Raw genomic sequence first — 144,179 nt, 5'->3', positions numbered from 1 at the left:
CTGTTTAAAAGTGAGCTCAAGTCTCCGATATCTGGCACGCCAGCTTTCAACAAAAACTCCTCCAAGTCTTTTGACTAAGGGAGCTGATTTCCTAGAGCAGTAGGTAAGAGATTAATCCTGCTCCAAAACTAAAATAAGCCCCAAGTAAATATCACGTTCTGCTCTGAGGAGCTCACTAATAAGGGGAATAAGCCTTCTGTTCCTTGGAAGAGCTGCTAATCCTAAAATATGGGGAATCTGGAAGCAAACTGTCAGCAAGAACATTTGTTAGAACTCACGCCCAAAAGGGTCAAAGTAAAATATCCTGGACTGGTTCCAGCCTATTTCATCGCTAATTTAAGCGCAGCCTTTCATTAGTGTGTGTCATGGCAAACAAGAAGGCGAAATATCAAACGCTGAATATAGAACTGTTCCCACAAAGAGGCCACCGAATGAGCAAGAGAGATTTTTGTGGGTGACTGCTTAGGATTTGTTCAAACATGTCTAACACCCATCCAGCCATTTTAGGCACTTGCCTATTGCTTTAGGGGGAGGTTTTCAGAAGTTTCCAAGGGAGTGAGGCACCCAAATCTCATTGACTTTTAATGGGAGCTGTGTGCCCAAATCCCTTAGGCACTAAAGGTGGGATTTGGAAAGTGGCCAAAGCCTCTCTCCTGCCTTTACTCAATGCTGCAAAATGGCTCTGAGTACATCGTTTTTCATTGTCTCCTGGCCACCTCTCTCTACCTGTCCCGAGGTTCTTCACCACCACTGGCTAGCCACATAGAAGCAGCTGTTAAAAACAGTTTCTATCTGTTATGGGACCAAGTCTGTGCCTATTCCTGACAGATGCAGACTGGGCCATGCTGATCCAGGCTTGCTTGTCCTCCAGGCTTGGACTACTGCAATGCACCATACCTGGAAGTGAAATTGGGGAAAGGGAGGCCTTTGAAGAAACTCCAGCAGGTCACACACGTATTGTCTCTTGCTAAGCTGTCTGTATAGGGTTCTACGAGACCCTTAGCCCAGAGTTCCAGGCAATACAATGGCTCCCCATCTATCAAATTCTAGGTCCTAATCTTCATCTCCAAAGTCCGGAATAAGCTGGCCCAGGACTGTCTCACTCTGTGCTAAGAGGATCCTTAATTTGTAAGTACCTAGAAGGTAATAAGGTGATAAGGAACAGTCAACATGGGTTTGTCAAGAACAAATCATGTAAAACCAACATAATATCCTTCTTTGATGGGGTAACAAGACTTGCGGATGGGGGGAAGCAGTAGATGAGCTATAGCTCAACTTTAGTAAGGCTTTTGATACTGTCTCACATGACCTTCTCTTAAGCAAATTAGGGAAATACAGCCTAGAGGAACCTACTATAAGGCAGGTATACAACTGGTTGGGAAACCATACTCAGAAAGTAGTTAATAGTGGTTCAACAGATGGCAGCTCAGCCAATGCCTCCTTCCAGCACAGCCGCTTGTGGTGTACATCCGTTCATGACTGCTCACTGGGATGGATGGGGCCATCCCACAGGCCATGTTAGGTGAGCCACAGCATGCTCAGACTCAAGGCAGCTTGTATAAATATTTCATGGGTGACATTTGAATCAATGCACATTTGTGTCAAGGGAAGAGGCTACTTAAGCACTCGAAGTGATTAATTCAGCAGAATATACCTTCCCTGGTATCAGCAGGAGATGGAGGGAGGGGACAGTCTTTGGAGAAGATGGACAGAAAGCTTTGGTTTCTAAGCAATGGACAACATTTCCATAGAGGAAGGGGAGCATGTAGTATAATATACAGTGCAAGATACTCTCATCATGTCATCCCATCCCATCGCGTATTCCTGCTCCTGCTGAGTGAGGAGATCCCTTGGGTGGGAACTGGAAACTGGCCATGAGAGCTATTGTGTACTCAGCGTGTGGGTGATGCCACTGTGGTAGCAGGGCTGCCTTGCTTCTTCAGCCCAAGGCTACCACACAGGGAAGATGGGAACAGGGGCCAAAACCAATACGTTTCTAGAGCCATGCAGTCACCTGGACTTCTACAGGGCCTGAATGGATTTTGGATAACTCCCATAGCTTTCTACATCAGCTGGGGGCTGTGGATATGATGAGGAGCACATGGCATAGTTGGTATGCCCTTCCAAGGGACACACAGTTATTATGCCCAACTAGGACCTTGCATACATTATAATGTGTGCATGAAGCCATGCACGCATTAAAGTACTTATTACTCCTATTAATAACTCATAGCCCAACCTTGCAAGGGAACAGGGCTTTTCCAGAGGCTGGCCTGCTGCTATGGAAGTCCCTGCCAGGAGGGATTAGGATGACCATCCATATTTCAGCCTGAAAGCAGTGAGATAAGCCAGTAGGAGTTAAGGGTGTTCAACACCTTATGGAACAGGGCCCTACATTACGAGTTAAGCTACCCTCACAACCTCACAAGGATCTGCTCAGCACAGCCTACTGGACGCTTGCAGGCAGAACAGCTCCTAGAGTCAGAAACAGGAACCCTCGGGAGACTTCTCCATGTGTCCCAACAGGTATTTGTGGTATGTGTTGGGGAACCCCCTGATCTTGAAAAGCTTTTCAGGTTTTCCTTGCACTTCCCAGGAGAATTCTACCCTGGCAGAGGACCCTGCATAGTTAGTTCAGTCTGGGTCAAGTCAAGGGGTAGGACAAAATTGGCACCTCCTTCACTTGACTCTAGGCAACATATATCTCTACCAGAGAAATACCAACAGTGTTAATTCACTAGATGTAGGGCTGAGAGGCCAAGCAGACGAGAACAGGAGGGGCGATCATGTCTCCATAAGGTCTTCGGAACAAACAGGCCCCCACTGAAGCTCGTCTTTCCGTTCACTTCTATGGGCTTTGAATCAGGCCTTAAGGCAGGGGTGGGCAAACTATGGCACGCGGGCCACATCTGGCCCTCCAGCCATTTTAATCTGGCCCTTGAGCTCCCACTTGGGAGTGAGGTCTGGGGCTTGCCCCACTCCAGCGCTCCAGCTGGGGAGCAGGGTCGGGGGCTGTTCCGTGCGGCTCCCGGAAACAGCAGCATGTCCCTGCTCTGGCTCCTGCACGTAGGGGCAGCGAGGGGGCTCTGCACGCTGCCCCTGCCCCAAGCACTGCCCGCGCGGCTCCCATTGGCCAGGAACTGTGGCCAATGGGAGCTGCAGGGACAGCGCCTGCGGACAAGGCAGCACACAGCAGAGCCACCTGGCCACGCCTCTGCGTAGGAGCCAGATGGGAGAACATGCCACTGCTTCCAGGAGCCGCTTGAGGTAAGCGCCGCCTGGAGCCTACACCCCTGAACCACCCTCCACACCCCAACCCCCTGCCCCAGCTCTGATCCCCCGCCTGCCCACCGAACCTCTCGGTCCCAGCCCGGAGCACCTTCCTGCACCCCAAACTCCTCATCCTCAGCCCGCACCCCCAGCCAGAGCCCACATCCCCACCCCCCACACCTCATCCTCCTGCCCCAGCCTGGAAGCCCCTCCCTCACCCTGAACTCCTCATTTCTGGCCCACACCCCCAGCCAGAGCCCTCACCCCCTCCTGCACCCCATCCCCAATTCTGTGAACATTCATGGCCTGCCATACAATTTCTATACCTAGATGTGGCCCTCAGGCCAAAAAGTTTGCCCACCCCTTCCTTAAGGAAACCATACTTAATCAGCCCCAAAGTGTATCAACCACTGATGATCTCATAAGTACAAGCCTGGCATCTGCTGATCAAAGTACCCAGTACCATCTGTGTGTCCATCCACGCATCCAGACTACTACAACCATCCCTCACTTCCCTCAGTCACTCACACTGGTTGAGATATTATGAATGCCATGTCTGATCTTCTCTGATTTTACCAGAGGATGTCCAGAAGGCCTCAGAGATGTTTATTGGGAACTCTAACCTCTAACTGCATAGGTTGGAGTGTTCAATCTTTAACAAAGACTTCCTTTATCCTACATGTCAATTAGTCATTGAACTTAAAGTAGGTTTCAGAGTAACAGCCGTGTTAGTCTGTATTCGCAAAAAGAAAAGGAGTACTTGTGGCACCTTAGAGACTAACCAATTTATTTGAGCGTGAGCTTTCGTGAGCTACAGCTCACTTCATCGGATGCATACTTAAAGTAGGGTATTAACAATAAACAGAGTTTAAGACTGTCTGGCTGAAAATCCTTTCCCCTCCCAATCATTTGACTTTTACTCTCTTCTTGTGATGTCATCATTTCCCTACTTCTCTAGTTACCATAGAATCTTCCAGACTGGACACACAGTTGCCAACACTAAGTGTTCAACAGCCAGGAGTTAGGCTCAGAAAAAAGAGTCTCAGCCTGCTTCCCCCCTCAAAATTTTAAATAAAATAATAATAAAAAATGTTGGACTCTTTGTATTTGCCGTCTGCTCTCTGAACCTCGAGCAAATGGTCAGCTCATGTTTTCAAATTTTTCCTCCACAGCCAAATGTCTAGAAGCTTACTTTTTTAAAAAAAGAAAAGCTGAGATGCTCATGTGATCACTAGACTCCAGAAGCTGGGGATTTAAGAAATACACCAACTATACCAAGCCTTGTCAGAACAAGACCCAAGTTTCATAGAAATGTAGGGCTGGAAGGGATCTTGAGAAGTCATGAAGTCCAGGCCCCTGACCTGCAGAAGGACCAAGTTTGTCATGTAAAAAGCAAGCAGGACTGGTGGTGGTGTGGGTTTTTTTGTCTGTTTTTTTTTTTAGCAGGGAAACCCCCACCATCACCCAGGCTGTCTGTATCTACCTGTCACAGGCTGGGTTTCCCACAGGGATGTAACAGGGTCTGCACTCACCCAGCCTCCAGGTTTCAGGGCCCATGCAGTCAGCAGCAGAGGTCAGGGTGTGGAAGGTTCAACCCTATAGTGCTACAGGAGTTTACCCCTTCCAGGGTTATCAAAGGTCCAAAAGGAAAGCAAAGTGACAGCAGCCAGCCTCCCTCTCTCAAGGGGCCGTGGCAGGCTGTAGCCCAGCTCAGCTCCCTCAGGCATGTCACTGGGAAGAGTTCCAGACAATCACTGGGGATCTGGCCCACCTTCCCCTCGGGTGGCAGCAGTCAGGTGACTCAGGTTGCCACTTCCCAGCCACACCCTTTTCCCAGAGCTAGGGACTGAAAGTCTGCTCCCCTTCCAGGGCAACTGCTGCTGACTGAGCTGGGGTTCCCCTTTTGAGGCCCTCTCCCCAGGCCTGCTATGCCTTGCAGGTGTGGTGGAACAGGGCTCCCGGAGTCCATGGCAGCTCATTAACCCTCACCAGGCCGGTGTGGGGTAGGGACACCCCTTCACACCAGCATAACAAAGCAAAAAGGGCATTATGCTGTTTGGTGTGTTTCTTTGCAGCTCATCTGGGGCCTCTGCAATTCTCCCTCCTTCGTAGTATGGAAATACCTTAACTGTCCACCAGGTGACTTCCACAGCAGAAGCAAGGAGCAAGTAGATGGCAGGGAAATATGGCCCAGAGGCATTCTGGGAAGGCATCAGAGGGCTGGCAGCACTTGGGTGACTTAGGCCTGTGTCTACACTGCAGAGTGGTCATGTTAGCAGCACTCAGGCTTTAACCAAAATGCCTGATGGGCCAGCCAGCTCAGGTGTAAAGCACCCCCACACTTCAACAAGAGGTGTGTGTGGGGATGGGATTCGGGGGAAGGGCAATATTTCTCCCCATTGTGCAGCCACTGTGTGCTCAGATCTGGGGCTCATTTTGAAATACCCATGAGTATCCAAGTTCCCCGGTTGTGCTGGCTCTCACAGCTGTCCATTCCTGTGGGGTGGGGGCACCCAGGCAACTTGGTAATTACAGTCTGAATGAGGATCTCAGGAATGGGACTTGGCTTTGGGAACATCTGCCAGTAGGTTTCTTCCCTCTGCCCCATGTGAGAGCCCTGCCAGTGTGCTGGAATGCAGAAGAGGAGCGTGAACAGGTTTGTGAAGACAGGGAGGGAAGGAGGGAGGGAGAGCTGTCTTAGCAGAGCTGCATCTCCAACTCCAAACCAGCAGCAAGGTCCAGGGCCCCACCAAAGGAAGACGCTGGTGACTTCTTGGATTACTGGAAGATGGGCTGGCAGCTGCAGGCTGCAAGCAGTTGTAACTAGCAGGAGTCTAGGATGATAAGGCAGGCAATGCCTAACCCCCAGGATTTAAGGCAGTGGTGCACATCCTTGGCAGTGCTTGGTGACTTGCCAGGACTCCAGGAGCAGCCCCAGATCTGCATACAAATTTACTGGAGTCACATTAGAGGAAGTTAAAAAGATGTGACATCTCTTCCCATCACGTTTGCATGCAGACAGGTACGGTGATTGCCATAAGGTGTTTGGCAAGAGTGGAAGGAGAAGTGTCCAAGATCAGCCTGCAGGCTAGTCCCTGAGCAGAATTCGTTCCAAAGGGATCATTTCCAAGAGGGTTGGCATAATTTATGATTTACAGTACTAGGAAGAAGGGGAAATTCTGTCTGTGAGTTTATTTTGCTTGTGATCTACTCTAATATTTGCACTGTGCCACTAATGCTATGAGTGAAATAGCAGGGGAACTAACCCAGCTGGTTCCGGGATGGGAATTCCCATAGCCCTGCTTTGTGTAACAGGTGGAAATGTCATCCAAATTCAGCTGTCGTTACCAGCACCAAGTGATCTGTAAGTGAGCACCCGCTACTGACCTATAGGAATTTAGAAGCCAGTAAGTAACTGTAGCAGATGCTATGTTTAAAAGAGATGTTCACTCCTCCTGGCCAAGGATGGTGTGGCAGCTTTCTTCCCACATGGTGCCCCCTGCCATTGTCACTGTGACGGCCTCCCCGTAATTCACAATGTTCTCTCTTCATGACTTGGCCCTACAGCTAGGTCACTAGACAGTCCTCCCTTCTGTAGTATCAAAGTCTCACCAGATCCTTGTCCAAGTGGGGGCCTCCAACAGTCCTGTGCCACTGCCCAGTGGCTGGTGGGAGAACCTAGGCCTTCTCTCTACCTGGGGTTCCAGCCCAGGGACCCTATAACCAGCAGCCAAAGTCTGTACCACCCTATCCTTTGCTGCTGTTTCTCTGGGCTTCTTCCTGGCCTGCTTTTTCAGGCTCTCTTTCCCCACAACTCCTCTGGATTGACCCTTCTTCCAGGGCTAGGATCCCAGGGCTTACTCTCTCCCCACATTTCTTCCTTCCCACCCCTCTTGTCTCAGAGTGACTATAAACTCTCCCTGCAATCCCCTGTTACTACAACATCTTCTATAATGTTTTTCTAGCTTCTCCCACAACTGGGTTTCATCAACAGTTATATTTATAAATCCCACGGCCTGCTGTCAGGTGCAACTACATAGGTTAATTGGCTCCTTCTGGGCCACTTTAACCCCATCAGGGCTGGTGTGGGGTGAGCACCCCATCCCATCACACCATAGATTTTCTATGTGACTTTAAGCAAGTCACTTAACCTCTTTTTGGCTTTCCCACCCCATTAGTAGTGAGGATAATGGTACTTCCTTATTTCACCAGTGCATTGTGGGTGGAGATGGTTGGGAATTTTTTGGCAAACCATTTTTTCATCAGAAGAGGCTAATTCCAAAACATTCTGTAGAAATGTATCCATTGTGATGTAACTTTACCTGGCAGGATTCTCACTCCCCAGAGGGAATGTCTGGTCCGAACCAGAGCAAGGGAGTCCCAGCCCAGAATAGCCTGAATCAGGCAGAGCAGGGCATTGACCTGGGTTTCCCAACTTTGGGGCAGTGCCTGAACTACCAGGCTATTCTGGGGTGGCTCACACAAAGGTCTTGGTTTCGTCCTGATGTGGAATGGGGAAATCTTTTGAATTCTCAAAAATTTTCATCAGGTGAAAAACTGCTTCCCGCCCAGCTCTAGTGGTGACGTTTATAAAGTGATGGGAGAGCCTTGTATGGCTAGTCCAGGGTACTTGGCCCCATCCCCCTGTGGGACAGCAATACAAGGAGCAGCTGGGCTTATAGGAAACCAGTTATGATGGTCTGGTCTGAAAGTGATGCTTTCCTGTATTACACATATTATACACACACTCACCCACCTGGGATAACATGGAGGTTCCCACCCATTGGGGGCCACCTATATCAGTTCTCCATCCATCCAAGGTGCTGGCCACACCAGCCTGGTGTTTCCAGGTCACCTGCAACAGCTCTAAACTACAGGGCATCTTGGGCTATTACAAATGCCAGCTTTGTAACTGCAGAACAAGTTCCTCTGGGGAGGGTCTGTAACCAATGGGAGATGGTGGGGAACTGCGGCTGTGCACTGGAGCTTATCATTGCAGATGAGGTGCTGAGCACTCTCAGCTCCCAGTAAAGGCAATGCAGGTGGGGAAACAGCACTTCCCAGGATCAGGCTCCAACTTAGGAAAGGGGAAGCCTGCAAAGCCTGGAGGAGGAGACCTGGGGTGCATGGGTTGGATCTCCTTACAACCAGGCCGGCGTAAAGGGAAGAAGAGACAGCAGGGAGAAAATCATTAAGCTTCTTTCTACTCTTCATTTTTTAAAAAGGCAGCTCAGCAGAACACATTAGTGGCTTCGGGGCAGCGGAGCAGCCTGCAGCTCGCAGAGTCTAATGGAGTTTGTTTTTTTGCCCTCTTGATCTTTGCTGAGGCTGATCCTGATCTAGAGACGCTTCCCCTCTCTCCCTCCAGCTTTTTCCCGGCTGCCACTTTCAACATGTTTCACCAACAGCTGAGCCGTTTTGAACTTTCATTTCCCATTAAAGACAGAGCAGCATGTAGGGGAGGAAAGGGCCTGCTAATTACCTCCAAAACCACCACCACCTACTTCAAACTGCTGAGGATTAAAGATACTTGAAAAGGTGGGGACTTGGTTTCCTTGATCTGTGGGTCTGACGGGAGGCTTGTGTGTGCGTGTGAATGTTTGTGTGCATACTGGTGTGTGTGCCCATGTATGGGTTTATATGGGGATGTCTGCGTACATGTGTATGTAGGGAGGGCCTTAATAAATCACCTTCCTCTCTAACCTCACTATTCTCCAGCCCTAACCATTAAATCATTTCCCAGCCAGTGAATGTGATTCCCCAGTCCTCTCTGTATGCTCTTGTGTGATCCTTCCCTAGCTATATTATGACACTGTGGTTTATGGCTCCAAGACCTTTGTACCTCCCTCCACAACCCATGTTACTAGCACTCTGCAAACTGAACTGGTTCCCATCTCCATAGTGAGATACGGGGGACACAACACTGGAGAGGTTCCTGTCTCCAGCTCCTGTCAGAGGCAGGAAGGATGATGGGAACTATGTTGGCAAAGAAAGAGGAAAACAATTTAAACTAATGCCACCCTCCCTTGATGCAAACAGGTCATGGGTGTTAAAGGATATTGAAATTTTGTTATGGGTTGAGTGAAAACCTTGTTAAAATTGATAGGTGAACACACCCTTCACTTAAGATAGCTGTAAGAAACACTAAGAGGCCACACCTCAAAGAAGGCCTAATAAAATCTGCCCAGAAACTAGCAGCATATGGTTGGGCTGAGTATTATTTGGTGTGTTTGTCTGTGTGTGTGTGAGAGAGACAGAGAGAGAGAGAGAGAGAGAGAGAGCAGAACACACAGAAATGGAGGGTATGCCTACACTAGAAATGGTACAGTAGTACAACTATAGTGCTGTACTGTAGACACTTACTGATGTAAGCAGAGTCAGGATGGGCTCCACCCTGACATCTGGTGGTGAGGTGTGGCAAGTTGTGGAAAAGAACTTCAGGGGCTGATCTCAATTTGCATAGGCACACCCACCCCGCCTAAAATGAGGCCATAACTGCCCAAATGGTCACTTTGGCTGTTGTGGGATCCCCAGTGTCTCTGTTATTGGGGCAGGAAGAGTAAATTGTTATTACCCTGATTATGGGAACTGTGCTTGGAACTGTACTTGGCCTTTTGTTATGATGGAGGGACTCACCATCAACTGAGTAGCACTCGCTAGGCAAGGGACATGGGTTCCAAAATTCTGTGAAGGGAGAGAGACTTGAGACAGGTATTAGTATCTGGTGGTGTGGGCCCCTTTGTGAGGGCCTGAAGCACCAATTGCACCTCTGTCTCTCTCCACTGTGGAATGTCAGAGCTAATTTTGGGTCTATTAAGAGTCTTGCTACAGGTACTGTGCTGCATTCACTTTGGCCTTATGGTGCACCAGCACTAAGGCCCCCACTACTATGAGCTGAAATCACTGAGTGCTATGTCAAGTAGTGGGGAGCCGGAAGATCTAGAGTGCAGTGGTGCTGTTCGTGAGACAGCGGTGTGTTCGTGAGACGGCGAGCTGAGCAGAGCTGTTCGTGAGACGGCGAGCTGTGCAGAGCAGAGCCGGTCGTGGTGGAGCGGAGCCGTTCGTGAGACGGCGAGCTGTGCAGAGCGGAGCCGTTCATGAGACAGCAAGCTAAGCAGAGCTGTTCGTGAGACGGCGAGCTGTGCAGAGCAGAGCCGGTCGTGGTGGAGCGGAGCCGTTCGTGAGACAGCGGTGTGTTCGTGAGACGGCAAGCTGAGCAGAGCTGTTCGTGAGACGGCGAGCTGTGCAGAGCGGAGCCGGTCGTGGTGGAGCAGAGCCCTGTGGGGCAGCCAGCTTCAGGACACGTAAGGTTCCCCTTACCCCTTTCCCCCACACACAGGCACATTTTAGCCAGACTGGGGAGTAACACTATGCAGATGAACTTTTGAACTCTGGGGCTGGACTTTTTGGACTTTGGGTGATTTGTGGATTGCTGGACTCAAGAGACGCTTGGGTGCTGGGACTCAAGAACCCGAGGGAAAGGGGCATGCCCCAATTTGCTTGGGGTGGGTTTTTTTTGCTCATGGGTTGTGTTATGAATCCTGTTGGTGGTGTCTCCCAACATAATGCCACATTGTTTCTCTCTGTTATTAAAAGGCTTTTTGCTACACTCAGACTATGTGCTTGCGAGAGGGGAAGTATTGCCTCTTGGAGGCGCCCAGCGGGGGTGGTATATATTTGTCCCAGGTCACTGGGTGGGGGCTCGAGCCGGTTTGCATTGTGTTATTGGAATGGATCCCCTAGATATTGAACCCGGCCCTTGTTGCTGCCAACTCTGATGGGCAGAAGGGTTACACTACAATGATGGACACTGTAGTAAACCCACTTCTCCAAGAGCTGGCAGCGAGGACAACGGAAGAATTATTCCATCGACCTAGCAATATCTATGCTGGGGCTTACGCTGGCTTAATTACATCTCACAGGACGTGACATTTGTCGCTGCCCTGAGCGATGTAGTTAAGCCTACCTAACTTTGCAATGTAGACCAGCCCTGAGAACACTAGAGAGAGAGGCAGGGGCAAGAAAAAGACCAAGCAGCAGCCTGGAAGGACAGTGTGACCTTGGAAAAAGCCAGAGTGAGAGCTTATAGGTCTGTTGGCTAAAGAGGCTTGGAGCGGTAAGCTGAGTAACTGCTCCTTTTGTTCTTGGTTCCTCCTGGGTTCAGAGGACAACTTTGTACATTCTTGCAAATAAACAAGGCTGCATTAAAGAAAATGCCAGATGCCATCAATTTCTGCTCCCAACTGGAACACCCCCAAGGCTCTGAACTTTGGACTCACCATCTGGGTCAAAAAAGGTCAACAATATTTTTGCACCAGAATGCTAAATATATGGGATAATAAAGCCATCCTTATGCAGGAGGAATTCAAGGCAGTTATACCAGGGAAAGAGAGATCCCTAAGAGAGCAGTGCTGTCAGGTGCTGAGCACATCCCGAACAATGCTGAGCTCCCTCAACTACCACTGCAGTCACTATGAATTGAGGGCACCTGGCATTTCCCTGCACTGCACAGTATCTAGCCCTAAAGGCTGCTAAAGGCAGTGGATGGGAGAACACACTTGGCATACAGAATAATCTTTTATGGGACAATGTGAAAAGAAATATGTCCTGGGAAATTGAAGGTAAAGAGATAGTATTTTGATATGGAAAAGATAAGCTGACAATAACTTTTCCATACGTGTAGGGGAAGGATTGTGCTTAATAGCGTTAATTGATCACTTAAATAGAACTTCTAACTCAATGCCGGGCGGCTCTACCAATTTTGCTGCCCCAAGCAGTAGCCGCCGAATTGCCGTTGCCGCAGCAGTGGCAGAGCTGCCGCCGAATTGCTGCCGCCCCTGGAAGAGCTGCGGAGCTGACGCCCAAAAGCCGCCGTGGCGGGAACAGCAGTGGAGCTGACGCTGAATAGCCGCCGCGGGACACAGACTGCCGCCCCAGTCTGAATGCCACCCCAAGCACCTGCTTGGAAAGCCGACGCCTGGAGCTGGCCCTGCTCAATGCATGTGGCAGCGAATGTCAGTAACACAACAACAAAGAACTCATGTATTGAAAACGTGGCTCCCGGAGCCAGTCTTGGGATGAGATACATGGAGTTTGTGGGAGGGGCTGAGGATACTCAGCCCACACAATCCAACTGGAGTGCACCTCAGATACACTGTCACCTAGGATGCTTAGGGCCACGTCCTAAGCTGGTGTAAATGGCATCAGTGAGGCTATATCGATTTACACCAGCTGAGGATCTGGCCCTTAGTCTGAAATACAGAAGCCAGCAGCAGCTCGGCAGCTGGCATTCCTGTTCATTTTACATGGGTGAGGCTTCTCAAGTGACACAGGGGCCAGATTCTGATCTCACACTGGTGGAAATCAGGAGTCACTCCAGCAAAGCCAAGGGAGTGACACGGGAACAACAAAAGGAGAATCCAACCCAGTGGAGTAGGTGCTCACTGGAACTGGTTGGGGTTGCAGCCCCAACACCACGAGCCCATAGGCAGCTTTAGCTCTAAGCCCTTTAAAATAAATGGAGAGGTTTGAGCCAAGGGTGTATTTGCCATCTGCATCGTGTAGGAGTGAACAACGCTAGGCTGGTGCCAAGTTAGAGACAGAGCTATACCAAGGACAAACCATTCACACTGCCTTCACCCACAGTTAGTCCATTCTAGAGTGAACAGTGATGGGTCCCGTATTCCCTTTCCAGACCAACCTTTGGCAGATGACAATGCACAGCAGCTAAAAAGAAGGGACAGAGTTCACGGAGGATGGGTCCATCAATGGCTATCAGCCAAGATGGTCAGGGATACAATCCCATGCTCTGGGTATCCCTAGCCTCTGACTGCCAGAACCTGGGAGTGGACGAGAGGAGATGGATCATGTGCTGATTGCCTGTTCTGGTCATTTCCTCTGAAGCACCTGGCACTGGCCACTTTTGGAAGACAGGGTACTGGGCTAGATGGACCATTGCTCTGACCCAGGATGACCGTTCTTATGTTCTTAGAGATCTAGAGAGGGTCCCAGGTACTGACAGTCAGCTTGCTCCCCGACATCACCAGCAGCCTCCCAGCAATGCTCCAGAAGGCCCTCTGTACCAGCTCCACAGGAGGGGCTGGAGGCAACGGAAGCCAGCTGCAGGAGAAGGAATCGAGGCTGTTCCAGTGAGCCTTGCAGAGCCAGCCTGGCCATGGGAAAGGCAGATAGAGTCTCTTCCTGCTTGTCCATCCTGATCAGAATTGTTTACTAATTTTCAAATCATTCTGCTCTCACGTACCCCTGTGCAAACCTACAGGCCTGTTTCTCCACTCCATGACACCTGTTTTATGTTGGGGCAACTCCAGGCCCAATGAGTCTGCACTGGGGAACCCTGCGGGACAGGTCCTGACCTAGAGGATTGCACCAGTGTGAGGACAGCACTTAGCCTGCAAGATCTCCAGCACTGGTGATTACGCATGAGCCACAAGAAGCCCAGCTTGACTCTCAGCATCCAGCATGAGGCCTGTGGGGCTGGCACCCAGAAAAAACATCCTTTCCCCTGCAAACAGCAGATCTGATCTGGAGTTTGGACAGGCACTGACTATGGAGCCTCAATGCTGCAGGGTCACTCTCAGAGCAAAGCCCTCTCTTAACAGGGTAGATGATGATGCATCTGAATTATTGAAAATTCAGTCATTTCACAGAGACCAAGGAATCCATCTGTCTGTGCATGGGACCATGAAGCTGGGGATGGGATGCATGTTGCAGCAAATCTGGAGGTGGGTGAACATCTTCAGTCTTTTTGCTGGCACGTGGGGGTTTAGAGGGCATCGTTCCGAAGGTAGATTCTGGCAGTGGAGCTTGCGTGAAGACTGGCCGTGCTCTGTCTGCATCTAGGGAACATGAACAGGTCTTTGATTAAACTTTCAGGAGCGCAGACTGTTTTGATGTATAATGGAGTGAATCTTACTGAAGAAATCGTGGGTGAATTGTGTATTTTTCTCTCTAGTTTTCTCTTACAAATGATGAGCCCTAGACCTGGGGTAGCTCTTGCTGCTTAATCAGAACGCTGCCTTACTAATAATAACCAGGAGACATGGATGGATGGGACATCAGGAAGAGATGGAGTCTGCTTGATTAAAAAGACAATGTAGTGATGCAGGTTAGAGATGAATAATAACAACACTAATGTGCTGCCCTTACAAGGTGCTTCCCATCGAAGCATCTCCATGCACTTTAGAAGTGTCATTGGCCCCATTTTACCAGAGGCAGGGACTCCCCCAAGGTCCATCAGCCAGCTCAAAACCTCTGAACACCTTGCCCAGTGCTCCATCCACTAGAGCATGCTGTCTCCTCAAGCGAGAGCTTCAAGATATGGCAGTGATGTTCCTTTCCTCTCTCTCCTTGGTCTCCTCCTCCACCTCCTTGTCTCCTTCCATGCTCTCCTCCCCTCTGCCTCTCTCTTTTCTGCCCTTCCCTCCTTCACTACTCTGTGCCCCCATCTTTTGTTCCTTTGGTTCCAGCCCATCTGGCAATGGTGGCCATATCAGATGCCTGTGCACAGGACTTGCAGATGCAGATTTTACAGGTCCAAAAGAGCCTGATGGCAACCAACGAGGCAGAAGCACAGAAGAACAAGGTGTGGTTTGATGCCGAAGGGACCTGACCAAGCAACAAGTGGGATCTAAAGTCACAATCCAGATTCAGGATCCCTACCGCCCTTTCCCACAGGGGAAGTGGGGTGGGCTGTGCTTACTGTTAAATCGACTGGGCCCCTCCATATACTTGATAGATCTAGGGAATAAAGGGCATAGATGTTATGTATGTAATGCAGGGAATAAAAGAAATAAAGTAGGAGGAATGGTCGAGATTGTTAAACAGCCCACTGATCCAGACCACACTGGTGGGGAAGGGAATTAAGAATGCTGGACGTGAAAATTTGCAATTTGTGAGGCCAGAAACTCCTGGATCATAAGCATCACATGAAATTAATAATTCAACTGTGCCAATTATGATTGCTGTTCCGATATGGACAGGGAATCCTAAAGAACTGGTGTATGTTAACAACATGGGTAGAGACTGGGGCTTATAAATAGCTTTATCCCAGTGTGAAGATGGCGACACAAGGAAGAGAGGAAGTAAACACAGCCTGCTGTAAACTAATCAAGCAGAGAGGGTTCTGCGAGTGCTTGTGCAGGAATGAACCTGACCACAAGAGAAAGAGGTTGGGCCTGAACTAATTGTTAAAGAGAGAGCGAAGGAGGTGGTATGGCTTGGGTACACAGTATGTGCTCTGGGATCCCACAACACTATACCAGGGGAGACTGGATGGATTTTGTCTGAACCTCACCTCCCTGGCTCAGTGTGGGACCCATGCCCTATGGCTAAGTGTGTAGACTGAAGAGAATGTAACAGAGGCCATGACAGACAACATTGAATGGGAGTCACTGGTGGCCAATCTCTTTGCACCCATACCTTCTTTGTCCATTAATATAATGGATTTGGTACAAAGGAAATAGAACAACTGGTGCCCATTGCATGCTGCACAAGGAGTAGTTCCTACAAAGTAACCAAGCCAGTCCAAAACGGTGTGATGCAGTGTATAGTAAATCCATTGAGATGTGTGATGTACACAAAGGGAGAGGGTTTCTGTGTAACTTTGGAGCTGTACTGTACCTGCAGCCACACACCCTGCCTTTGGGTCTGATCAGCTCAGCATAGTGTTGCTGGATGCCAAATAAAGATACCTGAGTGACGGAGTCTGGAGTCAAACTGAGTTCTTGGGCAGCCGAATGGAAAGAGGTCTCAGAGGGAATCCCAACTTGGCTAATCCTCTCTCTCCACCCCAGCTTCCTCTCCTCATTGCTTCCTCACACTCTTTCATCTCTCCCCCATGCTCCCCATTTCCGTTGTTTCCTTCTCTTGGCTCCCACATCATCTTCCTCACATTCCCCATTTACCCTGGGCTATTCATTTTCTTTGAACTAGAACCCAGTTGGACTTCCATCGCTTCCCTACTGGTGCTGCAGTCCTAGGTGTGGGGTCCAAGGCGAATGTGAATCCCCACCAGGGTAGGTTGGGCCCCAGACAGCCCAGTTGCCCTCTGCTGCTCTCACGCCTGGGGGCTTGGGCGTGATGCCCCACTCTCCTCTCTGGGCCACGTCATCTCTCTAAATCCCTAGGGGCTGAACTCTGCTCTCACAATGGCTGGCAGGGATTCACATCAGGAAATGAGAGTCTGTTAATTCTGGTCTAGCTGGTATGTCAGACTAGCAGGGAGATCTGGGACCATGTACTAGCTCAGACTGAGCCCTGGGAGAAGGTTATTGGTCATTTATGGCTTAGATTGATACCCACATCTGTGAGCACGTTACATCTAATACAACAAACAATTCCCTAAATTGGAAAGGCAGATGAGAGCCAAGGACTCTTCCCACCCCATTACTCAGCCCCCAATTTCTCTGGCCCTAAAGTCCCTGCCATTCAGCTTCTCTCCAGGAGTGAATTCCACAATGGGTCATGCTTTACTGAGAGCACCCTGCCAGTGCCAGCAGCATCCATTATGTTTAAATCTGGGGATTGCTAGTTTTAGTGCCTCAACAGTCATGCTCATGGCTTCAGGTGCAGTGATCAGAGGCTAAAACGGTTAGAAGCATCTGGGCTAGTGGGGTGCTAATTAGGGAGTGGGTAGGGAGCAGTTTGACCATGAAAAAGCAAGGCAAATACTGAGCTTTGTTATCTGGAATAAATACAGAAGGAACTTCATGCCACGGAGCTGCAGCATATGCTAGAGGTGCAGCACAATGGAGAAGTGCAGTTTAGTTTGATATAATTCCAATGGCACTAATTTGTCACCTCCACTGTGATAAAATGGGAGAGCAAAAAGGATAGGATAGCTGCAACGCACTGCAATTCCTGTTTGTTCCAAGCTGCTGGCATTTCCATGATTGCCTCTGTGATAGTGTGAGCCTCTAAAATGCCTTGCTCGGATAATCCATTTCCCAATTACTTTATCTCTAGTGTTGCTATCTGACATTTTCTTTGATTAAATTGCACATCCGGGAAGAATTAGTAGGGGAAGCAAAAGTGGATGGGAACCTGGGAGGCAGTAACCATGAGATGGTCGAGTTCAGGATCCTGACACAAGGAAGAAAGGAAAGCAGCAGAATACGGACCCTGGACTTCAGAAAAGCAGACTTTGACTCCCTCAGGGAACTGATGGGCAAGGTCCCTTGGGAGAATAACATGAGGGGGGAAGGAGTCCAGGAGAGCTGGCTCTATTTTAAAGAATCCTTATTGAGGTTACAGGGACAAACCATCCTGATGTGTAGAAAGAATAGTAAATATGGCAGGAGACCAGCTTGGCTTGACAGTGAAATCCCTGCTGATCTCAAATACAAAAAAGAAGCTTACAAGAAGTGGAAGATTGGACAAATGACCAGGGATGAGTATAAAAATATTGCTCGGGCATGCAGGAGTGAAATCAGGAAGGCCAAATCACACCTGGAGTTGCAGCTAGCAAGAGATGTTAAGAGTAACAAGAAGGGTTTCTTCAGGTATGTTAGCAACAAGAAGAAAGTCAAGGAAAGTGTGGACCCCTTACTGAATGAGGGAGGCAACCTAGTGACAGAAGATGTGGAAAAAGCTAATGTACTCAATGCTTTTTTTGCCTCTGTCTTCATGAACAAGGTCAGCTCCCAGACTACTGCACTGGGCAGCACAGCATGGGGAGGAGGTGACCAGCCCTCTGTGGAGAAAGAAGTGGTTCAGGACTATTTAGAAAAGCTGGACATGCACAAGTCCATGGGGCTGGATGCGTTGCATCCGAGAGTGCTAAAGGAGTTGGCGGATGTGATTGCAGAGCCATTGGCCATTATCTTTGAAAACTCATGGCGATCGGGGGAAGTCCCAGATGACTGGAAAAAGGCTAATGTAGTGCCCATCTTTAAAAAAGGGAAGGAGTTATCCTGGGAACTACAGGCCAGTCATCCTCACCTCAGTCCCTGGAAAAATCATGGAGCAGGTCCTCAAGGAATCAATTCTGAAGCACTTAGAGGAGAGGAAAGTGATCAGGAACAGTCAGCATGGATTCACCAAGGGCAAGTCATGCCTGACTAATCTAATTGCCTTCTAAGACGAGATAACTGGTTCTGTGGATGAATGGAAAGCAGTGGACGTGTTGTTCCTTGACTTTAGCAAAGCTTTTGACACTGTCTCCCACAGTATTCTTGCCAGCAAGTTAAAGAAGTATGGGCTGGATGAATGGACTATAAGGTGGATAGAAAGCTGGCTAGATTGTCGGGCTCAACGGGTAGTGATCAATGGCTCCATGTCTAGTTGGCAGCCGGTGTCAAGTGGAGTGCCCCAAGGGTTGGTCCTGGGTCTGGTTTTGTTCAATATCTTCATAAATGATCTGGAGGATGATGTGGATTGCACTCTCAGCAAGTTTGCAGATGACACTAAACTGGGAGGAGAGGTAGATACGCTGGAGGGTAGGGATAGGATACAGATGGACCTAGACAAATTGGAGGATTGGGCCAAAAGAAATCTGATGGGGTTCAACAAGGAGAAGTGCAGAGTTCTGCACTTAGGATGGAAGAATCTAATGCACCACTACAGACTAGGGACCGAATGGCTAGGCAGCAGTTCTGCAGAAAAGGACCTAGGGGTGACAGTGGACGAGAAGCTGGATATGAGTCAACAGTGTGCCCTTGTTGCCAAGAAGGCCAATGGCATTTTGGGATGTATAAGTAGGGGCATTGCCAGCAGATCGAGGGATGTGATCGTTCCCCTCTATTCGACACTGGTGAGGCCTCATCTGGAGTACTGTGTCCAGTTTTGGGCCCCACACTACAAGAAGGATGTGAAAAAATTGGAAAGAGTCCAGCGGAGGGCAACAAAAACGATTAGAGGACTGGAACACATGAGTTATGAGGAGAGGCTGAGGGAACTGGGGATGCTTAGTCTACAGAAGAGAAGAATGAGGGGGGATTTGATAGCTGCTTTCAACTACCTGAAAGGGGGTTCCAGAGAGGATGGTTCTAGACTGTTCTCAGTGGTAGCAGATGACAGAACAAGGAGTAATGGTCTCAAGTTGCAGCGGGGGAGGTTTAGTTTGGATATTAGGAAAAACTTTTTCAGTAGGAGGGTGGTGAAACACTGGAATGTGTTACCTAGGGAGGTGGTAGAATCTCCTTCCTTAGAAGTTTTTAAGGTCAGGCTTGACAAAGCCCTGGCTGGGATGATTTAATTGGGGATCGGTCCTGGTTTGAGCAGGGGGTTGGACTAGATGACCTCCTGAGGTCCCTTCCAACCCTGATATTCTATGATTTTCTTTTCGGCTCGCAGTCAGAATTCTTCTTTGTCTGATCATCTCTGGGTTTGCGCCAGCCCAAGACATCATCAATATATTGGACCCTCTATTCCTGCTAACATTCTGCTTCCTTCTTGAGATAGTGGGCATCCGAGCTATTCACAGGCAGTATTATTTGCCAAACGACGTGACCATTGTGGTGTACCTGGAACCATCTTTATTTGGGATTATGCACCTGTAAGGACAATCAGCTTCCAACACTAGGATACATTTCATTCCAGTCTGTCTGCTACTCATTTCTTCCAAGGTTGGGAGCTGCTAAACATTATGATTTTATGAAGCTGTCTTGGGCCGAGGGATTGTCTCAATGGCTTGTTTGGTTTTTCTGCTTCCTCCATAAAATGGACTTATCTGTTTGGCTCATTGATTTCCTTCCTAACTTTGAATTTGCTTTGTGTGGAAATTCCTGAAGAACCTGGTCTCTCAGTACAAATGGATTGTACCCAGGAGGAGGAATAAGTGCTTCCCTGAGTGATTTGCAATTGAGATGTGTGTCCTTAATGCAACTCATTTCATCCAGCACATCACAGAGTTCTTCTGCGGTATTATTTGCATCAGTCCACAAGGCCTCTATTATATGTTTGATGAGTATTTATTCTTCACAATAATGTGAGTTGAGCTTCCACCCCCATAGTCACAATCCCAGGTGTTTTAGCAATGCCCCTGCACAGCTCATATCCCAATAGCCAGTCATTTATTTCAACTATATGGAGCTGATTTTACTCATTTTTTTAATCTGTCTATGATTCATTCCTCTTCTGGCAGTACATTGCCCTCAATTCCTCAACCAAGGTCACTAGCCTATGGCAGCATATTCACTCAGCTCTAGGGTTATTCTCCATTCTCTGCTTTCCTCACTACTGACATTGTTCCAATATACCGGTCGTCCAGCCCTGAATCAGTAGTCTATCCCTATTCATCAAAGCGCATAAGCACATGCTTACATTTAGGCCCATGCTTAAGTCCCCATTGATTTCAATGGGAAGCATGTGCTTAAGGGCTTTGCTGAATTAGGGATGGATGTAGTCATGCAGCTAAATTCTTTCCTGAATTAGGGCCCTAGTGACGCTCTCACATCAGCCACTATGGGGACTACAGGCACGTTCATTGCGGTGCATATTTTTGCAATCTGGCCTTTTCTATTGCAGTTTCTACAGAGTTCCCCATATGCAAAGTGTTTCTGGGCTGATGAAGACAACAATGATGATGATGATTTGTGTTGCTGTAATGCCCTAGGAGCCCATTGTGCTTGGGACTGTACAAACAAAGAACAAAAGGGCAGTCTGCCCCAAAGAGCTTGCAATCTAAGTAATTATCTCTCACTGACCTGGCTTTGCTTTAGGCCTTGGTCTGTACTGGGCGTTTGCCTAGATTCCAGCAATCAGTGGTCAGCCACTGACTTAGCGCAAATCCCAAATGTAGAGAAGGAACACTGGATTTGCACAAACTTGAAACTGGAGTAAATTCTGCTGGTGCAGATCTTGGCTTTCCTAGTCTCGTCTAGGGCTTTGCACTGGGACTGAAATCAATCCAGTTGAACTCAGCGGGAGTTAGGTGCCTAAATACTTTTGAGCATCTGGCCTCAGTTGCCCATTGTAAGATAAATATAATAGCACCTCTGTACCCCACAGGAGTGTTGTAAGGATAAATGGAGAGCAGATCAATGTACTTGAGACAGAATATGCTAGTTCTCCAAACTCCCAAGTTGTATTAGTAGTGTTAAGCTCTGTTACATGTTGATTTCTTGCCCACCCCCACCTCCTGTTGGACACAGGTGAAGGACCGTTCATACATTCACGAATTCCAGGGCCAGATGGTACCATTATGATCTTTTAGTCTGACCACCGGTATCACACAGGCCATAGAACTTCCCAAAAATAATCCCTAGAGCAGATCTTTTAGAAAAACATCCAGTCTTGATTTAAGAAAAGGAGTACCTGTGGCACCTTAGAGACTAACCAATTTATTTGAGCATAAGCTTTCGTGAGCTCATGCTCAAATAAATTGGTTAGTCTCTAAGGTGCCACAAGTCCTCCTTTTCTTTTTGCGAATACAGACTAACATGGCTGCTACTCTGAAACCAGTCTTGATTTAAAAATTACTGTATTTTCCACTGCATGCATCCGATGAAGTGGGTTTTAGCCCACGAAAGTTTATGCCCAAATAAATTTGTTAGTCTCTAGGGTGCCACAAGTACTCCTCGGTTTAAAAATTGTCAGTGACGGAGAATCCACCATGATCCTTGGTAAATTGTTCCTGTGGTTAATTACCCTCACTGTCAAAAATTTACTCTTTATTTCCAGACTGAATATGTCTAGCTTCAACTTCCAGCCATTGGATTGTGTTACACCTTTCTCTGCTAGATTGAAAAGCCCAGTATTAAATATTTGTTTCCCATGTAGGTATTTATAAACTGTAGTCAAGTCACCCTTTAACGTTCTCTTTGTTAAACTAAATAGATTGAGCTCCTTGAGCCTATCATTCTAAGGCAGTGGTTCTCAAACTGGGGTCCACTGACCCCTGGGGGTCTGCGAGGGTACTCCAGGGGGTCAGCAAGCCACGTCCGGGGCCGCCAGCCCCACTGATCAACTCCGCCCACTCCCTCCCAGTGCCTCCTACAAGCTGTGGAACAGCTGTTCAGCAGCGTGCAGGAGGTGCTGGGAGGGAGGGGGAGGAGTGGGGATGGGGTGCGCTTAGGGGAGGGGGCAGAAAGAGGTGGGGCGAGGGTGGGACCTTGGGGAAGGGTTGGAGTGGGGGTGGGGTCTGGGGCTCAGCAAGGGTTGAGCACACCTGGTGAAAATTAGAAGCCGGTTTGGAGGTCCGCAAAATTTTTAAAATCAAAATGGGGGTTCTCGGTAAACCTTGCTAAAGTTTGAGAACCACTGCTCTAAGGCATGTTTTCTAATCCTTTAATCATTCTCGTGGCTCTTCTCTGAATCCTCTCCAATTGACACCTTCCACATTTTATTGTCTTACTTGGGCCACGGAATTCAACATCATTTTGCCAGACAACATTTGGGTCACTTCATTCAACCTCATCCTCTAAAGTGAGTTTGTGAAACCTCCTCTGCTCGTTTCCCTACAACATGCATGACCAGAGAAGTCTTAAAGGTGATCTGCAAAGGAAACAAAAATGGGGTTTATGCCCCTTTTTAAATTCTTTACAATGTAAGAAGGTCTTAAAGGGATTGTTAAAATGTTTCCTGCTTTTCTGTTATTTCCTGTTGACATTCAGATCTTGTCTACCCTGGAAGACTCTACGTCAACTGTAGAAATAGTGAAATTGAGACATCACAAGACACAGAGTTGAGCAACTGAGGGGAGAAGGGATTTTTAGTCAAACTATCTAAAACTCTGGGATCTGTTTGTTTTTGTAAGCTCCTATTTAACTCCTGTGTTTAAAAGACACTTGGGTGACAGGACATCTCTGCTAAAGTTCCAATACCTCTGCTCATAAGGTAAGAGAGCCACCAATCAACATCCCGGAGAGGGTCCCACCCAAACCAGGGAAGGCCAGAGGTGAAATGCCTTCTGATATTTCAAGGCATAAAAACAGAAAAGGGGCACAAACCCAGCTTTTCAACCTCTCTTGCAAGCTCCCTTGTTATCCACTCAGGCCACCCCCCAGAATTGTGTAGAGTGTGGGAGGAGCCCTGGTGGTTGGGCACTGTATAAATGCAGCAGTCTGCCCATTCTGTGCTATACACAATGCAGGCTCAGGGCCTCATTGTCTCCCACTGTGTTGCAAAATGACATCACAGTCTTTCAACGGGCTTTATTTTTCTAAGGAACTATTTTCTCTTGTGCAGTGATACACCCCAGAACAATTCTTCCTTTTTTTCTCCCCTCACAGTGAATTATTTTGAGTGCTCCACCCACACAGCTGTTATGGTTTAACACACCGTAGCGATAGGCCGTGATAGGTGAGGCATTAATCACTACTGTCACACTGCCTGGCTTGTTGAGGGCACTGGGCCAAAAGCCTCACAACACATCTGAGGTGTGCGCTGATAGCCAAGTGATGCACATCCTGATGTGGCTTATTGCTTAATTGGTCCATTCCACTACGGCAGTTCCTATCTTCCTAAGCCCTGATGAAGGTGCTGCTAATGCTGTATTGCTGACTCTTCACACGTCATGGGCATTAGAGTGATGAGAAAGGAAAGCAGCTGGTAGCAGGGTAAGGGATACGGGGCACACACTGTGGTGTCACTCTGAAGGGCGGATCTATTAATTGAAAACTGGTTACTATACATACATGTATGCGTACACACAGCATATACACACACACACAGGTACACCACACCTGCACCCCAGCTCTGTAATGTCTGTCCTAAATGAACATAATGGGCCAAACTCATCCTTGTTGTTTATTCCATTTATACCACGATTCCAATGGAACCGCCCCCAGGATGAATTTAGCCCTTTGACTCGATGCCTTAGAGCAAAGGAACCCAAACTTTGTCCCAACAAGGGCCGTGTTGGCAGCTTACCAGGTGTCCAAAGGCCACACCTCATTCATGGACATGTTCAGACATTTGAAAATAAAACATAATTGTCCACAACCATAATATTTGCTGTGTTTGGGAGAATAAAATGCGGTGGTTGTTGGATGAGTTCGCCAGCAAGAACAACCTGCATTTGATCGGTTTTGTCTTTACCCTTCAGTTTCCAATGAGCGGGAGGTCGGTGGGTATTTTGAGGACATCAAGATCTGCTCTTGGCTCAATGGACTGCATCTTGACCCCATCTGCTGTGCATTGATACTTTAGAGTGCTTAGGCCACAAAAGTACTTTAGAACTCTGCTTTCCTCCAATACTGACTGGGGGTACTATGACTGCCCTGTCCATCTCCACAGTAATGCGCAAGCTGGGAGCGCACTTCTTGTAACCCAGCCCCCAGAGCATGTGTTATGAATCAGCCAATCAATTTCAGTCTTTAAATGAGTGCTTGTCAGGCTCAGTATTTTTGCCTGCTATCAGGAGAGAAGTGATATTATTGTGGAGTGGCTGAGGTCACTGGTTTGCCCCTTGAGAATCTAACTAAGCAGAGAATGGGAGGGAGTGATGTTTCTAATTCTTCCTAAATGCAAAAATCAAAGCGACGAAAGCTTCTACATAGCTGCACAGGACAAATCTGATCAAGGGCAGCCAACATTCACAATATGGGTGAGATTTTTAAAAAATGCCCAGGACTGATCTAACTCTGCTCCTATTTACTTCAACAGGAGTTTTGCCATTGGGAGCAGAGGATAAGCCAATACTGAATGTTTTTGAAAATGTGCCCTGTATTTCTGTCCTAATCAAATGAAGGTATTTACACTGTGCTCATTACTGCAATATCTGAACTCCTCTGTGGTATCACAGGAAGAACAAAGGAGGTTCCAAGGTAATTAATAGTGCCAGGGGGCTGAAATGGAAGGGAAATATATTCAACAGGACATCACTGGGAGGGTCTTGAGCAGAAGAAACTGGACAAGATGAGACAACCAATCACTGTGCTTCCGTGCTCTGTCTTGAAAGCTGGGCTATTATTAATTAATTATTAATTGTCAATTTGTTATTTGACAGTGAGGTTCAAGCAAGGTAGGCCAGCAGAAAAATCACAGTTGCCTCTAAGAATCAAGCCTTGTTGCAGCTATAGAGAAGATATAGCGCCATATGGTAAGATTCTGTGCAAAGGAAGTTGTGTCATGAGGTCTGACATGCCATGTATAATCACAGGGCACTTCTGGGCATTGAGACACATGAATTCAGAACCAGGGATGTCCTGTTTTGGTCAGGCATGAAGACTGCAATTATATTTTATCCAAGTGTGAAATATGTAACGAACAACAGAAGACAGAATACAAAAAAACAGCGCAAAGCTCCTGAGATTCTGAGTGCCGATTGGCAACGCTGGTGAGATCTATTCAAATCAAATGGGAATGATTAGCCCTTCCTAGGGATTGTTCTTTGGCTGATTCTGAAATTCAGATGCTGCTCTACACATCCATGCGGGATACATTGCAATTTGCTTGCTGTAGCACTCCAGATGAGTTAATCATAGGCAATGGGTGATAAGTCACCAGTGAATCCTTTCGACAAATTTCTTTGAAATATCAGCTCAAGCTCAGCATATCAAGCCTCTTATTATGGCCAGTCATCTGGGTTTGCAGCACAGCCAGTTCAAGCAATAAAGGACTAAATAAACAAAAGCTCTGTCTAGATTTAGCATGGGAGCAAGAGTGCACTGCGGCCTGCTCGATTCACCTGTGGAGATTGCAAGGGCAACCAGCTTAAGAGCCAACTTCACATCAGCTCCAATGACAGGTAACCCTGGAACAGTTAGGATTCAGATGTAGAGTTAATTGACAGGTTTCGAATGAACATTTCCATTTAAAAATTGTTAGGAAATGGCAAATTTTTGCAAAAAATTCACAATCTTTTTAAAACATTTCATTTCTTCAGTGAAATTGGAAAATGGAAAAGGTCCCCCCCCACTTTCCTCCCCAACCACCTCCCACCCATTTTTTTTGTCATTGCTCAAATTTAAAAAAAAAAAAAAGAAAAAGGGAGGGGGGATCAGGAAACCGGAAAAGCCAAACAAAAGTTTGGAATAAAAAATAACAACTCATTGTCAAACCCTGTGGGACAAAAATTTCTTTGCCATTTTTTGTGAATTTTCCTCCTTATTTTTCAACCAGTTCTAGACACAAGAAATTAACAATCGCTCAGGGAAAAAACGTGTTGACAAAAATGTCATGTGGTTATGCCTTTTGAGAGGGCTGGGCAACCCTCCAACAGAATGGGATAGACTAGCAGATCAGGCATCAGACTGGAACTCAGGAGACTTGGATTCTAGTCCTGGCTCTGGCCTACTGGTTGACTTTGGTTGAGTGGCTGCACCTTTCTGTGCCTCAGTTTCCCCATCTGTAAAGTGGGGATAATGACTCTAGAGCACTTTGCAATTTACTAAGGAAAAAGTAAAGATTAGCAGAGTATTTCATCAAGGTTATGCTGTGCTACAAGAGGCTTGCTGGGCGCATAGTTTTGGAGGGTATTGGCAAGACTGCTGTGTGATTATAAGTATTGCTAGATCTCTCGACTGCCAACTGTGCTAAGAACCTGGAGCTGCATACAAAGGCACCAAGTGACAATCCAACAGCTGAAAAGAAGGGCTGAGAAATAAGAAAAGCCATTGAAGCTTAAGGTCAATGGGTTTTGACAGATGTCCAATAAGAGACAGGAGAGTTGCTATTACACATAGGGATGACAAGACTATCCAGAGTCACAGTAGTTACTGAGGATTAAATAATCGAACAGATAGAGTTTGGGAAGGACAATAAAGCACCCTGCTTCAGGGCTTGGGATGTGTAGAGTCTGCTGCAGATTGGGAAGCCAGACCAAGTAATCAAATAAATGGAAATTCCAATATAGACGTCCTGGTATTAGTGATTGCAGATGGCCAGGCACAGATCTATCACAATGAAAATCCACCATGAAACTATAATTTACTCACAGATCCCAGGTGGAGGAAGAGCTGGAGTTACATTGATCTTGATGCTACACAAAGCCATTTTAGACTGGGAACCAGTTAATGGCCGAATTATGCAATCAAGATTTCAGACACGCTATATGAAAATGACCATCCTTCATGCTACACCCCAGCGAATGACTATGACAAGGAAGAGAAGGATACTTCGTATAACATTCTGCAGGCCCTCATCAGCAATGTTCCACAACATGATGTTGTTGTTGTTAGGGGTGATTTGAATGCTATGGTGGGGCCAGGCAATCATGGAATGATGGACACAATGGGCAAGGTTCACTTAACAACAGCGCTGAGTGTATTCTTGAATTATGTCAGTTGAACCATCTTATTGTCGGAGGGACACTCTTGCTTCATAAACAGATCCATTAAACCACGTGAATCTTGCCTGGTGGCATTACCAGAAATCAAAGAGATCGTTTCTGTGTATGAAAAAAGTTCTGATCATCACTTCAAAATGTCTGTCTATGCAGAGGGGCAGATGTAGGCAGCGATCATCAATTATGCATTACTACTGTGAAAATGAAATTGAGGAAATTACCAGCAAAGAAGATTGCAAGAAAGATTAACATCTTTAAACTTGAGGATGAATAAATAAGGAATGACTCTGAATATGAGCTTTCAAGCCAGCTTTCAAATATGGCCAAAACAGTCTTTTATGATATAGGAAAGTTATGGGAAGCCATTAGCAAATCTTATATTAATACTGCAGAGACCATCCCTGGATTTAGCAAAGGTAGGAAGGAAGAGTAGATTAGCAATGCTACATCCCAGAGGCTATTACAGAAACAAAACAGGCTAAGTAAAAGCTACTCAGCATCTTAAGGCAAGGGGAATGGTAAACAAGGAAAAGAGGAATACAGAACTAAAGATAAAGCTGATTGGGAAGGGTATATATCAATAGATAGGCGATGCAGTGATAAGGAGACATGAGGACACTTTGTCAATCCACTAAATGACTTCTTGGAGATTTTAGTTGCAGCAGAAAGGGCTCAATAAAAGGTAAACAAGGGAAATCCCTTATGACTTTAGAAGAACAAAAGAAAAGATGGGCAGAACTTTTTCTCGACTTTCTCAACAGACTCCCACCAGAAATAACAATTCACTTTGATAACAGAGAAGATGGCAACAACTTGATGTTTGCTGGGAGAAAACTACTCTGGGTCAATTTAAAGTAGCCACTGAAAGATTAAAGGACAATAAATCGCCAGGTGAAGATCAAATCACTGCAGAAATGCCTAAGGCAAGTGGACAGGACAACATGAAAATCCTGCTACACCTCTTCAGTTTGGCATGGGAGTAGGAACACACCGAAGAATGGAAAAGAGGCATTATAATCAAACTCCTCCAAAAAGGAGATTTGAGTGATTGTAACAACTATGGCAGCGCTTTAATGTGGCTGTGTAGTCGTGGCACCAGCGCTGGGAAAGAGCTCTCCTAGCGCTATAAAAAACCCACCTCCACGAGGGGAGGAGGAGTGCGGCTTCCAGCTGTAGCACTGTCTACACTGCCACATTACAGTGCAGAAGCTTGCAGCACTCGGGGGTGTTTTTTCAAAGCCCTGAGTGAGAAAGTTGCAGTGCTGTAAAGTGGCAGTGTAGACAAGGCCTTAGGGAACAACAAGCTGTTTTCACCCAAATCAGTCTTGTGAAGATCAGATCCTCATCCTGTGTAATAGTGTAGCACAGGGTACTGAATAGTAGCTGCCAGTGGGTGTGAATTTTGTAAATTTCCAAAAGGAATTTGATAGTGTAGCTAGAGAATGACTGCGGTAGGTAATACAAGTCTATGGAGTCCCCAATGAAATCATTCACATTATTAAACATTTGTATTAGAATGCTCAATATGCAGATAAACCATGGGACTAATGCAGTGGTTTAATGCTAACAATGGTGTCAAGGAAGGTTGTATCTTGTCCCCCATCTTGTTCTGAGTCACTATTCACTCTGTTATGCGACAGAATGTCAGTATGGAAACAGGCCTTGCATGGATAGATGGCAAGCCTGGAGACTCAGACTTTGCAGATCACATCTGTCTTATAAATAAATCAATCAAAAATATGCAGTGGAAGACAGATGGTCTTGCAAATTCTGCTAAGGAAATAAGCTTTATTATTAATAAATCAAAGATGGAAGTTATGAAAATTAATTTACCTACTGGTGATTTTATTGACTTGGAAGGTGAAGCCTTGAAAACCATTAATAAATGTACTTATATGGGGAGCATCATTCATGAGACTGGTGGTTGCATGTTTGATGTATGGTCTAGAATAAGTAAAGCAAGTACTGTATTTCAAAAACTCAATGCAATATGTGATTAGAAAAATACCAGACTTAAGATCTTTAGAAGCAACATCCTGAGGCCATGTCTACACTACGAAAGTACTCCGATTTTACAGAAGTTGATTTCTGGGAACAGATTGTAAAAAGTTGAGGGCATGCGTCCACACTAAGCACATTAATTCGGCGGTGTGCGTCCACAATACCATGGCTAGCATCGACATTCCGAGCGGTGCACTGTGGGTAGCTATCCCACAGTTCCCGCAGTCCCCACTGCCTATTGGAATTCTGGGCTGAGCTCCCAATGCCTGATGGGGCCAAAAATTTGTCGCAGGTGGTTATGGGTAAATGTCATCAGTCAACCCTCCCTCCCTCCGTGAAAGCAACAGCAGACAATCCTTTCGCGCACTTTTCCCTGGATTGCCCGAGCAGACGCCATAGCACAGCAAGCATGGAGCCCATTCAGCTCACCGCAGCAGTTATGACCATTGTAAACACCTTGCGCATTATCATGCAGTTTATGCAGAACCAGCACCTGAAAAACCAGGTGAGGAGGCGACGGCAGCGCGGTGATAAGGACATGAACACAGATTTCTCTAAAACCACGGTCCCCAGCAATTAGGAGATCATGGTGTTACTGGGGCAGGCTCATGCTGTGGAATGCTGATTCTGGGCACGGGAAACAAGCACAGACTGGTGGGACTGCATAGAGTTGCAGGTTTGGGATGATTCCCAGTGGCTCCAAAACTTTTGCATGCGTAAGGGCACTTTCATGGAACTTTGTGACTTGCTTTCGTCTGCCCTAAAGCGCAAGAATACCAAGATGAAAGCAGCCCTCACAGTTCACAAGTGAGTGGCAATAGCCCTGTGGAAGCCTGCAATGCCAGACAGCTACCGGTCAGTCGGTAATCAATTTGGAGTGGGCAAATCTACTGTGGGGGTTGCTGTGATGCAAGTAGCCAACGCAATCATTGAGCTGCTGCTATCTAAGGTCATGACTCTGGGAAATGTGCAGGTCATCGTAGATGGCTTTGCTGCAATGGGATTCCCTAACTGTGGTAGGGCTATAGATGGAACACATATCCCTATCTTGGGACCGGACCACCAGGGCAGCCAGTACATAAGCTGCAAGGGGTACTTTTCACTGGTGCTGCAAGCACTGGTGGATCACAAGGGACGTTTCACCAACATCAACGTGGGATGGCCGGGAAAGGTTCGTGATGCTCACGTCTTCAGGAAGGGATTGTGACAAAGTTCCTCCTCTACCTTGGTGGGTCTTGCGCTTATTGGCGGATTTGCTCACCTTGGAGCATCACGGCAGCCCTCAGCTTGGCCATTTTCGTGAACCCACAGTCCAGGTCAATTCCTCCTGTGTCTGACAAGGAGTTGGGAGGTTTGGGGGGAACCCGGGCCCGCCCTCTACTCTGGGTTCCAGCACAGAGCCCTGTGGAATGCAGCTGTCTAGAGTGCCTCCTGGAACAGCTGTGCGACAGCTACAACTCCCTGGGCTACTTCCCCATGGCCTCCTCCCAACACCTTCTTTATCCTCACCATAGGACCTTCCTCCTGGTGTCTAATAATGTTTGTACTCCTCAGTCCTCCAACAGTCCGCGTTCTCACTCTCAGCTCCTAGTGCCTCTTGCTCCCAGCTCCTCACACGCGCACCACAAACTGAAGTGAGTTTCTTTTTAAACCCAGGTGCCCTGATTAGCCTGCCTTAATTGATTCTAGCAGCTTCTTGATTGGCTGCAGGTGTTCTGATCAGCCTGTCTGTCTTAATTGTCTCCAGAAGGTTCCTGATTGTTCTGGAACCTTCCCTGTTACCTTACCCAGGGAAAAGGGACCTACTTAACCTGGGGCTAATATATCTGTCTTCTATTACTCTCCTGTAGCCATCTGGCCCAACCCTGTCACAGGATTTACTTCCCAGACCAGAAAATAACTGTTGGGGATGTTGAAATGGCTATAGTTATCCTTGGGGACCCAGCCTACCTCTTAATGCCCTGGCTCATGAAGCCGTACACAGGCACCCTGGACAGGAGTAAGGAGCTGTTCAACTATAGGCTGAGCAAGTGCAGAATGGTGGTAGAGTGTGCATTTGGACGTTTAAAGGGTCACTGGCACAGTTTACTGACTCGCTCAGACCACAGCTAAACCAATATTCCCATTGTTATTGCTGCTTGCTGTGTGCGCCACAATCTCTGTGAGCGTAAGGAGGAGACGTTTATGGCGGGATGGGAGGTTGAGGCAAATCGCCTGGCCGCTGAATACGCCCAGCCAGACACCAGGGCGGTTAGAAGAGCACAGCAGGAAGCGCTGCGCATCAGAGAAGCTTTGAAAACCAATTTAATGACTGGCCAAGGTACTGTGTAACACTTCTGTTTGTTTCTTCTTGATGAAAACCCGCCCCCTTGGTTGCCTTTAAATTCCCTGTAAGCCACCTGCCCTGCCCCCTTCGATCACAGCTTGCTTGCAAAGGAAATAAAGTCACTATAGTTTAAAAAACATGTATTCTTTATTAATTGATTTTAAAAATAGGGAGATAACTCACAAGGTAGCCCGGGTGGGGTGTGGGAGGAGGGTAGGAGGGAAGGAAAAGGCCACTTTAAAACTTGTTGAATGACAGCCTTCTGTTGCTGGGGTGGAGTGGTTGGGTGCTCGGAGCCTCCCCCCACCCCCACGTTCTTGGGTGTCTGGGTGAGGAGGCTATGGAACTTGGGGAGGAGGGAGGGCGGTTAAGCAGGGGCTGCAGCGGCAGTCTGTGATCCTGCTGCTGTTCATGAACCTCCACCAGATGCCGGAGCATGTTCGTTTGATCCCGCAGTAGCCCCAGCGTTGCCTAATGCCTCCTCTGATCTTCCTGCCACCACCTCTCCTCACGTTCATTGGCCACTGTCCTGTACTCTGCTATTGTGTCCCTCCACACAGCTCTGTCAGTGCCGGCGACTGCATGAGCTCAGAGAACATGTCATCGCGCGTGCGTTTTTTTCGCTGCCTTATCTGAGATAGCTTTTGGGACGGAGGAGGGAGGCTTGAAACATTTGCAGCTGCTGGGGTTACCTGCTGCGGTGTGGGCAGCCCTCCTCATGCCCCCCCCCCTCCGCCCCAGCTCACCTCCACCTCCCTGGGCCTGAGCGGGAAGCCGCCACCTGCTTCTCAGCCCTCCCAGGCTTCCCGTGCGAACAGCTGATTTGCGGGAAGCCTGGGGGGGCGGAGAAGCAGGGTGGGGCAGCATGTTCAGGGGAGGAGGCGGAGGTGGAGTGGAGGTGAGCTGGGGCCAGGGGTGGGGCAGGGAGCTGCCAGTGGGTGCTCTGCACCCACCAAATTTTCCCCTTGGGTGCTCCAGGGCTGGAACACCCGTGGAGTTGGCGCCTAAGGTGCCACTTTTGGCTGGTTAAATTTAGAAGCCCTTTTAGAACCGGTTGTCCCTCGCGGAACAACCGGTTCTAAAAGGGCTTCTAAATTTAACAACCGGTTCTAGCAAACCGATGTGAACCGGCTCCAGCTCACCACTGTTTGTGACTATATAGATGGTTGTGAGGCCTTTACGCTCTCAGGAGGCAGCTTGGCCTAGTAGCTCAGGAGGCAGCTAAGGACCCAGAAGATGTGAGTTCTGTTCCTGACTATGACCATAGGGCATTTGCTTTGGCCCAGATTTTTAAAGGCATTTATGCATCGCTGTGCTCAGTGTCACAATGCCTAACTGATTTGGGAGCCTAAATCTTGTCAGCAGTCAATGGAATTTAGGCTCCTACATGCCTAAATCCCTTTTGAAAATGAGATTAAGGCTCCTAAATCAGTTAGGTGTGACACTGAGCACAGCAATGTCTAAATACCTTTAAACATCTGGGCCCTTACCTCTGATTCAGGTACTGATCTGTCTCCCATTGCCACAGTAGCTGAGCAGCTCCCAATCTTTAATGTATTTATCTTCACAGCACTTCTGGGGGGGCTGGGCTGTTCTCCTCCATTGTACACATGGAGAATTGAGGCACAGAGAGGCTAAGCCACCTGCCCATGGTCACACAGAGTCTGTGGCCTGTGTGCCTTTGTTTCCGCTGCCAATCTGTCATGTTTCTTTAGATGGTCAGCTCTTTGGGGGAAAGACGCTCTCTCCCTGTGTGTGTGTGTGTGGAGAGCACCCAGTACAATGGGGCCCTGATCTCGCCAGGGGCTCCCAATGCTGTTACAATATAAATACTGTAACTACAGCAACTACAGTCGTCGTCTTGTTTTAAGCGGTGCAGCTGGAAGGGTGAGCGGGTGAATGGGAATGAAGGCCCACTGCTGTACACCATGGGTTTGTTAGGGACTGTGTTACTGCTAATTTAATGCACTTAAATGAGCCCCAGAGCCATAGGGAAGAAGTAAATGCCCTCTGCTAAGTGGCACTCAATGGATGATGATCTCAGGGGCTAAAAATGAAGGAACCACTCCACTTAAAAAGCTACAAAGCAAACACTTAGCCTCTTTGGGTGACTGGGCCAGCTAGGCAGCAGCATGGAGCCTTCGGCCATCCATGGGGGGAAGAAAGCTCAGAGGAACATTGAAAAGGCAGCTCTCGTACTTCACACAGAGATTAATCATTCTCAGGAGAGTGCCAAATACTGGATCACTTCTTCTGTAAGGGGAAAAGGCCTTGCTGATGGTCTAGAAATGAGAGTCCCCAGCTGGGGGAGCAGGAAGGCAAACAGAAGTGGCTCAAAGGCCATTGGCCAGCCCTGGATGCTTCTGGTTGGAGACACTTATTGAACCCAGCTGCCCAGAGTGCATGGGGAGTTGGGTTGTTACCATGGCAAACCCTGACCTGAGAGTCTGTGTGTATGGACTCCTGTGCCTAGTGCTGAGGAGACTGCTCACCCTTTGCCCCTATGAATCGCTGATCCACAGTGGCACCCACACACAGCCACATGGCTAGTTCCCTGGCCAAGCTCAGTGTGCTGGAGGCAGAGAGTTGCTCTCACCAGCCTGGCACTTTGCACACTGTGATGCATTGACACAAGCTGGGTGTTCACTCCATTTCACTGCTGACTGAGCACATGCTGGGCTCAAGAGTACTTGCTTTGGGGTTGTTATTGTCCTGCCTGCTAACAGTATTACAGAGCTGTTGCATTCATGGATGAAAAGCCCTGGAGACTCAGCCTCGCTGCCTGTGTCCTGTTGACAAACAGAGGCAGGGCCCAAATTCTGATACTTGTCTTGTCTGCGAGCCTCCGCCCTGACCCCAGAGGCATTCCTCCCTGGCCGCACATGGAGTTCACTCTGTGTGCACTCTGCTGAGGTGGCTAGCAAGAGGGAGAGCTGTTGCCAGTGATGGTGGCTTTTTCTCTGATGTCAACACCTTCCCCACTAGGAACTGGACTGAGCCTGAAGTGAACTGAAATACTGAACAGTCGTCAGAGGGAAATTGGACTGTTAATTTAGGCCTAATTACAAGCTTAAAAGACTTTACAATGGATCCAAAGGGAGCTGGGCCTTGACTGTGTGTTCACTCCTCTGGAAGTGTTTAGGAGAAAGTTTGTCCTGGGCCCCGGTGATGTGGCTAAAGGAGGTAGTTACAAAAAAGGGCAGGCAATGGGAATAATCCCAGCTAGACTCAGGAACTCCATAGAGCAGAACAGGTCTGGGACAGGGAAGCAGCCTCACTGCTTAGAATTTTATTCTTGTTAGAGATAAACCCTAAACTGAGCTACATGTTCCTGGATCCAGCTCCAAACTCTCATGAAATTCAGGGCAACCTGAACTGGGATTTGGTTTTGGATCCAGGTCTGAACTGTCTCCAAGTTCAGAGGAATGTAAATCTAGGACAGGGGTTCTCAACCTGGTGGTCTCTACCCTCATGAATAGATGCTGGGGATCACCCAGCATAAAGAAGGCAAAAAGAACACAATCCCTTTTCTCCTTAAGGAGATTGCCATAGACACAGGCAATTCAGTGGCAGAGTCAGAAATAGATCCCAGAAGTTCTGATCCCTTGCTCCATCCTCTATCTACACACTTGGAGCTATGCAATGTCCAAGCCAGCCACACATACCAGCTCCCAGCTGCCACCAGCCTGGAAGATACGTCTCAATCAAGAACAACAGAGCAGTTTATTTCATGAGTCTCTCCTGTCTCACTGTGGAGCCTGTTGACATCTCCACTGAAGAGTGCTCTGACTGAACTGCTGCCCTGCAGTTTAATTATACCCCAGCTTTGGCTTCATCTAGCAGTGAACATCAGAAATGTATTGCAGTGAGCTGAGAGGGGCTTGGAAGAGGCAATATCACCAGTGCAGATAAGTCTCCTATACAACTCAGCAAAGGCTGCACATGGTCCCAAGAATCGTTGGTGTTGTCTTTGTGAGATGCTGTTTCTTGGGCATTGTGTGCACAGGGAACTTTGGAGGTGGTGAGGGGAAGAGATGCTCAGAATTTCTAATGGAAAGAGGAAACAGGTTTCATCTATTCGACAAAACTTAGTGGCTGGTGAAAAGACTGGCAGCGTTGGAGACTGACATCCTCTCTCTGGCCACAGAGCAGGCAAGGCTCCCTTCATGCTGCCCCTCGCCTATGGGGAACATCTTGGCATGAGGGCTTAGGTCAGTCCTTGGCCTAGGCTGCAAACCAGGGGCTCAACTATAGTGGTAATTTTGGGAATATGGACACCTGATCCACTGGAGACTGAACTAAAACCAACCCAATTACTTCATGTCATCCACAGGGATGGTAATTTGTGGTTACTGCTGCCCCACGTGGATTGAAAGCAGTGGTATGAGGTACAAAGCCCTACCTCCCATCACCAGTCCATGAGCAAATCTGGCCTATTTGGTGATTTGAAGACAAACTGAGCAGGAAAGACAAGATCAATAAAAGTAACCTGCCTGGATTTAGCTAGTGCAAAGCATTCCTGGTTGGTACCACAAGTGAGTATCTCTTGATGTATTTAATTCCACTGATTTAAAGTACCAGGGTAATTTGTTTTCTCTGGGAAGGTTGAACGGTATCACCTGTACCGTTCTTTGGGCTTCACTCCGTTTGAGAGGCAGTGTGGAGTTCGGGGATCATTTTCAGAACGAATCTAGCCTCCATTCTGATCACAGGATGGATTTTAATTACTCAATACAGTGGGATAACAACCTTCTGGTTACTGTTGCGAAGGATCAAATGTAATGGTGCCGACATCAAAGTGCTGGATGAGTATGAAGTGCAGACAGATTAGGTTTAGACAGAAGGGCAAGTAGCACTAGGTAACTGCACATTTAATGCAGTCTCTGAATAGACCTCAATATTTTGGTAATTGTGTCTGTGTGTTTTTCACAGGCTATTGTGCCTCATGGAGCTATTTATGGGGCTAAAATAACCCACGCTCTTATCTTCTCAAGGTATTTCCTTGAGATCCCATAGGCAAACCAAATCTCTAATTATTTCAGGTCTCATAAGTGTCCCCAGAAGATGTTAAAAATGCTGATGCAAACTATAAATGCCAACACATACGCTGTCACCCATTCCCCTTACTACTATTGTCCCGTATGCAGAGCCCAGCAGTGAGGCAAAAGGCATGGGCTACCGCAAAACGCACTTACTCCACACAAAGTCTCTGTCATATGTACACAGTGATAAAAACTGAAATAGGAAACACATGTCACGCTGAGTTATCCATTACACACCAATTAGCACACTACAACGTGGTGCATAATAATCTTCACCTCCCTGTGTAGACAAGCTCTTACTTGCAATCGACTTGGACGATGAGATGGCCTGGAATGGATACAACTGAACAGATGCAACATTGATGCAGCATTTCATGGTAAAGATCCATCCAGCCTAAGAAATGGCCTAAGGAACACACTGCTGTGAAACATGTTCTTGGGTCTGCCCTCACAAGCATGAGAGGGCTGGGAATGCCTCATAGATTGGGGGGAAGGAGGAGCTATGCCCTGATTACTGAGCCGGCTCTCTCTTATTCCCAGGATGAGGCTAGAACCAGTTCAGCACTTCCTGAGAGTTTTTACTCTTCCCTATACCTCACACAGTGAGGAGGAGACAAAGGATATGGAGGTATTTCCAGAAAGTCCTCCAGGGCTGCTGCTGGCCTCCAGAACCTCCTTCTCACGAGGACTGTGAGGGTCCAGAGATCCTCCCTCCCACCTGCCTAGGCTGTAACTTTGCAGCAGTTCCAGAGTACACACCACTCAGGTGGTTCAAGTTCTGAAGGGAGCAGCACTAGAGCAGTCAGCCATGCAGTGGGGTTAGTGAAATTCAGACTGTCCCTCTACAGCAAGACAGTCCAAGCAAACAAGGGCAGCTGGCCATAGCAAGCGTTGGTGTGATTCAGCAAAATAAGAGCCTGCTTAACCTTTTTCTCATTTCAAGAACCTGTCACTTGGTTCTGGAATGAAATCATTGCATTGTCTAGAACCAAACTACTGCTCAGCTCTAGAACCCAACCAGTACCCATTCTAAAACAAACCCCGTACCTCCTCCTGGAGCAAAACCCTCACTCTATTTTATAAATCAACCTTTACTGAGTTCCTGAACCCAACCTTTACTCCAGTCTAGAAGTTCCTTTCCCTATTGTAATATCCAGTCATTATTCAGTTCTAGAACACTACCTTTGTCACAGTAAAGAACAGCCTCCCTCTCCCATTCTAGACTCAAACCTTTGCTCAGTTCTAGGGGCACCTTGTTGTTGTTGTTGTTTTGCTTAACCTTTTCTGGTTATTTTTCATTTTTGAACATCTTTACTCTTTAGGGTTTGAGGTGGAAGCAGAAGTTCCCAGATCCCATGATATCAGTCCTTTTCTGGGTATTTCTGGTCTGACTGGGAGCGAGTCGTAGTGTGAACCTCAAAAGAAAGCCTGTTTGGAGACATCTATCCAAGATGTGTGGATACACTTTTGGCTGCTGATCTGAACTTCCCATATTTTAGTGTACCACTCATCACCAACCCTGTTACAAGACTTCCCATTCTGGAGCACCCCCTTGTGGAGAGCCAGCACTGCAGATCTTTTGCCTCAGTTTCTTCACAGGTTTCAGAGTAATAGCCGTGTTAGTCTGTATTCGCAAAAAGAAAAGGAGTACTGGTGGCACCTTAGAGACTAACCAATTTATTTGAGCATGAGCTTTCGTGAGCTACAGCTCACTTCATCGGATGCATACTGTGGAAATTGCAGAAGACATTATTATATACACAGACACCATGAAACAATACCTCCTCCCACCCCACTCTCCTGCTGGTAATAGCTTATCTAAAGTGATCATCAAGATGGGCCATTTCCAGCACAAATCCAGGTTTTCTTCACAGTGATCTTCACCCCAGTGCTTAATTTGTAATGAAAGAGGTGCCAGAGCTCAAGAAATTTTTTTTACTTTCATAACGGAGGCAGCAAGCCCAGAGGTGCCAGGGCTATGAACTGTCAAGCCCAGAGGTCCCGGAGCTCAGCCCTGGCACAAATTAAGCACTGCTTCAGCCTACTCCCACCATAGAAGAGATGTGACCCTTTGGCCAAACCATTTTAAAGAGCTCAAGCCCTTCCACAGTAGCAGAGTCTCTTAGCCCAAGACCAAGTCCAAAACCACATAAAAACAAAAGAGTCTTCAGCCCTGTTGGGCTCAGCCTGCAGCCCCTCCTGTAGGCCAGCTCCCAACAACAACGGCCTGTCTCATTGTCTTGATACCAGCTTCTGGGCTCCAGGTAACCAACCTTCTAGGTCAGGTCTACCCTACTGCTCAGGGTGCCTGGCAGGCCTCAGCCAGTTCCTAGCTCAAACCCAGCTTCAGCATCAGAGCAGCCTGAGGACCCTCCTCCCCAGCTTCTGGGCTTTCCTTCCCTTGAGTCCAACACTTAGCACAGGTGTAGCAGGGCAGGGCTAAACAACTAGGGCTGGCTTGCTCCAGGCCTCCTGGCCCTTAAAGGGGCAGAGTGTCCTGTTACAAACCCCATCTCTCTCAAGACATTTCCAAGAGTCCTTTTCCACAAACACTTCAGTCTGATGAGAAATGCCTGAATCTGACCCTCCTCACAACTTCCAGGGAAGTTCTGACCCAGACCTGCATCCCAGCCTCATGGCTCAGGCCCTTGGCTAATTATGAGAAACGACTGAGTCTTTGCCAGTTTCCAGGCCCAAAGGCTGTCAAACTGCTCCATAAAGGGAGCAAGTTTTTTCCCCACATAGCAATCAGGCTCTCTCACACCCATTGCATTCTGTGAGTTCCTCTTTCCACTCCATTGTTGGCTCTACTACTTTCACCTCACATAGTTTTATACCTTCCAGATCAACATACAACAAACTTAGTTTTATGGGAGCTGGAAAACATAGTAACATAGTAACTAATGTTGGGCCTGGGATATTCCGGTGCTCAAAATCTGTGATGCTGATTCATAAATAGAGTCTGAGGAACCGCCACCTGTGTTGCATTGTATGGCGTAGCAATCTAGCTTCTTGCAGGCAGTGCCTGTCAGCCAGCATTTCAGGTGCCAGATCTTCAAAGCTTTTTATTTTTACAGGGTTTAATGTAATTTATGCAGGGCTTCAATATGCATAAATTCCTCTTTTGCCTTGGCAAAGAGATCTAAGCTTTCTTCAAGTCACTGAACCGAATTCTAGGATCCTTCCACAGACATAAGTCAATGGGAATCTTACTTGATAAAGAACTTAAGGAAAAATATAGATATTTAATTCTCCATCCCACTCTTCTCCAGAGCTAGAAGCAAACACTTTGGTTGTCGGGATGTAGGCGATATCTGAGATCTTGCAATCCTGGCTGAAAGGCACCTGTAGCCGCTACACTGACATTTCATTCTCTTTTAGCTTTTGTAATATGTAAAAATCCAGTAAACAACATGTATAAAAAACATTTGAAAGAAAGAAAACTATAAATTCCTGTCCCATCAGGCCTTTCTCCAAATCTGAGTTCACTGCATGTCTGATCTAGAGCTGAAGCAAAAATTGCTTTTCTGATGCTTCAACTACACCCATTAACCAGTGCATCCTTCCTCCCATTTTGGCTGCCATGAAGTTAATTATGTGAAACCTTTTAAGTTCCTCATTTCCCCCATTTCCATAAAGTCTGAAGAGTGAAAATCAGATATTGGAGTCTCCTTTCAAGAGGGAGAGCATAACAACATAAGAATGGCCATACTGGATCAGACCGAAGGTCCATCTAGCCCAGTATCCTGTCTTCTGACAGTGACCAATGCCAGGTGCTTCAGAGGGAACGAACAGAACAGGTAATCATCAAGTGGTCCATTCCCAGCTTCTGGCAAACAGAGCAAAGACCGGTTACTTATTTTCATTTCTTTTTACAAATGTTTTCCTATATTTTTTGTACGTGTCTGACACAGTAAGAAAAGCTTTGGTCACAATCTCTGTGATTCTGTGTATATAATAGGAACATCTTGATTCTTAGATATTCCCTTTTAACCCAAAGGAGCATGTGACAGGGGACACTCACCTCTCATGAGCGCCTCCTGTCAGCCAGATGTGAACCTGCACTCTGTCTGCTCACGGTGCTCTCTGTCAGCTGCAGGTCTCGTCAGGTGGGTCTTCAGTGGCTCCGCCCTCTGGCCAAGTCACACACAGCCAATATGTGAATGAACAAAGCCCTTCCGGTGTAAAAGGTCCAACAGGGCCTGTCCCTGTGCCCTGGTTGGTATCTGCAGCCCAGTCTCTGGACTCAATTTTCAGCCCCTCCTGGGCTAGCTTTAAGTCCATGTCTGCCCTGGTATAGGGTAGTGCCCCCAGGGCTTTCTCCGTGGAGACTCTTTAAGGCTTGCCTTTTTCTTGGGCCTCTGAAGAAGCTTTATCCCTTTCTCGGAGCTTAGGCCACCCTGCCAGTGGCCAGTGAGGGACCCACGCACACTCACTACTGACCCAGGGACCCTACAAATAGCAGCCATGTGCTGCATCCTCCAAGAGTTGCTGCTGCTATTCCCTGGGGCTGATTCCCACATAGCCCCTTCCTCTTCACCCTGACCTCAGGGTTCTCTGTCTCTTTCCTATGTCAGCAGGGCCTCGCCCAGGTCACTTTACCTGGGGAGTTTCACAGTCTTCCAGTCTCCATTACTCTTCTGGTCTCAGCTAGCGACTGATCTGCAACGGTGCAGCTCCTTTTATGCTGAGCTCTGATCAGCTGTTTCCCTGCAGACTTTCTAGACAGGCCTGGAGGATCCACCTTCACTGCTCCTTTTCTGGGGTGGGGTGCGGTAGGACTGTGAGGCCTGCAATAGAAGCATGCATTTCCCGTCATTTAAATTCTCTTCACTTCCAGATGGCTAAAGTATGCATTTACTAAGTTAACAACAAGAGGCCCCGGGTATATCCCCTGACTGACAGCTAAGAGAAAGATGTTCACTTTTGTCTGTATTATTTTTGTAGCATGATGAGCAATTAATTCTATCCCTCTATTACTAATTGGCCAAATCCTGTTCTTGCACAATGTTTACTCAGGCAAAATTCCTATTGAAGGTTCAAGGGTGATTTTGCCTGAATAAGGGCTGCCCTGTTTTGTTACCATTTGACACTAAGAAATTGGCTTCTGTTTGTAATAAATAAATAATAATCCAATAAAATGCATTGTTAATAATGTACATTTATATAAATAGTAACAATAACAGTTATCATACTTTGTCCTTGTACAGCTTCTTCACCTAAGGATTTCAAAAAGTTTACACAGAATCACAGAAATGTAGGGCTGGAAGGAACCTCAAAAAGTCATCGAGTCCAGCCCCCTACAATGAAGCAGACCAAATAAACCTAGACCATCCCTGATGAGTGTTTGTCCAACCTGTTCTTAAAAACCTCCAATGATAGGGATTCCCAACCACCGGTGGAAGCCTATTCCAGAGATTAACTACACTTATAGCCAGAAAGTTTTTCCTCATATCTTAACCTAAATCTCCCTTGGTGCAGAATAAAGCCCATTACTTCTTGTCCTACCTTCAATGGACCTGGAAAATAATTTATCACATCTCTTTAGAACAACCCTTAATATATCTGAAGACTATCAGGTCCCCCCTCCCCATCTTCTTTTCTCAAGACTAAACAGGCCCAGTTTTTTAACCTTTCCTCCTAGTTAAGAATTTCTAAACCTTTGATCATTTGATCTCCTCTGGACTCTCTCCAATTGGTCCACAGACCAAGAAGGCAAGTAGGATTACCTGACCTTTTACGGATGAGGGAATGAGAGATTAACTGATTTGCCTGAGGTCGCACAGGGAGTCTATGGAAGAACCAGAGACTGAACCCAGATCTACTGAGTGCTAAATCACAAAGCCATCTATCACAGCAGAGCTTGTCCATGTGAACAGAGGTAGGCCCAGTGCCCCTGTGTCAGAACAGATGAACCCAATCCTGCCAATTAAAGGGGGCGGGGCTACCCCTGGGCCTACAAAATGGGAGGTAGAAGAGAGAGTGATTGGGAAAACCCGTGCTGGGGAAGGGAAGCCATGGTGGAATGGTACTAATGCCTGTGGTGGGCTCCTGGAGCTGCCAGGAGCAGGAAATCCCTAGTTTTGAACCTGTGACCTTCACTCCTGACCCTGTTATTCCTTAGTTGTCCTCCATCTTCATTTGGTTCCCGGGTCCAGTGGTCCCTCCTGCAAGGCTGGGGGAGGCGCCTTCAGACCTGGGTTGGCTTGTGCCTGCCCATCTCCCAGGATTTCCAATAAGGCCAGGAACAGGAGCTCCAGAGACCCCCCCTGGAGAGGTGGGCCTAAAGCCTGAGAGGCAAGGAAAAATCAGAGACTGTTTTCTGTCTTTTTTAAGAGAATAAACCTTAAAAAAGAGTGGGTGTGGCAGTCAGTGTTTGGAAGCTGGGGAGAAGTGCTGCCTGGTGACACCATCCTTCCTCTCTTACGATGGGGAGAGGGCAATCATTATTTATTGTCCCCATTTTGCAGATGGGGAAACCAAAACCCAGGAAGGTTCAGCGTCTTCCCCATGGTCACACTCAGAGACAGCAGCCTGCCTGGAATAAGAACCAAAGTGTTCTGACTTCCAGCTCCCCTCCTTTAACCACTAGACAATGCTTCCCCCATGCTTCCTTCTTTAAGGGCCACATCCTGCAGCTTGTGGAGTGCCCTGGAAGTCTGTTGAAGTCAGTGGGGCTGAGGATGCTCTGCTCCAGGCATGACTGCGCCCTTACAGGGCTGTTCTCCAGAAAGATCTCGAAATGCTTCCCAGTGATCGGTTCTGCCTCCACTACCTGTGAAGTGATTCCACGGCAGCTGTTGGCCAGTGCACAGCAACACCCACGGCAGTTTGGGACAGGAAATGAAGATCATTGTAGCCCAGTGGAATGGCAGAATCTGCCGGGGACAGTGGGTGTAACCTTTGTTGTCTGCAGTGGCCCTCAGTTTCCTCTAAGTCAGAAGAGAAAAGGAATGATTAAATATCATTATATGATTCACCAGCAGTGCCATGAGTCACCACTTCTCCTTGTTTTCATACCTTTCCTCCAGAGATGAGATCTTGTTTGTTATGCAGAAGAAGCTGCTAAGACGGAAAACAATAAAGAAGGAAAGGGAGCTCTTCGCTTGTCTCTCTGTCAGGGATCCAGTGTCTTTCTTTTGCAGATTTGATGCTACTACTTAGACTTTCTAGCTGACATAAAAAACTGAAATAAGCCCAGTCAGATTTATGCTCCTTTGAATCTTTTGCCAGTTTCACAAAACCTGAAATGGTGGCTAAATTAAAATCATAAGAAGATTATTTCTCTTCCACAATACGCTTACTGCTCACATACAGCCTTCTTATAATGAAATCTTTTTAGCTCTAACAGGCCTAGTGAAATGCAGTGGTTTATCTGTCTGATCCCCAACCTATATTAGCTCTCAGTCCCATCATACCATCTGATATCTCTTCCGCTCAATGGGACTTTCTGGAGCAGTCTTTGCTTGGGCTGAATTTCTGGGAAGATCTCTGTTATTTATTTGAAACATATTGGTGTGGACATAGTGCTGATAAAAGGATCCAGACTGTCTGGTCTGGTAGATTGAAATCCTTTAGCCACAGGCAGTGATGGTGCAAGAGTCTCCCATTCTCCTACAACAAGGGTCACCTCAAGGACTGGGAGGGGAATTCAGGGTCCATGATTCACTCAACATTTGGTCTGTCTGTATATTTATTCTTAATCTCTCTAGTACTAGTAAAGCTGGGCAAAAAGTTTTAGCACATGCATCTTTCAGGGCACTGATGCTGTTTGCGAATTTGGGTCAAATTCAGGAAATAGTTCTCCCCCCCCCCACCCCAGGGAAAAAAGTCAGAAACGTCAAAATGGTTGGTTTTGACACCTTCTAAACCAACTGTTTTGACATTTCATTTCAAACTGACATTTCGAATCAACATTTGAGACATTTTGTTTGATCCAAATGATTTTTTTTTCATTTTGGTGAGAAAAACTGAAAAAATTGAGTTTCAGTTCAAAATGAACCACATTTTGGGGGGCTTTATTCAGCTGGGCCAGAGAACTGACAAATGAATTATATGCTCAGCTCTAATGATTAATTATTATTTCAGTGCTATTGTACAGTATAGCCCAAAGGTCCAAAACAGGATGGGGTCCCACTGTATTAGGGGCATGAGGCAAAGCTGTATTTATTGTACTTACACAGCAGCAATCACTGCAGTGTGCCAATTAATGACTTTTGTGCTGTAGCTACCTGTCCATTGACAACTGGACCAACAGTCCCAACTCATTTCAAACAGACCAAGTAGCCAAACAGATACCAGTCACTGCAGACCTGGGCTGTCTGTAAAATGGCAGCACATGGACTGAACTGCTCTGTGCCCTCTGAGCAATCCCCTGCCTCATGCAGTTGCCCAGATCTTTTGTTAGATAAAGTCCAGATTCCCTGACCGTGTCCTGTTTCCCTCATGAATGTTAACGTACCCTTTGAACTGGCAATATGGAATGCTGTACTTCTCTCCCATTCCATCCCCTTAGCAGTGAAATCAAACAGGCAGCAGGGCTGATTCATCATTGCCCTGCAGCCCCTTTGGGCCAGCAAGGGTGGCTAATGGGGCCTCAAGACAGGGGTAAAGACATCTCAGGGAGCACCTACATCCCGGCCCCAAGTGCCAGAGGTTACTAGGGTGGAGTGGGCAGGCTGGAAGAGGAAAGGAGCTTGAGGGAACATGGCCAGGGCCTTGCCGATTCCGTGTCCTTGCACAACCTCCTAGGGGCTGTTGAAGCAGAGGTACAGGCCAAGGGGGATGCCCTAGTCCATGCCGAGGGCCGTACTGCCCCCACACTGGTGAACGGATGGATCTGGCTCAGTGTGTTTGCATCTCCCTCCTGCACACACTCTCCTCACTGCTTATTTTGCTGCTTCATTCGTAGATCTATTTTTTTCCCTCCTCATTATACATCTGAAATTAAACTCCTGGTGCCTCCAGCAAGCCAGGCGGAGTGCAGAGGAGGAGCCCTGGGGCTACACTCACATCTCCTCCTCAAATCAGTGCCAGGCGTGTAGTGTGAAATGTTCCCGCTTCACGGGTGACCTGAGAATGAGTCACCGAGGGGAAGAGAGTGAGCGAGACCGAGAGGTGCCTCGGCCCCAGTGCCCCACCACCACCCTCCCAGGGTCCCAGAGATTCATGCAGAAGCAATCGGAATACATCCCAGGATAACCGCAAAGGGGGATGTGGAGGAGGCCTCCCTGCTAAAGCCAGGCCCTAGGGGCCTTGAGCCGCAGATTCTCTCTGCTCACTCACTGTGATTGGCTCAGGTTTTCTGCTGCTGCTTCCTCTTAGCTCTGTCATTTCTTTTGCTGAACAGGAAAAAGCCATGGGGCTTAATGTGACTCGGATAACCCCACCTTTCCACTCCTGCCCCTGCCCCCTGGGTCCATTCCCTGTCCTGGATCTTCCCAACCTCTGGATCCCCCTTGCCCCAAGCCCCTGAAGCCACCCCCGGCTGCTAAATCACCCTCTTCCCTATCCCTGAGGTCCCCCCTGCCCCTGCCCTCCTGAGTCCATTCGCTGCCCCTGCCTCCAAGTTCCCCTCCCTGCCTCAGCTCCCTCCTTCACGCTGCCCCAGCCCCCTGGATCTCCTCCGTGCCTGCCTCTTTTGGAGAAGAGCTGTTCTGCTCCCATGAGAGCTTTCTCCCTGCATCACCATTCTGATGTGCTGCTGGCGTTGGAGGGGGTGAGGCAGCAGGAAAGAGGAGGGATTCACCCTGCACTGTGGAGATCATAGGGGGCCTGCCCAGTACTGCTCCACCAGTAGGTTCCCCCCAGCACACAGCACCCGCTGTTCAGTTGCAGAAGCCTCCGTCCAAGGGTACTCCTAGCAAAGGCAGAGACAGGCCATGGACTTGTTGGCTGCACGCGTGACTCTGATTGGAGTAAAAAGGCCCCATGAGTTTGTGAGATGACCATGTGTATTTGACTGATGCGACACCAATTCTATTGTCCTTTTTAACCCCCTCTGCACTTAGAAGGACAGGAGTTAGACAGTCCATTTGAGTCCAGGTGTGAAGTGTGCACTGTGCTTTGGGGACTAAAGAAGTGATGGTTATCATGACTACGTGGGGGGCATCAATTATGACCTGAAGTTTCAAAGGAATCTAAGGGAGTTAGGTACTGAAATTCAATGTGAGTGGGGCACCCAACTCGCTTAGACTCCTTCGGAAATTCCAGCATTTAGATCCCCACTGCACACAAAAGTCTATATTAAAAGGTTAAAGTTGCAAAGTCGAGGAATGAAAAGTCAAGAAATGTCAAAATTAAGGTAGCTTGTGCAACCTTAATTCAGCTCCCTTGTCTGTGTGCATTATGATACAGTCTTTAATATGCATCCGATGAAGTGAACTGTAGCTCGCGAAAGCTTATGCTCAAATAAATTTGTTAGTCTCTAAGGTTGCCACAAGTCCTCCTTTTCTTTTTTCTTTAATTACATGATCACAGGCTATTTTTTCCACTTCATTCAGAGTACAGGATGGACGGTGCTCACTAAATGAGCGGCTATTCAATATTTGGTTTTCTTTTACTTGTTCAGTGCATGGCCCCTACACTATTCAAACCCTGCTCTGATGACAGTATTCTTAATATCCTCATGGGTTTCTGATGGCACTCCCTCATTGTAGTATCTGAGTGCTTCATAACTATTGATGAATTTCTCTTCACAATGCCCTTGTGAGATGAGGGAGTGGGATTATCTCCATTTTATAAATGGGAAACTGAAGCACAGAGAGTGTATTATCAAAGGGACATTAATTTTGGGTGCCCAATTTGAGGTCTTGATATAACAAGAGTACTTAGTATTTTCTAGCACTTCATATTTTCAAAGCACAGCTCCTGTTGACTTCAGTTGCAGCTGTGGGTGCTTAGCACTTATGCAAATCAGACGCCAAGGCCTCAAGATGGAAACCAGAAAATGAGGAACACACAGTTAGTGGTCACCTGTGAAAAGTTTGGTGTAAGTGACTTGCCCAGCATCACATAGGAGCTCAGTGGCAGAGGCAGGGATAGAATTCATTTCCCCAGGGCAGCATTCAACTGCCTTAATCATGGAGACCCTCCTTTTCTTTCCTACAACCCTCTGCCACAGTCATTACATGTTTTCCAGCTTCTGCAACAAATTATTATTAATCATGTTTATTACAGTAGTGCATAAGGACCAAGCAAGAATGGGAGCCCATTGTGCTAGACACAGTACAAACAGAGTAGCGGAGTCCTACGGCCCTGAGTCATCTCTAGAGCAGTTCAATCTTGTGCAACGAAGGAAGCTCAGGTTGAATGAACAAAACAGCATGTGAGGATGTACTTAAAGACTGTATCACAATGCATAAGCACAAGGAGTCAAATTAAAATTGCATGGGCAACCTTAATTCTGGCAATTCCTAACTTGTGTTTGTGCGTGTGTGTGTGTGTATGTGTGTGTGTGTAACAGGAGTGGTAGTCTGGATCACATCAGCATTGAAGGGTTAATGTTGCAGAAACAGAGTTAAATGCCTTTGCTGTTTTATTTTTTAGCTTAAAATAATATTTTCCTGGGTGTTCCAGACCATGTGGAAAGGGACTCCAGGAATCCTCAGAGCTGCTCAGCTGGTCTGGTGTGTAAATAAATTTTAAAAAAAATTTATGAGGTAGAAAAGCGACATGTCTGGATAGTGCAGTACTTACCTGAGCTAATGGGTCAGCTGGAGCCTTTCCAATCAAACTATTTAAGGAAATAAATAGGTAATTTTTTTAAAAAAAAGCTTTTAAAATATATTTTATTTACCCCACTGTCCTGGTGCCATGTCTCAGATAGCGAGACAAGTTTTACTGGCACAAAATTTTGCTCCCAGGTGGAGACCTTAGGGCCGGAAGAGTCTTCAAATGGCCACAGTAATGGAAGTGCTGGCATCCACTTGCCAAAGCAGTGGGGAACATCACTCCTCTGAGCCATGCATGATTTACAGGGGCTGACTGGCAGCCTGAGCTGAGATGCTTACAGCACTGGGGTGGCTGCATGACCTCATTTGTTTCACATTTTCAGAAGTAGTTGGGAAGGGAGGGGGGCCTCCCTGCTACTGCTGAGGAAGCTCTGGGTATGGCCTAGGCAGCCAGTCAGTCTGTCAGAGACATGCACTCCACATGCTGTTTAAACACAAGTTGCAGGAGAACATCACTTTACTTTGGGCCAGACCCAAAACCCATTGCAGTCAAGGATAGGGTAACCAGACAGCAACTGTGAAAAAACGGGACAGGGTGGGGAGTAATAGGCGCCTATATAAGAAAAAGTCCCAAAAAACGGTACTGTCCCTTTAAAAACGGTCACCCTAGTCAAGGAGAGTCTTTCCATTGCTCTCAATGGGGTTCGCAGCAGGCGCATAGAGCCAAATTTGTCAGCTTCCTTCAGCTTCCTTAACATCGCTCCTTCCACCTGGCCACAACATTTCTCCAGGAGCCATGTTTGCCACGTGGGCTGTTTGGACTAACACTGGACTGGCTGAGCCCGGCTGGTGAACACTCAATCAGGAGATCTTGGGGCAGATTGGTCCCTGCATGACCAAACGCTTGTTCATGAGCATCTTCTTCTCAGCCAGCTCTATCCCAGGGCAGAGCAGAGCAGGGCTTCACAACACATATGTTAGCTTACTGCTTTGAAAGGTGGTGCTGGCCCAAGGTCCCACCATGCTGGCAGTCCAACAGTGTAAATGCCATTTTCCTACCCTAATTTTAAAGGACCACTGAAAGTCCCAGTTGTCCCAATAACCACAAGGAAACATTCAGGCCCGTATAATATTATACATACAAAGTTTATGGCTGTATTCCCCTAAGAGGATCCTGACAAATAAACAGAAGAATAGAGTGATGCAGGAGCATCCGGCTCTGTTCAAGGAACGTCTATCAGCTGGATGGTACTGGAATGATGATCAGCAGTGAAATGGTTAACAGTGATAAGTGGTCAAAATTAGACTTCACAGTTAACTCCCCATTGAGATGAAATGGGGAAGAGAGCCCTTCTGATAGGACCCAGTCCTGCAGGGTGCTGTGCTGCTTGGACAGGAGCGGGGAGCTCTCTGTACCTTCTGGGGCTATTGTTTTGCAATAATGACTGCACCTGGAGAATGGGCCCTGGTTAGCAGTGGTCAGCCATGGCCCCTTCCTTGCTTCCCACAGTTGCAATGTGGGTTGCAAACAGGCTAGTTGCTAGTGCAGTCAGTGCCAATCCATGCTTAACACACATGATTACAGGTATCGTGCTAGACTCATTGGCTGTGTCCCACCATTGCCCTAGCATCAGTGCAGCTTCCCCAGTGGCACCAACAGTGGGAGCACTGGTGTAGCTGGCCAGTGGGATTTCACTCATGGTGTCTTTGATCTCCTGCCAATTAGGGCAGGTCTCTACAATGCTGTGGTTAAAATACCAGTATCTTGTCTACATTAAGGCTCTCACCATTGCTAACAGTGGAGCTGCCCAGGCGTTAGCAATGGTGAGAAATGCTTTTAGAGACTTGGCACTCTCTCCACCATGCTGTCTCTGAACTTCAGAGCTCCAGCAGTGCCAGAACCAAGAGTAGATGATTAATTCATGGAAGCCACCTGGTGTTTCGATGTCAGCCTATGGGCTATTTGATACTCGTTTTCCCCACGTAAATTCATCGTGAGATGTATTTTTAAGGCCGGGGTGCAGTTTCTGGTCTCCTCTTAACTGGGATAAGCATCTTCCATCAGCCTTGCCATATGGTTTTATTACTTACTGTCCTTCTCTCCCCCAGACCTTTCTCCTTATCTCCTCAGGTTCCCACACTTAACAATTCTATGCACTTGCAGAGATAATGTTTTTCAGCCGTGTATCTCAAAGCACTTTGCAAGCATGAATTTACTAAGTCTTATGACACTGCTGCAAAGTAGGTGGTATTTCACCTGTTCTGCAAAGGGGTAAACTGAGGCATGGAGTGGTTAGAAGCTTGAATTTAAGGCACTGACCATGATCTGGTGCAATAGCTACTGAAGTTGACTTCAGTGGGCTTTGGATGAGGCCCCACAAGGTTTTTTTAAAAAATAATCTCTCTAAAGCACCATGCAAAATTGTGGTGCCATATTAATGTGTCATGGTCACGTGCCTACTCTCAGAATCCAGAGTAACTCCATGGAACTCACCGAGGCTGCCCTGAATTTCCATCCATGTAATCGTGAGCAGAAATTAGCTCAAGAATAATAACAAAAAGCCCACAAGATTTTTTGGGGAAAAAACAGCATTACATTTTCTGCCGCAATTCCTCAGCACTTTAATCAGCCACCCCAACTGGAATAAAGATGCTGGTGCCATAGAAAGGAAATTAGCTGTCCTTTCAGCACATCAGAGGAATGAAGGGCTCCCTATGCAGGAAAGACAGAGGTTGCTGATTTTTTCTTTGGTCATCCTGAGATATGGCTCTTGGCAGTGAGATGACAAATTTTGCTAAGTTTTACAGGTTGATTTGATCATAGAGAATTTGAGATACAGGTCCTGGCACCTTCCACAGATTAGAGAATTTGTCTTTTCAGATAAATTCTCCTGGGGGACTGTGTCTATAAACAGCTTCAGTAAACTTTGCAGTGCAACAAAATGCTTTAAAATAAAATTCCCATGGATTTAAATTAGTGCGAGTGCATCTTTGCCTGACAGTGTGATTAAATAGCAATGTGCTGTCTATAGTCTCCACATTGCTTGGTCTGATGTTTCTTTCAATTAGTTATTGCTTGGGTATGTACGGGCAGGTGGGAGAGAAACGTGTGTGTGTGTGTGTGTGCATGCGCGCGCCTGCCCGGAACAGCCGCCCATGACCAATCTGCACTGTTCCTGCCAGGCGTCTCTGTTGCACAGCTTTCATCATGCCTGGCTGAGTGGCACAGGGGAGTCCTAGAGTGCAGTGGAGAAGAGCGAATGCGCCGGGCTTTGGCCCCTTGCGCTCTCTCTCATCACAAAGAGCCCTTTGATAAGCTGAGCGTGGTCTCCACTAGCCAGGCGACTGAGGCAGACGCCCAGTGCGGTCGCCAGGTGTGTCAGAGGGTTAAAATAATAAGAAATGGCTTTTGAAGCCCCTTTGTAGCAGAGCGTCCTGGCCTCCATTTCCTGCAGGGGCCACAGCCTCACAGGGAGAATGGGAGATGGCAGTGACAGTGCGTCCTGCTCACCGTGTATCGCTGTGAATCCGCAATAGCCTTGGGTGGGGAGGTTACAGTGCCTGCGACATTACGCAGCCACCAGGCATCCTGTGCTGTAAAGGCACCAGAGAGACGAGAATCAAAGCTGCTTTTCAGCTGAGTGGTGGGCTGAGGCACGCTGTGGGTGACACGGGCTGATTGCTATGCTATCTGTATTCTCCAGTTGCAGGATACAGGTGACTCCTATTGACTTTAATGGGCGTTCCTAGTAATCTGTGCAGGAAAAGAGAGCCCTGGGTGCTGCACCTAGTTTAGGAATGCAGATTTTGCCAGAACAGAGCAGATCACAACTCGTATCTGGCTTCCTGCAATAGCCCGAACTTGGATGGGATGATTCTAGTCTCACTGCCCAAGCTGGTAGAAAAGCATAATGTGACCGACCAGCTTTGGTGGTGAAAAGGAAATCCACTCTGTAACTTTCTCCCCTTTTAATGGGTATATATGTCACAGACTAACCTAGGGGCACAAGCCATGATCAGGACCCCACTGTGCTAGGTGTTGTACAAACACAGAGTAATATGCAGTCCTGCCCCAGAGAGCTCACAGTCTAAATGGACAAGACCAAGAAAGGGTGGGAGGGGAAAGAGGTGAAGGGACTTGTCAAAGGTTACAGAGCAGGTGAGAGCCAGGACTAGAACTCTGCCCACTAGGTCGCCCTGCCTCTGACTGAAGGAGCCATTCGTAACACAGGACTTTAGATGGCTATCTGATTTTTACCTGGAAGTTAATATTAAATGGGACACACACATGCTGATTGCTGAGGCAAGTGTGACACCACCTGCGAATAGGCAATGCACCTGTCACAGCCAGCCAGGAAGGAGCAGGAAGAAAAGGCCCCTGCTCCTCCAGGCTGAGATTGAACTGAGGTCTAGCAAGGAAGCAGAGCAAAGGGTGAGCCAGAGGGAGCTGAGCCTACTGCGGAAAGCAGAAGAAATCTGCTCTGAGAAAGACAACATGCCAAGAGCAGGAACACAGCAGCGCAATTCCTTCCAGCTGCTGCGTGAGATCCCCACAGACACAGGCTCACCTCTGCGGGGGTGTCATAACTACATGGAGAGGGCTGCAGCTCAAGGGTAAAGGAGCAGGAAACAACTGTGTCACCATTTGTGGGGCCACATGCAACTCAAGCCCCCCCCCCCCCCACCAGCCGTGCAAGGGGTGGGCCAACATAGGAAGCCAAGGGGTATGTGAGGGAATGAGCATTGCTGCCTCGTTTCTCCAAAGCAGAACCATGTGGATTTGCTTTCACTAGGCCAGCACACTCACAGGAGTCCCAGGTTGCTGTCCAGTTCAGCCAGTTCCCCTTGGAGTCAGGCCCCAGCTACAGAGGCTGGAATTGGCAGGGAAGGGGTTAACCAGAGAATAGCGCCCCAGAGCAAATGGGATAGAGATCTGTGACTCAAAGGAGAGGGAGCAGCTAGAGGGGAGAAATACTTTCCCAGGCTGTACAAGGAGGGCATCAAACTGTCCTCTCTGCAGGCAGGAGCCAATCATCACAGCAGTCTGAGTGCAGGGCCTGCCCCCGGAGCATGGGGGAGGTGAAGCCCCTGTGCCCTGGGGAGCTCTGCACCAGCAGGAAAATCCTGCTGCAGTTGGCCCTCTGCCCTGGAGAGAGCTAAAGGCCATTGGGTGCCCACCCCAGGCCCGAACAGCAGAGAGGCCAGCCTCCGAAGCCGAATTCACCTCTGGCCCTTGGAGATGTTCCCGTCAGCACATGCTTGGAGCTGGTGTGTGAGGGAAGCTCACTCTACTGTTGCCTGGCCTATACCTAGCAGCAGTGATGAGCTACCAAAATCCTAACAACCGGTTCCCTTCTCACCCCACGAGGGGGTCATGGCCCACCCCTGCCCCCCAGGGACTCCTGCCCCATCCAACCCCCCGCATTCCTTGACGCCTCCCCCCCCCGACCCTTGCCCCATCCACCCCCCTCCCCTGTCCCCTGACTGCCCCCAGAACTGGGCAGGAGGGTCTCGTGGGCCACTGTAGTGGGTGCCCACCCCGCCCCTAAGAGCCAGAGGGACTTGCTGGGGGGCAGCTCCCAGGAAGCATCCAGCAGGTCCCTCTGGCTCCTAGGGACGGGGGAGTGTAGCTGGGGGGGAGCAGGGGGAGCAGCCGCTCCCCCCACTGATCACATCAAAAGTGGCGCCTTAGGCACCGACTCTGTGGGTGCTCCGGGGCTGGAGCACCCACGGGGAAAATTTGCACCCACCGGCAGCTCCCCGCCCCACGCCCAGCCCCAGCTAACCTCCACTCTGCCTCCGCCTCCTCCCCTGAATGCGCTGCCCCGCTTTGCTTCTCCACCCCCGCCCTCCCCAGCTTCCCGTGGATCAGCTGTTCGCGCGAGAAGCTGGGGAGGGCTGAGAAGCAGGCAGTGGCTTCGCGCTCAGGCCCAGGGAGGTGGAGGTGAGCTGGGGCAGAGAGCAGTTCCCCTGCGCGCCCCCCGGGTTACTGGCCCTCCTCGTGCCACCCCGCAACAGTGCCAAGCACAATGCGGCTCAGATCTTGGCTGGCCCTTGTAGGCACTACTGTGAAACGAACAATCACAACACTCATGAATAATGAAGGACCAATAACTATGTGTCCAACTGGGAAGGAAAGCACATATACTTCTTGCAGCAAGATAATGCTGCCCCTAACAGAGCAATCACGCTCCGGAGCCAGCTCCAATGGATGAAGCTCAAAGCCAAGACATTTCGGGGAGAAGATGGGAACTGGCTGCACAGATGCCAGGGTGGGCTGACCAGAGAGCATGTTCCAGAGGAACTGAAGCAGAATATCCCAGCCTTCTTTCATCTCGTTTCAATACACAACACAAGTGCAAGCCAAGGATTTCTCTGCTGTCTCTAGACAGGAGGATGTGAGCGGTGCCTATTCATCACGGCACCTGTCATAAATATAAAGGGAAGGGTAAACACCTTTAAATCCCCCCGGGCCAGAGGAAAAACCCTTTCACCTGTAAAGGGTTAAGAAGCTAAGATAACCTCGCTGGCACCTGACCAAAATGACCAATGAGGAGACAAGATACTTTCAAAGCTGGAGGGGGGGGGAAAACAAAGGGTCCTCTGTGTGTGTGTGATGCTTTTGCTGGGACCAGAAACAGGAATGCAGATCAGAACTCCTGTAAAGAGTTAGTAAGCAATCTAGTTAGATACGCGTTAGATTCTGTTTTGTTTAAATGGGTGATAAAATAAGTTGTGCTGAATGGAATGTATATTCCTGTTTTTTGTGTCTTTTTGTAACTTAAGCTTTTGCCTAGAGGGATTCTCTATGTTTTGAATCTGATTACCCTGTAAGGTATTTATCATCCTGATTTTACAGAGGTGATTCTTTTACTTTTTCTTTAATTAAAATTCTTCTTTTAAGAACCTGATTGCTTTTTCATTGTTCTTAAGATCCAAGGGTTTGGGTTTGTGTTCACCTATGCAAATTGGTGAGGATTTTTATCAAGCCCTCCCTAGGAAAGGGGGTGTAGTGCTTGGGGGGATATTTTCTGGGGGGGAGACGTTTCCAAGTGGGCACTTCCCCTGTTATTTTTGTTAGACACTTTGGTGGTGGCAGCATAAAGGTTCAAGGACAAAAGGTAAAAGTTTGTACCTTGGGCAATTTTTAACCTAAGCTGGTAAGAATAAGCTTAGGGGGTCTTTCATGCAGGTCCCCACATCTGTACCCTAGAGTTCAGAGTCGGGAAGGAACCTTGACAGCACCCAAATCCATAATCAAAGCTGAATAGCAGTAAAAATAGATTAGTTTTCCCTCTGACACTTCCCTTCCAAATGACACACTTGCCAGATTCCTCGCCTAAGATTTCTCATGAAGAGCTCAGTCGTAGGCCCCTCCTCGCCTCCATGGGGCATAGAAGGGCATAAGAAGCCTCCTGACAGCCCACTTGGGTGGGGGGAGCTTTCCGCAGCTCCAGAGCCTAAACAGGGGTAGAACAGCCGCTGAGGCAGTTACTCTCCATCCTGTGCAGGTAGGTGGAAAGGGCCTTGACTCCCCACTCAGCACACTGGCCTGTGCCCAGAACCTGGCATGGCTTACTTCCTCCTGGCAGCAACAGGCAGCAGTTCACACCCTGCTACACACTGCTCCTTATGCTGGCTGGATTGCTAGGTCCCAATGCAGCCCTAAGAAAAGAAGAACCAAAAGGGATGTGCAAAGTGACTGAAAGTTACCACCCAAGTGTGGTTTGGTTGCTTCTGTGCAATGAGTTGGTGGGTTTCAGTCTAGCTCCCAATGGACAAAGGTTCACGTAACAAAACCCACCCCATGTTGGTGTAACATGGACTCTTTGCTGGCAACCAAGAGGCTAGGGGCTGAATGGGCCATGAGGAATGCAGGTCATGGCCAGGCTTATTGGGAAGGTCACAGTGGGGATGTTTGGCCTGAACCTGTTTGTGGCTAAATAAAGGACTTCAGGCCCTAGGGCTGCTGGTCTGGAACTTCTCCCCATTAATAACCTTTTTGTGTGCTATTTCTATAGACTCAGCCATAAATTGTTACATCTCTTTGGGTTCTTACTAGGAGATTTTACTGTTGCCATTATAAGAAAAATCCCTAACTGAGTTTTATCGGTGCAGTGACTGGTTTTATCAGTTCGGTCTCATCACACACTTAATTTCCATGGGCGAAATAATAAAAAAACCCTACACCTTTCTGTGGAATAAAGGAAAAGATATTGTGCAGTGGGGCTGAATTCTAGACAGCTGAAGCTCAGCTGGTGTAAAACAGCATAGTGCCATTGAAGGCAAGGGAGCTACGCTGATTGGTACCAGCTGAGCATTTTGTCCTAGCTCTATCAAAGGATCGTGGATGAAGGTCAATAATATAACTGAGTGCTCACATCTGTCTTTATGTCAAATCCCCTAGGGCATGGTTTCCACACTTCTAAGAGAATATTAGTGATCTCTTTGGGGATATGGCTGTCTTTATATTCACGACTGTCAGTCACACATCATTTAGGATTATATTCAAATACCTTCTTCGTCAGTGCTGCCAACTTCACACCAGCGCTAAACTCTGTGTTTGCCCTCTTTGCACTTCTAAAAATAATACAGTGTCACACAGGATTCAAATATATTGTTACCCCTTTTTGACTCAAGCAGTTAGCCAAAACTTGAGGCCTAGCGGGTTGTTTTGGTTAGGATGAGAAATTGATGATGCAGTCAAGTATCTTTGATGCAATCTTGTTCGTTTAGAAAGAATGTACCGAGTCCTGTTTCCCTGAACATAGCAGGAATCAAACAACAGGAAGCAGTTTCTTTGTGCAGTTCCAAGCCTCTTTCAGCCAGCACTCAGCCCAAAAAGCTGTCTCTACACTTTTCTCAGGGCCACGCTCTCAGTCCTTGTTCAGGTTGCATAAGGACAGGCTTTCTGCCCCTTCTCTGTCTCTGCAGTGTTTTCTCACTGTTTCTCTCTCTGTAACACACATCTCTACTAAAACACCACCAAGCAAAACCCTCCCACCCACATGTGCCTTGCATATGCCTTTATTTTGGGTGGTGACATGCACCTGTGTTTTGGGTGGAGGCTACTATTGTTTTAGCTACCTGGTTCCATAAAGGAGCTTAATCGCTTCTTACATTTATCAATAATGAAGTGTGGCTGTTACATCCACCAGTTTCAATGAGGTTTAACCCAACCTGTAACAATATTTATAAATGCAGCCAATGGCTCCTGGGATTTCACTGGAATTGTGGGAAAAGCCCAAAGGTAATTTAGAGCCCTGGAGACATCCTGGAGTTGTAGTGCTCTAAAGCAGATTTTTTTAAAATAACAAAATGGTGGTGGTTAGACCATGCCTGGCTATGTGATAAATGAAGGCGAGGGAGCTCCCTTTTATGGACATCCAGCCAGCCAGTAACTATAAAATCCCTCTTAGTAGCTGTTCTCTAATTGCTCTGTCTGTAAAGGGTTAAAAAGCCTCACTGCTATGCATAGATAAAAGGAAGTGAGTGGGCACCTGGCCAAAAGAGCCAATGGGAAGGCTAGGACTTTTAAAAATTGAAACAAGACTCCTCATTTGTCTGTCAGTTGTTGTTCGTGGGAAGAGGCAAACAGGGAGCAGTTAAGCTGTGAGAAGCTTGGGCCAGGTATGAAAAATCATCAGTATCGTACCTAGAAACTACTCATCTAAAATCCCAGATATGTAAGTAGATCAGGAAATGTCTAGGAAGATGCGATTAGGTTTATCCCTTTTATTTCTTTATGGCTTGTGGGTTCCTCTGTGCTAACCCCTGGTGCTTTTGTTTTGCTTGTAACCTTTAAGCTGGACCTCAAGAAAGCTATTCTTGATGCTTAATCCTTGTAGTTTTTTTCTTTAAATCTAGCAAAAGCTGAAATTCCCTGATGTATTTTCTTTTTTTTATTAATAAAATTTACCTTTTTTAAGAATAGAATTGGATTTTTGTGTTTTAAGAGGTTTGTGCACTTATTTAATTAGCTGGTGGCTTTTCCTTTCTCAGCTCTTCCCTGGAGCGGGGGTGAAAGGGCTTGAGGGTACCCCACAGGAAAGAATTCCCAAGTGCGCCTTCCTGGGTTATCAAAAGGGTTTTGCACTTGGGTGGTGGCAGCATCTACCCATCCAAGGTCAGAGAAAAACTGTAACCTTGGGAGTTTAATACAAGCCTGGAGTGCCAAGTATTATTTTTTAGAGTTCTTGTGGGCCCCCACCTTCTGCAATCGAAGTGCCAGAGTGGGGAATCAGCCTTGACAGGCTACTAATTAGAGATGGGCCCAAACAAAACAATAATAAAAATCACCAAACACTGGGAAATTTTTAATCCATAGCCAGACATTTCAGCTGCCCTAATCTCTGTAAAGGACCTGTGAAAAGGGACAGGGGCATTTTCAGGTCCCCAGTAAACAAGGGGTTAAATCTATCTCAGCTTCCCCTTCCCTTTGCTTAGGTATTCAGAGAAAGACAATGAGGGTCACTGCTTGGCTGGGCAGGTGGCCTAGTGGTTATGTTAGTAAACGAGGGGGCAAGAGACCTTGGTGTAATCCTTGGCTCTGCCACAGGCCTGCCGTGAGGCCTTGGGCAAATGGCTTGACCTCTCTGTGACTCAGTTTTCCCACCTTCAAAATGGGTGTAATAATCTTTCCTGACCTAAGGGCGGTGCAGCCAGGATAAATTCATCAATATTTGATGCTCAGGTACCAGGGCAATGGGTGAGGTACAATAACATATATATACCCAGGTGGCAGAGACAAGGAGAGTATGTGTTGGAAGAGCAGGCTCCACAGCGAGTGGGTTGGAAGGCTGGGTTCCAGCTCCCCAGACTGGCAGATTTTCTGATGCTACCTGATTTTACCTTCTTATAAACACTAACCCTTGAGGAAAGACCTTGCCAATGGCTGCTCTGCGTTGTGAGGAAGGGGTGGGGAAGAGGTCATTCCACCAGCTTACGGGGGCCCTCAATCAAACCCATCGACATTTGGGGAAAGTTTGAATGCCTCTGGATCTGAACTTTGAACCCCCATTATTCCTGGGAGAGGGCATAGGGGATTGCTGTGTGGCGTGAGCTCTGTGTTGGCAAATCTGGGTCCTCTTGCACAGATTTCACTAATGCTATGGACAGTTGGCGAGATGCTGCAGATCCGTTTGAGTTAGGCTCATCCTGGGTGAGGCTGGGCAAGTCGCTTACCCTTTCTGTGCCTGAGCTCCCCATCAGTAGAATGGGGGGAGTACACTTCCTTTCTCCCACACTTTGTCTGCCTTATTTATTTTGAGTGTAAGAAATTTGGAGCAGGGACCAGCTCTCATTAAGTGTTGTACAGCTCCCAGGACAATGGGGTCAGTTGGGACTTCAGTGCTAATACAACAGAAATAAATACTACTACTAATAAATGCAAACCCACTGGGCCAAAGCACAGGGCACAATCAGTGTGTTTTGCTGAGCCGTGGGCGTAGTGTTTGGGTCTGTGAGCTCTGGCTCAGCACAACAACCCACCATGTGACCGACTGCCTCACGTTAGATACAAAGCCATGAATCACAATTATTATTAATTACCATAATGCCTAGCAGGCCCCGTCATGGACCAGGTGCTTGGCACTGTACCAACAGAACAAAAAGATGGGTCTGTGATGGGGTCTTCACCCCACACAACGCAGGTTAAATTAGGATAATTATTCTTATAGGCTGCACCTGTGGGAGAGCCAGTGATTGAAAGACTGATTCACGATGGAGCCCAGCTGAGAAGGAATGGGTAGGACTGGTATAAAGCCAGGAAGTTGGCAGCAGAAAAGGATTGCAGGGGGACTAGTCTGCAGTCACCCCCTAGGAGAAGGGAGGTGTGTTTTGGGCTACAGTTAAGTAGTCTGTGAGTACTCCCTGGAGAGAGGGAGTTTGGGCTGGTAAACCCAGAGGAGGGAGCCAGAAGGTATAGGAAGGAGTCTAGGGAAAGAAAAGCCAGGTCTGAAAAAAGGCTGACCACAGCTGCTTGACATAGGATCTCTGGACTGGAATCTAGAGTAGATGGCAAGCTTGGGTCCCCCCTACCAGCCCCTGGAGAAAGAGATGCAGATTGGGCAGTGGAGCAGAAGACTGCCTAGATTTTGATACCCTGGGAGGGGAGGATTATAGTGACCTGGCCTGATGGCCAAGCCACAGAGAGAGAGCAAATTATCACAGGCAGCTCCAAATCCATCATAACTGTTACTCAGAAACTCCAGGTGAACTTCTCTGTAGCTACAAAAGGGGCAGAAAGCGAAGCTAAATGGATCTGCAGCATGGATTGCTTGGAAGGACTGGCAGTCAGGAAGAGCCTCTTTGTCCAATCTGCCCGACTAAGTAGTTTGGCTGGCGACTAATCCCGTTACCTTTTCAGATCTGCCAGATGAGCACAGGCAAAGGCAGGGCAGCCTCAAAGAGCAGATGGTGTAACCGAGATGAACTTTCTTGGATAAATAAGTTATGCACAGGCACACCAAGGGGACCAAGACAAACCAGGTGAACAAGACAACCTCTCTCAACAGGCAGCCAAGCCAGCCATGGAGACACTATTAGGGCCACAGGTGTCTGCTCTTTATGAGTTTGTCACTACTTTCTAACAACTGCATTCAGCATGGCATGGCCTTTCCGTGCTGCCAGAAGCAGCTGTTTTTTTCTCATGAGCCCACTGATGCTCTTTCCTTCTGGGTCCCTGGTTATTTACCCTTTGTGCACAGCAAAATAACTCGTGTGATTTATCTGTTTATTATCCTTTCTCTAGAAGAGCTTCACCCGCCGCCGTGGCTTTCTTTTTCAGCTTCCAAGGCTTGTCTCTCTTTCCGAGGCTGTAATTCATGTCCCCTTGTATTGTGCTGTGTGATTAATACAGTTTAAACAGATTAACTGTATCAGTCCTTCCTGAAAAGTACAGTATGAATGGGGCATTTAGTCCACCAGGAAGGCCCACCACCTTTGGTGCCAGAGGAAGTTTCTGAGCAATCTTCCATGCAAAGTACTCTACAGCAATCCATTCTCCAGGTGACAAAGGCCTGGACCACTCTGCTGAGGTCCAGCACCTGACCAAAGCAATGGCAACTTGCCAGCCAAGAACAAATGAAAGCAAGTGCTCCAGACCACTGCTGCTGCTATCAGCTGTGCCATGTCTTCCTGCTGCCCCAGCCAGCATAACCTCAGGCCTACCTGGATGGAGTCACAGTGACCCTGCCCTCATCCAAGCCCCCACCCCAGTGAGGTGCTGAAACAAGCTCATAGAGCTGAGTGCCTTCAGCATCCTGGAGACACCACAAGCCACACCTCCTCATGTTCCCAGCTGCCCCACAGGCATGTTTGACAGGTGGAGTGATGAGACAGAACCTGCTGCCCCCCTCCCCCCATCTGGGACCCCTCACAGCAGGTGAGCCTGAGCCTCCATCCAGGACCCCCTGTGGATCTTCTCAGCGAGAGAGGAACAAGGCCATTCCAATGGCCCCTTCTGTCCTGCAACCATATCCATAGCCTCCTGGAGTTAGTGGTATTGGACCTTATTGTGCATTATTGTGCTGGGAGGCGCTGGGAGTGCGAATGGTTATTAGCAGCCCCTCCCTTAAACCTCCCCTGCAGGCTGCCTTAGGACAATTGCTGGTTGAGCTGGTCAGAAAACTGATGTCAAAACAAGTTATTTTGGTCAGAAAAAGCTGGTTTGACAAATGCAACATCTTGCAAAATTTTATTGATTTTTGGACAACATTTCCTGTGAAAGAAAAAGAATTTGAAAATCTCTGACTTTGGTTTGGTGGAAAGCTTTGAAAATCTCTGTTTTGTTCATATTCAGAATGAAAACAAATTTGGAAATGTTGCAGACCTGCTCTAACTGCAGCCTCCAGTTTATCCTGCACTGTACTGTGGGTGGTTTCCCTGCGGATTTCTCTTGGGTATGGTGCACTTTGTAATTATTAGCTCAGTTTCCTGCTACGAGGCACAGAGGCGGACTGCATCTAATTAACAGCTCGTTAAGTTAATATCCATCACAAAGGCCAGCATTATAATAAGTCGCTTTTCATAGCGATTCCCTGTTTAACGCTCGCTTTCATGCCTCTTTTTCTCATGGCTCAATGAACAGTGGTTGGACCCCATTAGCAGGAGGCAACACTCCAATGCACAGTGCGCTCACTGATCATCTGGCCTCTCCTGGCCATGCTGCTTTTATGCAGGAAGCAACCCATTCCTCTCTGTGTGGACCATACTGGCACCATCCATATCCCCTGTGGCTAATACTGCTCACCTATTTCCACATGCGAGATGTCAGCATTGACTTGAACATCATTCTCAGTGAATTGCACTGATCCTGCAAGGTGCTGAGTGCCCTCAATTCAGAGACTGGTGGGAGCTCAGGATGCTCAGCACTGTGGGAGAGCCAGTGATTGAAATTCTGATTCACGATGGAGCCCAGCTGAGAAGGAATGGGTAGGACTGGTATAAAGCCAGGAAGTTGGCAGCAGAAAAGGATTGCAGGGGAACTAGTCTGCAGTCATCCCCTGGGAGAAGGGAGGTGTGTTTGGGGCTACAGAGTTAAGTAGTCTGTGAGTACTCCCTGGGGAGAGGGAGTTTGGGCTGGTAAACCCAGAGGGGGGAGCCAGAAGGTATAGGAAGGAGTCTAGGGAAAGAAAAACCAGGTCTGAAAGAAGGCAGGAAGAACCCAGCATCTCATGGGATTGGACCCATAATGCATATGAAATACACTTTGCCCAGTGCGTGTGATCATGTCTTCCTCCTGTGGCCGGTCCCACTAGCTACCACGAAAAACACCAGCCCCAGCCACATGAGTCTTAGGTTGGGTCTGCACTCACAGCATTGGTGTCTGTGTATGAGGCTGTGACTCACGTTTGTTCCCATACTGTGCCGCATCTCCTCAGCGTACTGTAGCATTTGCACCAGCTCATCCACCGTGAAACTCCCAATTGCTGCAAAGCCCTTTAGGAGCATGGGGTAGAGAGGGAGATGCTGGGGTGTCCCCAGGCAAAGTCATTTTTTTCCAGCTGGTTTAACACGTCAGATGTCTTTTTCTTAAGAGAAGGAGCTGTGTGACCTGCAGCTTGGTGCACACGTTCGCAAGTGGCCTTGTGCCATGGGTGAAGCCCAGCTGTTTTTGTGCCTTGTTATTCCAACTCAGAGCCACCAAAAATCTCCACATAAACTAGGGAGCGACTGAGATTTGGCAGCCAAGTTCTGGCTGTTGGCTTCGGCCAAATAATTGCCCCAATGCCTGCCTGGAGGATGGCCAAGGGCCACCCCCCATGATTTGGAGTTCAGCCCAACCAAAGTTAGGTGCTAGGGACTGTGCTAGCAACTGGCCTTGTACTTCAGATCCAGAGAGGGCAGTAGGAGCCACACTGTGCCCAGCGGAGGGAAGAGGTGGCAGAAACCAATTCTGACCCTGGGTAGGGAGCCCAGCATTCTCAGGGCTAGTTGCAGAGGCTCGGTGACAAAGGACAGGAAGGGACAAGGAAGCATTAGGTTCATGCAGGAGCTTACCTTGCTGCTCCCATGGCACTGTACCTACCTTAGAAAGGGACTGTGCCTCCCAGTGTTCCCCTGGTGTGGAGTACTGGCACCGCACAAGCAATATGCCTAAGGGCTTAAATGTATTTCTACTCTGAAGAGTGCCAGCTTACCTCACTCTCCTTTCCAAGGGCCCAGTGCTGCCTGCTTCCTTTTACAACACCTGACCTGTCTCCTTTGCTTTCCCAACTCCACCGTAGCCTGATGTGTCCTGGCTTTGCCCTGCTGGTTTCTGGGTTCTGGGAGCAATGAGGAGGAGCAAGGTGTGCTGGGAGTGCTTGCTGGATTGGTGGGGGTTCCTGGCACAGGGAAGCGGGACCAAGCAGGACTCATCCTAGAGAAGAGTCCCAATCTGCTGCCAGCAGCGTCCACCAGCATCTTTTGGTCTCAGATCCCTAATGGGTTAAATGTATTTCTACTCTGAAAAGTGACTTAAACTGGCCTCCTGGGGGCTCCCTGTTTATTGATCTGGAGTCATGAGATAAATGTGCTCCATTTACAAGTGAAGTTGCTTTTCTAACTTTCAAATGTTATTTGCAAACTCCAGCCTTGTCTAGCTTAAAAAAACCAGTACCAGTGTCATTAAAATCCATCAAGTGATGATGGTGAAATCCACTAATAGAAATACCTGGGAGCTGACAGGCCAAACTCTGCCCTTCCTGGCCTAGGCTGCCCAGCTGCCTACAAGCTATGCCCCAAGTGAGGCCCATGCAATGTTAATGAGGTGCCTGAGGTGAGGTGCCTGAGTGCCATGAGGTGCCTGAGGACAGGATTTGGCCTTGCCTTTGGAATGTAGCAATGATCTGGATGATGCATGAGGCAGAAGAATATCCAGCTCATTTTCCCACAGTGATGGCTCTTACAGCAATACCCACTGAACTTTCCAGTTGTAGATCCCCAAGTGCTACAAGGGTAAGTATCTTCATTATCACAGAAGGGGAAACCGAGGCACAGAGCGGGTAAGATCAACATTTGCCACTTGTTTGGGGTACCTGAGCTGCTTTGATCCTAAGGTGATGGGGCCATGTAAACACCTAGAAAGTGAGAACTTGACACACTTCAGTCAGGGTTAGAGCTGAGAGGTGCCCAAACTTAGTGGGCACTTTGGAGTCAAAGTATTTGCCCAAGATCACAGATCAAGTCAATAGCTGGACCAGGATAGAATGCAGGTCTCCTGACTCCCAGGTCAGTGCATTTGCTATTGGCCTATGCTGCCTTTTGGGTGGCGCTACATTGCTACAGAAGTGAAAACCATTAAAACCTTATTAATGTGTGTGTCAGTGTCAGCAGCTGTGCCTGTGACACACACCCCGGGAGCAGATCTTCCAAGTGATGAGGCTATTTGTTCATTGTCACTTTGCAGAGTAGAAACACGCTTTGTATAGCAGGGGGCTTGCCAGTCTCCTCTGGGTTTAAATCCCAGCCTGGAGAAAATGGGAAGACCAGGGGCTTGATTCTCCAGTGCCTTCACCATGTGCAGACATCTGTGCCAGTGCAAAGTGGACCTGTGGCACTGCCATTCCAAGCTAGTGGGTTCCCACACCCACTGGGCACTGGTGTGATTGCACAAGGTGCAGGGGAACCAAGGACCAGGCCTATCATGACTACCCTAAGGCAAAGGAAAGGCTTAAGCCAGCACAGGCTAGGCTGTTACCTCACCCACTTCAGCCCCGTAGGTCCTGACTGGGCTCCCACTGAAGTCAGTGGAAGAATTGCCTTTGGCTCCAATGGGAGCAGGATCAAACCCCCAGGGAAGGGAATAAGGAAACCTGCAGTTAGACAGCAGCTTTAACTGCAGATCCTCTCTCTGCTAATATACTCCTGCTGGTTAGAATGAAACTAGACACCCAAAGCCACATGCTCTGCTAATTCCAGATTGCTCATACTCACTCTTCTTGTAACGTCGCACATAGAGGTCCCCTGTACAAGTACAGTGAAAGATAGTCACCACCCCAAAGGGCTTACAATTTAAGCGGACACACAAAGCACCTCACTCCACTGTCAGCCAGTGGCCGAGCCAGGACTAGAAACCACTAGAATGCCCATTCAACCATATTGCCTCTCCTCTTAGTGCAGCATCCAACACTCTTCTTGTTGCTAACGCACCAAACCAAAGCCCATTGAAGCGAATGGAAAGACTCCCATTGACTACTCTGGGCTTTGGATCAGACCTATGCTTCCAGCTGTATGGAACTTTCTTCCAACAAAAGAGCGGAAGAAATTCTGTTCAAGCACATCTGGGATGCTGCTCACCACCCCATGATGGCTTGTGTTTGCATTCTTTTAAGACAGGAAAACAGTAGCTTATGAGATGAGGGCAGAAAGACCAATTTTCCTTTCTAAATTGTCAATAAATACAAGTTCCACTCACTCCCAAGTTGACCTGATAATTGTAATTCTAAATTAAATGTAAATGTGTTCGCTGCTAGTAAAGGTCATTTCACGGAAAATGGTTATGTTTGCCTCTCACTCAGATGCATGAATACTAGCCATGTATAAATCACAGGATACTTAGCTTATACAGCCATTTCACACCTTCACTCCCAAATCTTCATGCAAACCCATTTTGTAAGTCAATGTACACAAGGAGAACTCAGTCTTAATGGATTTATTTGTATTGTGTTGATCTAAATCCTGAGAGGTATGGAGCATCTGAAATCAAGACGCAAGCGCTCAGCACCCTTCAGGATTTCGCCTTTTGGGAGTGTGGCATGAAGCTCTTATGGGAGCACACATGGTTGCATCTGATGATGTATGAGCCTGCACAAAGGAAGTTCTGTTCTTCCAGGTTTCCATTGCATGGGCTATACATGGAACTCCTGCTTAAATAGTGTGGCTCCATCCCCCTTGAGTGGCTGGACACTTAGACATGAAATCTGTCTCAAGGGACATCTCAGGGGACTGCCCATAATCAGTTACTTAATAGATGTAAGTCTTCTAGTAAAGATGCAGCAGAATCTCTTTGGGGATACTCCAGGGCAGTCCCAGAAGACAGGAGGCTGGCCTCTTGCGCCTAGGATTCACAGTCTATGGGTTTCCGTGCTCATTTTTTTGCTGACTTGTTTCGGGTTTGGCAGCCTGAGCTCAGACGGATAATGCCCAATATCAATGGACCTTTTGCAGTGCGAGGGCAAAGATATTGTTCAGCCACATCCGGGGCCCGAGTCAAAGCTCAGCGAAGCCAGTGGGACTTCTTCCCCTGAGTGCAGAGGGCGTTAGATCAGGCCCCTGAGAAGGAAAAATGCCGGGTGTGCTGCATTGTTCAGCAGTAACGTAATGTGATGACGAGATGCAGGGGATGACCAGGTGGGTGGGCCCCTAGCTTAGAGCTAAGTGAATAATTCACAGTGTACTCAAGGAATTTACCGTCTTTCTCCTGAGAAGATTGTGGTTTCCTCAGTGTTTTAAATTACTCAACATGTTACTTCCCCCCCCGCACCCCGTTACAGGTATATCTGCTCAAGTACTTGCTACTCAGTAGTCAACATTAGTTGCGGTTGGTCACATAAAACACATTGCCTGTTTTCTGTTACCTGATTGGATAAGCATAATTTCTGCAACAAGGAGTGGGGGTTTGATGAGACCACTGGGGTTTTCAGTAGCTCAGGGAGTGAGAACAGATAAACAGGATTAGGGATTTGTATAAAATGTTAAATCTTTTCCTTTCTGGGCTGCCAAGCATTTGCCAGAGGCATCCTTCTGATAAAAACTGAGCTGCTGTCAGATTAATTGTCTGGGTGCAGAGTTTAATTTTGTCTTGTCTCATTCATACAATTAATTCCACATGCGTGCATGCAAAGGGTCTGGTCAGATCCTCAACTGACTCTTTAATTGCCTCAGTGCCAGGACTCCAGCTAGGGGCTTGGTTGGGGAACTGGTGCTGCTCAAGTGGCCCCCCATCCCATGCAAAATACGCCATTTCTGGTGCAAACACTCAAGCATAAGAGCTCCAGCTCCACCCAAGCTGCTGCCAGGAGAGAAGAGGGGTCCTGCTGCAGCGGGGACAGCTTGGGAGAGATGCCCCCAGACAGCACTTAATTTGTAATGAAAGAGGTGCCGGGGCTCAAGCAATTTTTTTACATTCATAACCGATGCAGCAAACACAGAGGTGCTGGGGCTATGAACTGCCAAGCCTAGAAGTGCTGGGGGTATGAACTGCCAAGATCAGAGGTGCCAGGGCTCAGCCCTGGCAAGCCCTGGCACAAATTAAGCACTGGTTGCCCATCTGGTTCTAGTGCTGCAGAGCAGAAGGCTATGCTGGCTTGTTTGCTGCACGTCTGCAGGAGGTCCCCAAAATGCCAGCACCCCACATTCATCACTTGCGTTGCTCCTACTTAACATCAGCCTTTGCCCAAAGCTGACAACACAGCTGTCCCTGTAGAGGAGTGGGCTCATAGTGGGTGTGCCCCCTCCTGACTGGGTATGTGGGGATGGGGGCTGGCTCCCAGGACCCTCGCAGGTCCCTCTGGCCTTTGTTTACCCCATCTTCTTCCTTTGTTGGCAGTCTTTGGGGGAACCTCTCTGCAGGCCGCTGCCCACAGGCCGGAGCTTGCTCTTTTTCCTCCCCTTCCTTACCTCTGGCTGGAACAAGGACCAGTCTCTCAGGCAGCCCCTAGCCCCGTAAGGGCTCAGTCCCACAGAGTCCTTTGCCCCTTCCCAGGGCACATTGCTTAGTGTCAGTCAAGATGGCTTCGGGAGCAGTGTGTCTCGCAGTTATCTCCTCCATGGCAGAGCAACCCTCTTCCTATACACCACCCCTTCCCAAGGGAAGTTTTCTCCTTTTAAGTTCCTCCCCTTCCAACCTGAGCTAACCTTGCAGGGGTGTGTCATTGGTGTGGAGCAGGCCCAGAGGCACTCATTAGTCCCACTTAGACCTCGGTGAGGGTGTGTCCCTTCAGAGCATGGCCACTGGGCTCTTCTCATCAGGCAGCCCCTGTGGTGGTCTGCCTCTTCCGGTGACTTAGCCCTCCATTCAGGTCACTCACAGTCCTCCCCAGACTGGGTAACAGCGTCCAGCAAACAAAAGTCCAGCAGCCTCACACCGAGGCCAGACTCACTAGTCCTTCCACCCCTGCTCTTTGGGGTCACCGCTCCACCTTCCTTGTGGGGGCCTGTAGTGAGAGCCAGGCATGCCCTTTCCTCTGGGCTCCAGCTCAAAGATCCTGTAGTGAGCAAGTAAGGCCTGTCTGTTCACACTCCTCCTGCTTCCTGCCTGGGTTAGTTCCTACCTCAGCCTGGCCACAGGCCTTTTCCACAGCCCCTTCCCAGGCTCCATGACCTCTCAATCCTCCCAGCCCTCCCTCTCCCACTTCTCAAGATTCACCCTTCTTTCAGGGCAGGGGCTCCCAGGGCTCCTCCTGAAGCCCCCCAACAAATCCCAAACAAAATGATCAACTTAAACCACTTCAGCTCTCCTCAGGCTCACATTCTCATCCCTCTTAAGCTTTCCCTGTGCTCCAGTCCTCAGTTAAACACCAACTCCCAGGGCTGTGTCCCCTGGAGTCTTGCCCCTCTTTCGAGGCCCACCACTAGAGCTAACTCCCTCCCTGTGGCTTTCCCAAACTCTCCTTCTACCTGACTCCTATCAGCCCTCCTGTGAGAGAAGAAATTCCCAACCTCCTCAATCTTTTCTTTTCTTTTCTTTTCTTTTTTCTTTCTTTTGTGTTTTATGGCAAAGCAGGCTCACTTGCTGAGCCTTTGGGGCACTGTAATAATCACATATAGAATCACAGGGATTTGTTGGAACAGTGCAAGTAACAAGTCCAGCACACAGAGGCAGGACTTGGCTTCTCAATACCTCCCCCCCAGCCTGATCAGCTACTACAAGATCAACATAATAACATACAAGACAGCAGCTTAACACTATGATGAAGATACGGCCCCATCTGTTGGGGCAGGTGCTGTCTACCCTGATCACTATAGTACATTCAGGTCACAATTTCAAGTTTTCTCCACAACCTGAAGAGACAGAAATGTATTTTTGTCAAAAAAAAATGCAAGCTGGGATTCTCAGCTAATCATCTGCCTCCAAGAGCTAGGACATTAAAGCAAATCTAATGAGACTTGGTGATAAAGTCATCAGAGCTGGCACTGCAGATGGCTTCTATGTTCTGAGGATGGAGCCCCTCCACAGGTTTCAGTGCTCTTCTGGGCCTTGGCATTTGATGTTGATGTGCCCACCATGGCGTTTTGACATCACAATGCAATCTGTGTTTGTCTCACCTAAACTGGCAAACATGGGTTCTGTTAACGTGACTCAAAAGCAGCTTGTTCAGTCCCATTCCCATCTAAACTATTCACCCAGCGCTCACGTGATTTCCCAAAAGCATGACATTGACCAGCAGAGCTGGGACACAGTTCGCACAGGTCCAAACACATCCCTGGCATTGCTCCATGAACTGCAGAAGGATGACACCAGGCCTGAAATTGGCCCATGCTTCTTTCTAAAAGGCTTATTTACTCTGTGTCACATCTATTTACACAAAGGAGTTCTCTGCTTGTTTGGGTTTGTTTTGTGTTTGACTTATCACAGGCTCAGAAACTTGTACAATATTGAATTATAAATTGAGACACTGACTCTGTGAAAGATTGCTCTTGAGTATAGGCAGCATTCTCAGCTATGACAGACACAATATATGCGCACTACAAAGCTGAACTAAATATGCTCTGCAACCCAAGATGTGCAAATCAAGCAAGGAGAAAAATAACCATATTTTCCCCCCGTTAATAAATGAATCAAGAAGCTGGGTGATGATTTTGTTTAGCTTTATCTCTTGGCTTCTTGGTGAAATACTCATGCAGCTGATAATGAAATGACCTACTTTTTCCTTCATTGTTCATGACAACACATAAATTAAGAATTATGTCCTTTCAAATTAAACTTATCATTTTGCAAAATTAGAGAGAAACAAAATGGGACATGTGTTATGCGGGGAGGGAAGTAGAGGACGTGAATTTTCCAAAGCAGACTTTGGAATGTTTCTGACAAGGTTAGCTCCTTTTGCTTTACATATTCCCCATCAAAAGTCAGAGATTGTGCCAAACTAGTACATCCACACAAGCAAAACGGCTTTGTCCTCTAAGATTATCTGACTCATGAGACTTTACCTTCAGGTGAATTTACTGGAGGGCTTTGAAGCAACTTGATGCCATTTAGCTAATTATTTAAACAATGCTTTGAGTTTAAACATTGACTCAAAAGCTTGCTTTCTTTTTCAGGATCCTATTATACCATAAACAAATCCAATTTTGGAAACGAATGCCCCAGGAGATTCTCTCTCTCGATATAGAATTGCTGTTCCTCAAAAATCCAACGCTTTGCAAACATTTAATGTATTGTAATTCCCTCTGGCGAGATGAGAGTGCAATAACGTGTGCTTTAATTGAGTTTTTGAATGGAAAGGTTAAATATACCATGCAATTTTGGGGTAAAGTTTAACTAAATATTAATTTTAAGGTTGAGGGTGGACCCACGCTGGAGTCTTGCTAGCACAGAGCAATGCTGGAGCCAATATCCAAGGAAAGCGTAATTATTTGTTAAAATGACTGTCACGTGCTCGACCGTGGTTTGTCTTGGAGGAGTTAAATGGTTGGGTCACAACAAGGACATTTAATAACGTTCCATAACTTCCTGAGGATGCCAAAGGCATAAATAAAGGCAGAGCATGGCTCACGAAATGCACATAGGGCAGGATGGTGTCAGGTGTATGGTGGCCCTGGTGATGTCATTCTCATAGAGGAGATGCAAGCTGGGCTGAGAGCTAAAGTTGGAAACCATTGGAAGGACCTGAGGGACCTGCACTACTAAAAAAGTGTAATGGGCTTAAAAAATCTGTTACAAAACCAAAATAATAGATTTCTGTAAGCAATGACTCTGCTAAAGGCCTCTAACACTCAGCACTGCTATAGTGCTTTCCATCCCCGGCCCCCAAAGCACTTTAAAAAGGCAGGGGATTCTCCCTCTTTTACAGCTGGGAAATTGAGGCTCAGTGTGATGGGGGCCAGATTCTCAAAAGAACTCAGCAGTAATAATGGGGAGATATTTTTCCAAAGAGCTCACTTGTGTGTGCCGAGCCCTGGAAGATCTGGCCCTGCAACACTTTCCCAAGGTTATAAAGTAAGTCAGAGTCTGCTCGGTCTTATTTTTGGTCTCCAGTTCTGCACATTGCTAACCCACTGTGCATCTGTCCATCTCTGCTCTAGAGATTGCTTTATTCAAAACAATAGACTGGAATCTCAGCTAGTATAGTCCATTGAAGTCAATGAATCTATGCCCATGTACACCTGCTGAGAATCTGGCCCATTACCTGCACTGATCACTCATCTAGACTCTGCCAGTTGTGGACCTGAGCACTGCAGTATGACAAGAGGCCAAGAACTTAGATTTCTTTCTTCTAAATCATAACTCCACTGTACTCCAATTTCTCAGCTAGCTGCTCATCACAGATTATTCCTTCACATTACTGACTCCCAAAAACCAGCGAAAGGATTTGAGGCTGTGAGGGAAATTGGGTTTTGCCATCTAAGCCTTCATAGAGTAATGAAAGACAGTGATGCCTTCCAAGAGAAATGCTCCATCAGTGCAAACCACCATAGCATTATAATAAAGCTCTCTGCTCTGAATCCAGGAACAGCTGCAACCCCAAACCCATTAAATAGCCTACTATACACTAGTGCTTCTCAACCTTTTCCATGCCACCACCCCATGCTACAACACAGAGTTTTAGGACCCCTCTTTCCATCTAGACATAAAGAAAAGGGGTGGGGGATGATTAACCCTTAAAACTTGTTTGTGGCACCCCCACCTCCCACCATGCTCTATACCAGGGGTCTCAAACTCAAATGACCACAAGGGCCACATGAGGACCAGTACATTGGCCCGAGGGCCGCACCACTGACCCCGCCCCCCCCGCTGCCCTGGCCCTGCCCCCACTCCACCCCTTCCGTGAGGTCCCGCCTCTTCCAACTCCTTCCCTGAAATCCCCACCCCAACTTTGCCCCCTCCCTGCCCCTATGGGGGGCAGGAGGGGAACAGGGTGTGGCAGGGGGCTCAGGGCAGGGGGTTGGGGTGCAGGAGGTGTGCGGGGTGAGGCAAGGGGCTCAGGGCAGGAGGTTCAGCTGCAGGAACGGGGAACCGTGGCCAATGGGAGCTTCGGGGGAGGTACCTGGAGGAGCGGCCAGGGCAATACACAGACCCCTGTGCCCCCCCTCCCCCATGTCCCGGCTGCTTCCCGGAGCGACGTGGGGACAGGGCAGGCAGGCAGAGAGCCTGCCCTGCCCGCCATGTGCGCCAGGCTGGAGCCGCTGTAGGTAAATGCTGGGGGGGCAGGGGTGCTGCAGGGAGCTGGCGGGCCGCAGAAAATAACCCCGCGGGCTGCATACTGTCCGCGGCCCGCATGTTTGAGACCCCTGCTCTATAGGCTTGATCCCAAATGCCTATGATTCTTTTAGGATCTTCCCCATCATCAGCTTGCTTGCATTGTATGGCCTGTATCCTGCAAACACTTAAGCACATGCATAAGTGAGTAAAGTTAACACATGAGTCTCAAGGTCTGTCTACAGTGCAGTCAGAGGTGGGACTTCAGCATGTGTAGACATACCTGAGCTAGCTTTGACCTAGCTATCTCTAATAACAATAACAATGACGCTCTGGCGGCATGGGCTAGCCACTCGAGTGCATACCCAGAGTCCTGGGAGGTCTTGTACAGTCTGTGCTGCTGCAGTTTCACTTCTGTTGTTATTGGAGCTAGCTAGATCAAAGCTAGCTCGGGCATGGCTACAGGTGCTGCAGTCCCATACTGATTTGCAGGATTGGGGTCTATGATCTCTTTCTTCCATGATTTGCTCTCCTTAGCACCTTCCATATTGCCATAGTTTCCAGTCTGAAGACTTGCAAGTTGGACTCATGGACGGACTGTGATACCTTCTCTTTATACGTTTTTAGTTGGCCTCCTCACCCCCTCAGACTCCCAGGCGTTTGCTCTTTCCATTACGGAGCTGATAATGACGGTTGGCAAGGTACACAAGTACATGCCTTTACCCCATTGACCTCAAAGACACTGGCAGAGCTACAGCGCCAGCAGTTACAGGGCCACTCAGAGAGCGTTGTTGTCAGCTGCCTGCACAATAGCGTCTTCACACTTGTGGCACTTGCAGTGATATTCGGAGTGGTGCACTCTGGGCAGCTATCCCACAGAACATCTCTTCCTCTTCTGCCGCTAAGACTTGTGGGAAGGCGGAGTGGGTCGCAGGACATCCTGGGTCCAGTCCCAAAGCCTCTGTGATGCATTGCTTTGCATCCCAGCAATCCCTGTGGTTCCGTCCACCTTTGGCGCCATTTTTCAACGGTTTGTGTACTGCGCACCCTCCCTCTTTGGTCTGCAGGAATGGATTCCACACTGTTGACCAGTATGCTGCTCGCTCTGACCAACTCGTCATGAATGGCAGTGGAGTTATTCCTTAAACTACACAGGCAAGAGGAGTGGAACATTCATCTTGCCACGCGTAGTAGCTATGACATGAGATTGCTTGTGGCATTCACAGAGGTGCTGACCACAGTGGAACGCCGCTTTTGGGCTCTGGAAGCAAGCACTGAGTGGTGGGATCACACTGTCATGCATGTCTGGGATGATGATCAGTGCTGCAGAACTTTTGGATGGAGAAAGCCACATTCATGGGACTGTGTGATGTGCTCGCCCCAGCCCTGTGGTGGAAGGACACGAGAATGAGAGCTGCCCTGCTGTTGGAGAAGCACGTGGCGATTGCACTGTGGAAGCTGGGTACTCCAGATTGCTACCGATTGGTCCCTAACCAGTTCAGAGTGAGAAAGTCAACAGTTGGTCTCATGTTGATGGAAGTGTGTAGGGCCATTAATCGCATCCTGCTCTGAAAGACCATGACTCTGGGCAAGGTGCATGACACTGGGCAATTGGGCTTCCCTAACCGTGGAGGGGCGACAGATGGCACACATATTCCAATTCTGGCACCAGACCACCTAGCCACCGAGTACATTAATCGGAAGGGGTATTTCTCTATGGTTCTTCAGGTGCTTGTGGATCACCGTGGGCATTTCATGGACATTAACGCAGGCTGGTCCGGAAAGGAGCATGACACATGCATCTTTCGGAACACTGGCCTGTTCAGGAAGCTGCAAGCAGGGACTTTCTTTCTGGACTAGAAGATCACCATAGGGGAAGTTGAAATGCCCATTGTGATCCTGGGAGACTCCACCTACCCCTTAATGCTGTGGCTGATGAAGCCATACACGGGGCACCTTGACAGCAGCAAGGAAGAGTTCTACAACAGGCTGAGCAAGTGCAGAATGACTGTTGAGTGTGCTTTTGGCCATTTAAAGACCCACTGGTGCTGCCTATAGGGGAAACTGGACCTGGCCGATGACAATATTCCTATGTTTATAGCCACATGCTGTACGCTCCATAATATTTGTGAAGGGAAGGGTGAAAGCTTCACTCAGGGCTGGACCACTGAGGCTCAGTGCCTGGAGGCTGAATTTGAGCAGCCAGAGACCAGAGCTATTAGAGGGGCGCAGCGCAGCGCCATAAGGATCAGGGATGCCTTGAGGCAGCAATTTGGAGCTGAAAGCCACTAATATTTGTTGCTATTCTCGGGAGTGCAGTGATTGTAATGCTAGGAGGTGATTGTGATTGGTGCAGACGATGCACTGTGAAGGTTTAAGATAATTGTCTGTTGCTTTGCAGGGCTCTGTTTGCTTTCAATTAATAGAATAAAGATTGCTTTCAAAACAACACAGTTCTTTTATTAAAAAACAACAATCGGAGGAGAGAGACAAACAAAAAAACACATCAGCATTGAGGGGGATGGGAGAAGGGATGGTCCAAGGAGGAGTGGGGTCCCAGGATGGTTAAAGATTTGTGTATGTCCAGGGATCATATCCAATCTTCTCCTTTGGAGTACAGTGCAGTGGGTACTGTATTTCAACAGGGCTAAACTGCAGAGGGATGCTGTTGAGTGCAGTGGGTACTGGGAGTCCTGGACTATGACGGGGGAGGAGTGGAATGCCGTGGGTACAGAATGGAGCCAGAAGGTTGATAAGAGTGTGTTGGCAGTGTCTGGGGAGTGCATGGGAAAGAGTTTTGAGACCGCGGCTGCAGGGGAAGGCACGGAGTTGCTTGGTTTGCAGTGCTAGTATTGCCTGGAGCATGTCCGCTTGGCACTCCATTATGTTTAAGAGCCGCTCCGTGGCTTTGTTCTGGCATGCCGCATTCTCCTTTTGGTCCCTCTTCTTGCTGTCCCGCCACTCCTTCAGTTCTTGTTTTTTGGCTGTGGAGTGCATCATGACCTCATGCAGAAAGTCTTCTTTAGTTCTTCATGGACGCTTTCTAATTCTGAACAGCCATTCAGCCGCCGATAACAAAGAGGGAGGCTGGGCTCCCAAGGTCGTCTCTGTGAAGCCAAAATGCAACATTTTACAGAAGCAGTATTGTTTGCAACACAGAACACTGATTCAGTGATTTAAAATACAGCCATTGTTCACATACCTGTCACTAACTGTCTGACCCCAGGCAAGCACACATGAGCCACAAGACCCCCAAAATGGTGAGTAGCCACAGGGGCAGGGTAAATCAGTGTTCCTGGACCCTACTGTACACTGGGCACGTGGCTCTTGGAGAGAGTCAGCACTGTAGCAGGGGCCTGATAATCATTCCTGTCCCCACATTTTCCACAGGCTGCGCTTATGTGGCTCGCATGTGTGCAGTAATGGTCCCCCTACCAGTGACGGCAGAGTGGCACGGGAAAGTTACCATTAATGGGGCAAGAAATGAAGCAGCTCTGTCAAAGAACCTGTGGCAGCAGATTGCCCCGTATCTCCATGAGAGTTTCCTGGAGATCTCTGAGGCAGATTCCCATGAAATGAGGGAGTCAACCAACACCCTGTTCCACCGCTCAGACTAGGCATGTTGTGGTATATGCATCATACAGACACACACCTGCTTTCTGCAATCCTCATGCCCCCAACAACTCGCTTCAGCAATTCCCCAAATCAAATCCACTTACCAGGGGCCTCCTCTCCTGTTTGTGCTTCGCCAAGATCCGACAGCTGTGACTGGCTAGCCTCCTCCGGGTTAGAAAAGAGCTCCTGGCTGTATGCATCACTGATCTCCGAGTCATCCTCTATGGTCCCCCTCCCCATCCTCGTCCAAGATTTCCTCCTCCTGGCTCAGTCCACTCTCGACTGGCACGCGAGCCACTGAAGTATCCACAGTGGCCTTCACAGTGGAGGTGGGGTTGCCGCTGAGTATCATGTCCAGTTCTTTGTAGTACCAGCAGCTCATGGGTGCAGCACAGGCATGGCAATTTGCCTCCCACACCTTGTGGTCGGCATTTCTCAGCTCCTTCTCTTTGACCCTACACTGCAGTGTGTCCCGGTCATGGCCCCTTTCTGTCATGCATTGTGAAATTTGTCCGTAGGTATCATATGTAAGCAGAGTTAGAATGAGCTCTTCCCTGGTATCTAGTGGTGAGCTGTGGAAAAAGACTTCAGGAGCTGATCTCGGTTGCATGGACACACCCACCCTGCATAGCTGCTCAGCATGATGCGGTTGCTTGCCCAAATAATCACTTGTGGCTAGTGGTGTATCCCTAGTCTCCTTGTTATTAGGGCAGGAGTAATAAAGGATTGTTATCCTTGTTGTGTGAACCAAGGGCAGCAGAACTGTACCTGGCATACCCCAATGGAGGGACTCACCCTCAACTGAATGGCATTCACTAGGCAGGGGACATGGGTTCCAAAGCCCAATGAGTTGAGAGAGGGTGGGGATAGGGATCTGTACCTGGTGGTGTGGGCCCTGTTTAAGGGTCCTAGACACCATTTGACCCTTCCGCTCTCCATGATATAATAAAAGAGCTAATTTAGACTCAATTGAGAGTGTTACTACATGCTGCAGAGCTGAAATCACTGATACCTAGGTCTAAGTATTAGACCTACTTTGGGACAGTGTCTCTAGTGCAAGAGACTTCCCAGTGTGCACCAGCAGTAAGGTTCCCCCACTAACAGCTGAAATCACTGAGAGCTGTGTTAAGTGTGGGGCCCTGAAGACATTTTGGTGAGTGGCCAGGGTGGTGGAGAGGCATGGCAAGCGGCTAGCAAGGTGCCACGGAGAGATGTGTTGAGTGGCCATCAGGGCGGCTGGTGGAGAGGTGCAGCAAGCGGCCAGCAGGATAGCTGGTGGAGAGGACCAGAGCAGAGCTCCACAGAGAGGCGTGGCAATCGGCCGTTGTGGTGACAAGTGAGTGCCCAAGCAGCGGAGCATGTAAGAGGCCTCTTTACCACCCCTTCCACACAGGGTGGGAGGTGAACTCTGTGTATGAACCTCTGAACTCTGGGGCTGCACTGACAAAGGACAGCAACTGTGAGTGGGGTGCAGAGAAGGGACGAGCACGTTAAAGGGACTTTTGGGTTGCTGGACGTAAGAACCTGAGGGGAAAAGGACACTGCCCAACTTACTTGGGGGTGGGTCTTTTGCTCATGGGTTATGTATATGAACCCTAGTTGAGGTGTTTTCCCAAATTAATGCTGAGTTACTTCCCTCCTTTTATTAAAAGATTTTGCAACACTCAGACTCTGTGCTTGCAAGAGGGAAGTACTGCCTCTTAGAGGAACCCAGGTGGTGGTGTGTAATTGTCTCAGGTCACTGGGTGGGGGCTTGAGCCAGTTTTGTGTTGTATTGGTGAAAAGGAACCTCTAGATACCCTTGTTGCTGCTGGTTCCACCTGGCAGAAGGGCTACACATAATTCCTACGGCTGGAGTGCAGCTGGGACTAAACAGCCTCCTCTCCCTAAATGCTGATGAGGTCCAGCAGCACTGCATTGCTCCAAGCAGGGGATCATCTCCTGTGTGAAGCAGGCATGGCCACCTGGAAAGATGTGCTGAGACCACTGCACACATCACTGAGCAAACAGGAAGGGGAACTTTCAAACTTCCCAAGGAATGTACAGGGTGGAGCTGACGGTTGGTCACCTGAGGGCAGGGCAGTAGAATTCAAACCGATGACCAGAGAGGCGAGAACAGGCATTGTGGGACACCTCCTGGAGGCCAACTGCAGCACTGTAATCGACCAGGGTGTCTACACTGGCACCGTGGCACTGTAACCCTGACGCAGAAAGCGGTACGCCTCTCGTCGGGTGGTCTTTTTACAGCGCTGCAACTGCGCAGTTTCTAACCACTGAGCGGCTTGGCAGCGTGTGCATCTCAGGAGTTACACTGCAGAAAGCTGCTTTACTGTGCAGAAACTTGCCAGTGTAGATGAGGCCTCGGTCAGGTACCTTGCTGAACCAAAGCCTAAGACTCCTTTCTGGGACCCATTACCGTCTTTGTGCCTGATGTCTTGACAACACTGCTCATCATACTCTTAGTCACTGGTGTTTTCTTGCGTTGGATTTGATCGCCTTTTCCACTGTGTGGGCTGGCTCCATTTCCTGCTGGTTTTGATGAGTTATTGGCAAGGGTGTTTGCTCCTCTTTTTTTCTGTCTGTTACAGTGTAAAGATTTTTTTCCAGGTTCAATAAGTAATATATAAATCTCCCCACTGTATTTTCCACTGCATGCATCCAATGAACTGAGCTGTAGCTCATGAAAGCTTATGCTCAAATAAATTTTTTAGTCTCTAAGGTGCCACAAGTCCTCCTTTTCTTTTTGCGAATACAGACTAACACGGCTGCTACTCTGAAACCTGCTATAATGAGCTGTAATTTCTACAATTAAACCCAGCAGATTAAAAAAAGAGACCTGAATTAATATCACCATATTCCTTCACTGAGACTTCCTTTGCAACAAGAAAGATGCTTAGCATTCTTTAAATCATTTAAGCACTGAGGCCTACAGCTAAGCACCATCCAAATGTGATTTAGCGCTAGTGAAATCAGAGGGAGTTTGGCCAATACTATTGGCTTCAATGGAAGCTGGATGGGTGCGAAGACATTTGGACCAAATCAAATTAACATATTCTTCTTGCCATGCTCTCTCCCACCCTCCAGTGGGCTATGAATCATATTCCCCACTGCATCTGCCCTTCAGGCTAACATCACCTCAGGAAAACATTTTATTTAGGTCAATCATTTAAAACATTTCTTCTCCCTCTCTTTGCTTAATCCAAGCAGTCGTCTAATTGGGGACCCCTATAGTTGCTAAATGCACTTGTGGTTTTATTGAAGCACCTGTAGACTCGTAACTTAATTTTTTCCCCCTTTTTCACAGTGAATTGATTTTTCTGCCAATGCGATCTTTCCCCACAGAAATTCCTATCACCGCTAAGTTCAATCTTCTCCTTGTTCTAATTAACTCAGTCTCCAAACTAAGCGAATAAGGAAAATTTGCTGGTCTAGTTTAAGATGTAACTGAAATGATAATGCTGAGCAGCTGGGAAATCTGCAGGACGCCTTAGTTCACAAAGGATCATCTTTCCTTGCTCAGTATAAAAGGAGTAACTTCTCTTTGCTTGAAACATGCAAGGATACCTTTGCCTTCTCTGGAGGATCCATGTGCCTCCTCTGACTTGCATAAAAACTCATGACAGGATTGTCAATGGTACTGAGCACCCTATTTACAGCAGTGGGAGCTGAAGGTGACCAATGCCTCTGAAAATCTGGCAGCTGATGCCCTCTGATCTCTGTTATTGAGAGAGTTTCCCATCAGGATCAGGTGCACCAGGCACAGTTTGATTAGATACGTCTCCAAAGGCACCCACATTTGTTTGACTTCCGTCAGTTCTGTGGGTCCTAAGCACATGCTTAAAGTTAGGCACGTGCTTAAGTGCTTTGCTGAATTGGGGCCCAAAGGAGGAAGTCAGCACACACACCTAGCCCTAGCAAACCCGGTTGGGTGGGGAATTCAGCTCTTCACTCCCCGCTAAGAAACCTATGCAGGGTATTCAGCACCCTCACCCCCAAGAGAAATAAGGTTGGTCTAATAACTCCACAATTGGGCTGTGGCTCACAGGCCATACATTTACTATTAGTGGTTTATAAATATGGGGTTTGATTCACCCCTGTGGGAAATGGGTGGGCAGCAAATTCACACGTCCTGAACTAATACCGAGGAGGAGCAGAGCAGGTGGGGCACTGTTGCCCTGTGCTGTAGAAACCCCACCAGCAGATGCTGCTGGGGAGACATGCTGAGTCACTGAGCGGGGTCTGGATTTTGGGCCCCATAAGCCTGGAATCTGCAGGCAGAAGTGAGCCTGTCCCATCTTCTCAGCATCCTCAATGCATGCAGCATGTGTCTTCTGCACAGACTGCTCCTGTACGAATCTCCGCAGCTGTGTTTGATATTGGTCACACATGCGTGCTAAGTCCCCTGTGTTGGGACACTGCCTTCCCCACGTGCACATGAGTGGCAGGGGTTGACCCAGGAGGGGGTGCTGTCACCCAGCAGCTAAAGAAGGCAGGGAGCGGTGGGGCAGTGCTGCTTGCCCAAGCCAAGGGGAGCGCTCTCTGCTTTTAGCTGAAGAGGGAGAGCTGGGCCCCTCCCCCTTATACTGTAATGCCCATTCATTTAGATCAGCGGTTCTCAGCCAGGGGTCTGAGGACCCCTGATGGGCCGCGAGCAGGTTTCAGGGGGTCCGCCAAGCAGGGCTGGCATTAGACTCACTGGGGCCCAGGGTAGAAAGCCAAAGTCCCACCTCCCTGAGCTCCACCACCCAGGCAGGGTCGGATTAAGGCAGGGGCTTTAGGGGCTGCAGCCCAGGGCCCCGGCTCAAGGGAGGCCCCACAAAAATAAATCACAAGCAGCGATCTCCGGGCTGCTAAAAGGGGCAATCAAGCAGGCTGTCTGCCTGCCATAGCCCCAGGCTGCTCCCGGAAGTGGCTGGCCGCTGGCAGATCTCTGCGGCCCCTGGTGGGGAGGGGAAGGGAGAGGTTGCTCCGCGCGCTGCCCTTGCTCCCAGCGCTATCCCCGCAGCTCTCATTGGCTGGGAACCGGCCAGTGGGAGCTACGGGGGTAGCACCTGTGGGCACGGGCAGCGTACGGAGACCCACTGTCTCCCTCCCCGCAAGGGGCATGCAGGGATGTGCTAGCAGCCAGCCACTTCTGGGAGCGGCGTGGGGCTATGGCAGGCAACAGGCAGCCTGAGCCTGAGCCTGCTGCACCGCTGGCCGGAAGCCACCTGTGGTAAGTGCCTCCCAACCTCACACCCCCTCCTCCATCCCAGCCTCCTGCCCCAGATCAGAATCCCCTTCTGCACCCAAACTCCCTCCCAGATCCCCACGTCCCCTCCTACACCCCAATCCCCTACCCCAGCTCCCTCCTGCACCAAACTCCCTACCAGGAAAAAGACTTGTATACAGAGGCCCCACAAAATCTAATAGCCTCGAGCCCATGGGAAAGTTAATCCGGCCCTGCACCCAGGGCCTGAAGCCAAAGCCTGAGCAGCTTAGTTATGTGGGCCCCTCTGTGGCATGGGGCCCCGGGCAATTGCCCTGCTTGCTACCCCCTAATGCCAGCTGTGGTTTTTATATGCAGAAAAACAGTCGTTGTGGCACAGGTGGCCCGTGGAGTTTTTGTGGCATGTTGAGGGAGGCTCAGAAAGAAAAAGGTTGAGAACCCCTGATCTAGATAATCATTTAGTCTAGGAAACAGCATGAGCTGCATCTTAGCGTATGTAAAGCACACGGTCAGGCAGCTGCACAGCTGAGAGAGACCAGGGTGGGGAGGTTCAGATCCCCTCCCCAGTTCGTGCTGCCCCAGCCAGGGACCCTTGTGGGATGAACTTTGGTTCCATTCTCTCTAACAAATAAATGAGCTCTCACTCTGGAAAAAATACAAGGAGATGTGGACAAATTAAATATTGATCCCTTTCTGCATGTTGGGCTCCCAAAGCAGAGCCTGAAAAGCAAGCAATGATTCATGAACCTGGGCCCCGCCTCCAGGAAAGGAATGATCTCCTAAAGCAGTGGAGTGCAACCATGTCAGCACTGACACCCCCTATCGATAGGCCTGGGGGGCTGGGCAGACAGAGGTTTAGGGACGGCAAGAATATTTTGATTCAGACAAACGTCCATGGGGTGTGATCCTGCCATCTTGACTCAGACTTGGGAAATCAATGGGGGCTGGAGGTAAAGTTCCCATCTCTGAGGTACAAATTGGGACATCTGGGGTGACCCTGAGCCCATAAAGCTGCCCTGTCGCTGGCTGTCCTCCTTGGACACTAGGCACCCTTATAGATTTTTCAGAACAGCTACCTCAAAAAAGGGAGGATCCTGGGAAAACCTGGACTGGGGGCAGCCCTAGTTGGACAGAGTAAGGGCTGGCAGGGGACTTCAGACCTTGGCCAGATGTGTTTGAACTCACCAGACACAGCTCTGGGGAGGAGCATGACAGGTATGTGATTGGGACTGTTGCCGGCACCCAGTGCTGAGAGGCAAAACAACAGCAGGGGTTGGTTCGCTACCCGGTATGCTTCACCCAATAATCACAACGGGGTGGAGAAGCAGAAAAGTTTATTTGAAGCTTCAAAAAGGTACAGGGAGAATAGAATCTCAAATCCTGCACACAGAGCAGGAAGTTACACAGGCTTTTATACATCCTTTCTTCAGCATACTTATCCAATAGCAAGCTACCCTAAGTATCCATATAGCCAGCCAATCCAGTTCCCAGCTAGTTCCCTTGTTTTTTGTATCATTTGTTAAACTATACATAAAGCTGCTTTATTCAGCATTTTTCTTCCATATCTGCCCTGTTTGGCCTTGTTTAGTTTCAGGCAGTCTGACTCTGCAACATATTGTTGCAGATCCTCAACATAACTGCTGTGAGTGCCTCCAGGCGGGGGGGCCAAGGACACTTGGGCCTAGTGCGAGGGGGCTTCATCAACACTCGTGGTCTTCCATCCCCTCGAGTTACCTAGTGGCCATGCCCCAGTGTCCCCAACAGGACTGCTTTGCCTGGGGAATGACTGAGTCCAAGCTGAGTGAGGGCCTGAGGACATGACTGTCAACGTGCAAGTATGTACAGAGAGCCAGTCAAACTCCAAACCACCTGAGTTATGTATGAAATTAAAACTTCCAATTACCAGTCAAAGCCCCCCTTTCCCCCCTCTCATGGAGGAATGTATCCCACTCTAGTAACAAAAGAGAGAACTGGAGACAGAGAGTAATTAGTGCACTTGGTGGGGGCAGGGATGGCCAGGCCTAATAGAAGATGAGGCCCAGCTGGAGAAAGAACTAGGTTGGGAGTGTAACAGGAGGAAGCGCCGGTAAGCGGGGAAGAGCCTTGTAGATGGCAGTGCCTCTCCAGTGATTAGAGAGGTCAGGATGGGATGTATGCCTAGGGAGGGGCTCTGGGAGAGGCCCTGAAGGAAGGCCAATCTAGGAAGAGGCCCAGGGAGACAGCAGACCTTAGCTGCTTGCTCTAGGGTCTCTGGCCTGGAGCCTAGAGAGGGAGAGTCTGGGTTCCTCTGGGAAAGGTGGTGCGGACACCCCCTGAGACAAGATGGAGAAGGACTATTGAGTTTGGAGCCAGGGAGAAAGCCCTGGAGGTGCTGCTCCGCACAAGGGTGGGAGGTTGATCCTGCAGAGCCTGGGAAGTGGTGAAGGGTCTGTGGAGGAGAGAGCCTAGGTAGGGGATAAAGAGTTATTTTTGTCTGAGTTTAGTTTATTGGACTCTGTTACTCCAGGAGGCGTGGGACCTCCAGCCAGGTCACTTTTAGTCCAAGTCCAGGGCCATCCTTATGCATACACAAAGTACGCCGCTGCGTAGGGAACTTGGGGCACCAAATTTCCTGGTGCCCTGCGCAGCTGCGGACTGCTCCAGCCCCTGCTCTGACTCTTCCCCAAAGCTCCTGCCCTGCTCCACCCCGCCTCTTCCCACTCCTGCTCCACCCCAGCACCGCCTCTTCCTGCCCCTGAGGAGTGCAGCAGGTCTGGGCCTGCACTCACTGGCAGCGGGAAGTGCAGGGACTTGGCCTGAGCCACGCCGCCGGTGAGTGCTGGGGGGTGGTTCCCTCCTGCCCCCCAAGCCAGCCCCCTACCCCTGCGGAGGCCTGGGGCCAGCCCCCCCCCTCCCCCCTCGTGGAGGTCTGGGGCCCCACATACACCCCCTGCGGGGGTGCTGAGGGCCCCAGAATAGCTAGGGATGGCCCTGTCCAAGTCATGAGAAAAGAGACCCCTGCAGGGCTGGAGCAGCTATCTGTCAGGGGTTCTGGAGGAGCAGAGCCAGCTATGCCACATCCACCCAAGAGGGGATATACCAGCCAGTGGGTCTACGGTCCTCCATTATCCAAAGGGCCAGCTTCAGTCCTGGCAGACTGATCAGGATTCTCATTCCTTATAACAGGCCTAAGTTGCATTCCCCTCTTGGAAGAGGTTGCTCCTGTTGGGAAAGAGTTAAGAGAGTATTGCTGATCACGAGTGCAGGTGCCTGGTGGCAGTGATTCCCTAGAGAGAGGATCTAGGGGGTGTGCTGAGCAGTCCTGAGGAAGGAGGCCCTGGGGAGAAGGTCTGAAGTGAATTTTATGTGTACTCTGGTTTATCTTAGTTTATGAAGCTGAACCTAGAAGGAGGTGAGTTTTCTGTAAATGTTTTCCAAAAATTGCTGTATTTGTTAACTAAAGTCCCTGCTTTTTTCACATCAGATACAGAGACCCAAAGCCACCCAGCCTGGCACTGACACTAAATTGAGTCTGGAGTCCAAGTCACAGATCCCTCATCAGAGTCCCAAGTCCCAACCCCATCTGAAATCTGTCCTTGGGCCAAAACTATTCATGTTGCTCATGGGGCCCTAATGGTCATTCTGCCTCCTAGGCCAGCAGGAGCAGGTAGCTGTTTGTGGGGAGGGCAATTGCTAAGGTGGATCTAGAGGTGATGCTATTCTGTGCTGCTGCTACTGCCTGACACTTTCTTTTTGGGGTGAGGAGATTTAGCAGTGGTTTCCTCACCCTCTGCTCTCAGGCTTTTGAGCCTCCGCAGTTTCAGGGCCTGGGGTGTTGGCCAGGGCTGTCATCCCCTTCCATCCTTGTCATCAGCAGGGAAGGTATGGGTTGATCAGTGTGTTGCTGGCAGTCCAGGTGCCAGTTCAGTGGAAACATGGGGACCTTGGCATGAACGCTGACAAATACAGGGCTGGGACCAGTCTGGCTCACCTGTGTGAAGTATTGTTAAAACAGGTATTAGGATTATGAGAATGTGGTTGATGGATGCGCTTTATGGAATGCTTGTAAATTGCTGCATGCATTAATCTCCCTCATAACCTCTGTATCCCACAGTGTAAGCCTCTGTAATGGTGTAAATCACCAGACAGGAGAGCGACACTAGCTAGTGTGAAATGTTGCTCTCCATCAAGTGTTCTGTCCTGCCCATCAAAGAAGGCCCACTGACACCAGACAGATTAGTGTGGAACATTAAAGAGGACAAAAGACTTTGCTGTTTACTCTACCCTCCCCTTCTCTCTCTCTCTCTCTCTCTCACCCCCCCCCCCCCCCCCGCCCCAGTGAAGATGAGTCATGCAAGTGAATTTCTCTCATCAGCTATGTATGAAGCTCAAAGCAGAAGCAGGGAAGGGAATAAAACCCCTAACAGGAAGGAACTGTATCTTTATGCTGCTTGGACTCTGGGGAGCAATGATGACTAGATGTAAGCAAAAGATCCCGAGTGTGTAGCTTGGGTTAGTGCTAAAGGACATATAAAGCTTGCTTATTCTAGAAGCTTCTATTACTTTTAGAAATGTAAGAAAGGAACTGGTTTGTGTGTAGATGTTTACCTGCTTTAATCTTGTTAATAGCTCTCGTTTCCTTTTCCTATATTTAATAATCTGCAGATGGTTTATTAAAGGATTGGGAACAAGTGGTGTTTTTGGTGTGAGATCTAAAGTGCAATTGACCTGGGATAAGTGACTTGTCCTTTGGCACCTGAATATTGCTTTGATACTTGGTGTAAGGGACTATCTATCAGAAAGGCAAGCTTGCCTAGGTGACAAGATAGATCGGAGTACCCAAAGGGACTGACTGTCTGACTCCGTGGTTAGGCTGTTATAGTGCCAGAGGATTTCACACTTGACAGGTGAAATCTAAGTATAGACCTCATCACCAATATGGGGTTTGTGCCCTGGTTCTTAACAATCTGTCCTGAGGTTGGTACTCATGCTCTTGAGCCGCTGAAGGATAGCTTGACACAGTGGGATAAATGAGACATGATCATACAAGCTAGGCTGAGTTAGAGAGATTTCTAAATCAGAGGAGTGGAGCATGGTGGTGGTTGTCCTTCCCCAGCTTTCACATCGCGTGTAGTCTGGTGCCAAAGCCTTTTGTGATTCCAAGGAGTGGCAGTCTTGATTTCCATCACTCCTGGGTCCTCTGCACATAGTGGACATAGATGCAGGTGTTTGATTTATTGGTGGATGCACAGTGCTAACCACTTCCTAATCTCACTGCCTCCGTGTAACTTAACTTTTTCTCTGGATGTGGTGATCTATTTGTGTTCATATTCAATATTAGAGCACTACTGAGTCCTGATATCTATCATTCAATCCTGCAATAGATTTATCACATCTTTGCTGAGAATGCAGCAGTGGTGTCATAGGCTATTAGTCTGTCTTTTGCTTCTTTCTGACAATGAGAAGGAGTAAGTGTGTGCATTGAAACTGTGTTACACTTAAAGTGGTCGCTTGTAATTTTAAGGGATTTTCTGGTCCTGCTTGCAGGCTAGGGGCTCTGTAGGGAAGTGTGGGATCTGTGTCTTCACTGTTCTGCACTCAATCTGCAAAGACCCAGCCTAGAACAAGATGGGATGAGTTGTGTCTTGCTGTCTTTGGGAGCAACCTGCTTTGTGTCTCTCTGGTTTTGGTTCTGGATTCTCAGAGATAAAGCAGTGTTATGCTGCAGCCTTCCAGAAAGATAAAAACATAAAATACTTTAATTTCTGTGTGCTGTCAATGTAACAGAAATATAGCATCATAAAAAAAATCAAGTGCTTATTTGAAACAACCCACACAAACACTGCCAGGGATGCAGGATACCAATCAAGATGGGTCTGTGAGCTGTCCTGGTAAGACAATTTTTATGCCAATACTTAGACCACTGGTGAATTAGAACCGTGTTGTGAGTGAGAGGCGGCCCTGGAAAGACAGGTGGGGTTGGATGTAAAGTCCAAACATTTGGATGCTGCACCAAACCGCCTTTGTCTAGAGGTGGGGCATGACCTCTTTGCTCCCCTCTTGTTAACCCACTGATGGACTGGCAATGCCATGAAAACTCTCCTGTGACATTTCACTATTCCCACTCCCCATCCCCACGGCAAGCAGGGAGTGAAGAGATTCAAATGAATGAATGAAAGTTCTATTCTTTTTTATTTTTTTAAAGGTTCTTCTATTTCAAAGCTTCAGGGTCCACTTTGAGTTCTGTGCAAAGATTCTGATCCATCCCTATTGAATCCAAATGGGTTCTGCCATCCCTAATAGTGTCTGAGGGCTAGAGTTTCAGAGTAACAGCCGTGTTAGTCTGTATTCACAAAAAGAAAAGGAGGACTTGTGGCACCTTAGAGACTAACAAATTTATTTGAGCATGAGCTTTCGTGAGCTACAGCTCACTTCATCGGATGCATACTGTGGAAATTGCAGAATACATTATTATATACACAGACACCATGAAACAATACCTCCTCCCACCCCACTCTCCTGCTGGTAATAGCTTATCTAAAGTGATCATCAAGATGGGCCATTTCCAGCACAAATCCAGGTTTTCTCACCCTCTGCCCCCCCACAGACAAACTCACTCTCTTGCTGGTAATAGCCCATCCAAAGTGACCACTCTCTTCACAATGTGTATGATAATCAAGGTGGGCCATTTCCTGCAGGAATCCAGGTTCTCTCACCCCCTCACCCCCCTCCAAAAACCACACACACAAACTCTCCTTACAACGTGCATGAAAATCAAGGTGGGCCATTTCCAGCACAAATACAGGTTTTCTCACCACCACCCCCCCCCACACACACAAACTCACTCTCCTGCTGGCAATAGCTCATCCAAACTGACCACTCTCCCCACAATGTGCATGACAATCAAGGTGGGCCACTTCCAGCATAAATCCAAGTTTAACCAGAACGTCGGGGGGGAGGCAAAAACAAGGGGAAATAGGCTACCTTGCATAATGACTTAGCCACTCCCAGTCTTTATTTAAGCCTAAATTAATAGTATCCAATTTGCAAATGAATTCCAATTCAGCAGTTTCTCGCTGGACTCTGGATTTGAAGTTTTTTTGTTGTAAGATAGCGACCTTCATGTCTCTGATTGCGTGACCAGAGAGATTGAAGTGTTCTCCGACTGGTTTATGAATGTTATAATTCTTGACATCTGATTTGTGTCCATTTATTCTTTTACGTAGAGACTGTCCAGTTTGACCAATGTACATGGCAGAGGGGCATTGCTGGCACATGATGGCATATATCACGTTGGTGGATGTGCAGGTGAACGAGCCTCTGATAGTGTGGCTGATGTTATTAGGCCCTGTGATGGTGTCCCCTGAATAGATATGTGGGCACAGTTGGCAACGGGCTTTGTTGCAAGGATAGGTTCCTGGGTTAGTGGTTCTGTTGTGTGGTATGTGGTTGTTGGTGAGTATTCGCTTCAGGTTGGGGGGTTGTCTGTAGGCAAGGACTGGCCTGTCTCCCAAGATTTGTGAGAGTGTTGGGTCATCCTTCAGGATAGGTTGTAGATCCTTAATAATGCGTTGGAGGGGTTTTAGTTGGGGGCTGAAGGTGACGGCTAGTGGCGTTCTGTTATTTTCTTTGTTAGGCCTGTCCTGTAGTAGGTGACTTCTGGGAACTCTTCTGGCTCTATCAATCTGTTTCTTCACTTCCGCAGGTGGGTATTGTAGTTGTAAGAATGCTTGATAGAGATCTTGTAGGTGTTTGTCTCTGTCTGAGGGGTTGGAGCAAATGCGGTTGTATCGCAGAGCTTGGCTGTAGACGATGGATCGTGTGGTGTGGTCAGGGTGAAAGCTGGAGGCATGTAGGTAGGAATAGCGGTCAGTAGGTTTCCGGTATAGGGTGGTGTTTATGTGACCATTGTTTATTAGCACTGTAGTGTCCAGGAAGTGGATCTCTTGTGTGGACTGGACCAGGCTGAGGTTGATGGTGGGATGGAAATTGTTGAAATCATGGTGGAATTCCTCAAGGGCTTCTTTTCCATGGGTCCAGATGATGAAGATGTCATCAATATAGCGCAAGTAGAGTAGGGGCGTTAGGGGACGAGAGCTGAGGAAGCGTTGTTCTAAATCAGCCATAAAAATGTTGGCATACTGTGGGGCCATGCGGGTACCCATAGCAGTGCCGCTGATCTGAAGGTATACATTGTCCCCAAATGTGAAATAGTTATGGGTAAGGACAAAGTCACAAAGTTCAGCCACCAGGTTAGCTGTGACATTATCGGGGATAGTGTTCTTGATGGCTTGTAGTCCATCTTTGTGTGGAATGTTGGTGTAGAGGGCTTCTACATCCATTGTGGCCAGGATGGTGTTATCAGGAAGATCACCGATGGATTGTAGTTTCCTCAGGAAGTCAGTGGTATCTCGAAAGTAGCAGGGAGTGCTGGTAGCGTAGGGCCTGAGGAGGGAGTCTACATAGCCAGACAATCCTGCTGTCAGGGTGCCAATGCCTGAGATGATGGGGCGCCCAGGATTTCCAGGTGTATGGATCTTGGGTAGTAGATAGAATATCCCAGGTTGGGGTTCCAGGGGTGTGTCTGTGCGGATTTGATCTTGTGTTCTCCAGTCGGAGAACACTTCAATCTCTCTGGTCACGCAATCGGAGACATGAAGGTCGCTATCTTACAACAAAAAAACTTCAAATCCAGAGTCCAGCGAGAAACTGCTGAATTGGAATTCATTTGCAAATTGGATACTATTAATTTAGGCTTAAATAGAGACTGGGAGTGGCTAAGTCATTATGCAAGGTAGCCTATTTCCCCTTGTTTTTGCCTCCCCCCCCGACGTTCTGGTTAAACTTGGATTTATGCTGGAAGTGGCCCACCTTGATTGTCATGCACATTGTGGGGAGAGTGGTCAGTTTGGATGAGCTATTGCCAGCAGGAGAGTGAGTTTGTGTGTGTGTGGGGGCGGGGGGTGAGAGAACCTGTATTTGTGCTGGAAATGGCCCACCTTGATTTTCATGCACGTTGTAAGGAGAGTTTGTGTGTGTGGTTTTTGGAGGGGGGTGGGGGGTGAGAGAACCTGGATTCCTGCAGGAAGTGGCCCACCTTGATTATCATACACATTGTGAAGAGAGTGGTCACTTTGAATGGGCTGTTACCAGCAAGAGAGTGAGTTTGTCTGTGGGGGGGTGGAGGGTGAGAGAACCTGGATTTGTGCTGGAAATGGCCCATCTTGATGATCACTTTAGATAAGCTATTACCAGCAGGAGAGTGGGGTGGGAGGAGGTATTGTTTCATGGTGTCTGTGTATATAATAATGTATTCTGCAATTTCCACAGTATGCATCCGATGAAGTGAGCTGTAGCTCACGAAAGCTCATGCTCAAATAAATTGGTTAGTCTCTAAGGTGCCACAAGTCCTCCTTTTCTTTTTGAGGGCTAGAGGCTGCACATGGCTGAGGTCCTGAAAGATGTCTTTAGTCTTAATTCTATTTCCACCTTCTCTGTACGTTGCTGCTATGTTTGTTTTCACTACTGGGCATTTGGTAAATCTCAGAGCATTGACTGGTGCATTTAATTACTGCATAATGATAAAGGTATCATAGCCACACTTTTAGAGGAAGGCACTTCTGCCATCCTGCCAATCATGCCTCATTGGTGACAGCACTTTTCCTTTGGCTTCATCTTCTGAGCAAACTTCCATTTGTGTTTGTGCTCCGGGCTGCCATGGGGTGGGTGGAATGTAATTCACTGCTGTGCACTAGCTGTACTTACCAGTGTTAAGAAGAAGGTTCAACCACCCATTCCATTTGGATCTGTCTTGAGGTCTACATCATTTGGTGACAACACAAGAAGGTTCACAGACATTTGTGTAACCCCTGTTGCCTTTCATTTATAAAAGTATCTGGATTCCAAGTCCCACTCTCAGTGAGTAGCGTTTTATCTTCTCTCAACCCCCTTACTCCTCTTACAACCCTGACTACACAGTGTGGTCTGATCCTGGTACTGGGACCCATAAGCTCCTGAGTTCTGAGCTCAGATCTACCACTGATTCACTACATGAGGCCTTTCTCAAGGCACTTATGTGAAAACTGCCACAGAGGGGATTGAACTCCAGAGCTAAAAGCATGAACTGCTAGAGAGAGCTGAGACTCTAGCTGGGGCTGTAATAGACTCATCTCCTGGCGGATCAGGCACAGTGGGGAGACTTGTAGCACAAATTCTCCAATGGGTTACACTTACATTAGGACAACATTTTCAAAGTGTCATTAGCAACACTGGTGGCTTTTGCCAGCCCTCAAAGTCAGGTGATTAGCTAAGAACCTCAATTTCATTTTTGTTTTATTAAAGTACATATCTAGCCCTCATGAGTGCAGAGAAACTGGAAAATGTGACCCAAGTGTACCCAGAAGGCCAATAAAAAGAGCCCATGTCTTATTTTTTAAAAAACCCTCATGATTTTTATGCCAGTATTGTGACTCTTGATTTTTGAACTCTTGAGATAGGCAACACTGTAGTAAACCACATCTGAAAGACAGCGAGTCAAATATAAGCTATTCTGCATCTACATTGTGTACAGCTCCATGAGGGCTGCTGGAAGCTAGGGTCTTGTCACACATTCCAACAGCAGACACGTCTCATTTGGGTGTAAGTGGTTTTGACTGGAGTGGAGTGGGGTACTAATGCTCTAGATTGGTCATTGTTGATTACTTTTTGTGTGTGTGTGCACACGTTCACCGAGTGTTTGTCTTGTTGGTTGCCTACTTTCTCATGGCAACTCTGGTTTAGGTAACTCCCATTTAGTAACAAACTGCTTCCCTGTTTGTTTTGGAGGATTTTATGCTTGCAGTGCAACAAACCCACAGTGCTAACAGCTAAATCCCCAGGACACAACATTAAGATTCAGTCCATGTTTGAAGAGGCACCAGAGTGTGAGCATACGCACAAATAATGAGTTAATCTGCTCTGTTAATAGACTGGCAGCCTCCCCCCTATGTGTCTTTGCCCTGATGTCCATCCTTAGTGACATCCTGAGATTCACAGGCACCTAATTCAATAATGACAGGTTTCAGAGTAGCAGCCGTGTTAGTCTGTATCCGCAAAAAGAAAAGGAGTACTTGTGGCACCTTAGAGACTAACCAATTTATTTGAGCATAAGCTTTTGTGAGCTACAGCTCACTTCATTGGATGCATTTTTTTTCCCACTGAATGCATCCGATGAAGTGAGCTGTAGCTCACGAAAGCTTATGCTCAAATAAATTGGTTAGTCTCTAAGGTGCCACAAGTCCTTCTTTTCTTAATTCAATAATGTTTGTCAGGTAAGAATTAGAAAGAAGTGCTGAGTTTTAGGGCAGGTTTGAAGCACAATAGACTGTCAAATAGAGGGATATCTGGCATAGGCGCTGACTTCCCCTCTTTGTCATGAGTGCTCAACCTCCTGTCCCCGGCCCTGCCCTGCCCCAAGTCCGCCCCCTCCCTGCCCCTATTCTAACTCCTTCCCCAAATCCCTGGCCCCACCTCTTCCCCGCCTCCTCCCCTGAGCATGTCATGTTCCCACTGCTCTTTTCTACCCTCCCCCCCCCCCGAGCATGTTAATGCTGCCAAACAGCTGTCTGGCAGCAGCCACGTGGGAAGTGCTGGGAGGTAGGCGGAGCAGTGGGGACGCAGTGCGCTCAGGGGGAGGAGGAGGTGGGCGGGGGGAAAGAGAGCTTGGCTACCAGTGGGTGAAGAGCACCCACTAATAGTTCCCTGTGGGTGCTCCAGCCCCTACGATATCTAGGACAAATGCACAGGGTGCAGATCAGAACACAGGGCATTCTTTTCTCAGGCAACTAATTGAATGAATTAAATTGGAGAAGCCAGAACTTTCAGAAAATTCTGTGTGCATCTCTGTGCTAAGTTGTTGTGCCTGCATGTGCAAATTACAGGTCGGAATTTCAAAAGCACCTAAGTGATTTGGGAGTACAAGTACTCTTGAAAGTCAGTGGGACTTAAATGCTTTTGCGTGTTTTTTTTTGTTTTGTTTTTGGTGTGAAAGTGCTAGCAGAGCTGTGCAAATATGAGAGCAGAGCATCTTCTGAAAATCTGACCCTGGCTCTCTTCTTTGAACAACACTAAGAGAAGCCCCTATCATCTGTCATGTCTGGCTGTGAGAAGCACCAACCTTGACAAGCTCTGGCCAACTTCATTCCTACCATATAGTTATATCAACTAAATTGTGCCATCCGTTCTCCTCATGCAACTCAAACAAAACCAGTGGGGTTGTGTGGGTGCCACTGAGGGCAGAATTTGTGCCCTTGTACTTGATCTCCTTAACCTTTGCTCCATTTGTCAATCCTGTAAAGCAGGGGTTCTTAACCTTTTTTCTTTCTGAGCCCCACTTCAACATGCTAGAAAAACTCCACGGGGCAGGACTTGGGGCTTTGGGCCACGTGGGCATAGGCATAGTTTGACTTCTATTTGTGGGGTGGAGGGGTGGGGTGGCAAGGGCTGGTGGGGCTCTGGTCAGCTCTGCACACAGGGTCCAGGGAGGGAGCACCACCTCCACACCCTGACTCACCTCAGCAGGCCATCCATCTGTCTGGGGCTGTGTGCTGGTGGCTGCTCCCCCAGGGCTCTGCTGGTCCCAGAGCAGCCTGGGCAGCTCTGACTGGCTGCATGAGCAGTCAAAGGGGACCGAGGAGCAGCCACAACCCTGCTGGCACCAGCAGCAGATGGGGGAATGTGACGTCTGCCCACTCCATGGCACCACTAGCCAGAGGAGCAGCTGCCCCTCACTGCCTGGCTCTGGCTTCCACTCTAGGACCTGGTCAGAGGGTGGAGCCTGAGGAGGACTGGGGGAGAGAAGGAGGTGTGGGGTGGAGCTGCCTCCAGGACTGCCCCACTCTGGGTAAGGCACTGCAGTTGTGGGGGGCAACACCATGGTGCCCCCTCAACTCTGCCCATGGGCTCAAGGTTTCTACCTGTGTCAGGGTTTCAGCTCCTGGACGCAGTGGGGTGTGGGGAAGCTCGGGGTTTCAGCCCCACGACACTCCCGGCTGCAGCAGGGGGCGTGAAGGGAGAGCTTAGGGCTTCAGCCCCACGCCGCTTCCTGCTTCAGCCCAGCTCAGGGCACTGGGTTTCAGTAGTGGGGCTTTGCACCCCCCTGAAAGGGCTCAGGGGTCTGCAGACCCCTGGCTGAGAACTGCTGCTGTAAACGGTATGTGTGTGAAATTGAACATTAATTAGAATAGGGTAATTGAACTCCTGGACATCCACAGTGAAATCTGTCTTCATGTATTGGCGAAGGGGAGTAATCCGACCTCTTAGCCTACAGAGTCAATGGCTGGGCATACCAGTGTGATGGAATTCACCTGACTGTAATGAGGGTATTAGCATGTTGGCACAGACATGAAGAACAGCTGTGGAATAAGAATGTGCATCCGTTTGATTCTTGCTTCTTATATTTTCAAAGGCATTTACTCTTGAGCCATCCATTAGGAGATTACAACAGCTCATGGCTGGACTCTGCATGGAGATGAAACTGGAGGCAGACGAATGGCTGCTGGATCTGATCCGTGTCCATTTAACCTCCCTTGGGGGCTCACTGTGCGCACAGAGGAGTGGTGGGGCATCACACATCAGAAGGGCAAAACAAAGGGAAATTGAATAAGCAAACTAATTTTTTCATGTTCTCCCAAACCTTCCAATCTGCACATCCAAGGGACCCACTGTCTGTGAAAAGACAAAATTACCCTTGACTCTATAATTTTCCTGCTCTCAACATCAGTCAAGGGTAATCAGGCTATCTGGAAAGAGAAAACGAAAAAGAAATAAGCCAGCTGTGGTATAAGCCTGTTGGATCAAAGCAGGGGTTCTGCTCCCAGTGAGCAGAGGTCTGTTTTTTCATGATGCTATTGTCGTGGATTGATTGATAGAGGTCCATTTAAAAACTCAGAATTGTGGCTCTAAGTCGTCAAAGTACTTAAGTGAATGTGTAAGTGCTTTGTTGAACTGGGGCCTTAGCTCTGAAGGCATCTCTGCTAACTGCAATATCTGCTGTACTTGGAAGAGGAGACATCACTTCACTGTGATTACTAGAGAATATGAATATGAAGATGTTAGTCGCACACATTCTGATTCTTTCTCTAGTTTCTATCTTTTTTTTTTCTTCAGTGTTTTCAACCCTCCAAAGCACGTTGCAGAGTACGAACTAGAGCACACACAGTGGTAAACTGATGAGGTTCAAGATGGAAGTGCAAGGAACCAGTGTTGTATAGTGGTCACAGCGAGATATGGAGAGTTAGGGCTCCTGGATTCCTCAGCTACTGACTCGCTGGGTGACCTTTGGCAAGTCACCTTCCCTCTCTGTACCCTGGGTTAATTGTCTATAAAATGCGGTTAATAGTGCCCTGCCTCAGAGGGAGGCTGCAATGTGTAGCTTATGGGTGTCTGGGGAGTGCTTTGAGATCCTTAGCTGAATGGTGTGCTGGCGGTGGGAAGGATCATGGTTTATTTACATTGTGCTAGCACCTCCAGTCCCCAGCCAGGGATTACCACACCACTGTAATATGCACAGGACATATCACCATGCGCTGTGCCATAGAGCTTCTTCTAGCAGGCCTGTTTCCTACCCCCCAAAAGGGTGGATAAATGGGATTATTTCTTTGTTTGTCAAATAAGCAACAGCTGCTTATTACTGCAAGTGACCCGAAGTCTGGTCCCATGTTCCTGTCGTTGCGTGCTCCCAAACCCCCACCCATTGCCTACCTGATGCTGAGGCCAAATGAGGGGGTGACTTTGAAAAGCATTAAGGACTGTTACACACCTAATTCCCTTTGCAAGTCAATGAGAATCTGGCATCTTCAGTGGTGCGTTTGAAATTATCTGTGCAGTAAATGCTGTGGGGTAGGTACAATGCCAAGGGACTCAGTTTAGTAAATTAATAAGACCTAATTTTAAAAAATCAAACCCAACTTCCCCCCATTACTCGAAATTACCCCCTCCCTCCTGGTTCACAGTGGAAATAGTACACTAAGGCCTTGTCTACACTACCCTTTGGTATAACTTACATCACTCAATGATGTGAATAAGCCACCCTGTGAGTGACGTAAGTTACACCAACCTAGCGCTTCTGGTGTCAACTAGCCCTAAGTGAATTTAAAACTTCCATATTTAAGTTTTTGGAGGCAGAATTCGATGTAAATCCAGTAAAGTTCATTAGTCCTTGAAAAATCAAAAGAAACGTTTAAAAAAAACCAAACACCCAGGGTGCGCAGCAGGCTGGGGGCAGGAGAGGCGTATCTTCATACTGTAAAGCTAGAGCGTATGAAGTCAACTTTGGTCCTGAGTAGAATAGGAAAATTTTAAATAGTGTGAAGAATATAAAATAGGATTCCAGCTCAAGTGTTGCCTGTATAACAAGCTATAAAGCGAAAGGGTGTGTTTTTTGAATGTGGCTGTCTCAGAATCCTGACTTCATCAACAGCATTCTGGCTAATAGAACTCCCCTGATATTTAGCAGCCTCTTGGCTTCCTGTTGGCTGCTAGTTACAGCTGTCTAGAGTGGCCACTGCATGGATAATAGCAAGTGATGGGGCAAACACCACAGTGTGGTGCTCTGCTGATCGGTGGGTGAAGGAGAAGCACAGCTCTGTGCTCTTGGATGTCATGTGATCTCTGACCTGCTCACTGTATCATTCTGTTTCTCTCTGTCATGTACTTTGTATTTCATGGCTCACATGAGAATTCAACCGGAAAAATGTCTAGGGGGATAATTCAAACACACAAATCTCCCGTCTCGCCCCTCAGGTCTTGAGTGTGGCTGATGGCCTCCAAGCCCATTGAGAGGGGCCAACATGCAGAGCCCTGCCTTGGTCACGATTCCCTCTGCAGCGCTTCCAGCAAGCACGTACTGTAGAGGCTGCGTGGCTGGCCATTGTGGAGAGGGCCAGGCCATGGGCCCCCTCTCACCCTGCCCCTCATCTCACCCTCTTGCCAGGGTGTGAAACTCTCTCTCACAAAATGCCCCTTCCCTCTTTCTGAGATTGGTCCAGGCAGCACGTTTCTCCTGACCTTTCTCTAAGCCTCAGTGTTTGGGCCCAGGGGTTTGATATGCCTATCACAGTGAAAGCAGCCAGCCCCCGGCAGAGCTTTGACTTGGGCAGATCCGGGAACTGTGGCCCCCCCCCCTCTCTCTCTCCCCTTCTCTCTCTCATATTCTGATCCCTTTTGTCTTGCACTAGGATCTTCACAGAGCAACAGCGTCTGCTTGGAATTCCTCAGCAGAGCTCGGATGTCATTGAAAACACTGGAAGGTTCAGAAGAATCCAGAAAAGCAGAATAACAGGCCAGCTCTGGCCTACCCCATCCCATGGGCACTGCGAACCTTGTAGGAAACATACAGCCTCCTTTGACCAAAGAGCATGACAATTTATAACACAAATACTGATCACTCCTCACTCTGCTGCCGCTCTTTAACTTCTCATCAGTTTCAAACCATTAGCAAATTAAGCAAAACCTGGGCACTGAGGCCAACAGAAGAGCAGGACTCACATTGTGATTAATAAATACTATTGCAGTAGTGTCTGGAGGCCCCAACCAAGATCAGGGCTGTGTTGTGCTAGGCACTGAATATACACATAGAGACACTCCCTACCCAAAAGAACTTCCAGGCTGGGCAAGAGAGATGAAGCGACTGGCCCAAAGTCCCAGGGCAGATGAGCAGCAGAGCCACAGTTAGAACAGTGTGTCCAAGGCCAGTTCTATATCCATTGGACTAAGCTACCTCTTTAGACAATGGCTTTCTGCAGGAATTAAAATGTACCCCCAATATCTTGGCATCATGGGATTTTTTTTCTTTGATCTCAGGTTGCCATTTAATGGCCCCAGATAAGGGACCATCTGGTCTTCCATCATCCAGGAGCCAAAATATCATGAGAAGCTCAGATCTGGGTATTTTTGCTTCCCTGAGGTATTAAAAAGTATGTGGAAAAACATCAGCAAAATTACAACTAAACACAAAAAGAAAAGGAGGACTTGTGGCACCTTAGAGACTAACCAATTTATCTGAGCATGAGCTTTCGTGAGCTACAGCTCACTTCATCGGGTGCATTCAGTCTCTAAGGTGCCACAAGTCCTCCTTTTCTTTTTGCGAATACAGACTAACACGGCTGCTACTCTGCAACTAAACACAAACATTTGTGCTACTCATCTAAGAACGTGGTACACAACCCAGCGTTCAGTTAAACCTGGTACTGCTGCTCTGGAACAGGGTGAGTCTTTGCTGTCTGGAGTGCTGTGAGAAGCACACAAAGGACACAGTCCACAGAGAAGAAAAGCAAAACATCATCTCCTAGTCACGCTATTAACACATGATTACACTAAGTAAGTGACGAGGTACAATCAGCACTGGGATAGTTTCTTCCGTACTTTGTGGCTGTCACCCAGAGATTATTTAGTTTCTCTGAGTCCTCCTCAGATCTCTGTTCAGAGTCACTAGCAAGTCAGGCATGTAGGAATGTTTTTAGCTTCATCCTATTTGGAGGTGACATGTTACATCTGTCCTCTTCAGAATGTAGGTCTTGTCTACACTAGAAAAGGTTTCCCAGCATAGCTATACTGGTGCAACTACACCAGCAACCCACCTGCTAGTGTGGATGTAGCTTGTAGTGGAAAGAAAGTGTTTTTGCCAATATAGCTGATACCGGTTCCTTGATCAAAACAAACTGTACCAGCAAAAGCCTTTTTATGCTGATATGTCTATAATAGGGTATTCTCCCAGTATAAAAATGTCACCAAAACCCACACTCCTACTAACGTTTCTATACTGACAAAACTTTCTAGCGTAGACTTGGCTGACTCTCTAGTGTGCAAGGAGCCTTGCATCTCCAGTTCCTTGAAATTCTGATTTCAAGGAAACCTACTGCCACCCGCCTTCTGGCCATGTCTGGGAAAACGACTCCCCATGGGTTTCTGAAATGCCTTGTCCAATTTGTGTTTCCCAGCCTCCAAGGCCAGGGCTCTGTAAGATAAAATCATGCAAATCATTCTTGTTAGCAGGGCATGCTTCCCCTTTGCTGAAAGGCATTCTCAGTCTCCATTAATCAAGTGCCTGGGTTATTTTTGCTACAGTTCTCTAGACTTCAGCTACTGATGGTTTTAGGTCTAGTTATAGCAAGCTAAATAAGCTAGCTCAGAGGCCTCAACATCACGTTCCTAATGCCTAGATACATGTGAAGCACAAGTTCAAATTCCAGGTCATCTCATCCCTTTATTTTTCCGATATAGATGCATTGAGTTCTATGCAAGTTACTGGAAGTGCATTTTTTCCGGATGACACCTAAACAGCCAGCATTGTTTGCATGTGGACATACAGGTGAAGGGTGAGTGCTTTTGAAAATTCCACCTTGTCTCTGTTCCCATTGAAGTCAATAGGGGGTGTGATAGACCCAGGCCAGTTGGGTACAGCAGAGTAGCCTTATTGGGGATCCAGGAAGTGGGCGGGCAAAGCCCACCCACTGCTAAAGGATCCCCCCCAGCCTAAGGGGGGGGCCCACAGGACCTGGAAAACCAAATAATTACGGGGGACAACTAATGAACAACAGGGACAGGAGTGCGGTCAAAGGGTCAAACGAAGGGAACCGGATGGGGACACCGAGCAGAGAACCCCGGACAGCACCCACTGCTCCTCAAAGGCATCAAGGGAGTCAGTGGAGGCCGCCCAGAGGAACTCTGCGCGGAGGTGTGAATGGACAGAGGAGCGGAAATAGGCCCCACAATCACAGGAGACTCCATCGGCCAACCTCCTCACCCTGGTTTTATAGATAGCCAGGGCCAGGAGGAGGTTGACCAGGAGGTCCCGCGACTTAGTGGGGCCACGGACAGGGAGTGCGTAAATAAGAAGGTGAGGAGAAAAGTGCAACCAAAACTTTAATAAAATATTGGTGAGGAGCCGGAATAGGGGCTGCAACCTGGCGCACTCCAGGTAGACGTGCGCCAGGGTTTCCCTTACGCCGCAAAAGGGGCAGGTGTCCGGGATTGGGGTAAACCACGCCAAGTACACGCCCGTGCTCACGGCCCCGTGTAGGAGTCGCCAACTGATATCCCCGGCGGGCCTTGGGACTAAGGTGGAATAGAGGCTGGCCCACCGGGGCTCCTCACCCTCTAGAGGTGGCAGGAGATCCCGCCACTTTGTGTCACGGCGGGACGCGAGGGTGAGGACATGAAGGGTGTGGAGCACGAGCGTGTAGAGATGTTGTTTTGGCGCGGTCTGGAACCGGACCGGCTGCAGCTCGTGCAGCTGGCTCACGGTGAAGGGGTGGGGGGGTCGGTCGGGTCCACGGGGCAGGGGCCCGATGAAAAGGTCTGGAGGGCCTGGGGTGGAGGGTGGGCGGGGCGCGCCCTCTCGCAGGACCCGGTCGAGGTAAACCTGAGCAGTGGGCGGCAAAGGAGCCCTCACCTCCTGGAGTACGCGCAGGGGAGTACGAGGTCTGGAGAGCCCCATGCGCTGAGCGAGCGTCAGGGGATCCAGCCAGTCTCCCCGGTCGTAGTCCAGGAGGTCTCCGACTCTGGTAACTTCTGCCAGGACCAACCTTTGGCGCACTAAGGGGGACTCCGCCACCTGCACACGGAGCTGGGGGTTGTGTAGCAGGGGCTCCGCGAGGAGATCTTCCCCCACGGAGGCTGCCACGGACCTGGTCACTGTGAACAGTTTCCAGGTCTGGAGAAGGTCCTGGTAGAAGACCGGCAGCCCAGAGAGGTCTTGCGGAAGACCTCTCGGATGGAGATAAAGGAGCTGCCGGTCATATCGGAGCCCTCGGAATCGGCGCAGGAAGGCATGCGCCAGTACGCTCCACGCCGGACTACCTGCACCATAAAGGAGCCTCTGCAGGGCCTGGAGGCGGAAGACGTGGACCTGAGTGCAGAGACACTTCAGGCCCTGCCCTCCCTCCTCCAGGGGTAGATGGAGAACCCCTGCAGAGACCCAGTGCAGTCCTGAGCAGAAGAACTCCAGAATCAACTTCCGGAGGTTGGCCAGGAAATCCGGGGCTGGAACCAGGGTGTTGAGCCGGTACCAGAGCATGGACAGGACTAGTTGATTGAACACCAGTGCCCGCCCTTGAAGGGACAGACATCGGAGCAGTCCTGTCCATCTCCGGAGCCGCTCTACCACCCTGCCCTCTAAACCGTGCCAGTTCTCCGGCGGAGACGGATTCGTGGCAGAAAGGTGAACGCCCAGATAGAGCAGTGGACCCGCACTCCACCGGATGGCCTGAAGCGCGGGTGGGAGGGAGCTCGCCTGCCACCAGTCCCCTACCACCAAGCCAGAGCTCTTGACCCAGTTGACCCGGGCGGAGGAGGCTGCCGAGTAGACGGCCTGGCAAGCCTCCACCCGCACCAAGTTGCCCGGGTCCTGGACCACGAGGAGCACATCGTCGGCGTATGCCGACAGGACCAGCCGCAGCTCCGGCTCCCGTAGTGCCAACCCCGTCAACCTCCTGCGGAGGAGACTGAGGAAGGGCTCGATCGCCAGAGCGTACAGCTGGCCCGAGAGGCGGCACACCTGCCGTACTCCTCGCCCGAAGCTGACCGGTTTGGTCAGGGTCCAGTTGAGCCTGACCAGACACTCTGCAGAGGCGTACAGCACCTGGAGAAAACCCACAAACTGGGGTCCGAAGCCAAACGCTCACAGAGTGCTCAGGAGATACCCGTGATCCGCCCTGTCGAAAGCCTTCTCCTGATCCAGGGACAGGAGGGCGAACGACGGACCGTCCCTACACCCGAGTTCCAAGAGGTCCTGGACCAGATACAGGTTGTCGAAGATGGTGCGACCCGGGACGGTGCAGGTCTGGTCTGGGTGTACAGCAGAGTAGCAGAAGGCAGCTATACTGGCCACTGGATGAACAGGTTTCTGTTCCCTGACTGACCAGAGCAGGGGCTTCTCCAGGCTAATGAGAACATCTGACTCCAATTAACCTGCAAAGAGTCAGGTGAGGCCATTAAGCTAATGTGACCACCTGACTTTAAGGCCCTTCTGATAATATAAAAGGGCTGACTCCAGTCAGGCAGAGAGGAGCCAGAGGAGAGGAAGTATGGCTGAAGGGCTGGATAATGAAGACACCCTCAAGTCATTGGTAAGGGTGAAGAAGGGAGAAGCAGGAGAGCTGTGGGGAAATGGCCCGGGGAAATGTAGCAACTCTGGCAGTGAAAGGTTGGCTGCCAACAGCTGCTACCATTAGGGTCCCTGGGCTGGAACCTGGAGTAGAGGGTGGGCCCAGGTTCCCCCCAACCCACCACTACAGAAACACCTCCCGAGAGGGGAAAACAGGCCCCTGTCAGGACAGGATGCTAAACTGTTTTGGCATGAGGCCATAGGAGGAACAGAGACTGTGGGAATTCTCTCACCAACCTCCATTGCTGGCTTATGATGAAAAGGGCTCAGTAGACTGTATCCCTGGCCCTAGAGAGAGAAGGGCTACATGGAGGGTTGCAGTGAGCCTCTGAAGCTAGCATAAACTGCCTGGAATCGCGGGACCCACGGGGACAAGGTTGGAGCTCTGCCACAGGGATTTTACCATTGGCTTCAATGGGAACAGATTTAGACCAATGATGAAAACCCCACACTCAGTATCATTTAAAAAATGGCACTTTTTATAACAGGCGAAGCTACCTCTGGAGGACTTGGCCAACGTTTCCCATCCACTCACTATTGTGTAGGTTTCTGCCCTCCAGTTCAGAGGTAGCTGCATTTCAACAGTGTTTGCTAAGATTGTTAGAGGCCCTGGAGGTTTTTCGCCTTCCTCTGTAGCATGGGGCACGGGTCACTTGCTGGAGGAGTCTCTGCTCCTTGAAGTCTTTAAACTACAATTTGAGGACTTCAATCGCACAGATATAGGTGAGAGGTTTTTTGCATTAGTGGTGGGTGAAATTCTGTGGCCTGCATTGTGCAGGAGGTCAGACTAGATGATCATAATGGTCCCTTCTGACCTAAATATCTATGAAAAAAAAAAAAGTGATTTGGAACCCTTGAGGATGCAAGGCACAATATACATCTACAGTAGTTACTGGTAAACAGAGATAAAGATGGCTGGACCTTAAATATGAACTTTAGTCACTGGGAAAATGCTCCCAGCAGCAATAACCCAGTGCCTGATCATGACTGAGCCTTACAAAGTTCAGGTACCAAAAGCTCCCTGGTTGACACATACTGGGATAATTCCACACTCTGGGTGTCAGGAAGGGATCAACCCTTAATTCCCTGAAGCTAAACAGGGGCACAACGTAGCCCATGTCATCCAAGTTCTCAACTTTTTAAGAGTTTTTTTCAGTTCTTTTTATAGACCCCAGCTGCAATCCTGGCTCTGCTGAAGCTAGTGACAACGCTCCCATTGCCTTCACTGGCACCAGGATTTCAGTCTGTCTCCAGTTCTTCAGATTCTGGAACCTCTTAGACTCTTTCAGCTTTCCTCCTCCCTGCACCTGGGATGGTTGATACACCCTGTGGGCATGTCCAGACTAGGAAACCAGGTCATGTTTTAAAACATGCTCTCTAACATGTTTTGACAAACTCAGTTTTTAACTGGAATCTGTAGCTGGTGTAGACACACCACCCAATTTAGAAGAATTCAACTTCTGTAGACCAGTCAGTCCTTGACCTCTCACTTGATGCTGCCACAAGGGGGCCAATTAGTGTAAAATGTAATTTTGTCATGTGAACACCTGTGTAATAAGAAAAGGACCAAGCTCACCTGCTCGTTATGTACTGACCATCCAACAGTTAACAAATGTATTAATGAGTAGAGCTGGGCAACAAGAAGGGAATCTGTTTTAGGGAGGATTTTGCTATTTGGTTTAATTCTGATTCAGAACAAACTCCCAAAGTTCTGACATTTTCCATGAAAGGCCATGCAGCCCCATTCCCAGGGCAGTCTGCCTGGCAGGCTGGCCCAGAGCCATGGACTCTGGAAGCCCTGGGGTCCCTGATTCAGAGACAGTCTGCGCGACAGGCTGTCTGAGAGCTTCACATATGTCTACCCTGCAGCTGTGCGTGAGCCTCCCAGCCTGGGATAGACAGACTTGAGCTAGCTCCGCTTGACCTAGCGCTCTAAAAATACCAGTGTGGACGTTGTGGCTCTGGCAGCAGCTCAGGTTCTCGAGCCCACTTGACCTCTTGGGGTCTGAGCTCAGGTGGCTATCCCAAGACTGCAGAGCCACAACATCCATGCTATTTTTAGCGTGCTACCTGGAGCGAAGCTAGTGTGAGTCTGTCTACCCGGGCCGAGGCGCTCACTCCCAGCTGCAGTGTAGCGATACCCTTCAAGACTTGGGATCCCTGGTTCAGAGGCTACCCCTGAGTCATGGACCCTGGAATGCCAGGTCCCCCAGCAACTTGCTAGGTCTGCTGCCGAGGAGCTGCGTAGGCATGTTGGCGGGAAAGTGGGCAGGTTTATGGAGCAGCTTCTTCAAAATCAAACTCTCTCTTCAAGTCACTTCAAGTTCGACAACTGTTGCAGCAACCAGGCAAGGTACTAACAAACTTCAACAGGACTTTATTTTTAAAGTGGAAACATCTTTACCAAGCTGCTGCTGCACCCTCGGTAGCTCTCACTCAGCCTCCTCAACTCCTCCCCCCCTTCCTGTTTCCTGTCATTTCAGACTCCCAGCAGCCAGTGCTCCCAGTTCTAATAATTACAAGCAGCATTTAAACACCACAACAACCCAGCAAGTAAAAAACTGTTTCATCCAAATTTTTCCGACCAGCTCTGCTAATGAGTTCTGGTTACAATAGATCTGGGCTGGACTCCAAGCCAGTGACCTAAAAGTACAAAGTCTCCATTGCCCATTACAAGTTCCATGAGCCAGCCAGTCCCCTTGCTGGATCCACAACACCTGCGTAAATCTGAAGTAATGCCACTGGCTGCAATGGAATTACTCTGGATTTACACCAGTGTCACCAAGTCTATAATTTGGCCCATTGTCTTCGATTATAGCAGCTATGTTTTTCTCAGATGACTTCACATCCTCTCTAAGCTTCACATTATGTTCTTTCAGTAATTGCAGCCTTTCTCCTATCCCTTTCACTTTAATTTGCAACCCATCAAAACGTTGGTTAAGAGAATCAATCTTTAAGGTCAGTACCTTGAGCTGTTTCCCATTATGTTCTTTTGAAGCTTGTATAGCTTGTAGTGTTCTTCCTTCAGTTCTCTGTTTTCCTCCTCTGACTCTGATTGAGACAAATTACCCGTGGCAGGGAACATCCGCGATGCTATGTACCCCGTGGAGACCCATGCTGGCTCAAGCAACTATAAAAGCAACCGTGACACTAGTTTGCCCCCTTTGCAGTTTAACTCACTGGATGTTTATCATGACATTTAGCATGGTAGCAGAGTCTTTCATTTCACCCTCACACAGGATTCACTTTATCTGTAGTTGAAGTGTAGCCACTCTTGGGTGGAATCCATCAAACCCTCAGCAGCATGCTGCATGATAGTTTAGGACAGGAAGTGTCCAAGTGCTGAAATTATTTAGAGAGACAGGATGTAACTACTCACACTTAAAACTGGATCGACGATAGTGGGCTTTACATACCTACCTTTGTGAAAAGCACCAGGGGATCGTTAAGAGCGAGTGCTCAGGGCCTTGATTTTTACAGCTAGCGCAAAAGACCGCACCGCCCAATGCTACACTGTGCAATCAGCTCTATACTGAATCAGAGGGTAAGATGACACCCCCTCCATCACCAGCCTCAGTACCTGCAGCACCCTGGGTTTTTCCTTGGAGGTCTCTCATCCACCAGGCTCAGCTCTACCCTCTCTTGTGGGTTGCAGAAGGATCGCCGCACAAGGCTGCACAGCAGCAGCTTTCTGAGGTTCATTCGTGTGCAGCCCATGTAGCTATGTCATTGAAAGGCATTGCCTTCATGCCATTTTTGGTATGCTGCCCCTTTAAATGTAGAGGGATCTTATGGCCAGCTGGGAGGCAGCTGCCATTTTGTGTTTCAGATGAGATGCAGAATATTACAGAGCCAGTTGCAGGGGGAGATTTTCAAAGGCACGAAAGGCAGTTGGGCACCTAACTTGTATTTGTGCTTGGGAAATCTCTCCCGCTGTTTGCTGTCTCTTTGACACGTTGGACTTATTCTTCCTCCTTACTTTAAAATAAAACCCAGCGAGGCAAAAAATACATGCTTTGCTCTTTGTGCATGGGAGAATCTATCAATGATCTCCTTTTTGGATCGTCCCCTGTCTCCCACAGCCATGGCACAAGAAAGGAAAAGCAGACTAGAAAAGCTTGTGGGGATGTTGGAGCAGCAGGGCAGCATCTTGCAGCTGGGCTGGAATTCATACTCTCCATTGCATACGCATTTCTAATCTGTATACCTATGGACCCTTTCTTTGCAGGACAGTTGTGGACTACGTGCATTAGGGGTAAAAATGTGACATCACTGTTTTTTCAGCCAGTTAGAAGCCAGACAGATTTATGTATTGCCAGTGAAATGGTTTATCTTATTTGCATACTACAATCCCATTGGTTTAAAAAAAACAAACCCAAGAACACTTTAGCTGTCATAGGTCAATTTGATTTGTAAAACTGCTTGGGCTGCTTCAGTCATATGCAGAAGTTATAGCACATGGTCCCGCTGTCATGTCACTGTGTTATCAGATATGGGTGATGTCAGAAAAAAGTGATATAGCTTTTCATTTTCACTGCCCTTCAGTGTGTAACAAGGGCAGTTTGATGTAATATATAATTAGAGCTGCACAACAAAGCAGTACTGTGTGTGTGTGTGTGTGTGTGTGTGTGTACGTATGTAAAGAGTTTTCACTGCTGCATGGTGTCTAAATCACTTTTCAATACTGAATGCTCCCTGTAAATGCTTAGACTCTGAAGCCTCTGTCAATATCCAGGCCTCCCAGGTGTATGATAACCCTGCACAAGGCCTCCCGTTATATTCCGAGAAACCCTCTGGAATTTCAAAAGTCACTTATTGACCCTTTTATTTGAAGGGACTCGATCAAATTGTTGAGGGCTAAAATGTGACCTACCTTAATATTGTAAGAAATCCACAACCACCTGAGAATTTCTGTATGAGAACCCTCACAGTGAGAATGGGAACAGAACTGAGCTACTTCCACTGGAAAAACACAGCACTAGAATGAAAGAAGAGTCATCATTTCCTTTTATCAGTATAAGATTTATGACACACAGTTGAGCAATTTTAATGCTAGCCGGTAGAGGGTAGTTGCCCAGATACACATGGGTCAGCTCAGTCATGCTTTATTATAACACCCTGGGGTCTCACTCATGGCTCAGGCCCCCATTGTGCTGTGCACTGTACACAAAACAAAGACAGTCCCTGCTCCAAAAAGCTGGCAATCTAAATGTAAGACAAGAGCAAGATGGGAAATAGGAGGGTAAGGGTGTGCAAATGGAGAAGGATGAAACTGATAGAGGAGGAATAAAACATCATGACTCCTTTAAAGCCTCTGTGATGGTTGTGGTGCACTGAAACCTGTGTTAAAATTGTGATCTTTCACTTTACATTCCTGGAGATTTTCCTGGTCCTGCTAGCAGGCAGACAGCTCGGTATGGACACGTGTGATCTGGACCTAGCAACAGTCAGTCTGCAGACAGCCTAGAGAAGGGTGGGGTGAGTTGTGGCTCTCTTAGGGAGCAGCCTGCTTTCTCTCTCTCTTGATTACTGTGTGTTATCATTCTGGAGGCTAAGAAGAAAAGTAGTGTTTATGTTGCAACCTTCCTGCAAGAGTATTTATTTTTCTAGCTAACTTTCCAGTCTGTATGTTGTGAACATAACAGTGTTATAGACAATGGCAGTGGGGCCAAGGTTTTCAGAAGTGGCTTGTGATTCTGGGTGCCCTTGGCCTGGATTTCAAATTTGCTGAGTTCCGACTGCAGCTGCATGTCATTACCACTGCTGAAAATAAGGCCCTAGGTGCCTCAAGTCAATCACCCAAATCAATGGCTGGTTCTGATAATTTGGTTGCAAGTGACATGAATCAGAGGCAAAGCCTGGAATCAAACTCAGCTCATCTGACATCTCTGTTTGCTCTCTGGCCATGAGACCCTCCTTCCTCTTAACAGGTGTAGCCAGTTCTGTGCCCAGACCTAATTCTGTTTATCATCTCATCATGGCATGGTTACATTCCTTTGTTATTGTAGCTATGTAAGGCATGGTGGAACCATGGAATAAACTCCATTAATTGTGCACCTCTGACCACACCTTCACTGTGCCCACTAATCTCACCTGAGACCCCTTCTACTCCGCTGGGCATCATTCAGACAGCCATGAGCACTGAACTGGGACTTAGCTGGGGTCTGTTCCTGGCTCTGCGCTGGCCTGCTGGGTGACCTTGGGCAAGTCACTTCCTCTTCCTGTGCCTCAATTTCCCCATCTTGGAAAATGGGGATAATGATATTGACCTCTTCTGTAAGGTGATTTGAGATCTACTGATGCAAAGCACTATATAAGAGCTAGGTATTATTATTATTATTATTTATTATTTATTATTGAAATAGAGATGTTTCCTTGTGTCCTCGCAGATTTGGACCAGATAAAAGAATGAACTGTAAATCACACTTGTTCTAGGCGATCCTCATTCAGTAACACTTTTCAGACCCAATATGTTGTGACCCATCAAGCCCTGGAAACACCTCTTGTAGCCAGTTGAAATCTCCTGTGAAGGGGAGGATTTGGTCTCATGTCCTAGTTTATTATTTGCTAAGCACTGACTAGGCACGGTACAAAGCGCAAATTTCTAGACCCTCAGAGGTGGTTAGGTGCCTAACTCCAATAGGAGTTAGTTGCCTAACTATCTTTAAGAATCTGGGCCAAAATGAAGAGAGCTGCTGCCCTGAGGATTTTACAGTCGAAGGCCCTGATCCTGCAAACACTATGGCACATGTGTAACTTTACACATGCGAGTAGTTCCATTGTATTCACCTGCATAAAGCTACCCAGAGGCTTAAGTACCTGTAGCAACAGGGTTCCAGAGGTAAATGGAGAAGGCAGGATGCACAGGGAACCAGAGAGGAAGGGTCTCACTGAGCCAGACAGTCCACTGGTGTAAATCAGCATTGTAGCCAGTGGAGCTATTCCCATATAAACCAGCTGCAGCCCACATTTCCTTATTCATTTGTTTTGCCTTCTTGTTGGCAGCGTAGATGAAGGACTCCCAGGAAGGCCTTGCATGCAGATGTCCCAAGGGGATGGAAATGGAATCACACATTGTTAGCTAAGCTGATTGGCTTCTCTTGCTTGAAACGGAAACTCTCTTGACATTGTGTTAGGGACTTTTATTATCGGTCTGTGTAGAGATTTTGCTGCTTCAAACTGTTCTCCAAGGAGCATTGGCTGCATAACCCCTTACACATGACCCTTCGTTCTGACTACCCCGATATTAATAGCTACGGTTCCCTTTCATGTGTCGGGCCTCGGTGCTTCTATTGCCAGCTAGAAGCGGCTTCTTTCTGGTGTTTCCAGTTCTCCCAGCAACAACTCCTCTTATTTGAAATTCGTACTATTTTTATTTCTTTTTATCTCAAATCCCTTTTTTCCCACCCAGAAAGGATCCCTCCAGAGGGCGATTTCATTGGTAATATTGCTTCACATTTCAAACTTTTCAAGGACTAATGAACTTTATTAGATTATAATGAATTTATTACTCAGTGCTGCTGACCTGCTTTCTAAAGAACTGGAATTATTGTTTGGGAACAAGCCTATTAAGGGAAGAGTATTTTTTGCAGTGGAGTGGGGGGGTCAGGTTTTTATGCCTGACATTAGAGGCTGAAGAGCCATAAGAGAGAATACTGCTTTGCAGTTATATAGAGCTAGATCAGGTAAGTACAATCCACCCCACATAAAGAGCAGCACTCAGCTGTACCACCCCACGAGCACCCAGAAAAGGGGTAATCTGTGATTGGTCCATGACAGCAGCAAATTACCCCTGTCCTGTGCAGGCTCAGCTGGACTTCCACCCCACTTCCTCAGGGAGAGGGGAGTAGCAGACATGTAATACACACTTACTCCTAGGTACCCAGACCACAGGTCAGGGGCAATGACTCTGGGGTGGAGGGGGATCTAATTCCACCTTATGCCCCATACAGATGTGCGGGTCCATAGTGTCTTCAATCATAGGCGCCGACTCCGTGGGTGCTCTGGGGCTGGAGCACCCATGGGGAAAAAATTAGTGGGTGCTCTGCACCCACTGGCAGCCAAGCTCCCTGCCCCACCTCACCTCTGCCTCCTCCGCTGAGCATGGCGCATCCCAGCCACTCCGCCTACCCCCCAGCACTTGCCGCCACCAAACAGCTGTAGCAAGCTCCAGAAGGGAGGGGCGGGAACATGGCGCACTCAGGCGAAGAGGCAGGGATTTGGGGAAGGAGTCAAATAGGGGCAGGGAGGGGGCGGAGTTGGGGCGGGGACTTTGGAGAAGGGGTTGGAATAGGGGCAGGAGGGGGGGCAGGGGTGGAGTCGGGGCAGGGCCGGGAGCAGAGGGGTGTCGAGCACCCACCAGCGCCATTAGAAGTTGGCGCGTATGTCTTCAATATGTTCTGCTGTTCTCTCTGTCACATGGCCTAGAGGGGGCCATATGACATGGAGCAGAAATTCAGAGTGGCTCTGAAGCTGCTTTGACTTACAACAGGGGCAGGAGGTTCCCCCCAAGGAGCAGGAATAGTGAAGATGCAAAGCTGAGTGCAGGCTCAGGGTCACGGAGAAGTGGACTAGACATGCATCTGTAAAGCCCACTGCCATGTCGTGTACTCTACAAGGCTGTTCCCACCGCTGTATGGATCCCGGTTACAAAAGATGGGCCTGATTCACCAAGCTTTACTCACACACCCTGCAAATATCCTCCCGCACATCTAATGAGGAAACAGAGGCAGAGAGTGATCGGGGGACTTGCCCAAAGTCATGCTGGGCATGACTAGGACTAAACTCCAGGACTTCTGTCTTGCAGGCCCCTGCTCCAATCACTAGACAGTACTTCCCCTCTCCTCTCTCCCTCATGACAGCTGAATTCCCACTTTACCTCAGCAGAAGGACTTTGTTATTGTTGTGAGGCTGAGTGGGAGACATGAGAAAGAAGAGATGGGAGGAGGTGCCATGCTGAGCGGCACAGAACCAGGAACTTCTGATCATACCTGCTGTGATGAATTGGGGCTATGTCTACACAGCTTATGAACTCTGACTGATATTGTGAAGTTATCTTATGAAAAACTGCTGTATTATGAATGTCTGTAGGTATGTGGATCCACCATTGCTGACAGGTCCTGTAGCATGTATGCCCCAGACAGACACAAGGGGGAAGACATTAAGTTAATGACAGTACTTAGACCTCACAAAGGCTATGCAAAAATGCAGCTGCAGCCTTAGAAAATGGCTTTAGCTGATTCCTCGGGGTGGGGAGTAGGAACAGTGGAAAGTTACCAGGAGGAGAACAACAAAAAGGGCCAGGTGACCAGAAGGGGTTTAAAATAAAGAAATTCACAGGAAAAGGAGGGACTCCAGCTGAGAGAGGTCACCCAGCATATAGCAGTCTCCTGGGCAAGGAGGGCAGCTTGCTGCCTGCTTTCCTGAGCCAGATAGTCCCAAGGACTCCGGACAAGCCAATGGACTTGGACCCCAGCCCATAGAATGCCCTGGATTGGTGAGAAAACTGAGGCATGGACATGTATTTAGTGCAGGGGTTCTCAAACTGGGGGTTGGGACCCCTCAGGGGGTCACAAGGTTATTACATGGAGGCTTGCAAGCTGTCAACCTCCACCCCAAACCCTGCTTTGCCTCCAGCATTTATAATGGTGTTAAATATGTAAAAAAGTGTTTTTAATTGATAAGGGGGGTTGCACACAGAGACTTGCTATGTGAAAGGGGTCACCAGTACAAGAGTTTGAGAACCACTGATTTAGTGTTTGTCTTGTATGATCTATATTCACCTGTGCGTTACATGATTAAGTACAGAATAGCAGAAAGGTGTTTAGTGTTTGTGTTGATTGCTTCACAACAGCTGTACGCCCCTGAGAGAGTTAAGCTGTAAACCCATAGAGTTCTGGGAGAGGGGTATGTTTGAGTAATGGGGGCATCTTCGGGGTCAGCGCTGGTCCTCGGGCCTAGCGCAGATGGGCTAAGGAGCCCCACTTCCGAGAATGGATAAACAGATGGAGGATCAGTGCCAGGAAATGTGCCAGAGAGGCCACGGGAGGGACCAGAGCAGCAGCTTGCTGATGCTTCATGCACCCCAGGGGTTCCAGAGTGGCAGAGGCTTGGATTCTGCTCACAGCTGCCCTAGTAGGTGGCCAGGAGAGGATACTTACTAGGATATATGACACATTCCCATGCAGATTGCCTTGCATTGGCTGCTGCAGCACCTCATAGGAGACCAGGAGGCATTCAAGGAGCCCCATGGCCATGCCCTCAGAATTCAACCAGGCAGGAGTCTGGGAACCAGAGCCCCCCAGGGGAGGCAAGGCAGGAAGGGGAGAATTAGGGAGGCATGTGTGTTCCCTGCACCCTCTTGCGCCAGCTCTGTCCACAGAGGCTCACTGTTGGCTGCACGTTGAATGGTAGCCCTGCCGGCAGATTCAGTTGCAAGGATCTGGCTTTGCAAGTTCCAACAACGCCCACACCAATCAGTGGCAATAAAATATTGCCATCCATTCCTTCACCTGGGGAGCAATGGGCAAGTCAGCTGGTGTCAGGAGAGACAATAACAGATTACAGCCAACAAATCAGAGGACCAAGGTCCAAACGCTTGTGCCAGTCAACCACAGACAGTGGGGCAGACTGATCTTGGCCCACCCCAGGAGCTTTCAATAGCAGATGCCTCCACTTGCCTTGGGCAGGGAGGTTAAGTGAGCCAGACTGGTGTAGGTTATACATTGCAGCCTCCCAGTGTGTGGACTCCTTTAGGCTCCCTTACAATTAGCAGCTCTTTGCACATCACCGTGAATTTGATCCAGACTATTTGAGCAACAAAGAGTGTAGTGATCTGTTTCCTTGCAGTGCATTATTCAGCCACATGGTGCCTCTGTGTGCTGTGTAGCGTTCCAGAGAGGGTGTGCTGCCTGGTAAACAAAGGGGACACAGCTGGAACTCAAGATGTGTGGAACACCAGTGTGTTACTCTCTGTAGTTTGCAGTTGTTTTCTTTTCTCCATTGTTGTGGTTCCATATGTCATGATCCCAGATTTTGATCGATTTATCACTGCATTGGCCTGATCCAGAATGGCATCTCATATGTCCCCATATTTTTCTTTTCCATAGTGGGTTTTTGTTTCATCTCTTTGCCTTTGCTTCTAGCTTTCTGCTATATAAATACTTGGTATTCTCGTCTCCCTGTTATAACTTTTTCTCATTAATCCAGTTGTGTGACTTGTTTTTATCAGGTTTTTTTCTTTTAAACCTTCTGAATTTTCTCTGCTCTCTTGGTTATACTCTCTCCATACAAAATCAGGGATGGAGTGTGAGTGGTGTGGGGAATGTATGCTGAGTGACTTGATGATTCAGGGCTTGGCAGGGCATCAGTTTGTTCCAAATCAATGCCTGAAAGCTGGTCTACCAGTTCAGAGGTGGGGGTGGGGGGAAAGAGGGCAAAAGAGAGCGCCCCAGAGGTACCAACAGTAAATCAGAATAAAACAGGAACCCTGTCAGGTGTGGCAGAAGAGGAGGAGCTCAAGGGGTGGGGGAGGGCACGCCAGGTGAGTTTAGTATCAAATGTTGCTTCTAGCTGATGGCTGAATTTTAATCTAATAGAGCAGCAAGTGCAATGTGGAGATCTCTAGTGCTGGACACTGGGGATTTCCCCTGCTGCTATCTGTTCACCTTAAACTCCGATATACAGTCTTGGTAAATAGATGCTCAGTGGATTAGGAGAGACTTCCATCTCAGGCCAGGTCTACACCACAGCCTCCTACTGACATCACTCTGCCAGTCAGGTGTGTGATCCCTGATGGAGCCAGCTGAGCCAGCAGAAGCCCCTCATGTAGATGCAGTTACACCAGCGAACCTGTACTTTTGTCACTTTGGAGGGGAGGGAGGGCAGGGGCTGGAATAAAGTATAGTGGCAAAAGCACAGTTTTGCCACTATAAGCTGCATCTCCACTAAGAGTGGTTTGCCAGTCCAGTTATACCAGCAAAGCCTTCCAAGGATAGACTTGGTCTAAGGTACTTATACGCCCCCTGTTACCATAGTATCTGAACAATGTACAATCACTAATGTATTGATCTTCACCACGCCATGAGGCAGGGCAGTGCTGTTATCACCATTGGGGAGCTAACGCACAGAGAGACGAAGTGACTTGCCCAAAGTCACTCAGAAAATCTGTAGCAGAGCAGAGCATTGAACCCAGCTCTCCCAACACCCAAAAACAAGACAAAAATCTGATGAAAACAATTTCAAACTCCCTGCATGCAAATCTTGCCAATGGCTAAGCAGCCTAAACACCGCAATGGGAGTCTCACTCTCTCTCATGCTTAGCGGATCTTCCTCAAATGATGTTTGCAAAGAGGGTGCTACCTTAATATTCCTTGTGGATCTTTTAAAATAAAATCCACAGGGCTCTTAGGGCCAACATCATCTGTGACTTGTAAACTGAGTCACAGACCGGTCCTGTGGAGGGCAGCACACAAGCTCTTCTAGCACTCAGATCATCAGCAAGCTTCTCTTCCGAGCGCCTGGTGTTAGTGTTTGATCAGTTAAGGCAGAATGCAATAAACAGCTCGGGAGACCTCTAATATGTGAGCAAAGATAACAAGTGACCTTTCCTGCTTGTAATTATCTTTTCTCATAAAAACCACATGCTGAATTTAATAAAACACAAGAGAAGGGAAGCTATGGGTTCAGATAAACAGACCTAGATCAAATCAGAACTGTCTCCCAGAACTCAAGCTGAACTCGGATGTCTTTTAAAGTTCAAAAAGGTTTGATTAAGCTGTTCACTGTTGTTTTTTGCTGGAGTTTCTTTGTGGTGCACTTCCGAGATGTGCTGGTGTCCATCTGGATGCCGGGGTTTCATCTGAACACAATGAACATATTGTGCTTAATGGTGGAGGGGCATTTTGCCCCAGTATCAGATATCTGAGGGGGAATTTAAGAGATTACACTTTCCCCATGTGCTCATCATGGTCCCAAAGTGGAAATACGGACACAGTATGAAGACAAGATCGTCTCTTCGTGTTGTCAACCAGGGCAGAATCAGTCAGTACCAGAAACCTGAGCCATGAGGCTGCTGGTCTGTTTGACAGACGTACAAAGTTTTGATATCCATGAAACTAGCATGCCTACATGGGGAACAAATGTTTGCTACTGGGCTCTCCAATCTATCAGACAGAGGTATAAAAATAATCCAGTGGCTGGATGTTGAAACTAGATAAATTCAGACTGGAAAGAAGGTGCACATTTTTAATAGTGAGGGTAATTAACCAGTGGAACAATTTACCAAGGGTCATTATGGATTCTCCATCACTGACCAGTCTGAAATCCAGACTAGACATTTTTCTAAAAGCAATGCTCTAGTTCAAACAGGAATCAGTTCGGGGCAGTTCCCTGGCCTGTGTTACACAGGAGGTCACGGTAGTCCCTTCTGGCCCCATGTTGATATAAGCATTCAGCCTTTTGAAGTGTGTGTCCCTCATAATTGCTCTCAGCAGTCATGGCCCAGAATCTGAGCTGTACATCCTAGCAGGTAGAGTGGGTGGGAAATAGAGGACCCCCCCCCCCCGCACTCTGTGAGATGTGACATAGCTGCATATACTGCCCCCAGGTTTGTTTGTTTTCTTTGCTGTCCTATTCCTTTGCAAACTGGATACAGAGTGACTAAATACCTTGGTCCTTCCAATGCCTTGCTCCCTCCTGGTCTCAAATGCTAAAGATTAGAGAGGCCTGAATCAGAGCTCTAGCCTGGACCCCTTCAGCTCAGGGAGTGGATTCAGATTTCAGGATCCAACAACCCCCCCTCCTTTATGGTTTGGAGTGCATGCTGGAGCCAAACTGGGAAGGGGCCTCCTTTCTGGATTTGGTTCAGATGTGACACAAGCTTGTAGAAATCTCACAAGAGCAGCTGACTTCTCAAGATCTTTGCCATTATGGGTCAGAACCTCATTAGAACAGCTCAAAGAAACCTGAGATCTGCTTTTGCCTCACGCTCCCATTCCATTTCCTACTGCACACCAGACCTGGATCTGGATCCCAGTGCCACCTTCTCCTGCTGTCTGCTAATTAGCCCGGCCATCTGGAAACACTCCCTGCCATGCATTAGAGCTAGTTCCAGGGATTTCAAAAAGCTATCTGCAAAAGTGAAATGGCAGTGAATATTTCCTGTCTGGCTTCCCCTCTGCTGCTTCCAGCCCTTCCCTTAAGAGGCTGGATAACAGGCATGCATGTCACCTTGCTGGTGTCTCACCTCCTAACAGAGCAGGCACTGCCCCGAGAAGGCCAGATGGCTGCATGTTGATGCCACCATTGTCACTCTGCAGCTTCTCCCTCTTTGGCTACATCTCTACTATGCTCAAGGGGTGTGAGTCTCAGCTTACATGGACATACTCCTGCTAGCTCGATGAGAGCCAGCGCACTAAAGCTAGTAGTGGTGGCATGGGCAGCACTGCGTGATGACACTGGCTAGCTACACTGAGTACATGCCCAGGAGTTTCAGGCAGATTTGTACTTGCCGCAGCTAGCCCATGTAGATACTTATACACTGTAGTCAAGTGACCCCTTCACCTTCTCTTTGTTAAACTAAATATAGATTGAGCTCCTTGAGTCTATCACTGTTTTCTAGAACATAAGAACGGCCATACTGGGTCAGATCAAAGGTCCATCTAGCCCAGTATCCTGTCTTCCGACAGTGACCAATGCCATGTGCCCCACGGGGAATGAACAGAACAGGTATCATCAAGTGATCTATCCCGTGTCGCCCATTCCCAGCTTCTGGCAAACAGAGGCTAGGGACCCCATCCCTGCCCATCCTGGCTAATAGCCATTGATGGAACTATCCTCCAGGAATTTATCTAGTTCTTTTTTGAACCTTGTTATAGTCTTGGCCTTCACAACATTCTCTGGCAAGGAGTTCCACAGGTTGACTGTGCGTTGTGTGAAGAAATGCTTCCTTTTGTTTGTTTTAAACCTGCTGCCTATTAATTTCATTTTGTGGCCCCTACTTCTTGTGTTATGAGGAGGAGTAAATAGCACTTCCTTATTTACTTTCTCCACACCAGTCATGATTTTAAAGACCTCTATCATATCCCCCCTTAGTCATCTCTTTTCCAAGCTGAAAGTGTAAACAGGGAATTGTCATTGAAGGGGGCGTGTTTCTTCTAATCCGTTAATCATTCTTGTGGCTCTTCTCTGAACCCTCTTCAATTTATCAACAGCCATCTTGAACTGTGGGCACCAAAACTGCGGACAGTATTTTAGCAGCTGTCGCACCAGTGCCAAATCTACAGGTAAAATAACCTTTCTACTCCCACTCCCCTGTGTACTCCCCTGTATATGCATGACTGGATCACATTAGTTCTTTTGGCCACCAGCCCTGTATGCTCCACCTCCAGTCAGCCTTTCGATCCCCAGCTCTCCCTCAGGTGCAGCCTTTCATGTTAATTGGCCCCCTCCTCAGCCTCATTAACCCTTTCAAGGCTGGTATTGGGTGGACCTCCCATCCCTGCCGGCCCCCTGGAAACACATCCCATTCAATGACAATTCCCTGTTTATACTTATATTTCTGACACCTATCAGTTAGCCAGTTTTTAATCCATGTGTGCTATGTTAATTTTATATTGTTCTAGTTTTTTAATCAAAAGGTTGTGTGGTACCAAGTCAAACACCTTGCAGAAGTCTGAGTATTTTATGTCAGCTGTTACCTCTCTCAACCAACTTGTAATCTCATAAAAAAAAGACATCAAGTTAGTTTGACAGGATCTATTTTCCATAAACTTATGTTGATCGGCATTAATTCCATTGCCCTTCTTTATTAATTGAGTCCCACTTTATTATTGGATTGATGTCAGCCTGATAGGTCTATAATTATCAGGTCATCTTGTTGACCTTTTTAACAATTGGCACAACATTAGCTTTCTTCCAGTCTTTTAGAAATTCCCCAGTACTTCAAGACTTATTGAAAATCAACATTACTGGTCCAGTGAGCCCACAGCCAGCTCTTTTAAAACTCTGGGATGCAAATTATCTGGACCTGCTGAATTCAAATGTAGCTTCTCTTTAACATCATCCAGAGACACTAGTGGAACAGAGAGTGTTATCACCATATGATAAGATTATATCATCTGTTTTTTCCCAGACACAGAACAGAAATATTTATTGAACACTTCTGCCTTTTGTGTATTATTATTGATAATTCTACCATTTCCATCTAATAATGGACTAATATCATTGTGAAGATTCTTTTTGTTTCTAATATATTTTAAAAACTTCTTAATATCCTTAACTCTGCTGGCCATAGATTTCTTCTTGTGTCCCTTTGTTTCCCTTATCAATTGTCTACACTTCCTAACTTCTGATGTGTATTCAATACTCTCAACTTCCCCTTTCTATACATTATTTTTAAATTTTTTTTATAGCTGCCTTCTCTTCCCCTCTAAACCAAGTCAGTTTTTTAACGCGTATGGCCTTCTTCCTCAGTTGTGGGATTGTAGCTTTTGGGGCATCTAATAAGGTGTTCTTAAATGATTCCTAATTATCATTCACATTTTTCTGATTAAATGCTTCCTCCTAGCTGATTTGGCTCATAATGGTTTTCAGCTTTGTGAAATTGGCCCTAGTCAAGCACAAAGTGTATATATATATATTACTGGCAGGGACTTTATTCTGTTTGCATATTAAAAGTGTGATCAAGTCATGATCACTTGTACCTAAACTACCACTATTTTTTGGTTCTGTGATCGGTTCCTCTATATTTGGTAAGAGAAGGTCTAATAAAAAATCCCCCATGTTGGCTGCAGGCCTTATTGGGGTTTTTGCATACATACCTGCTACCAGCTTCTCCATTTCAGCAGACAGCTGAGCCCTCTGGGGCTCCAGCTCTTTCAGCCTGCCTTAGCTGACCAAGTTGATCATTTAAACGATTTTTCAATATTCCATTTTGGAGCAGGCGTGGTGCCACAAACCTTTCCTGCTCAGGTGCTAACAGTTCCAGTACAGACTCCTGGGCTACGATGTTTTTCGTGTAAACAGTAAACCACAGAATGAATTATAAATAATATAATATAGATTTACTGATACTGTGGCTATAAAATCAATGGGAAGAGTTAGCATGGGGAAGGGGGTGTGCGCTAAAAACTGCCTATTCTGTCTTTTTTTACTGTAATTGTTAGAGATCATGCCCTCGCCAGCATCCACTGCTCCTCCCCTCCCAGCTCTGAACCCATTTGGAGAGCGCTTCCTTCTGGGGCCAGTATTGCAACAAGGACAGGGGTGGTTCCCAGCTCTGGCACCAGTAAAAGGGAGAGGATTGTTTGGGAGGGGCAGGAAGAGAAGGGGTGAGAAGAAGGTGCAGAGAAAAGACTGAGGAGAAAGACAAAGGAGTTGGAAGAGGAAGGGCGAATAGAGAAGTAGGAGGAAGGGATGCTACAGCTCGGGACACGGGGGACAGGACAGGAGAGAGATGTTGTTAGGTTTTACCACACAGACAGGGCAAAGCATGTATCCATCAGACTTTTTTTTCAGGTGAAGGCAAAGAGCAAACACAGGCCCTCACGTTGGGGAAGGAGAGCCCAGGAACGCAGTCAGTAACATTCAATGTCTGATCTGAAACCCAACGTGGCAGCTGGCTCCAGAGATGGGCGCCATGTTTCCATTGAAGACCAAATTTTGTTTCAAACCCACAAGTCAGACAGGCCTGGAAATTAATTGGGGGCGGGGGGGTGTGTGTGTACAGTCTGTGGAACAAGGGAATCCTGAGATACAGCCCCCTGAAAATGAGCTCTTCTAATGCTTTGGGGTCGGATCCAAAGCCCATTGAGGCCAAAGGGAGTCTTTTTTTTCCTCAGGAAAAATCGGGTGGGGGGAGGAGAGGAGATGTGCGAAATGTATCACTAGACTCCCCTAGGTGGGACCCCGGGCAAGGGCCTAGGGAGCAGGGCCCTGACTAAAACCATGGAGTGTCGTTAGACTTTCCTGCTGGACTTCCGGGGAAGGCTGCGCTGACGGCTCGTTAGCACCACACACGGATTCCTCAGCTGAACTGCTGGCAGCACCCGCTCCCCTCCAAAGCTAACTGTCCCTGAGGAGGGGACAGCAGAATGGGGCTTGCTGTTTTTTCCTAATTTGTCATCTAAAACTTCCCCGCTCCACTGTAACCTCACTGGAGAACAAGGGGGAAGAAAAAAGGACCTGCAGTCACATCGAGGATTCGATCCGTCTTTCCCGGTGTGTGATACCTGCCTAACAGCGACTCCGGCGCTATAGGAAACCAGCTAGACGTTCTCCAGGTAAAACTGAGGTCTCCTTCATGTGCCGGAGGCAGATCCTGCATGTGAGCAGGGCCTTGCTAGCTTTGAGACCATGGAGCTGTGCAGATGTGCTGCCCTCGTTCTAATCCATCTGTGTCATGAGCTGGGCAGTCTGTCTCTGTACAACTGATTAATTCCAGGTTGATGGTATGAACTGTCTGCACTATCCTTCTGTCTTATCACTGCCTTTCACTGTGCATGGCTTATGTTCCTGGTGCCATGGAGGGGGGAGTGGTGCCTAAAAAAATATATCCGCTAGTGGCCTGGACTGAACAATAGGATGGATGAAGGCTGGGGGAAGACTATGAAGAGGTAACTGATGGTTTGCTCCAACTTCCCTGCAGGGAGCTGGAATTTGGAGCAGTGCAGTTTCCCTTGCAGCAGAACAAAGGAATGAGGTGTTAGTGGCATGACTCAAGGGACTCAGAGAGCAAGAACTAGGAAGCTTTGATCAGGGGAAGGATATATTTTTGTGGCACTGGGGACTGAAGCCCTGAGCCATGGTCCTGAACCCTGGTGCCTCCTGTGGGGCTGAAGCCTCAGTCCCAGCCCTGCTCCCCCCTCCCGTGGGGCTAACCTGAAACTGGAGCCCTGAATGGACGGAAGCGGAGGGGGCTCCGGGAAATAAATCTCAGAGAATTGAAACCCTGTGATAATGGTTAACGTTTCAAAGGGCATAAGTGATTTAAGATCCCTGATCCCAGTTGCTAAAATGATTTATGCATTTAGGCTCATAAATCACGTAGGTCCTTTTGAAAACGTGACCTTGCATCGCTAACGTAGTGTTGCCGTTCTGATCCAGGCTAGAAACCTGGAGCAATAGCCCCCTGTTCTCGGCCAGATTAATGGGGGGAGGGGTGCTAGCCCAGCAGTGCCCAGTTCTTAGCAGGGCAACCCAGCATCTCACCCTGACCATCTTTCCACTTTCCTTGCTCTGTCTGCTTGGAAGGAAACTGTCAGGCCTGACACCCGTCTCCTCGCCTTTCAAGAACTCTGCAGCTGTCAGCTCTGGCTCTTCAATCTCCCCCATGCTGCTTCACCTGCTCTGTGCTGCTGCTTTCTGCACTCGCTGTTACGCAGAGAATTCCAGCCAATCATTTATTTAGCCAGGTTTAATAATGGATTGTAACTGTGCCGTGCATGGACATGGGATTCAGCCTTTCTTCTTCCTGAACTTTATTTCCAGGAGCAGCTGCCAGGAAACTCACTTCTGATTTCCCATTGCTTAGCCAGTGCCAGCAGGACCAGCGATCTTCCTCTCCTGGCTCCCTGAAGCTGGGGAAGCCCCGTTCACCCTTGCCTTATACGAGTGTAAACCCTACTGGGAGGGCCCCCACATTAGAGAATCCACTGGTGGGGAGGTGGCTGCAGCCTTTTATCTGAGGATCTTAAAGGGCCAAACCCCACAGGCGTTGGCCAGGCAAAACTCCCGTTGACTTCAAGGAGCAGGAGAGGGTTTGGCCAAGGAGCACTATGGACATTAACTAACCAACCATCACAGCCACTGAGGACATCTGTGCCATCCTCCCCATTTTCACTGTAGGTGGCACGACGTGGGGATGGCAGAGCTGCGAATAGAACTCCTGGCTCCTGCCCCAAGCTCTCACAAGTCAATCCTGCCTTCCATAAAAAAAATCACGCAGAAGTATCAATTCTTAATGCACAAGCCCTATTTCCCCCTGCAATGTAAGTCAGCTAGAGAGCTCATTCCCTGCCACTTTTCATGGTTTATTTAAACCTTTCATTTTTCCTTAGCTCTGTTAAGGATAGAAAGCATCTGAAAGTCTCCAAACACTTTGTGTTCCGATCCCTGCTTTCAGAAACCATTAAACCCCATGTAACATTTATTGTAGGGTAGCAATGGCATTAGAAAATAGACAGAGCACAGGGTACTGAGATGAGAGAGGACACATGCTAAGCAGCACAGAGCTGCTGGGCTACAGAGAATACCAGGTTTCAATCACAGCAATTCCTTCCAATAGGCAGATAATCTTACTTGTCTCTTTTAAGCAAAGCTGCTTTAATTTGCTAATAGTCCTTATTGATCACTTGACCTAGGAGTTCTTTTAACTCCTTACACTCCTCCAAGGTCAAGGTTTGGAGTGAGCTGGCTCATTTGGGCACACAGATTACTGGGCGTGAAGTGCATCAGTCAGGAATGAGATGGGTGGATGACGTGGGCTCTCCCACACTGGCAAATGGTGTGCAGCACTGTCCATCAACCCAGATCTCTGTATGGCATGGCAGTACAGGCAGAGGTGCCATAAATCATGTGCGCTGGCCATGGGGATGGACGCACTGGAACTGGGATTTCTGGGCATTCCAGGTGGCTGGAAATACAGCTCATGCATTAGTCCCTGGGTTGTCTTAGTCACTGGCTACCTCAGTGGTTGGTGCATTGGAATTAGGCAGCCAGCTGGCTAGATCATAACTGGAAACTAGTGAAGGGACTGTGCAAGCCAGATGGGCTTGTGAAAATTTCAGCAGGGCCCGTTATTCTGGCTAGCAGTTGAGGAAGTGCTATGGCTTTGCAGTGCCTCAGTGCAATGAGCACTCCATACTCTGGTGTAGCAGAGCAGTTGGAAGAGGGAAACTCCCTGTATTTAGCGGCTGGGGATGGTGCATGTGGTTGGGATCAAGAGCCATGTATTGCACTGGGGCTTTATTTTCTCAGTGGCACTGGTACTGCCCACAAAGTGAGGTCAGTTACGGTTGGAGTGGAGATCTCATGAGAACAAAGTACTGTGTAAGATTTCCGTTTCTTGCTGCTAGTGGTCAGGAATCAGGCTAGATTTACCCTGAGAGCCCCTGCTCTTGGGAATGACTTGCTGATCCCCTAGAGACTGTCCATCACTAGGATCAGAGGAGGTTGCTGTGAAAGTGCTGGGGAATGGCTTGCTCTTTGCTTCAAGGTCATGGCAGTTGGAAGAGAAACCTCTCACACCACATCTCTTATTCACAGTCAGCATAATAAAAACAATCTTGCATTAGCCAAGGTCATCTTTGCTATACTCTCAGCTCAAACGTGGCCAAGTGGGGGTGGCTAAAAGAGCATTAAAGGAACTCCTCGCCTAGGAGTTCAGTTAGGTTGGGATTTTCCAAGTTGCCTATGGGAGTTAGGCACCCAAATCCCACTGCTTTTTAAAGTAATTTAGGCTGCTAACTCCTGTAGTCTTCTTTGAAAACCCCAGCCTCCCTCAGGGCAGGCTAGTGCCTCCTGGCACTGGGGTTTTGAATTGCATGCTTTGGTACTTAACCAGCAAACTCACTTTCTGCAAAGGACAATAGAAAATGCAATGTAAATACCCGGCCAGATTGGCTGCTGGCATAACTCCACCAAGTGAGTGAAATTACAGCAGAGAAGAACTTGGCCCATGGTCTTTTAATTGCAAAAATAAATGTGTTGGAGTGGAGAGTAGAAAGGTAAGCAGTGCTGAATGCATTGCAGATTCCTGTGGAGGTGGGGGACCATGCACTGAGGAAGGGCTTTCTGGGCATTTTGCGTGAAAAGAAAACAACCCCTCAGATAGAAGGACCCAATTATTTTAGGCAATGGCAAACTGAGAGGAATGCTGCCAGATGTGTATTTATGGATGAATATTGCTGGCAATTATGATAATGGCTGGGATGTCCAAACCTGACATCTTGCTCCCAGATGATGAATAAGCAGTCTGACTCCTGTTCATTTTTTATTTAAACCTTCAGCGCTGGCTAATCCAGAGCTCCCTGTGCTAAATGCTAATGAAAAATGTGTTCCTTGACTCCCATACAATGCACAAACACAGCTCCTGGGATCAAGGGGGTTAAGTATTGAAATTGTCTTCTGTGTTAAATAATTAGTAGACAAACAGATTGACGGCTCCAGCCATCCCCACTCCCGGCTGTTGCCTGCTCTCTTTATTTGCTTGATCAGATAATTGGGCAGTGTTTCACAGAGCCTCCTGTCTCTTCATTTGGACTGTTGCAGTGTGTTCTCACATGGGGAATATGAAAGAGTGGCACTAATCAAGGGAGAACGGTATTGTGCTGATAAGATCAAACCTTCCCTTGCTTTTCATTTACATCTTCCACTGCAGTCACATGAACCAGTTCCTACAATGAACAAATGTAATTGGCTATTGTCCCCCCCCTCCCCCCGCCAACATCCCCCTCCCCTCCAGCTGGGCTGCAGTAAAGCTGGGCTCTGCCAGGCTAATGTAGGGTCCACCTTGGTCTGTGTTGGGGGTGCCCCAAGGAGAGGCGCACTCCTGCCCTCAGATCCCTGGCACACAGGGCAGGCACACAGTGCTGTCTACTCCCTCCATTTCACCAGCCCAGCTTGGTGGGCTGGCATGAAGGGATGACCATGGCCCCACTTCCTTCCCAGACTCTTTTGAGGTGATTTGCCCCTGTGGGGCACTAGGAGGGAATTGTTATTGTGTCTAGCCTTCATTGGAGGGGCACAACTGGGAGAAAAAGCTACTTGTCCCCCTCTTTATACATCCCCCCCCCCACACACATATCTCAGCTAGGGTGAGACATAATCTGGCCTTAAACCATTTCCATGTTCCACGTGAGAGGTGGCTGTATTTAAGTGGTGGATGAAGCAATTCTTCTGTTTCATGTATAAAGCACATGAGTCCTTCAGGATGGAATCAGGGATTAGGGGGACCAGATAGAAAATGTGAAAAATTGGGATGGGGTGGGGGGTAATAGGCACCTATATGAGACAAAGCCCCAAATATCGGGACTGTCCCTGTAAAATCGGGACATCTGGTCACTCTAGCAGGGATGGGTGAAAGAGATTTCAGGTTCTGTATGGACAAGTCCCCTAGTGCGCTGGTGCTTCTCCAGGTCTTGTGAGTTTGTGATCAGGCTTTTCAGAACTCCCAGCGTCTGGCTGCGCAGATGATACCATGAGAACGGGCTCTTTCTTGTGCTCTATTGGCGCTCTGGGGCTGACTCGGCACCCAGGCATGGCTGAGTTCAGGTACTGGGTGATCGGTCTGCTGGGGATCGGTCAGAATTCTGGAATCAGGTTTGGGTCAGATTCCAGCCACGTTCTAGACCAAGGCCCAGGTCAGTTCTTATCTCATCTGAACCAGTTTGCCTCCTGCTTTTCCCATGGCCCCTGACTGCTCTTGGGGCAAAGCCTGAGCCAGTGACTCACTATCTATTTACTAAGGAGTGAGTCCTCCCCAGACTCAGCAGCTTCCCTGAGTTCTCTGGCAGGGGAACTGGTGCACTCCCCTTGCACGGTGTATAGCCCCATTCTGCTGCTTGGTTTCCTCACGCGGCTGTATGGCGATGGGATCCAGGCAGGTAGAGGCTGGTGCACAGGACACAGATCTTCCTGTCCTGCCTCAGTGTATGTGAGTGCTGGGTAACTTCTGCAATTCAGCTACAATAAGCCTGAGAAGCTGCTCATCAGGCATGTGCTCCTCTCCCTCCCTTCCCCCAGACACATGCCCCACACTCAGCCTGAGCATTTGGGCTGGGCACTGAGCCGACAGTTGACTTGGCCCTCAGAGAACAGAAAGCAGGATTGTGAGCGACTGTCTCTTTTGTATATGTACTAGCGTCTGGCAGAGTTGGACCCTCATCTCCACTGGGAGCTCTCGGTGCTACTGTACTGCAAATAAATAACAATCATAAAACTCTGGAGAGCAGTGACAAGAGGGTCAGCAGTTTGACTCACACATGGATCCAGAGGGGTAAACTGCAAATCTTCTCTGAGCCATCTGGATCTCCAAACCTTAGCTGTCTAGGGGGCCTCCAGAGCGCAGTCTTTGCAGGGATGGTTCAGAGCTTTTGGTCCACACATAAATCGAGGTGGGAGATGAACGTGAAAAACAAGGAGGGGAAAGTGAAACCAGACTTGTTGGAAGCTCAGAAATGGCTTAGCACAATGCTCTCTGTGTGTGGGAGGTGGATGCATGGCGGGGAGAATGCGGGCAGAAACAGTTCTTATTTGATATGATCCCATCCAGTTTCCAGCAAAACACCATGAAATACAAACACGGCGCAGTGAATCCAAAGGGGAACCCTTAAAAAAACCATTTGCTGAATTCCAATGTTTGTGTAAATGTTGCAAAGGGCGGTTGCAAAGCTTTTAGCCTTGTATTCTCTTTCTGTTGCTAATGCTTGAAGTTTCCCTATAATTGCTTCCCTGTTTTTACTGCCCTGCGGCTTTTCTGAAGTATTTTTGTTTTAATTACTGTATTGATTAGGTGTGGTGCTAGAAAGACCCCCCAAAAGTTAATGAAAAGCAATCACTAAAGAGCGCTCTGATGGAAAGGAGCCTCGTGTGGGGCTCAGCCGAGAGCACAGCAATTATTATTATTTATAGAGCGCTGGAAACAAGCTCTTGGAGATCCTGGCCTGGGGAGTTATGTAAGGGCAGGCTGCTTTCATCAGTAAAACAGTGTATCTGGCAGAATGCACACAGAGAAAAGGGGACTTGTCCTTCTTCTCCTACACTGGGTCTGATTCTGACCGCAGGGCTGGATTGCCCCCTCCCAGGGGAAAATCTGGAGGAATGAAGGTGGAGGCAATCTTGATGAGGGTCCCCTTGTAGAGTTCCTCCTCAGCTTCCCCTTTGGGGGCAGAGTTTACACCTCATGAAATGAGCCAGAGATCAAGCCCCCATCAAACCCGTGGATTGGCAGCTGTCCAGAGCCATCTATGTGCTTCCACACCAGGGGGAAAACCCTGGCCCTACTGTGGTCAATGGGAGTTTTGCCACTGGTTTGACTTGGCCCAACTCTGTTTCCCCTGTACCACCCCCGGTTCCTTGCTCTTTGACAGCACAGCTCCCCTGGCAGCAGGCCTCCAATAGAACCATGGGTGGTTGGGCAGTGGCGGGGGCAGGGGGGAGGACAACCACAGGAGGCCATGGCAAATGGACGACAGGCCAGCCTTCTGGGCATTGCTGAAGAGGCATATTTCATAGAGCATCCACTTGGCAGGCATGGAGAAGCGTGTTTGTCAGTGATGGAGGTGCTGGGCGTGGGTGCTCCCTGACGTATTGAGCAGAGCCAAGGGAGCCCATTTCCTGAGTATATCCTGCATGCTTGATGGCCCCAGTGGAGTGTGCTTGCTGGACATGCCTCGCATGCCGGCTAGCAATGAAGAGGTTTGTTTTATAGCTGTGCATGGGGTGCTGACTCTGGCGTGCTGGGCAATGCCAGCTGAGTGCATTTCCTGGGGGTGCCCAGCAATGCTGGAGGAGGAGAGTGCTACCTGCTCTGGTGTTAGGGTTCCTGGCTATTCCGGGCGTGAAATCTTGGCCTCATTGAAGTCAAAGGGAATTTTGCCACTGACTCCAAGGGGGCCAGGATTTCGCCCCCGCATGCTGAGTGGCTGTCGAGCTGCTCAATTCTTGGGCATTCCCAATATATCCCGAGGGGCGGGAGGGATTAATTAACATACCTTCCCTGCTAGGGCCCGCTACACTCTCCCTTCCCCACCATCATGAGCAATCATTCCTAATTCCTCAGCTCCCCCATTTCTCACCAGTCTGGAGCAGTGAAATGCTCTGATGAACTATGGAGAGAAGGAATTGGGTGGCTACCTATCTGTCTGTTACCTAGGACAGTCCCCAAATTCCATTAAAAAATGAACTTGTATTGTAGTAGCGCCTAGAGGCCCTAGTTGAAATCAGGCCCCCAGTGTGCTGTCAGAGACAGCCCGTGCCCTGCGGCGCTTGCAGTCAAAATGGATGAGATAGGAAAATGCTGGGAGAAAGGCCATCTTCTCATCCACATCGTACACAGGTGGCAACGAGGCACAGAGAAATAACATGACATGCCCAAGGGCACAAGCGGAATCTTTGGTAGAGACCAGAGTAGTCTGGGGCCGTAACCACACCACCAGCCTTCCTCATTTCCTTCCAGAAACCCTGTTTCACTGCTAAAACTAGCTGTGTTATTCTTGTGCAACTTCGTTTGCTGCTGCTGAGCAAACTGTAACTGGGAAGCACATTAACTCCCTGAAATTCCAGAGCGGCAATAACGCAGTATATAGACAGGAGAAAAATATGTCCCTTCCAGCTCGGTGGAAAGGATGGGCACGCATTCGAAAATGACTTTTATAGCATAGTGAGATAGATTCAAATACACGAGAGGTCAGGAATGCAGCCACTACGGCCAGCTTCGTCAAGGTTAATTGCGACAAAGAAAATTTTAGCATGAAACCATTTAGAAAGTCTTAAAGAGAAAAACCCATCGAACCTCGCTTTTAAAAAGACCCTCCCATAGGACTGTTTCCATGACAGATCACTATTCAGCTAGAATGTAGCACAAGGGCTATGTGGGCTGTGAAAAGAAAGGAAAGAGGAGTAGAACGTTATCTTGTCAAGGTAATAAAAGGAATGTACCTTCCGCATACGCCATAAAGAGAAAGTTGGCTCTTTCTGAAATATAGAGGACATATTGCTGGGAAATTTTGATTCAGACTTTTAAAAGATGAAAACCTTTCATCCGCTTGACTCCCGAGAATGATTCCTCAGTAAAGAATGGATAAATAAAGGCATTTGCCCTTAGCTAGTTTAGCATGAAAGGGATGTCTTATGAATGCTTACCAGATTAATGAGACCGAGGACTCGTAAATATGTCAGAAAAACACAACAGTTTGAGATGAGATAGATTCCTTGTTGGGATGCAAATTAATATTCATGTGGCTAAGCATTTTGCAAGTGGCTGCCCTAGTGGTGTGGTGGGCTATGCTGCCCTTGCCATACAGAGAAAGGTGTGCGGAGCAGGTCCACCGCTATTGGGATGGTTGACAGTCTGGAGCGTAGTGTGACAAGTTCAAGCACATCGGTCTGATAAGAGAGCTGGCCTCTTGATTCAGGGCCTTGCTTCGCCAGACATTGTCTAGGCTGAGAGAGGTGATTTCCTTGCTGGTTATCTAATCTTACCCCCACATTCCAGGGCCCCACTGCAATCCCACACCTGAGATGCACTGTACTGCTGTTCCTAATTTTTGTATAACAAAGCCAGTTTTCTTTAAATAGGGCTAAAACCTTTGATGGGGGAAGAGGCCAGCTTGGATTTGCACATCCTCTCCATGTAGCAGAAAGGGAAAGCTGCATAGGAAAAAGCAGCAATTCCCCAAGCCCATCCACAGAATCCACTCTTGCCTCATCCACACCCAGCGCCTGGCCAGAGGCAGGAGAAATGCCACGCCTAACAGCTAGCCATGCAGCGATCAACTTGATCCATGAACAGAGCTTGGCAAAGATGCCGTCCAAGACAACTTCTCCCTGAGAAGCTGAACAGGAACGCAAATCCAAACCCAAACTCTTCGGAAGGGCAAAACCCAGAGTTATACTGGTGTGATGGATCTGCTAAGCAGGGGACTGCAATGCCCATCAGCCTGCTCCTCCACTACATTTCCCTTTCCGCAGACTGGGTAAAGGGAAGAGTCCTGAACTAGCACCCTTTGGGAGGCAGCAGCCACGGGGCAAGGAGGGAGCTGTAGAGAAGCTGGATGAGGAGAGGAACCCCCAGGGACTATATGCAAAGCCGTGTGTGGAGCAAACTGTGACTGCTTGACGTTCCAGCTGGGTACGGGTCTGTGTGAGACTTGTGGGGGAGCAGCAGTGGTTGGGCAGGGAGCCAGTGCTGAGGGGCCCCAAGGAGAGACATCAGCTGAGCCTGGCCTGGAAACCCACCAGCTCCTATTTGCTGGAATAGAGCCTGGACTGGAGAGGGCACCCCAGGCACTAGCCCTGAAGAGCCCTCACTCTTGCCTGGCCTGTCCCAGGAGCCCAAACAGGAACCACTATCGCTCACTGGGACTGTTTAAATCTTTCTTCCTAGGGTATCTGCAGCCTTCCCCTTTCTGCCAGCCTAGGAAAACCCCCTTCCCATAGCCATGTGTCTGAGCGGTTATTGGGACCTGCCAAAGCTAGTGCCTACAAGGCCTAGCTGCTGGAGCACCCCCAGTGCTTGCCGGTGAGTTGTGGTGCAGCTGGCACGCTGTTGGCACCCTGGGGGGTTGATGTGCTCCGGTGAGATTCAGCCCCAGTAATTACACCTGATTCCCTTCTCTGCCATGACTGCCCAGTGCTTTGCCTACATTTGTGCGTGGTGAGTTTATATTTCAGCAATTAGGAGTTGTGGCTCTGGATAAGAAACTTAGCAGGGAAGGAGGCAGCTTTGCTATCTGGCCCTCTGGCATTTATCGCTGGTTAGCAGCCCCTCTTCCACCCCCCCCCCCCTTGTTTGTTACTCTTTGTAGCAAGAGCTTTGGATGCCAATTAGCTTCACGCTGTCCCATTCCTCGAGTGGGGCTGCAATGTGAGGGACTGGAGTGGCTGTCATTACATGCGCTCTGCTCCCACTGATTTCCCTGGACCTGCATGAAGCTCCGTGTGAGTCAGGCCCCAGGTGTCACAAGTTAGAATCGTAGAAGACTCATAGAAGATTAGGTTTGGAAGAGACCTCAGGAGACCAACCCCCTGCTCAAAGCAGCCATAATTGGACACAGCTGAAAATGGTGGCCTTGGCTTCTTGCTTTGTGCTTGTGTCTCTCAGCACATTTGGGGCCTGATCCTGTGAGTCCCTCTGGACACACACGACTCACACTTAGGTGTGTGTGTGTGCAGAGGTGATTGGTGACTTGTGTGATAAAAAGGACAAAGAACACCGGCCCATGGGATTGTGGGGTAGTATTGGCCGACTCCCAAGGCCTGAGTCCTCCTTGGCTGCGTCCATACTGCAAAATGATAGGGTTTGAATCCAGGGTCCCAGCTGGACTTGGGGTCAGACCCTCCATCCCTGTGGGGTCCTAGGACCCTGGGTCCAAGCCCATGTCTGACAGATTTGTGTGTAGATGGGTACGGGATTAGGGCTTGATCTGAGTCTGAGCCCAGCTTATATTGCAGTGTAGACATTCCCCAAGAAACTGGAGCAAACTTTCCTGAGCGCCTGTCTTCTCAGGCAGAAGGACAGAAGAAGTTTAAATGGGATATGCGAAAGGTATAATGGATGCCTTGAGGGGAAGGGAGGGTGGCCTGTGTTGTGAGGCAGCTAATTACTCTGCAGACCTAGTTTGATTAGCTTCAGGGAAGACACATGAATATGAGGCTTATGTGTGAGCAGCACCGACAATAAAAATGATTCATGCATGTTTCATTATGAACGTTGCAGTGGAGACTTTATTTGGGAAACAGATCAGCTCCGTGGCTCATCTAATCCACAAAAAGAAAAGGAGTACTTGTGGCACCTGAGAGACTAACAAATTTATTTGAGCATAAGCTTTTGTGAGCTACAGCTCACTTCATCGGATGAAATGCAGTGGAAAATACAGTGGGGAGATTTTATATACACAGAGAACATGAAACAATGGGTGTTACCATACACACTGAAACGAGAGTGATCAGGTAAGGTGAGCTATTACCAGCAGGAGAGAGGGAAAAAAAACCCCACCCCCACCCCTTTTGTAGTGATAATCAAGGTGGGCCATTTCCAGCAGTTGACAAGAACGTCTGAGGAACTGGGGTGGGGGGGTGGAATAGTTTTACTTTGTGTAATGACACATCCACTCCCAGTCTTTATTCAAGCCTAAGTTAATGGTATCCAGTTTGCAAATTAATTCCAATTCAGCAGTCTCTCGTTGGAGTCTGTTTTTGAAGTGTGTTTTTGCTGAAGAATTGCCTCCTTTTAGTCTGTAATAGTGACCAGAGAGATTGAAGTGTTCTCAGACTGGTTTTTTAATGTTATAATTCTTGACATCTGATTTGTGTCCATTTATTCTTTTACGTAGAGATTGTCTAGTTTGGCCAATGTACATGGCAGAGGGGCATTGCTGGCACATGAGGGCATATATCACATTGGTAGATGTGCAGGTGAACGAGCCTCTGATAGTGTGGCTGATGTGATTAGGCCCTGTGATGGTGTCCCCTGAATAGATATGTGAACACAGTTGGCAACGGGATTTGTTGCAAGCATAGGTTCCTGGGTCAGTGTTTTTGTTTTGTGGTGTGTGGTTGCTGGTGAGTATTTGCTTCAGGTTGGGGGGCTGTCTGTAAGCAAGGACTGGCCTGTCTCCAAAGATCTGTGAGAGTGATGGGTTGTCCTTCAGGATAGGTTGTAGATCCTTGATGATGCATTGGAGAGGTTTTAGTTGGGGGCTGAAGGTGATGGCTAGTGGCGTTCTGTTACTTTCTTTGTTGGGCCTGTCCTGTAGTAGGTGACTTCTGGGTACTCTTCTGGCTCTGTCAATCTGTTTCTTCACTTCAGCAGGTGAGTATTGTAGTTATAAGAACGCTTGATAGAGATCTTGTAGGTGTTTGTCTCTGTCTGAGGGGTTGGAGCAAATGTGGTTGTATCATAGAGCTTGGCTGTAGACAATGGACTGTGTGGTGTGGTCTGGATGAAAGCTGGAGGCATGTAGGTAAGTATAGCAGTCAGTAGGTTTCTGGTATAGGGTGGTGGTTACGTTATTAGCACTGTAGTGTCCAGGAAGTGGATCTCTTGTGTGGACTGGTCCAGGCTGAGGTTGATGGTGGGATGGAAATTATTGAAATCATGGTGGAATTCCTCAAGGGCTTCTTTTCCATGGGTCCAGATGAAGAAGATGTCATCAATTTAGCGCAAGTAGAGTAGGGGTATTAGGGGACAAGAGCTGAGGAAGCGTAGTTCTAAGTCAGCCATAAAAATGTTGGCATACTGTGGGGCCATGCGGGTACCCATAGCAGTGCTGCTGATTTGAAGGTATACATTGTCCCCAGATGTGAAATAGTTACGGGTGAGGACAAAGTTCAGCCACCAGGTTTGCCGTGACATTATCGGGGATACTGTTCCTGACGGCTTGTAGTCCATCTTTGTGTGGAATGTTGGTGTAGAGGGCTTCTACATCCATAGTGGCTGGGATGGTGTTTTCAGGAAGATGACGGATGGATTGTAGTTTCCTCAGGAAGTCAGAGGTGTCTCGAAGATAGCTGGGAGTGCTGGTGGTGTAGGGCCTGAGGAGGGAGTCTACATAGCCAGACAATCCTGCTGTCAGGGTGCCAATGCCTGAGATGATGGGGCGTCTAGGATTTCCAGGTTTATGGATCTTGGGTAGCAGATAGAATACCCCTGGTCGGGGCTCTAGGGGTGTGTCTGTGTGGATTTGTTCTTGTGCTTTTTCAGGGAGTTTCTTGAGCAGATGGTTTAGTTTCTTTTGGTAACCCTCAGTGGGATCAGAGGGTAATGGCTTGTAGAATGTGGTGTTTGGAGAGCTGCCTAGCAGCCTCTTGTTCGTATTCCGACCTATTCATGATGACGACAGCACCTCCTTTGTCAGCCTTTTTGATTATGATGTCAGAGTTGTTTCTGAGGCTGTGGATGGCATTGTGTTCTGCATGGCTGAGGTTATGGGGCAAGTGATGCTGCTTTTCCACAATTTCAGCCCATGCACGTTGGCGGAAGCACTCTATGTGGAAGTCTAGTCTGTTTCGACCTTCAGGAGGAGTCCACCCAGAATCCTTCGTTTTGTAGTGTTGGTAGGAAGGTCTCTGTGGGTTAGTATGTTGTTCAGAGGTGTGTTGGAAATATTCCTTGAGTCGGAGACATCGAAAATAGGATTCTAGGTCACCACAGAACTGTATCATGTTCGTCCAGTGTCCTGTTTCTGACACTGGCCAGCACCAGCTACGTCAAGAAAAGGTGCAAGAAACCCTGCAGTGGGCTGTTAATGGCAGCGTATATGCTGAATGGAGGTAGAAAGAATTTTAACGTCTCCTGAGGCCGCCTTTGTTCACTTCACAAATATTTGTTTGGAAAGAGAAACGTCTCTGCTAGTACAGTGAAGCAGGCAACTTTATTGAGATGTCATCCCTCCCACTCCCGGCGAACATTGTTGCTTGTTGCTGTACACAGGAACTCCAATTTGTATGCGGCAAAACAGTAACACCATGATGTGTTCAGTTATATAACTGACTTCTGCATACCGGACCTTTACATCTCTAAGGAGTGTTCTATCTGCAGAGACTAGCAGCCGTTCTGGATGCAGGCTGGTGCTTACTGTTACAAAGGAGATGAAAGCGGAGAGCAAATCTTGTAGCCTGCAGCAATCTCTCCCATATGCACAAGACAAGCATGGAATTGCACGTGCCTGAATGCATATGGGCCTGGATTTGGAAATATTAGGCCTGGGTTGTAACCTATGTACTCTAGGCAGCAACTCTGCATATTCTCTCTCTCTTCCCCCTCACCCCCCATAAAATGGAGCTAGGAAAAATGCCACTTACAGGATTGCCTGGCAAACACTGAGCAGGGAGCCTTTCAGGAAGCTGCAGAGAGGAGAAGGACCCCAAAAGTTTGCCTATCCTGGGTGCCTGACACACAGACAGTCTGTGGGGGCTGGGCTAGGGAAGAGGAGGAGTTACCAAGCCAGCAACCTGTCTGACGTGCCAAGGCAGACAATGGCAGGACCAAGGTAGCTTGCCCATGGCTCAGGCTGCGGAGCAGACATAGCATTCAGATAAGGGGAGTTGCCTGCATGGAGACAGCTGCAAGAGGAGATGCAGCCCCTCAGTTGTTCTTTGAGGGAAATAGAGAAGGAACGAAAAACCCAGGGTCTCTTGGCCCTAAGGTGGGTCATGGAGGAGAGGGGAATAAGTGAGCCCTGCTGCTCTTGGGACCAGGCTGGTCCACGCCGGGGCTGCAGTTACAGCCTAGGTTAGCTGCTGGGTTTGAATGCCGTTCTCATGTGCTTTGACGTGGCTGGCCAAACCTCTGTTAGAGACACAAGGGGGGTGAGGCAATATCCTTTATTGGACCAGCTTCTGTGGGTGAGAGAAACATGCTTTGGAGCTTACAGAACACTTCTTCAGGTCTGGGAAAGGTACACAGAGTGTCACAGCTAAATACAAGGTCAAATAGATTGGTTAGAACAAGTAGTTAGGACATACTGTAAGGGACCATACAAGGTGAAGTGGCCAGTTAACACCCTGCAGTCATAGGACAAAAAGGGGGGTTGGTGGTTACGGGTTGGTGGTTACACTGGATGAATACCTCAATGCCCTGATAGCAACTATGTGGGTGAAACCAGACAATCACTATGCTCTTGAGTGAACTCACATGAAAATGGTAAAAAACAAAGACACAAAGATGAGGGTGGAGGGATGGATCCGAGTCTGGTTGGTGTATTGCACTCAGCCCCCCGCCCCTCCAAAAACCCCTCACAAACATCAGAAAAACCTTTGTCTTTTTTTTTTAAAGGAAAATTTGAGGCCCTGCTCTGGGGGAACACGTAATTTTAAAGGGACTAATTTTCAAAAATTAAAGTTGACAGTGTCCCTTCAAATCAGCCTCCGCCACCTACTGGGTACGTTTCACGGGCCCCATTGCACAGACAGGGAGACTGGAACCGGGTGAGGGGAAGCAGATTAGCTCAGGACACAGAGCCAGAGCTGCAGCTTCCCCCAAAGCCTCTCCCTGTTGGTAGTAGAGGAATAAATATGGGACAGAAGCAAAGAGGCCGTAAGGGATGAGGAACTTGCATCTGATGAATACCATTCCCATGTGTAGGTGTTTAATAGGACTATCACATTAAGAGACACTGCATTAATTGTCATGGTAACGAGGCAGCGGTAAACAATCTGAAACCATCCCAGAAAATAGCTTGCAAGTGTTCACATAGGCTTTAATGTGAATTAACAACCAAGTTGGCAATGATTCAATGTAGCAGAAAATGCAACAATTGCATCCCAGAAGTTCCCTTGAAGGATAATTGCAGACTCTTCCCACAGAGCAGAGTAACAAACCATACACATAACAGAGCCAGCCAGTGGGGAGCTGAGTCCTGAACTGTACAGGTGGGACCCCAGAAGTGGAGCCAGGGTCCTGCCGCCTGTCCTGGCAGCCGGCTCTCCTGTCTCTGGAGTACAATGGAACGTGACTTGCTTTGCTCTGCTGAGAGCTGGTGGCTTCAGCTCTCATCCCCTTTTCCCTCTTCTCTATGCGCTGCTCTCTGGAGTGGGGATCCCTCTGGAATGGAAGCCTCAGGGTCAGTCCCATGGGAGTAGTTGCTGGGGGAGCCATGGGGGTGTTGCCCCCCTAAACTGCAAGTCCCAGGCAGATGCGGAATTTTCCCCCCCACACATGGCCCCAGTGGCCTGACTGGAGCTGCTCCCCCAAATATAGCAGTCAAACTACACCTATGGCCAGCCCTCCCTCTCCAGAAGAGAATTGCCCTCAGCACCCCCACACAGAGTCCCTCTGTAGCATCCCTCTCCCCTGCAGGCAATGAGCTGTGGTTCCAGGCTAAAGACACAGGGGCTGGTGGTGTGGAGGACCTGTGTTTGTGGGCTGACACAGGGTCCTTACTGCCCCATCCCCCGGGCTCTCAGCTTATGGGCTTCCCCAGTTGTGGCTTCCCTGCCCTTCCCTTAAAATGGTGGGGGACGGGGACCAACCATTGCTGGGAACAGGAGCCATAGAATGATAATACAATCTCTGGGTGTATTACTTTTACCTGGTGAGTGCTGTGCGGGGGACAAAGTACATCCTCTGTTCTAACCCAGTCTGCCAGTCCAATCCCCCTCTCCTCCCAGGTTGATTTCAACCTGTGAAAGGGCCACCTGCCTTGGTAGAAAAGAATTGCAGAGAAAAAGTGTGAGTGATGCAATAAATGGATATAGATTTTCTTTCCCTGAAGAATAAATACCAAAGCAGGAAGGGCATGAGGGAATCTCTCCCTGCAAAACACTAGCCTCCATGCTGGGAAATAGCTTTGCAGTCAAACAAAATACCATGGCACTAAATCCTCCCATCAGCTCAAGGGGGTGGGGAAGAACAACAAGCCAAAAGCTTCCAAGAATCCAGGGACGGGGTATTAGCCGGGAAAGCTCTGAGAGTGGCAAGACCCATATGCTGCCCCAGGCAGTGCAGACTGCGTAATAGAAGAGCCGAGTAGGCCTGAGCAGGATTGCTCCCTCTAGTGTATGGGCCACAATCCTGCTTAGCCTTTTATTGCCAGGGTTCAGCAGCGCTGCCCCGCCTCCACCAGGTTATTTCGCTCTCTGGGACGTCTCACCACTCAGAGATTTTGCCTCTGCGTTATTCAAAATTGTCCTTTGCTCTGTCTTATTCCACCATTCTTAGTTCTATCCCCTCAAGCCACCTTTAATGATTCCCCTTTCTCCTGGGTTTTCCCACTTCTTCTGGGGAGTCACCCCATAGACGTTGGTTGGCCAAACTGTATATATTCCTCCTTCTAATCATTCTTCTCAGATCAGGCCCTCCAGCACCTTCACTGCTTTTGTTGTTCTTCCCTGGATGGCTGCCAGTTAACTGAGGTGTTTCTGGTACACAGGGCCCAGAACTGGAGGCAGAGCACCAGAGCCAGGCAAGCAGTGGCTGAGATTAGGTGCTGTTTCTCCAGGAGGCGATTCCGGATCCTGGGCTGTTCCAGGAACCAAAACAGACCTCAGTGTACATTAGAGCAGCCTTCCAAGGCTAATCCATGGTCCAGTGTAGCCAGAAACTTCATAGTGCTAGGGCTACAGAGACTCCCTTTCCTGCCCCCAGCATACCCCCTCCACTGAGGGGGGCAGTGTAGGGCAGCTTATGGCAGCTCTTTGCTTGGGAATTTTGTCCTAACTCCTTGCTACCCAGTTCCAGCCCCTCCGATGCTGGAGCAGTGTACAGGGGCTGGTGTGGGACACAGGTTAATTGCCAGGATCTATCACCTCCCTGCTAAGTGACGTCTTGTCTCTGCATAAGCAGCCCAGTGGTATACTGGCTATTTTTGTTTTGGTGCCACCTGGCAAACCGCTCTCCTTTGCTGCCCATGGTGGGTTAGCGTCTTTCCAGGTGTCTCCCTCCCATTCTTAAAGAAATAGCTAAGCTTAAAGTGGTGTGATGATTAAGAAATGGCTTTGCTCCTCAGCTGCATAAAGCCACATGGAGCCTAGTTTAAGCCCACGGCAATACAGATACTGGTAACACCACTCCTGCTTTTTTTGTTTTTGTCACAGATAACAGTTACCTTTGTTCCTTGGGTGGGGGCGAGCTGTGCTTGGCGCAGGGCCTGAGCCAGGGAGGGTACAGAGAGCTGTGTGTCACCTGTGTGCTCCCTGATCCCTAGGGCTGTGGGGGAACCTCAGGGGTATTCTAATCTATGCTGGCTCATAATGACCAATAAGGGGCTGCCATATCAGTTGGGGCTCCCCTGAGTGCTCCAACTGTGCCCCTTACCCTGGCATGCTCCCAAGCCATGGGGCAATGGGGGCTGGTGCAGAGCAGGCTGTGTGGCTCTGTTTCACTTGGGGATACCTCCACGTTGGCAGATGTAACCGCTCAGATTCCCCACTCCAGTGGCACAAAGGGGCTGGATCAGGGGCCAGGCTCTGGCCCCAAGTGATTGGAGGTTCAGATTAAACTAAAAGCCTCTCATGCTCCTCCATAAAGGGAGGAGATGGCCTGGTCCAGGCTGCTCACTGGCACTCTAGTCTAAAGTACTGATCCAAGAGGGTTAATTTCCTGGCAGAAAGCGGTGCTGGCGCAGGAGAGAGGCCCACATCCTCACAGTGGGAGTTGAAATCAGTGGGAATTGGGTGCCTAATGCCTTTGAGGAGTTGGACCTAACTTGCCGTTAGATAACTGGAGAGGGTCAGTTACTCAGGGCTTGATCCTGCCTCACTCAGCTGCAGAGGTCAGTGGGAGCAGGACTGGGCCCATTCCACGTCCATTAGCGCCGTGTCTAAGCAAGTGTGGGAAGGAACGTGCCAGTCAACGCTGGAGACAAACCATTTCTGTCAAACCTGTGCCAGTCTTTGCACAGAAATCCCCAACTGACCTGATGAAATAGCTGCCTTTTCAGCTCCCATAGAAAGAATCACAGCTGGAGGCTTCTCACTGCTTCTATTATTAAACAGTTGGCACATCTTAGCTGTCGAGAGCCTTCCAGTGTGGGCTCTGGGGTTTTCACTGCCCTAGGCAGTCTGGAAAGCGGCCACTCCTCTCTAGCCCACGCAATCTTTTATATGTAGTTTGGGTCACAGACAGAAAATTGGCTCGTTGCACAACTTCACTGCTGCCAAACGGACTCCTCGGCCTCTTCCTCTGTAAGTGAGCAGCGGGGCACAGCTTCAGTAAGGAGCCAGTCCTCTAGTCTAGCACGTTGCATGGCCTGCCCCATATTGTGCTCCCGGGGTGTGTTCTGTAAGGCAAGGAGCAGCCCGGCCCAGAACTAAGGTGGGGTCTGGTCAGCAGGATCCAGGGTCAACAGAGGAAGATGCCTGCTGGGCTGGTCAGTGCTGCTGCTGCTCACTGTAACCCAGGCTCCATTGGGAATGCCGTTTTGGCTTGATGGGGTCAGTAAGCTTGGCCCACCTGAATGAGTCTAGACGGGAGACGGACGGGGCGATGAGAATGCAGCTGGTTTGCTGAAGGGATTGCTGGAGGAAAATGCCCTGTTAGGCTTGGAAGGGCTCTCAGCACATACCCAGTTCACACAATCAAGAGCCGTCTGACATTTCTGCTGTCCTTAAAACGTTGCTGCCTAAGGCAGACACCTGTTCTGCCACGAACGGTCAGGCCAGCTCAGGTGGCTTCCCAGAATAAAACCTCCCTGGCAGGGGAGGAGCTGGACACTGGGCCCTGTGAGGGGTGGGGGCATGTAGTAGAAGGACTTGCGTGGAGCGCTAGATGTCAGAGTTCACTGAGCAGCCAGAGCCCACTGGAACACACAAAGAGCCGAGGAATCAGTGCTATGGTGGGAGATGGCAAGGACAGAGGGCTTGCGCCCGAATGAGCAATTTCATCAAGTGCTGACAACAAAATAGGAAAAGAGGATGCCTGAGAATTTGTCATCAGAGTCTAAACAAAGACCCTGCAGGCCCAGAGTGTTCCCAGGCACCAGCATCCTCACGGTCCCTTTAGTAATTTATGGCTAAGCCTAATGCTCTGTCGTCTGTGCTGGCTTACCCGCTGAGTTTGACACAATTGACATAGATTTCTGAGACATCAGCTCCTGGCTAAATGGGGTCTGCAGGACTCTGCCCTTTCCTTGGCCTGTCTCACTGATGGCCCTGTCCAGGCCCCATCCTGCAAGATGCTGGGTTCCTGCAACTTCTAGTGAAGTCACAGAGCATTGAGGATGCCCCTGCCCCACACAGGCATCCTCTGGGGTAAGGTGCACAGCTGGTTTGTGCCCTCTTCCTTTGGATGTTCCTCTATGGTGGTCTCTCCTAGGACCAACCGTGTTAGGGCCCAATCCTGCCCCTTTTGAAGTCGAATGCAAAGCTCCCTTTACTGGGAACAGGATCAAGCCTGTGACACCTGAATTTGGCAGCAGTAGCAGATGTGGGGTAATCTTGCCCCCACTTAAGTCTCATCCTGATCCTAGTTAGAGATTGGCTCAAGCTGTGAAGCATGAAGGTCGACAGAGTGGATGAATGGGAGGTGAGATTTTCAGGCTATCTGCTTTGGGGTCTCTGCTTCATGTCAGTCGCCCCAGCCTGCTGAGTCTGACTGGTTATTTACCTGGCACCTCCAAGCTGTTGTCCAATTGCGACTGGGCACTGTTGCATTTGCTACATAGTTCCCTGAGTTGTGCCAACCACGCAGGGCAGGCTGGGTAGCAGACAGGAAGTCCCCTGTCTATTGCGGCAGGGCTGTCCCTACTTTTGCGTTATTTCACTCTAAACAGAAAGCATTTTCCTTTTCACATTGCAGCATTTCTCCATCTGATCCCCTGAATGTTCCAGCTGCTGTGGTTGGTTCATTTATATAGTTCACTCCCCTGAGTTTGCCCTTTCTTCTTGGCCTTGACACTCCTCGAAGATGCTGAATAAATAGTTATGTCATCATCATAATAAGAGGGTGGCACTTACATGAGGCCAAAGGCTGGAAGCTTTGCAAAGCAGCCTCAATTTCAACCTGAGAACACAAAAAGAACAGGAGTACTTGTGACACCTTAGAGACTAACACATTTATTTGAGCATAAGCTTTTGTGAGCTACAGCTCACTTCATCGAGAACAGTGAGAGAAGAGCCCAATTAGGATTTGAAAGCCCTCCCATTCCATACAATAGGGTAAAGCTGAACAACAAACACCCTCGCAGTCTCCTCAAGCACCTCTCCTTTTCATGCCGAATGCCTGGTGTGAGGCTGTGTTGAGATGGCAGCTCCCCTAGTACGTAGCTCAATAGTTCATTGTGTGACGGGGCAAGGCCAGATGGCTATAGAAAAGTAGTGGGAGATAGATATATTAGCTCCAGGCTAAACAAATCCCTGATACCATGTTAAGTGAAATGGAAGCTGCTCCAGGTCAATTAAGACACCTGGGGTCAATTAAGAACTTTCCAGAAGGCAGGGAGAATGCTAGGTTGATTGGGACTCCTGAAGCCAATCAGGGGCTGGCTGAAACTAGTTAAAAGCCTCCCAGCCAGTCAGGTGGGTGTGGATGTCAGGGGTTGTGGAAGGAAGTTGTGCTATTGGAGAGGCTGAGTAGTACACACCATATCAGGCACAAGGAAGGAGGCCCTGAGGTAAGGGTGAAGTGAGGGCTGCTGTGGGGGAAGTAGCCCAGGGAATTGTACATGTCATGTTTCTAAAAGGTCAGCTACCATAGCTGATACTATTAGGGTCCCTGGGCTGGAGCCTGGAGTAGAGGGTGGGCCTGGGTTCCCTCCCCCCCACCTTTGCCCCCTGATTAATCACTGAGACTGGGAGACAACACCAGTTGTCCTCACCTCCCTTGCTGGCTTATGATGAAAATGGCTTAGTAGTCTGTGACCCTTGTCTCTAGAGAAAGAAGGGTTATGTGGAGGGTCACAGTGAGCCTCTGAGGCTAGCGAAATCCGCCAGGAAACGTGGGACCCACGGAGGCAAGGACAGAGCTTTGTCACAATTGGTTATGTCTACATTGTAGCTGCAAACGCGCCTTCCAGCCCACGTGGACTGACTTGCTCTAGCTATGCTCGAGCTAGCATGCTAAACACAGGAGGAGTGTGGACATTGCGGCATGCGTGGCTGGTTGGATCTGAACCCCTTTGAATCTGGGGGCTTTGGATCTGAACCCACCTCTATGGTTTTGGTTCCAGGTTGGATCCAAACCTGGACTGGTGCTATTTTCTGGTTCTAATGCACTGAAATCTCAGGAGAACAGCTTGTAAGATTCTAGCACTGTTGGACTCAAACCCTGGCCCTGGCTTGGCCTCAAACCTGAACCTAATCTAGATCAACATACCATCTTCCCACTGGTTTCTCCTGTATCATATACATTCTTCCAGGGATGGGTCTGTAGGGCTTGGGACCTGGGCTGAGCCACGTGAAACCTGCAATGCAGTGAAGCTCACCTAGTTCGGGGTTTGGTTAGAAATGTGAAGATCAGCCCCTGTTAGTGAACCTGGCTTCCTTTATGGTAACATGCAAAACCCACGGCTCCACCCTAATATTTCACCTGGCTGGAGGAATTCCTCTTTGAAGCACATATACTAGCACCCCTGGGTAGGTCATCTGCAGGGATTGACCCTGGGAACTCTGGATTTAAAAGCATGAACTGCTACTGTTTGAGGTAAATGATGAGGTCCATCAACTGCTAAATCTAGCCACAGGAGGGGTTAATGGGGTTATCCAGAGACTACGAGAAACATCTGATCTGTTCAGAT

The sequence above is a fragment of the Natator depressus genome, chromosome 8 (genome assembly GCF_965152275.1).
Source record: "Natator depressus isolate rNatDep1 chromosome 8, rNatDep2.hap1, whole genome shotgun sequence".
Taxonomy (NCBI): domain Eukaryota; kingdom Metazoa; phylum Chordata; order Testudines; family Cheloniidae; genus Natator; species Natator depressus.
The sequence above is the reverse complement of the archived record's forward strand: the minus strand, read 5'-3'. Positions refer to the sequence as shown.